At 38.0% G+C, this 144,179-nt stretch overlaps 1 protein-coding gene and 2 pseudogenes across 1 annotated transcript; 1 reads left to right on the top strand and 2 right to left on the bottom strand.

Annotated features, from left to right (window-relative positions):
• Nucleotides 1–41,518: 41,518 nt before the first annotated feature.
• LOC149138829 (cyclin-dependent kinase F-4 pseudogene) lies at nt 41,519–42,541 on the top strand (annotated as a pseudogene).
• A 243-nt stretch (nt 42,542–42,784) lies between these two features.
• Nucleotides 42,785–127,778, bottom strand: LOC149138828 (uncharacterized). The gene is made up of 3 exons (XM_089450509.1): nt 127,581–127,778; nt 127,148–127,367; nt 42,785–42,849 (listed from the first exon to the last, which is right to left on the bottom strand). The coding sequence occupies exons 1-3, from the start codon at nt 127,776–127,778 to the stop codon at nt 42,785–42,787; spliced, it is 483 nt and encodes a 160-aa protein (XP_089306635.1).
• A 7,907-nt stretch (nt 127,779–135,685) lies between these two features.
• On the bottom strand, nt 135,686–136,792 carry LOC149138827 (cyclin-dependent kinase F-4 pseudogene; annotated as a pseudogene).
• Between the last annotated feature and the right edge of the window lie 7,387 nt (nt 136,793–144,179).

The raw sequence follows: 144,179 nt of genomic DNA, 5'->3' as shown, positions 1-144,179 counted from the left end.
CTTGTTGTAGATTAGTATATCATAAAAAAATACTAAAACAAATTTTCTAAGGAAGGGTTTGAAAATGGAATTCATCAAACCTTGAAATGTAAAAGTTGCATTGGTAAGGCCAAAAGGCATGACTAAAAATTCATAATGACCCTCATGAGTTCTAAATGCTATTTTTGGAATGTCTTCAATCTTCATTCTGATTTGATGATATCCTAAATGAAGATCCAACTTGGTGAAGTAAATTGATCCATGCAATTCATCCAATAATTCATCAATGACAGGAATGGGAAACTTATCTTTAATAGTGAGCTTGTTGAGCTCCCTATAATCTGAACACATGCGCCATGATCCATCCTTCTTGTGCACCAATACTACTAGAGTAGAGAAAGAACTTTGGCTAGGTTGAATTATACCAGCCTCTAGCATTTCTGCAACCATATGTTCAATTTCACTCTTTTGGGCATAGGGATATCTATATGAACTGATTTTTGGAGGAACACTTCCTGGAATCAAATGAATAGCATGATCATGATCACGAATAGGTGGGAGACCTTTGGGAGGCTCAAATACCTTGGAATGAGTGTCCAAGAATTTTTGGAGATCTGGAGAAATAGATGATTTCAATGTGGAAACATCTAGCGAACATAACTGTGCAATTACACCTCATTGTTCCGTTTTTAGAAGCATTGTCGTAATGTTAGAGCTAATTATCTTTCCCAGTTTCCCTGAAATACCCCTTAATTCAACTTCCTTTCCTTCCGTAGAAAATTTCATGAAAATTTCTTGAAAATTAAAAGCTATTGTACCCAAGGATTGTAGTCATAGGACCCCTAATACAACGTCAACACCTCCCATTGGAATTGGAAAGCATTGGGCTATTCAATACATATTTTCCCATGGATAGCTTGATATTATGGCACTTTCCAGAGAAATTTATGGTTCCTCCACTTGCAACCATCACTTAACACTCTGGTGTTGGATATAGGAAGCAATTCAATTCTTTTGATATCTTACAATGAATAAAATTGTGGGTACTTCCTGAATCAATCAACACTATTACCTTTTTCTTCTTGATATCTCCTTCTATCTTGATAGTTTGGGGAGTGGTAATTCCAACCAATGCATTACAAGATATGGTTGGATTCATTACTTTTTTAACTAGGGTTTGTTCCTGGAGTATATCCTCTTCTTTTGACATTTCTTGTTCCTTTTCTTCCTCCTCTTCACAATATATGTAGAATAATTTCTTCTCAGCACACTTATGACCTTTAGTGTATTTGCTATCACAACTGTAACAAAGCCCTTTTGCTCTTCTTTCTTCCAATTGTTGTGGTGTCAACCTTATAGGTTGTGGAAGGCTAGGAGTAACAACACTTCCATCTTTATAGTTGTGAGTGGTAGGCTTCCTGGTTGCCATAATTTTGCTTTCCATTTTTCTTGCTAACCTGAATGCCTTCTCCAATGAATCAGGTTCCCAAAGGCAAACCTCATGTTGGATATTATCCTTTAAAGTCCCTATGAACACATCAATCCTATGCTCCTCTAGAATATCTTTTACCCTTATGTTCAATTTTTGGAAGTCCTCAATGTGCTCCATCATTGAACCCTTTTGTTTGAGACTTATCAATTGGATAAAAAAAGTGTTGCTTTTTTTCTATCCTCATAATGTGTTGTCATTTCTTCCATAAAAATTGCCCAAGTGACAATTTTTTTATGAGGGAAAATCCATGGATACCATACAAACTGATTTGGTTCCAAATATAAAGTTTCAATACGTACCTTTTGTGTGTTTTGCACATTATGGAGATTGAAAAATTTCTCCATCTGTTGTATCCATGTTGCGGGATCCTTGCCATCAAAATTCCTCATATTGATTTTTGGAATGTGGTGGTTCTTCGATCCAACATTAGAGTTTATGAAATCATGATTAACATTTATTTCGTTCTCATCATGAGTTTCCTTTACTACTGGTGGGCTCCAGTATTATAGCAATAATGCTACAACTCCTGAGGCTTCCTATCTCTAATTTTATCAACCCGGTAGTTCGTACAAACTTGGAAGTGATGGTGCTGTATGCACAAGTACTAGCTCTTGTCCAAGCTATCACTTGGTCAGCTAGCACAAGTCCGCTAGGGCTCAAGCCAACTTCTATATGCTCTCAGAAGAAGCTTTCTAAATGATGGACGAAGGCTATCTCAAAGGAAATTAATCTACTTTGCAAAAATGAACTGAAAGCCAACCAAAACATGGAAACCTTAGTAAACCCTAATCTGACTAGTTTAACCTCTATGATGCAGTAGTGAGAGTGCAAATGTCCAAAAATGATGCCATTACTTCTAGTGATGTGAAATGCATGAACTTAAACTATTTCCATTGAAAAGAACATTTTTTTTGTATTTTTGCTTAAGTGGTTGGAATGATTATGATTTGGTTTCTTATTAGGGTTTGGTTGTGCAGAGGTGGTGCGAAGGGAGAGAAAGCTTGGGAAAGGTCAGAGGGGCTAGGAGAGGTCCCAGGGGGTCCCTAGCATCAGTCCACAGAAGTCCACAATGTTCAGGTGCTCGGCAACCAAGTTTGCAGGCTTCTACAGGATGTCTGCAGGGGATCCTACAAGAAACTCAGGGATTCTACAGGAAGTCTGCTAACTTCTACAGGATGTTCTACTGTGGGAGTTTTGAGTGATGGAGTGGTATGGGTGGATAGGTAAGATGGAGATGGAGCTTGTGATGGCTCAGGAGCAGAGAAATAAGTTGGAGAAAGAGTGCACGGAGTTGGTTGGTGGATAGAAGGATGGAAGCAACGAAAGGTCAAGAAAATGGAGCTACGCGGGCAACGGAAGAGTTGGAAGGTAAACGAACTGAACAGAGGTCGAGTAGGTGGCTTTAGGCGTGGTTAAGAAGAAGAAGAAGGAAATGGAATGATACTGAGCAGTGTAAATAAAACAAATTGCTTATGTCTTGCACCAAAAACAAGAATCCATTAACCTGTGCTACCTGTGCTATTAAACCAATGAACATCAATGTAAATCGTGAAGAGAAGTCGTGCATGGAGTTAGAATGAAGAAGTATGGCTCTAGAGAAAAATGCATGGAAGGATCTATGATTGCAATGACTGTGTGGCAGCTTGCATGAAAGCATAAGACTGCGTTTTTGGTGGTTGGTACAGCCCACACCCCCAATCTCTAGGCAGAGATGGCAGCGAGTGCACTATCAACCTTTTTTGAGCTCTAATGAATTACAATCCTCCTACTCTAATCTACGCAACTGAAAGCACTTGAACTGTAAATGAATCCTACTCAATCACATACAAGAAATCAAATCAGCAGACTGTAAATTCTAAATGCATCTCAAAACAGAGGAAATAAAGTGCTGCAAGAACACGAGTAACAATACAACGAAGAGGAGGTCTATTGCTCTCAGGTTGGGCCCTAACCTGAGAGCTATAGCTCCCTTAAAAGCTCAGAATTAGATCCAAATCTGCTTGCCTTTATTCATAATCAAGAGTCTAATGTCATGCCAAAACTGGCTTACAAAAACAAACACTGAGCTATAGCTCGTGCTCAGAAATTACAATACTAGTTCAAAAGTTCAAAAAGATCCTATCAAAGGCTACGACCTTCATATTTATACACAATGAAGATCAAGCTGGCTTCCTCCATTCGTGGAGCTTGGCTGTCCAACTGAAAGTCAAACTGCTGATCTTGTAGAATCTGTTGGCTGCCTCTAAGCTCGGTGGGGAGAGCTGTTGGAGCTCAGAATTAAGGTGAAAATCACGAGGGAGTTTATTTAAGGCTGTAGACAACCTCCCTATAAACCTGGAATGCCACCTTTGATGTCTCCTTGTCTCCTTCTGCGTTTTCTTTTGCTCTCTTTAATGCCAAAAACCTGAAATCATCATGTATTAGCCACATAGATATAATTCCTGCCCTTCTTCCTACAAACAACATGAATATACTAAGGAATGAATGCATAAGTGATAAAAGATGAATGGTTGAGCAAGGTAAGTAGGCCAAATGAGCCCAAATTGTACCAAAAATTGGGGCTCATCATCACCACCCAGCTAAAATATTTGCTCATTCTTGAGCAACTTAATCCAAATCTTCATCCTTCATTGCTTTTACTGCTTCCCTTACATCCCAAGCCTCTGTGGTAGTGTCCTCCTTGCTGATATGAAACCTAGCTTTCCTATTCACCTCTTCCCATTGTTCACTGTCATCCTCCTCTGTATTGCCTTCAGTCAACCCTAGCAGTAGTTGTGGGCTGAGTTTAAGGCCAATCCAGCTGGCCTGGAGGCTTTGCATGGATTTCTTGTAAAGGTCTACCCTTACCAAAGCTTCCCTCATCCGAATTGGTGTATGGTACTCTCGGATTTTCAAACTGTGTGCCAAGGTATTTCATCTGCGTGTACATGCTCGGGCAGCACTTTCTGCTAACAATCTTTCCATGTCTTCAAAATGAGCTATGGCTTGGGCCTGTTGGTCCATAAATCTCAAGGAAGTTGTGGGATCAGTAGACAACTATTGGTGTGCTGAGATGAGTGCAACCGGATCCTCTGGTTCTGCTCGAATGAGCAGTGGCTCGCTCAATTCTCGGTTCATGACCGATTTTGCTTCAGCTGCTCTTTGATCCTCATGGTTCAACCATGAAGCGAACGCCATCAATTGCATATCACCCAAGGCAATATTGGGATCCCAGGAGACTTCATTAGGCAAAGCAAAATTGTGGAGGTAGAACTCTGCTAATTTGGCATTGTCTTCTGACGAACTAGTACTGCACAATTCAGAAAATTGCTGTGGGTTTTGGATCTGAGAAATACCTCTTTGTGCCAAGGTATTTATTTGGAACTGCAGCCATTGATATTTTAAGTACAAACCATAGGATTGTGCAGGTTGTCTGCACTGTATTGCCTCCATGGCCCAGCTGGCCATGCAGGCCAATTGTGCTACCTTTTGCTGCAACTGTTCTTTTAGAGCTCGCACTTCAATTTGTGCTTGCTGTTTTGTTTCCTGTAGAAGTGTCATTGGCTCCTCAAGACTAGTGGTCAGCTCCTTTTTGCCTTGTTGTTCTTCTGTGGTGTCTTTGGAGGATGTACCTGCCTCGGCCCTTAGTTCCTGTAGCTGCAATCTCAGCTTCTGGTTTTCTTCCTGTAGAAGCACACGTTGGCAATTAGCCACATGTTTAGCCATGGTGAATTCACTCCTGACCTCATTGAGTTGCTCTTGTGAGGGGCCTATTTCCGCCACACCCTTTGACTTTGCTATCTACAGCCATGTGTGGGTACGGACTCTTTCTTCCTCCAATGCAAAAAATAGGGGTACAGTAAATTTCTGCGGTATGATTTTGCCCGCCTCTAAAAAGGTGTAGTATGAACTCAGACTAGGCTGAGGGCTGGGCTCTGGTATATGTACTTCTTCTGCCTCTTTAGGTGGCTCTACCTCACCCTCCCTTGGTGTTGATGAGGGTCCTTCTCCTTCCCTCTTCTCCGTTTCCTGTAGCCGGGCCAGAGTGTCCTGTAGAACATTTTCAGCCTCCTGTAGCCGAGTTTTTTCAGTCAACAGGTCTAACCTTTCTTGCCATGTATTTTTCTTTGGACTCCCCTTCTCATAGGTGACTATTATCCTTGAGGGGGACTTTTCCTTGGGAGAAGCAGGGGTATCTTCGATGACAATCGGGCTGTTGGACGGAGGCTGTGGCTTTCCCGTCTTTATCCTAACACTTCTTCGAGCATTAAAGTATTGAGGGGTCTCCCTCTTCCTCTTTTCTTTTGGCTTAGGTGGCGTGCTGAGGCCAGCTAGTACAGCTGCTACCTCCCTTGCCAGAATGTCCACCTTCTTCTCCTTGGGTTTCACCTTTTCATGGCTTCCTGTAGAGGACCCTGTTTTAGCCAATTTCGGGCTTCCTGTAGAAGCCCCTGTTTTGGTAATTTTCGGGCTTCCTGTAGAAGCCCCTTTTTCAATGATTTTCGGGCTTCCTGTAGAAGACCCTTTTACTGTTTTCGAACTTCCTGTAGAAGCCTATTTCTGCTTTCCTATAGACACAGGTGTCACCACCTTTGCTTGCTTTGTTGCATGGGTTTTGCTTTTTGGTTGGGTTGTGGGTGCTGATGAGGTACTTGGGCTGATGTGGACCATCTCAGCTTTGTCCGTTCTGCTCTGCAACCTCTTTTCTCTTGCTGACAAGATGGGTGTGTCACCTTTTTCTTTGTCATCCTTTTTCTCATGCTTCTTCTTTTGTTCTTTCTTCTGCACTATGGTCGGGGTCTTCTGGCCTGTTTCCTTCTTTCCCTCGGCCACTGATTCTTTTTCCTCACTGCTGGAGGAACCCGTTTCTTCAATCAACATCCTTATGTCTCCATCTCTTGTCAAATTCCTGAATGATTCCCATGAGAGGGGAACCTTATATGAATGAAGCGCATCCTCCACAAGAAGTTTGATCAACCCATGGTGGGCTACCTGATCTGGTATGCCTTCTTTTAACTTTGTGGCACACTCAATTAGAGACTGTAGCAGGAAATAAGGAATGCTCAGTTTCTGTTCTACAGGAAGATCAACCTGGTGCCTCAATTCAGTTAGAAACCGAAAGTGATACGCGTACACGATGCTAAAATGGCCTTCACAGGTTATATACTTCATGATTTGCAGGCTAACTTCATTCCATGGTGGCAGCAAACTGGTTCTACACACCCAATTTTTGTCCTCCGAGAATTCCTCCTCAGGTGGAAAGAATTCTTTCTTGGCCTGTTGGCTCAACTTCCTTTCTTCCTTATCCCATGGCAAACCCATTGGAAGTTCAGTAATTCGACTGATATATTGCGGGGTGAGCTTGAGGCTTAGAACCCTGAAGTTCACTGTGGCCAGTGTCTTGGATTTCGGCCTCAGAGCCTGCAAAAACTCTTCTGCCACTTCATCGTCGTAACCCTGCAATTTGTCACAAAAAGATATCCATTGAACCCGTGTGAAGAGCTCCACCACCTCCTGGTTTTCCCTTAACTTGGTTGAATCAGTGGGTTCTCGTCTAATAAACCCACCCGGCATGATAAATTAGTTTCCTTAACCAGAGGTGGTGATTGTGGAAGAAATTTGGTCTACTGAGACAGAGCGTAGAATGTCATGCACATAATCCACAAAACTTATCCCTGAGGAACTTAACACAGTTTAATTACCCTGCCATCCTGTAGAATGACAGTATAGGCACAACAGACAACGATTTCACCATTTTTCTATGACCACACTGTGGACGACAATTCTGCCACCTTTAAAAACCAGTTGCATGAAGAGTTCAGGGTTACCTTTTTAATCTGCCACCTTTTTACGTGAGGCACCCGCCTTCCTGTAGAAACTACGTTCTTGTAGGATGAGAACGTTCCCGTGGAATGACAGCGTTCCTGTAGAATGCAGCGCGCGATTTTCGGGAAAGACTGCAGTCGATCTGCGCCTTGGGTGTGCCTCACAATCGTTCTGATAGTCAAAGGCTCGGCGTATCGAACTGCAAAAATATCAGGATAGCCACTCGAGTTCAAAACGGTGGTTGATAAATGCATGAGTGCAATCTAGCCGATTAGATTTTGAATCGGCGGAATCCGTGGCGCGGGAGTGAGTTGTCCCCGCCGGACCGTTGGGTGACGTCATCCCATCATTCAACTGCGCGTTCACTTGCTGCCGCATCAATTCCCGCAGATCTGCTGCCACCTCTTCTGTTAAACTTGTTTTTTCGATAGGATTGCTCTCACGTGCGTGCTGCCCATTATTTTTGTCATGGCCGCCACACAAACATCCAACTAGACCATTAACTGGCCGACATGGCCGGCCAAATGGCCATACGGCCGCTCAACCCATTCACCTTTACACTTTGCAATCAATCAAAGTAACATTCATGCAATCTGATGGAAGGAAGGGTCGAGACACTTACCTGCGCGGCTGCACACGATGTTTCGGTTCTTTGGACGCTGATGAGTGGATTTACCTGCTGCTGGCAAACTTACACAGGCCCGGAGGTCCATGTTCACAGGCTGCCGACGATGGATTGGATGCTTTGGTTGCATGCGCCCATGTTTCATTGCATATGGCCTGCGCTGTGAATGGTATCCACTCTAGCAGGCTTAACTGTTACAGGACTCCCGTGGGATGTCTTGTAAGAGTTCTTCCTCCTTGGGTGCATGCTGCACGACGAAGGATCTGGCCTCACGATCACGCTCCCGGAGCTTCTGGATGAGTGGGATGAATATGGTGCGAGATCTCCAGCATTTTTTTCATTTAAAATTTGCCTTTTGTTGAGAACTCATCGACCTGCTTTGCTGGTGCAGGTAGCTTTGTTGCATGTCGACAAGGATGGTGGAACAAGATAACAGCGATGTGCAAGGGTGACAACAGTGGCTTGCATGCATCCAAACCGATCCTTAGCCGTTAGATCTCCTCATGAAATGAATTCTGGCCCGTTCTGAGCTTCTACAGGAAGTTTCCTGTAGAAATACAGAGCTTCCTGTAGAAAAGTTGCGTTTCCTGTAGAGAGTCTGCACCTTCCTGTAGAAAATCTGCATCTTCTTGTAGAAAATCTGCGTCTTCCTGTAGAAAATCTGCGTCTTCCTGTAGAAGACTCAAGCTGTAATAAAATTGCACATACCTTGGAGAAAATGAGTATTCTTGGAGGGGGTGCTGGTGAGGTCTCCTGACAGCATGATAAGGATCCTAAGATCTGAGTTGAGAGGCTTCCTCTCCTCCATAGTACACCTGCATGCAACTTTACATAATGAATCTGCTGACCTTGTTTTTTTCTTTTTTTTTTTGAAAGATAACAGGGGTGCCTCATTGAGGTTTTCACCCTTGCCATCTGCCTTAAGCGCCTCAAAGAGGTTTTCACTCAAGGATCTTTTCCAATCTTTTTTTTTTTTTTTTTTTTTTGAAAGACAATAGGGGTGCCTCAATGAGGTTTTCACCCCTACCACCTGCCTTGGGCGCCTCAGAAAGGTTTTCACCCAAGGATCTTTATTATTTCTTTATTTTATTTTTTTATTTTTTATTTTTAGATTCTTCAGGGTATGCCCAAAGCAGAGGCAGAACCCTTCTCTATGACCAACACTGCCTTCTCCATAGTTTTGATGAACTCTTGTCTTGAGAGAGGCTTCCTGTAGATCTTCAATCGATGCCCATTGACAAGCATGGGGATGGCTTCCTCATCAATGGTCCGAATAAGAACAGATCCATTGTCATGACATTTTTCCACTGAATATGGCCCTAGCCATCTGGTTCTCAGCTTTCCCTTGAAATCTTTGTATCTGGAGTCATACAACAAAGCCCAATCTCCCGGCTGGAATTGCTTGTCATGGAGATGTTGGTCATGCCACACCTTTCTCTGAAGTTGAACCACTTCTGAGTGAAGGAGGGCCTGCATTCGGTGCTCATCCAGTCCATTCAGCTGCAATAACCTTTCTTGTTGTGCATGGCTGAGATCTAGGTCCAGCTGAGCTGCCATCCTCAAAGTGTTGTATTCAAACTCAATGGACAGCAAAGCTTTCTTCCCATAGACCAGCTCATAAGGTGTGAAGCTGGTGGTGGTCTTCCAAGTGGTGTTGTAAGCCCATGTGGCTTCAACCAGGCGATCTGCCCAGTCCTTTCTGCTGCTGCTCACCACCTTAGTCAAGATCCCTTCTAATGCTCTATTGGTGACTTCCACCTGCCCATTTGCTTGAGGGTGATAGGGGGTGGAAGTCCTATGCTTGATCTTGTGATGAGCTAGTAGATCTTCAACCAGGTTGGAGGTGAACTGGCTCCCTTGATCGGTGACCAGCTCTCTTGGATAGCCAAACTTATAGAAGATGTTTTCTCTTAGGAACTCGGCCACCTTTTCTTCTGTTGCTGCTTTGATTGCTTTGGTCTCTGCCCACTTTGTCAGGTAGTCAGTGCACACAATGATGTAAGACCTTTGCCTCGAAGGAGGGTTGATTGGGCCCACAAAGTCCATACCCCACTTCTCAAATGGCTCAAGAGTCACCTGAGGTTGGAGAGGCATCTCATCCCTTTGGGTCGGTTTCCCCATTCTTTGGCATTGGTCACACTGGCTGACATATCTTCTGACATCTTGATGAAGTGTGGGCCAATAGTAGCCTGCCTGCAGGATTTTGAAGGCAGTTCTTTTTGCTGCAAAATGTCCTCCACAAGGCCCATCATGACAGGTGAGGAGGATATCAAAGACTTCCTCCTCCCTTACACAACGCCTTAAGATCTGATCGGGGCCAAGCTTGAATAGATTTCCCTCGATCCAAGTAAATGAGGCACTTTTTCTGATGATTCTGCTCTTCTCTCTTGAAGATAGGTGCGGAGGGAACTGTGCTGAAACAAGGTATTTTGCTATATCAGCAAACCATGGAGAGAGTACTGAAATAGCAAACAGATGTTCATCGGGCATCTGGTCATCCACTATTCCATCCTCATCTGCAGACAAATCCAATCTAGATAAAAAGTCAGCAACAACTTTTTCTCTCCCTGGTTTGTCAACAATGGTCAAATCAAACTGCTGCAATAAAAGTAACCATCTAATAATACGATCATTCACATCTAGTTTATTCATTAAATATCTAATTGCAGCATGGTCTGTATGTACAAAGGTTTGATGGCCAGTAATATAATGTCGGAACTTGTTCAGTGCATGGACCACAGCCAAGAATTCTTTCTCGGTTACAGTGTAATTCAGCTCAGCTTTGGACAAGTTTTTGCTAACAAAGTAAATGGCATATGGAAGTTTTTGCTCAACTTGTCCTAAAGCTACACCTATGGCTTTGTTCGAGGCATCAGTGTGGATGTGGAAAGGTAGGGCCCAGTTTGGACCTCTCAGAATTGGGGCTGACACCAACTTGTCCTTCAATTCATTCAAATCCCTCTGACAATCGTCAGTCCATTTAAACACCACATCTTTTGCCAACAGGCCAAACAATGGTGAGGCTAGCTTGTTGAAGTCTTTAATAAATCTCCGGTAATATCCTGCTAATCCCAAGAAACTCCGAACATCCCTTACCTTTTGAGGAGGTGGAACCTTCTTGATGAGAGCAATTTTGTTAGGATCCACCTGTAACCCTTGGCAAGAAATGGTATGGCTTAGCACGGTCCCTTCAGTCATTAGGAATTCAAATTTTTCAGGACTAAGGGACAAGTTCATCTCAATGCATTTGGTTAGGACTTTTCCCAGATTGGACAATGCTTCCTGGAAGTTGGCCCCATAAGGAGTAAAGTCATCCATATAGATTTCCACTGCATCATGGACCAGCTCCGAGAAGATGCTTAAGACAGCTCTCTGGAAGGTAGCAGGAGCATTGCATAGCCCAAAGGGAAGGACTCGGTAGGCAAAGGTGCCCCAAGGACAAGTGAAGGTGGTCTTATCTTGGTCTTCCGGGCTGATTTGGATTTGGTTGTACCCGCTAAACCCATCCAGGAAAGAGAAGAACTTCTTTCCTTCCAGTCCATCCAACACTTGATCTATGAAAGGTAGAGGGAAATGGTCTTTCTTGGTAGCTTTGTTCAGTTCTCGGTAGTCCACACAGATTCTCCATTCCCCATTTTTCTTGGGAACCAACACCAGAGGGGACACCCATTCACTATCTGAGATGGGGTAGATGAATCTGGCATCCAACAGTTTTTGCAATTCTTCCTTGACAATGTCCTTAAGGGTTGGATTCATTCTCCTCTGGGGTTGCCTAACCGGCTTACAATCCTCTTTGATGTATATGTGATGGGTACAGACCGAAGGATGGACTCCTTTCATCTCCTTATAGCTCCAAGCAAAAGCATCTAGGTGACTGGCCAACAGGCTACACAACTCCTTTTCCTGGGAAGGAGATAGGGAGGAGCTGATCTTTAACATTCTCTCAGGGTCGAACTCCACATTCTTGACTCTGGGAGTGACAGGGTTGGTTGTACAAAGATCCACTATGGTGCTAGCTTGGGCATCCTCCACCAATTTCTCTAAGGATAGAGCACTGGAAGGTGGATTCTGGATCAAGGTCTCGATCAAGTCATCCTCGGTTGGGGGGTCTCTTCTAGTGGTATCTAAGGTGCACAGAGGTGTTGAGTACACCTCATCTTCCTCTCCTTCCTCTAACCAGAGTGGTAAGTCATGCTCTAAGGAGGGTTGGGCAGGAGGGTATAGGACTAGCTGTTTGGACATAGGACCATTTTTGATGGTCATATTTCCTGCACGACAACTTATGTAAGCATCTGCAGTGGCTAACCAAGGCCTTCTCAAAATGAGAGGATATCCAGTAAGCTTTGCCTTGGGTTGCAGAACCAAGAAATCTGCAGGGTATTCCCAAGAGTCGATAGAGACCAAGACATCCTCCACAATCCCTTCGGGAGTCACAGTGGAGCAATCTGCTAGTTGCAGTACTGTCGAGGTCTTCCTCAAGGAACCCTGAAGATTGAGTTTGAGCATGGTATCCTTGGTCATCACATTAATGGCAGCCCCCAGATCAATCAAGGTGTGTGGTATGATGGTGCCATTGATGTGGACATCTACTACAGGACTTCCAGGATCTAGGTACTTTGGGCAGATGACTTGTCCTAACATAAGGTCAGACAGTTGTCCTATGACATTGATGGTTGAAGCATCTTTCTTCCACCTGCCTGGGTGTTTGAAACACTTTTCCTTAACCAGTTTGTTGTATATTGGCACATCCTTGATGGCTTGGAGAAGCGGTATTTTTGCACACAACTACTTGAGCTCGCCCAGAAGCTCATCCTCTTCTGGGTTGGGTTGTGTGGTGGCTGTTAGTCTCTCAGGAAAGGGTGGAATAGCCTTTGGTTCACTTTCCTGTTTATCTTCCTCATCCTCTAGGGGAGGAGGTTGGTGATCTGGTAAAGTCTTTCCAGATCGAAGATTGATCTCCTGGATCTCCACAGCGTAGGTAGGGCATGAGGTTTCTCCAGTGTATACCTGCTGGGCCTGTCTATTGTTGGGGTTTGGGTTCGGTTGAGCAGGCATTTGAGGTTGCCTTGGAGGAGCAGGAGGTAATGGCTGAGGTTGAACTGGTGGTGGAGGCAAAATGGCGGGAGGAGTATTGTACTGGGGCCTCCACCCCGACTGAGGTGCATTCCACTAAGGATGTGGCTGGGCATGTGAATGATATGAATGAGAAGTAGGTTGAGTAGGGTACTGAGGTGGATAAGACCATGGAGGAGGCATGGACCAGGAAGGATGAGTAGGGGGACCCCAGGAAGGCATAGGAGTCGATTGGTTGGGGCTGTAATAAGCTTGAGGTGCCCCTTGCATTCCCTGCTGATAAGGTCTAGATCCTTGTGGCCTCCTTTGGTTGAGGTAATAGAGAGGTTCAGTGGGAGCTTCTGTCCCTTGGTACATGGCTTTAAACCCAGGTAAGGTTGGACACTGATTTGTGGGATGGTCCTCCTCACAAACGAAACATACTTCAACTGAATGCAAGGGGCATTCGTTCTTAGGGTGTCTCCTTGTGCACCTAGGGCAGAAGACAGCCAAGGCTCTCTCAGCTTCTTCTTTCTTCTGCTGGATCCTGAATGTGTCCAGCTGCATGGCAATGGTCTGTCTCACCTCACTCTTAAGATCTTCTAATTGATTTGCAAGCTCATGTTTGGAGAAAGGGACACTAGTTGAGAGGAGGTTTCCTCTACCTCGTTTCCGTGCTGCCCTGGAGTGGTTTCTAAACACAGTCTTGATGTCCTCATAAGGCAGTTGGTAAATGTCCCCCCGAGCTAACAGGTGAAGGGTATCTAAGAGGTCTTCGGGGACTCCTCGGAGCAGGACCAACTGGAGGGATTCAGGGTCAAGTGTGCACCTGGCCCGCTTATAGCTAAGTTGGAACCTCTCCTCATAATCCTCTAAGGACTCATCATTTTCCATGGTCATCCGAAAGATTTCTCCCTTGGTTTCCTTAGACCTACAATAATCCCTGTACTTGGTATTGAAAGCTTGCTGCATCTGAGCCCAAGTGGTGATACTATTCCCAGGTAAGCCCATGAACCAGCGTAATGCTGCATCCTTAAGAGTTGAAGGGAAGAGTTTCAGCTTTTGCTCATCTTCAGTATAGTCATAGGTTCTACAAAGGACAACAAACTCAAACAGGAAGGTATCAGGATCTTCAGTAGTCAGTCCATGGAAGTGAGGTAAGGCGGAGGGGCTAATGTTCTTCATTTTCATCTCTCCATTGGTCTCTCGGATGGGGAAGGCACCTTCTATTCTCTCATCTTCTCTTCTATTGTCAGCCATAGCTTCAGATGGAGTGGTCTCTAATTCTTCTTCTACTATAGGATCTTCGTATATCTCTGGATGTTCACCTATAGGTTCTTCTGGGTCACTGTCACCAAAGAAGAGAGAAGGGTGACTCAGTGATGTGGTGGGGGTGTTGGGTAGGAATTTGCCTGATTTATCTCAGTTTCTACGAGGCATGAAATGGAAAAGACTTTCTTTTTTTTTTGATTGCTTTTGTTTTTTTTCTCTGTGGTACCTGCAAAACTGAAACAGATTGATCTACAACTAACTATAAAAGATGCAGAATTAAACTGAAAGCAGGGAAGAACTAATCTACTTTGCTCAAATGAAATTGCAGGAATGGAAATGCTAGTCTACGCTTGCAGAATTGAAACACTAATCTATGAAAGAAGGAAATGCTAATCTACGAAAGCAGGAAATGTCTATGCTACTTTTGCAGAATGGAAATGAAATAAACTACTTAGCAGAAGGCAAGAGTAAGAAAATAGAAGAAAAGCAACAATTACTAATACTCTGACGCTTCCCCGGCAACGGTGCCAAAAAGATGGTGGGCTCCAGTATTGTAGCAATAATGCTACAACTCCTGAGGCTTCTTATCTCTAATTTTATCAACCCAGTAGTTCGTACAAACTTGGAAGCGACGGTGCTGTATGCACAAGTACTAGCTCTTGTCGCAGTTGTCACTTGGTCAGCTGGCACAAGTCCGCTAGGGCTCAAGCCAACTTCTATATGCTCTCAGAAGAAGCTTTCTAAATGATGGACGAAGGCTATCTCAAAGGAAATTAATCTACTTTGCAAAAATGAACTGAAAGCCAACCAAAACATGGAAACCCTAGTAAACCCTAATCTGACTAGTTTAACCTCTATGATGCAGTAGTGAGAGTGCAAATGTCCAAAAATGATGCCATTACTTCTAGTGATGTGAAATGCATGAACTTAAACTATTTCCATTGAAAAGAACATTGTTTTTGTATTTTTTCTTAAGTGGTTGGAATGATTATGATTTGGTTTCTTATTAGGGTTTGGCTGTGCAGAGGTGGTGCGAAGGGAGAGAAAGCTTGGGAAAGGTCCGAGGGCTAGGAGAGGTCCCAGGGGGTCCCTAGCATCAGTTCACAAAAGTCCACAACGTTCAGGTGCTCGGAAACCGAGTTTGCAGGTTCTACAGGATGTCTGCAGGGGATCCTACAGGAAACTCAGGGATTCTACAGGAAGTCTGCTAACTTCTACAGGATGTTCTACCATGGGAGTTTTGGGTGATGGTGAAGTGATGGAGTGGTATGAGTGGATAGGTAAGATGGAGATGGAGCTTGTGATGGCTCAGGAGCAGAGAAATAAGATGGAGAAAGAGTGCACGGAGTTGGTTGGTGGATAGAAGGATGGAAGCAATGAAAGGTCAAGAAGATGGAGCTACGCGGGAAATGGAAGAGTTGGAAGGTAAACGAACTGAATAGAGGTCGAGTAGGTGGCTTTAGGCATGGTTAAGAAGAAGAAGAAGGAAATGGAATGATACTGAGCAGTGTAAATAAAACAAATTGCTTATGTCTTGCACCAAAAACGAGAATCCATTAACCTGTGCTACCTGTGCTATTAAACCAATGAACAACAATGTAAATCACGAAGAGAAGTCGTGCATGGAGTTACAATGAAGAAGTATGGCTCTAGAGAAAAATGCATGGAAGGATCTACGATTGCAATGACTATGTGGCAGCTTGCATTAAAGCATAATACTGCGTTTTTGGTGGTTGGTACAGCCCACACCCCCATTCTCTAGGCAGAGATGGCAGCGAGTGCACTATCAACCTTTTTTGAGCTCTAATGAATTACAATCCTCCTACTCTAATCTACGCAACTGAAAGCACTTGAACTGTAAATGAATCCTACTCAATCACATACAAGAAATCAAATCAGCAGACTGTAAATTCTAAATGCATCTCAAAATAGAGGAAATAAAGTGCTGCAATAACACGAGTAACAATACAATGAAGAGGAGGTCTATTGCTCCCTTAAAAGCTCCAAATTAGATCCAAATCTGCTTGCCTTTATTCATAATCAAGAGTCTAATGTCATGCCAAAACTGGCTTACAAAAACAAACACCGAGCTGTAGCTCGTGCTCAGAAATTACAATACTAGTTCAAAATTTCAAAAAGCTCCTATCAAAGGCTACGGCCTTCATATTTATACACAATGAAGATCAAGCTGTCTTCCTCCATTCGTGGAGCTTGGCTGTCCAACTGAAAGTCAAACTGCTGATCTTGTAGAATCTGTTGGCTGCCTCTAAGCTCGGTGGGGAGAGCTGTTGGAGCTCGGAGTTAAGGTGAAAATCACGAGGGAGGTTATTTAAGGCTGTAGACAACCTCCCTATAAACCTTCAATGCCACCTTTGCTGTCTCCTTGTCTCCTTCTGCGTGGTCTTTTGCTCTCTTTAATGCCAAAAACCTGAAATCATCATGTATTAGCCACATAGATATAATGCCTGCCCTTCTTCCTACAAACAACACGAATATACTAAGGAATGAATGCATAAGTGATAAAAGATGAATGGTTGAGCAAGGTAAGTAGGCCAAATGAGCCCAAATTGTACCAAAAATTGGGGCTCATCAACTACCCTTTGACCATTAGTAAGCATTCCTTGTAGAAACTTTGTCAAATCTGTCTTCAAATCTTCCATGCCTATCTTCAAATATATCTTTAAATCATCCATCTTAGCTTCCATGTCATTCATCTTAGCTTCTACTTCTTCCTTTAAACCATCAATCTTAGATTATGTTAGTTTTTGTGCGAGTGACATTTGTTGCACTTGGTCTTGTAATTTTGATATATCATGTTGCATTTCTTCCTCTTCTTCATGAATCATGCTAGAGATTTTAGGTTTCTTACTAGGTGTTTGCATTTTCTTTCCTCGGGGCATCGATTACTAATAATAATGCTTTACTATTCCCTTTGAATTCCTTCAAAATAATTTTTCAAACAAAGCTTATGCAAAAGTTAAAAAAAAACTACACACGTTTTTTCACTTTGTAGGAGCTCGATATTGAATCTGATGTATCTCTGTAATTTTGAATAATCCAGTTATGAAATTACGACCTGTAGTAGCCCTCTACGTTCTCTTTCCAATGCCACCAATATGATCAAATTTAGATTCTCCAAGAAAGAGTTATGCACAATCTCCCAAGATGACCTTATTATATACCTTTTCAGAAGAGCGAACTTGTATGAAGTGCCATGTGTCCCTGTTTTAACCTTTGGATCTAAAAAATATACACAGGAAACTACAATCCATCCTATTTTTGTAACTTCTTATGAAATTTTAATCTGATTCTCAAAACCAAAGTTATAAGGAGTTTCCCCAGGTCACCTGTTTGGAATTTAATTTGGGAGTCTGCAAAAAGGCCAACTTCCTCAGATCATATCTTCGTAAATATAGTGCTAAAAGCTCTGAAATTCATACCCAAGGTTCAAAATGATTTTAGCCCAAATGGGTTTTCTTTTTAGCATCTGAAATGCCGCAGAAAAAAGTTATAGCGCCAATGCCACAATGACCTGTTTGGAGTAGCGAAACCCTAGAATCCAAAGCTCTAATACCAAATGTTATGAAACCAGCTCACAAAAATATAAAAAAGATAGATCAACTCCTTCTAATTCAGCCTCTTCGAGGGGGCAACCTCCTTTACATTACAAAAATGAACAATTCTTGAATGATACAAATGACAAAACCTCCTTTCCATATATAGGAGTCTAAGGGGTCACAATATAACCAAGCTGACCTAACAATAATAATATAAAGGCACAAAAATAATAATAGAGGGATTATGTGGGGCACAGTAATAAAAATATGGTGACAATAGGGGTACAAAAATATTAATAAGGGCTACAACTATAGTAGTAATGGGGGAATCACTAGTATTATAGGGACCTAACACATTCACCCAAAGGCAACTGTTTGACCCATTGTGTTTGTTTATCAAATACAAAGAAACGAATATATCCTTCCAAACATTTGTTCACTCTCTCAGTTTTCCCATCAAATTGAGGAACATAAGATGAGCTATGAGCTAACTGAGTACTGAGACAAGAAAATAATTTTGTCCAAAAATATCCAGTGAAAATGGGATCTTTGCATCTTACAATAATCTTTGGGTTTCCATCTAACTTTTGAATTATTTCCATAAATGCAGTAGCAACTGTATTGGATTTAAATGGATGATACAATGCACAAAATTGTGCATACCTGGTAAGTCTATCAACTACCACCATGATGACACTCTTTCCTTTGAACTTGGGTAAACCTTTGATAAAATCCATTGAAACTTGCTCCCAGTGTTGACTTGGAATAGATTAAGGTTGTAATAGACCTCAGGTCTCAATTGTCTCAACTTTGTTTTGTTGGAAAACCAAACATTCCGCCACAAAATTTTGAATATCAAATTTAAGGCCATCCCAAAAAAATTCGTTCTTGACCGTGTGGTAAGTTTTTAAAAATCCTGAGTGCCCTCCTAAGGGAGAGGTGTGCAATTCCATAAGAATATTTTGTTTGAATTGGGAATTGTTACAGAGGTATAAGCGATTTTTGTACCATAATGAATCATTTTTCCAGCTAAATGTGTAATACGTACTTGGATATTGTTGTCACTTTTCAATGAGTGCCCACACTTCTTCATCATTATTTCATTCATCCCTTGCTTATTTTATCCAATCTAGTTGGATAATGGAAATGATGCAAAGCAATGCTTCCACATCCTCAGCCTTTCTGGAGAGTGCATCTACAACAACATTTTGCTACCCTTTTTTGTAGATGATTTCAAAGTCATAACCCAACATTTTTGTGACCCATTTTTGCTAATCTTCTAAATATAATCTTTGTTCTAAAAGGTATTTAAGACTATCATGATCCTTTTTTACCTTGAAGTGTCTTCCCATTAGGTAAGCTCACCATTTGTTAAGTGCATGTATTATTTCCAACATTTCTTTCTCATAAATAGCTTTTTGTAAATACTTTCCTTCGTTTGGATGACTTTCGAAAGAAATGGTTCTTTTTTCTTGCATTAAAACAACACCAATTCAATTTCCTAAGGCATCACATTCCACAATAAATGTTTTTGTGAAGTCTGGTGTAGCTAAGACCGATGCTTGGTACGTTGCCTCTTTAATATGTTCAAAGGCCTTCGTTACTTCTAGAGTCCAAGAAAATGCATATTTCTTCAGTAATGCTATTATAGGTGCTGCTATTCTCCCATAATTTTTAAAAAACTTGGGATAATACCCTGTCAACCCAATAAATCCTCATAGATGCTTTATGGATGTGCGGATTTTCCATTCCTTAATGGATTTAATTTTGCTAGGCCTACCTTAACACCTTCATGAGATACAATATGACCTAGATATTCCACCTCTTGTACTCCAAAGAAACATTTGGAGGTTTCTTCATATAATTGTTTATCATCCAATAGTTTGAGCACCCTATCAACATGTTGAACATGATCCTTCCAAGACTTGTTGTAGATTAGTATATCATCAAAAATACTAACACAAATTTTCTTAGGAAGGGTTTGAAAATGGAATTCATTAAACCTTGAAATGTATAAGGTGCATTGGTAACACCAAAAGGCATGAAATTCATAATGACCCTCATGAGTTCTAAATGTTGTTTTCAGAATGTCTTCATTTTGATTTGATGATATCCTGAAAGAATATCCAACTTGGTGAAGTAAATGGATCGATGCAATTCATCCAATAATTCATCAATGACACGAATGGAAAATTTATCTTTAATAGTGAGCTTGTTGAGCTCCCTATAATCTGGACACATGCACCATGATCCATCCCTGGAGAAAAGAAATAACTTTGGCTAGGTTCAATTATACTGGCCTCTAGCATTTGTGCAACCATACGTTCAATTTCACTCTTTTGGGAATAGGGATATCTGTAAGGTCTTATGTTTTGGAGGAACACTTCCTGGAGTCAAATGAATAGCATGATCATGATCATGAATAGGTGGGAGACCTTTGGGAGTCTCAAATACCTTGTAATGATTGTCCAAGACTTTTTTGAGATCTAGAGAAATATATGATTTCAATGTGGGAACCTCTAGCAAATATAATTGTTCAAATTACGCCTCATTTTTATTTCTTTAGAATATTTTTCATGCTGTTAGATCTGAATATATTTCCTAGTTTCCTTGTGATACTCCTTAATTCAACTTCCTTTCCTTCCAAAAAAAAAAATTCAAGAAAAGTTCTTTAAAATTAAAATTTATTGTACCCAAAGATTGTAACCATTGGACTCCTAGTACAACATCAGCACCACCCATTGGAATGGAAAGCATTGGTCTATTCAATACATATTCTCCCATGGATAGCTTGATATTATGGCACTTTCTAGAGAAATTTGAAGAAGAATCACAAAGCCATATAACCATATGCACAACAAATTAACACACAAAAATTAAATTGGCGGAAAAGGCAGAGATCCATCATGTGGTCTCTCATGCTCATATAATTCACATTTTTCAAATAATTTAATAATACATTTAAATACATGAGTAAGTTGTCTTAAGATAGTGCATCTATCTTAGACTCACTTGGTTGAGAAAATTTCTCAACTTACACACTAATTTAGGAGAGCTAGTTGGAGAGAATATCTCATCCAAACTAGACTCCTTAGTTTGAGGAATTCTCATTACTTTATTTATTTAATTTAATAATTGGATTTATTATTGATTTTTAAGAGAGTGAGGCTACCATTCCCCCCCTCAATGATAAATCCAAAATGAACAAGGAACCATCTTCCAAGTTCTCAAGTTGATCCTCAAAAAACATTTTCCTAAAAAAACTACCAAAGCTGGATGTTGAAGAAACTACAATATGAAGAGACCATGAGTCAGTTGCATGACTGACTCATCTCTAAATGTCACTTGACAACTCCATCATGTGCCAAGCCACAAAAGAATCCAACTGTACTTTGCTTGAAAACAACATCCTATTTCCACTCACACAATTTGATGAACGCCCACTAGCGTAGTTGCTAATGATGATCACCCACTGGCTGATGGAGATGCCCACTGGCTGCTTCACTGATTTTGTTGAGACTTTCAGTCTAACAATCACTTGTCAATTTCATTGACATTTCCCCCCCTTTGTCAGTTGAAATGAGAGGTAATCTTCTCCAAAATATATCTGAACTCCCCCCATGTAGGTGGAGGAGTATTTCACTGGTGTACTCCCCCATTCAACTGCACAAGAGTACCATATTCATTTTACTGTTGGTTGCAATATGTGTGAGTGAATCCGATTGTAAAACTTGTACAATCTTCTGGCTGTGGATGACCATTCCCAGGGATCAATCCATGAATAATTTATCTTCAATCTGCTTGATTATTTTTGTTTGCTGCATTGGGATGATGAATGATTTGAATTGCCACAATGGTGACAAGGATAGAGATCAAAACACTGATCTTCCAGATGACTGATTTTTTGACAATGAAGGCATTGGGGTTTGACTGCAACTTCAATTTGAGTGCATTTCTGTTTGTCTGCAACTTTCTAATGGCTTGTTGATTGTATTTGATCAAGAAATCCTACACTGATGAACTTGATCAGCTTAGAATAATTGGGGATATGCAAGTTTGTTTCATCTTTGTCATATCCTAATCCTCGTCGATTTTTTTTACTTTGAAGTTCTTCCCACGGCTTGATGATGGGTTTGGAAGAAAGTTGAACTGGAACAACTTCAACACTTGAAGTTGGTTGGATGAATGAAGTTGAATGATCAGCTGTCTCTGGATTGGTCAAAGACTTGGAAGCAACAAACTTCTCTTGCAACTCATTTCTCTGCAGTTGTGACTCTAGTTGAGGGAACTCAATCATTTCATGTGCATGTTGAATATGCACTTGAATGTCAACAAGAGTAGTTTTGCTAATGTGCACCATGTCACTGGCTAATGATAACATTAAATTGTTAATAATTTGGGACAACTGAATGTGTGTAACCATGTTGCCTTGCTTACTTTGAATTCAGGCTTGCTTGTACTATTGTTGTTTGTTGATGCTTTAAACACTTGCTAGAGTTTTATGACTTGGGTTTTTGAACTCTTAATGTCATGCTCGCTTGATGACGATCTCTTTTCTTGAATGCTTCACTGACACTTTGTGAATGCTTCAATCAACTTCACACTGGATCATTTGTTGTAGATGTCGTGCTTTGAACTTTCGCACTTGATTTTGACATGCTCACTTGCTTTGGTTGTTTGATTGACACACTCACTTGCTTTGATTGTTTGAATGACACACTAGCTTGATTTTCTTGCACTTACTTGATTGATTACTAACACTTTGTGCTTTCTTGAATGTACGCACTGAATGTCTTGATTTTAAAAAGGAAAGGGTGTCGAACACTGTCAAAAATGCACCCAAGAGACAAATGACAAGTTCAATCTTGATGACTCAGTTTAAGACTTACTTGAATTAATGTATTCACCTTAACAATTCAAATTAGGGTGTTGGTTACAACCAAGAATGTACCCTTACAATTCAACTGAATTTGAGTTTGATTACAATTCAACTTACAAATTATGATTTGCAAGTTACAGTTTTGTATTGAGCATATTAAAAAAATGGTGCAAGTGCAATTGCCAAAAAATTATTGTTGAATTCCTGCAAAAAAAATGTTGATGTAGATGACAACTTGATTGGATGTTGATGTAGAAATGTCTTGACTTGAAATACTGGATTTTGTAGCATCCTTAACTTGATTTCTTTGATTACATAATGTGAAATGTGCTTACTTGGAAGATCATCTTATCAAGTTGATGATTTGACACTTTGTGCTTCTGTCCTTATGTGCATGTAGTTGTTTTCAGCATAATACAAAGAGATAATTTGAACACGAGTCATGCACATGCATTCATTACACATCATGTACCTAAGATCCCCTTATTCAATTTCGGGCGGATCTAAGACACAAGCACCACAAAAATTATGTCTTTATTAAATATTGAAGTACATCAATCTTCACCTTCACAACATCATGAATGAAATTTCTCAAACAATGAGAACTCCTTGAAACAATTTGTCTTAAAAAATGACTCACCCGCTTTCTTCAACAAAATATGAAAATGACCTCTGTTGGGTCCCTATAATACTAGTGATTACCCCATTGCTATTGTATTTATACCCCTTATTTATATTGTTGTGCCCTATTACCCCCATATTGTTATTTCTGTGCCCCATAGAATCCCTGTATTGTTATTTTTGTGGCCTTATATAATTATTGTTAGGTTGGGTGGATTATATTGTGACTCCCTAGACTCCTATATATAGAAAGGAGGTTTTGTCATTTGTATCATCCAAGAATTGTTCATTTATGTAATTTAAAGGAGGTTGCCCCCTCGAAGAGTCTGAATTCTAAGGCGTTGATCTATCTTTTCTATCTTTTCTTGAGCTGCTTTCATAACATTTGGTATCAGAGCTTTGGATTCTAGGGTTTCGCTGCTCCAAACAGGTCATCGTGGCATTTTCGCTATAACTTTTTTCTGTGATGTTTCAGAAGTCGCAAAAAAAACCCATTTGAGAAGAAATTGCGCTGAACCTTGGGTCCTAATTTCAGAGCTTTTCGCGCGATATTTGCGGAGATATGATCTGAGGAAGTTGGTCTTTTTGCAGAATCCTGAATTACATTCAAAACAGGTGACCTGGGGAAAATCGTCATAACTTTCTCTCTGGGGATCGGATTGAAATTTCGTAAGAAGGTACAGAAAGAGGACGGACTGTAGTTTCACGTGTGTGTGCTTCAGATTCAAAGGTTGAAACAGTGACTCAGGGCAGGTCATACAAGTTCGCTCTACTGAACTAGTCTAAAAACATGTCACTGTGGGAGATTTCACATAAATCTTCCTTGGAGAATCCAATTTGGCTCAGACTTGTGGCATTGCAAAGAGGACGCAGAGGGCTACTACAGCTAGCAATTTTAGAATTGGATGATCTGAAATTACAGAGATACATCAGATTCAATATCAGGCTTCTATAAAGTAAAAAAATGTGTGTAGTTTTTTTTTTTTAATTTTTGTGTAAGCTTGGTTTAACGAAATTCAAAGGGCATAGTAAATCATTATTATCGGTAACTTATGCCCTGAGGAAAGAAAATTCAAACACCTAGTAAGGAACCTAAAAGCTCTAACATGACCCATGAAGAAGAGGAAGAAATGCTACAAATGTCACGCTCACAAAAGCTAACAAAAGCTAAGATAAGTGGCGTGGAATATAAGATAAATTGCGTGGAATCTAAGGTAAATGGTGTGGAATCTAAGATAAAGGGCATGGAAGCTAAGATGGATGATTCAAAGACAGATTTCAAGAGAGACATGGCAGATTTGAAGATAGATATGAAGACAGACATGGAAGAATTGACGAAGTTGCTACAAGAAAGGGTCACTAATGGTGAAAAGGTAGTAAAGGAAACTCATGATGAGAACAAAAGAAATGTTAATCATGATTCCATAGACACTAATGTTGGATCGAAGAATCACCATATTCCAAAAATCGATATGAGGAAGTTTGATGGCAAGGATCCCGCCACATGGATATTACAGATGGAGCAATTCTTTGATCTCAATAATGTGCAAAACGCACAAAAGGTACGTATGGCAACTGTATATTTGGAACCAAATCAGTTTGTATGGTATCAATGGCTTTGCTCTCGTAAACAATTTATCACTTGGGCAATTTTTACGGAAGAATTGATAGCACATTATGAAGATACAAAAAGCAACACTTTTTTTAGCCAATTGATAAGTCTCAAACAAAAGGGTTCAGTAATGGAGCACATTGAGGAGTTCCAAAAATTGAACATAAGGGTAAAAGATATTCCAGAGGAGCATAGGATTGATGTGTTCATAGGGTCTTTAAAGGATAATATCCAACATGATGTTCGCCTTTGGGAACCTGATTCATTAGAGAAGGCATTCAGGTTAGCAAGAAAAATGGAAAGCAAAATTATGGCAACCAGGAAGCATACCACTCACAACTATAAAGACGGAAGTGTTGTTGCCCCTAGTCTTCCACAACCTATAAGGTTGACACCACAACAATTGGAAGAAAAAAGAGCAAAAGGGCTTTGTTACAGTTGTGATAGCAAATACACTAAAGGTCATAAGTGTGCTGAGAAGAAATTATTCTACATAGATTGTGAAGAGGAAGAAGAAAAGGAGCAAGAAAGGTCAAAAGAAGAAGATATACTTCAAGAACAAAGCCTAGATGAAGAACAAATAAATCCGACCATATCTTGTAATGCATTGGCGGGAATTACCACTCCTCAAACCATCAAGATAGAAGGACAAATCAAGAAGAAAAAGGTAATAGTGTTGATTGATTCAGGAAGCACCCACAATTTTATTCATTGTAGGGTAGCAAAAGAATTGAATTGCTTCCTATATCCAGCACCAGAGTGTCAAGTGATGATTGCAAATGGAGGAACAATAAATTTCTCTGGAAAGTGCCATAATATCAAGCTATCCATGGGAGAATATGTATTGACTAGCCCAATGCTTTCCATTCCAATGGGAGGTGCTGATGTTGTACTAGGAGTCCAATGGCTACAATCCTTGGGTACAATAGCTTTTAATTTTCAAGAACTTTTCATCAAATTTTCTACGGAAGGAAAGGAAGTTGAATTAAGGGGTATTGCAGGGAAACCAGGAAAGATAATCAGCTCTAATGGTATGACAAAGCTTCTAAAAAAGGAGCAAAGAGGTGTAATTGCACAATTATGTTCGCTAGATGTTTCCACATTGGAATCATCTATTTCTCCAGATCTCCAAAAAGTCTTGGACAATCATTCCAAGGTATTTGAGACTCCCAAGGTCTCCCACCTATGCGTGATCATGATCATGCTATTCATCTGATTCCAGGAAGTGTTCCTCCAAACATCAGGCCGTACAGATATCCCTATGTCCAAAAAAGTGAAATTGAACGTATGGTTGCAGAAATGCTAGAGGCTGGTATAATTCAACCAGTCAAAGTTCTTTCTCAGCTCCAGTAGTATTGGTGCACAAGAAGGATGGATCATGGCGCATGTGTCCGGATTATAGGGAGCTCAACAAGCTCACTATTAAAGATAAGTTCCCCATTCCTGTTATTGATGAATTACTGGATGAATTGCATGGATCAATTTACTTCACCAAGTTGGATCTTCGTTCGGGATATCATCAAATCAGAATGAAGATTGAAGACATTCCGAAAACGGCATTTAGAACTCATGAGGGTCATTATGAATTTTTGGTCATGCCTTTTGGCCTTACCAATGCACCTTCAACATTTCAAGGTTTGATGAATTCAATTTTCAAACCATTCCTTAGAAAATTTGTGTTAGTATTTTTTGATGATATACTAATCTACAACAAGTCTTGGAAGGATCATGTTGAACATGTTGACAGGGTGCTACAACTATTGGAGGAGAAACAATTATATGCAAAAAGATCCAAATGTTTCTTTGGAGTCCAGGAGGTGGAATATTTGGGTCATATTGTATCTCATGAAGGAGTTAAGGTAGACCCTAGCAAAATTAAAGCCATTAAGGAATGGAAAATCCCCACATCCATAAAGCATCTGCGAGGATTTCTTGGGTTGACAGGGTATTATCGCAAGTTTGTTAAGAATTATGGGAGAATAGCAGCACCTCTAACAACATTATTGAAGAAAGATTCATTTTCATGGACTCCGGAAGCAACAAAGGCCTTTGAACATCTTAAAGAGGCAATGTGCCAAGCACCGGTCTTAGCTACACCAGACTTCACAAAAACCTTTATTGTGGAATGTGATGCTTCAGGAAATGGAATTGGTGTTGTTCTAATGCAAGATGAAAGACCCATTGCTTTTGAAAGTCGTCCAATCAAGGGAAAGTTTTTAAGCAAAGCTATTTATGAGAAGGAAATGTTGGCAATACTCCATGCACTTAAGAAATGGCGACCCTACCTAATGGGAAGACACTTCAAGGTAAAAACGGATCATGATAGCCTTAAATACTTTTTAGAACAAAGATTATCCTCTGAAGAGCAACAAAAGTGGGTCACAAAGATGTTGGGTTATGACTTTGAAATCATCTACAAAAAAGGGAAGCAAAATGTGGTGGCAGATGCACTCTCAAGAAAGGATGAGGATGTGGAAGCATTGTTGTGTGCCATTTCTATTATCCAACCAGATTGGATAAACGAAGCAAGGGAGGAATGGAAGAATGACGAAGAAGTGTGGGCACTTATTCGAAAGCTACAACAAGATTCCAGTACTTCTGATACATTTAGCTGGAAAAATGATTCGTTATGGTACAAAGATCGCTTATACCTCTGTAAGAATTCCCAGCTAAAACAAAAGATTCTTATGGAATTGCACAGTTCTCCCTTAGGAGGGCACTCAGGATTTTTAGAAACTTACCACAGGGTTAAGAAGGAATTTTTTTGCAATGGCCTTAAATCAGATATTCAAAAGTTTGTGGCAGAATGTTTGGTTTGCCAGAAAAATAAAGTTGAAACAATTAAGACACCGGGTCTATTACAACCTTTATCCATTCCAAGCCAATGTTGGGAGGAGGTTTCAATGGATTTTATCACAGGTTTACCCAAGTCTGAGGGAAAGAGTGTCATCATGGTGGTAGTTGACAGACTTACCAAGTATGCACACTTTTGTGCATTATCACATCCATTTAAAGCCAGTACAGTTTCTACTGCATTTATGGAAACAGTTCAAAAGCTACATGGAAACCCAAAGATTATTGTAAGTGACAGAGATCCCATTTTCACTGGAAATTTTTGGACAGAATTATTTTCTTGTCTTGGTACTCAGTTAGCTCATAGCTCATCTTATCATCCTCAATCTGATGGGCAAACTGAGATAGTAAACAAATGTTTGGAAGGATATCTTCGTTGCTTTGTATCTGATAAACAAACACAATGGGTCAAATGGTTGCCTCTGGCTGAATGGTGGTATAACACTTCCTTCCATACAGCAACAAAAATGACCCCATTTATGGCACTTTATGGGTATCAACCACCATCCATCACATCATATTTAAGAGAAAATTCTAAGGTTCAGGCAGTGGAACATCACATCGAACATCAACAACAAGTCCTCCAACTCTTAAAGGATAACCTCGTGTTGGCACAAAATAGAATGAAACAACAGGCAGATCAACATCGCAGTGAAAGAAGTTTTGATGTAGGTGATTGGGTATTCCTACGGCTACAACCATATAAGAAAATGTCCCTAAAGCAAGCTAAGAAGGATAATAAATTATCACCAAAGTATTATGGTCCGTACAAGGTGTTGCAAAAGATTGGTACTATGGCATACAAATTGGAGCTTCCTGCAGCTTCTCGATTGCACCCAGTTTTCCATGTTTCATGTTTAAAGAAGGTTATAGGTGACAAGCTCCCAATTCAAACAATATTGCCAGAACTTGACGAGGAAGGAAAAATTATATTGGAACCGGAAGCAGTCACAGAAACAAGAACTCGACAGCTACGAAATCGATCAATTTCAGAGTATCTTATCAAGTGGAAGAACTTATCCGCTGAAGATTCCACATGGGAGGATGAGAATTTTATGCAGAAGTATCCAGAACTACTCAAGCGTTGAGGACAACACTTTTTTGAAGGAGAGGGGCATGTTGGGTCCCTATAATACTAGTGATTACCCCATTACTATTGTATTTATACCCCTTATTTATATTGTTGTGCCCCTATTACCCCCATATTGTTATTTCTGTGCCCCATAGAATCCCTGTATTGTTATTTTTGTGGCTTTATATAATTATTGTTAGGTCGACTAGATTATATTGTGACTCCCTAGACTCCTATATATGGAAAGGAGGTTTTGTCATTTGTATCATCCAAGAATTGTTCATTTATGTAATGTAAAGGAGGTTGCCCCCTCGAAGAGGCTGAATTCTAAGGCGTTGATATATCTTTTCTATCTTTTCTTCAGCTGGTTTCATAACAACCTCCTTAACAAATACACCTTATCACTCCATTACAAGGAAATAATCTCTTACTTTATAAAAAAATCTCACTTGTCACTCCACACTTAAAAAAATGCACACTTATTGCTCCAAAATTACAAAAATAAATTTACCTTATCTCTCCATTACAAAAACTTCATTACCACACATAATCACACTTGATCACAAATCTAATTGAGCAATGGTGACCCAACATTCAGCTTTCTCTTTCTTGGGAAAATCAGTCAACATGCTTCTACTTGCATTCTTCTTGTTGGGGACAATAGCTATTATAAAATAACATATTGTATTCTGAAACCATGTGCCAAATTAACCACTATTAGAAATCTTTAAAAAAAAATTAAACTTTATGAAGTCATTTGACAAAGCGAACAGATCTCCTTTTAGAAAAGGTCAAAGCACACCTTAAAAAATTCATTTGGAGAAGTTACCACAACAACAAAAATGCTATTTTCTGCATGAATAAAAAAAAGAGCTTGAATCTGCAATACGCAAGGTGTCGAGTGATGCTACATAAACTGCGCTCTGGCCACCACTATTGCCACGCTCTTATTTGTTTGGCTCATTACGGTGGAAGCTTCAAAACAGAGAACTAAAAGCTCGATCAGTTTGTACAGCCTTGGAGATATTGATGGCTTCTGAGGCAGATTGGAGCCTCCAGAACGAGCAGGGGTGGAACGCCTTGTAGGAGGCAGTGTGCGCGCGTGAGGATGCTAACCAAGTTTTATCAACCCTTCACCTAGGCCAAATGCTGCCGACGCATCCCACGCATCATAGCCATTGCTGGGTGAATGAGAGATTTCTACTGGATCACTTATCATCCTTACTCACAAAGAAAAAGAAATAAACAATGCGCTCGAGGGTGCTGGGTCTCCGCCATCCGATGCCGAGGTCGCAAACATTATAGATTGTTCTTCGTTAACTTTCCACGTAGATGGTCTAATGCTCCAAAAATCATACAAGTTAAAAAAAATGCTTCAGGTTGCATACACTAGCACTCGATCTTCAACACAACTCTCAGATCACATGACCATAGCTTTGACACAACAACATCTTGCACAGCACAACCTCCAGCACTAACACTGTTCCTTTTAATATGGCATCTCTTGTCATCCCACTTAGCGATCAATTAACATAGCCAGGAATTCCATGATGGCTTCAAGCCAACTGTTCTCTATACTCCAATATGATTTATTTCACATGGATGGTCTCTCCAATTATCTGTGCATATCTCAATGAACAATCGATCTAGACTCCAGGCTTACATAGATCACCTAACACAGTCAAAAGCTCCCAATACAACTCCAACTTTTGGGTCCATGCGTAGGGCACTCTCTTCTCCAAAAAAAATTCAAAATATAACACAAAGAAATCTCAACATCTATGATTTCTACGCATGAATAAACCTAGCTCACAGCCCCTTGAACAAATTACTAGTCATAAAGGATATTTAACCCTTTCCTTATAATGCACAAATAAATCAAATGCAGCATTCGATTTCAAAAGAAATTATCTTCCAAATTTGTCCCTTGGCTGGAATGCAATCTCTTTGCATGTAGTCTGCCATCTTAGCCATAAAATTCTCACACAGTCCGCAATGCATAACTCAAAACAAATACATATTTTCCCTCAACTTGGAAGGGGCCAAGTCTCAAGGCCATATGGCTCTAGTTAAGATATCGCCATCACTCATAATATTGCATGGAAAATTACCACAAAATCATTCAGGCCCTAAGAACTATAATGTAGGTTTTAACCTCGTATAGAAATTACCTGCATACGAATTCTAAAACACAGAAAATAAATAATGCAAGAGCAAAACACATTAAACACATATACACAGAGATTTTCCCCTAGATCCCAAAACCGGGATTACCAACTTCATTTTTCATTATGTTCCTTTCAATGTTACAATACATATTTATACATGCCAAAGAATCCAATACCATGGACTGAAAACCGTCGCGTCCAATACCACGGACCGAAAACCATTGCGTCCAAAAAACAGGTGCGAAAATCATGTACAAAACCATAGGTGGGTCCGCCCAACCTAACATAGGGTCAAAAACCAAACTTTTCTGGGGCGCTACCCCAGACCCCATAAAGTGGTGTTATAGGTGCCCCTCAAACCCCCTGTTAACTACGTGGAAAGAATATAACACAACCCAACATTCTCCCACTTGTTGTTTTCTTTCCACAGGGGGCCACAAGAGAGCTTAGTCATTTTTCTAGCCCTGAAATGCCCATTGTCTCTCTACACCAAGAGAACTTCTCAGAGCTCACAGATTTTGTCAATGCATCTGCAGTATTCTTCAAAGTGTCCACCTTTACTAGCAACACCTTTTCGTCTTCTGTCATATCCCTCACAAAGTGATACTAAACATCAACGTGCTTTGTCTTTGAATGATATGCGGGGTTCTTTGCCAAGAAAATTTCACTTTGGCTGTCACAGTTTATTCTTATAGCTTCATGTACTAACCCCATATTTGAACATAATCTTTGCAACCAAACTGCTTCCTTGCTTACATGAGTGGCTGCCATGTATTCTACCTCTATAGTTGACATTGCCACTACAAATTGTTTCTTACTCATCCAACTAACTACACCTCCAAATAGGTTAAACACATACCCACATGTAGATCTTCTCTGATCCAGATCTCCAGCCCAGTCTGCATCAACAAAGCCATGAATATCCAACACTCTGTCCAATACTGGTCTTCCTTGGTATCACAAACAATAATCACTAGTGCCACACAAATATTTGAAAACCCGCTTCACTATTGTCAAGTGCTCCTTCCCTGGTTTTGACATAAACCTGCTCAATACTCCCACTACATGTGGAATGTCTAGTCTAGTATAGACCATTTCATACATCAGGCTACCAACTACACTTGCATATGGAACACGGGACATGTCCTCTTCCTCTTCTTGTGTCTTGCACACTATTCAAGAGATAACCTCACAACTACAGGAATAGGAACCTTCACCAATTTACTATCATGCATATTAAACCTCTGCAGTATTGTCTCGACATACTTCCTTTGGTTTAACCAGAGCTTCCTCTTTACCTGATATCTTTTAATTTCCATGCCCAAAATATAGTTTGTAGCACCAAGATCTTTCACGTCGAATTTGGAGGAAAATGGGGTCTTCAAATCCTAGATAACTTCTTTGTCATTTCCAACCAACAACATATCATCCACATACAAGACCAAATAAATAACACGGTCACAAATTAATTTAAAATACGCACAGTGATTTGCTTTGCTTCTAGTGAAGCCAAGTCCCTGTATAAACGTATCAAATTTCTAATACCACATCCTTGGTGACTATTTTAACCCATACAAAGACTTCTTTAACTTGCATACCTATTCTTTCTTACCCTTCATCGCAAAGCCTTCAGGTTGCTTCATGTAGATTTCCTCTTCTAGATCCCCATGAAGAAATGTTGTCTTCACATCCATCTGTTCTACCTCAAAATCAAAAATAGCAGCAACAGATAAAAGGAATCTAATAGAAGTTACCTTGGCAACAGGAGAAAGAATATCACCAAAATCAATTCCCGGCACCTGGGAATAACCTTTTGCTACCAACCGAGCTTTGTATTTCTCCACTTTTCCTTCTGCATTTGTCTTCTTTCTAAACACCCATTTGTTGCCAATGGGTTTCCTTCCATCTGGTAACTCCACCAGATCCCAAGCCTCATTTTCGTGCAAAGATGCCATTTCATCAACCATGGCCTCTTTCTAGAGTTTTCCATCCTATGAATCCACTCCTTCCTTCACAGTTTTGGGATCATCATTAGCAACAGACAAAGCAAAATTTGAACAGAAAGCAGATGGACTATACCTTTTTGGCTGCCCTCTTTCTCGAACTGATCTTCTCACAACCAGAGTTCGTGGCTCTTCATCTTTTGGTTCCTCCTTTGTTGTAGAGTCTGATTCTTCCTCCTTTAGCTCAAACTCTATCTTCTTAGGTTCCTTCGGTTGGACTTCATGTTTAATAACATCTTTCACCTCTCTAAACACCACATCTCGGCTATACATAACCTTCCTTATTACTGGGTTCCAAAGCTTATAACCCCTTAAACCATCCTTATACCCAATAAAGATGCACTTTTTAGATTTACTATCCAAATTTGTTCTTTTCTCCTTTGGAACATGTACATATGTATCACATCCAAATACCCTCAAATGTGAAAGAGAGGGTTTCTTACCAGTCCATACCTCTTGTGGAGTCTTATCCTCTAACGCTGATGAAGGTGACCTATTGACTAGGTAACATGCAGTATCCACCACCTCTACCCAAAATTGCTATCCTAACCCTACACCACTGAGCATGCTTCTTGCCCTCTCCATCAACGTCTTGTTCATTCTTTCTGCAACTCCATTTTGCTGAGGTGTATATGGAGTAGTCTTCTGTCGTGATATACCGCACTTCTTGTAGAATTCTTCAAATTCCTTAATGCAAAACTCTCCACCATTATCTGTCCTCAATACCTTTATCTTCTTCTCTATCTAGTTTTCCACTAGAGCCTTAAATTCTTTAAACCTATCAAAGACTTCAGATTTCTTCTTAAGGAAATATATCCATGTATTCCTTGAGAAGTCATCTATAAATGATACATAGTACACAGACATACCCAGTGATGGAACCTTCACAGGTCCAAACACATCACTGTGCACAAGCTCTAATATATGTTTCACCCTCTTACCACCAGAGGGGAAACTCACCCGATTTTGCTTCCCGTATACACAATTTTCACAGAAATCAAAATCCAGAGAGCTATTACTCATACCTTCTACCATACCTTTACCATGAAGTATTCGAAGGCCCTTCTCTCCAATATGTCCAAGCCTTTGATGCCACATCATGGTCCTTTCTCTAGAGACCACTAGATTTTCTGCTCCATTTTCAGGAACCACGGAACTGTTGCACAATAGTTCTACCTTGCAGCTTGTACAGAGTTCCAATCCGAACTCCTTGCATCAATACCAATGCTCCCCGAACCATCTTACAGGTATCCTTCTCGAACACTGTTTTTACACCTGCATAATCCAGCTTACTAATAGAAATCAAATTTCTGGCTAATGTAGGAATATGTAGAACACCCGAAAGTGTTCTAACCCTTCCACGACTAATGATTCTAGCCTTTCTATCATCCCCTAAGAGGACATCACCACCACAAAATTTCTCATACTCACAGAACCACTCTTTATAGGGAGTGAAGTGAAAGGATGCACCTGAGTCAATCAACCATGCCTCATGATCTACATGTGTACTTGAAGAAGCCAAGTACACATCCCCACCTTCATCTGAGGTGTTTTTCACCTCTGGAAAAGGAGCCTCATCAGATCCCTTTCCTTTGTCAGGAGCTTTAAATTTATAGTCCCTTTTGAAGTAGCCTTCTTTTCCGCATTTCCAGCACACCACCTTTATAGGTTTTCCTGGAGATTTAGATCTCCCTTTAGATTTAGATCTCCCATTCGATGACTTATTTTTGTTTCTGTTCTGGGACCGTCCTCATACAGATAAGGCATGACCATTTTGGCTCTCCATATTTTTCCGTCTCATCTCCTCCATCAACAAAGCTGAGACTATTTCATCAAACTATAAGGCAGTTGCATTGCTACCTATTGCAATAACTAGACTATCCCACGAATATGGTAGAGAACACAACAAACTGATGCACTTATCTTCATATGAAATTTTAATATCAACAGATGCTAACTGACTTACCACAATATTAAATGCGTTCAGATGCTCTGTCACCAAGTCTCCATCTTTCATCCTCAGGTTATACAGCAACTTTTTCCACAGGAATAGTTTATTCACCAAAGACTTAGATTGGTACAAAGTCCCTAACTTGTCCCACAAAGCCTTTGTTGTAGCTTCCCCTGATACATTCAACAATACTAAATCTGAGACACACAATCATATTGTGCTTTTTGCCTTCAGATCTAACCTCTTCAATTCTTCATCAGACACTCCCATTGGTTTAGTACCTGGATCTACTACGATCCAGTGGCCTTTATCCACCAACACATCCTCCATCTTGAGTTTTCACAACTCAAAACTCTGACCATTAAATTTCTCAATCTCTATCTTTCCACAGCTTGCCATCTTCTTTCACCACCATAATCGATCTCGTAGATCTCCCACTCAATAGGTTCTACCACAGGCCCAAGCGAAACCCCTCAGCAACAAAGGCGTCCCCTTGAAGCCAAATTTGCTTTGATACCAAATGTAGGTTTTAACCCCATACAGAAATTACCTGCATACAAATTCTAAAACATAGAAAATAAATAATGCGAGAGCAGAACACATAAAACACATATACACAGAGATTTTCACTTGGATCCCAAAACCGGGACTACCAGCTTGATTTTTCATTATGTTCCTTTCAATGTTACAATACATATTTATACATACTGAAGCATCCAATACCATGGACCAAAAACCATCGCGTCCAATACCATGGACCGAAAACCATCGCGTCCAAAAAACATGTGTGAAAATCATGCACAAAACCATAGGTGGGTCTGCCCAACCTAACATAGGGTCCAAAACCAAAATTTTCATTACGGGTGCCCCTCAAACCCCCTGTTAACTATGTGGAAAGAATATAACACAACCCAACATATAATGCTCCGATACCACATGAAGAATAATCACAAAGCCATATAACCATATGCACAACAAATTAACACACAAAAATTAAACTGGTGGAAAAGGCAGAGAGCCATCATGTGGTCTCTCATGCTCATGTAATTCACATTATTCAAATAATTTAATAATACATTTAAATACACGAGTAAGTGGTCTTAAGATAGGGCGTCTATCTTAGACTCACTTGGTTGAAACAATTTCTCAACTTACACACTAATTTAGGAGAGCTAGTTGGAGAGGATATCTCATCCAAACTAGACTCCTTAGTTTGAGGAATTCTCATGATTTTATTTATTTAATTTAATAATTGGATTTATTATTGATTTTTAAGAGAGCGAGGCTAACAAAATTTATGGTTCCTCCATTTGAAACCATCACATCACACTCTAGTGATGGATATAGGAAGAAATTAGATTCCTTCACTATCTTACAATGAATAAAATTATGGGTATTGCCCGAATCAATGAACACTATTACCTTTGTATTCTTCATATGTCCTTATATCTTGAGAGTTTGAGGAGTGGTAATTCTGGCCAATGCATTACAAAATATGGTCAAATTCATTTCTTCTCTCTCTAGGGTGTGTTCCTGGTGTATATCCTCTTCTTTTGACATTTTTTGTTCCTTTTCTTCCTCCTCTTCACAATCTATGTAAAATAATTTCTTCTCAACACACTTATGACCTTTATTGTATTTTCTATCACAATTGTAACAAAGCCCTTTTGCTCTTTTTTCTTCTAATGTTTGTGGTGTCAACCTTGTGGGTTCTGAAGGCTAGGGGCAACAACACTTCCACCTTTATAGTTGTGAGTGGTAGGCTTCCTTGTTGTCATAATTTTTCTTTCAATTTTTCTTGCCAACCCGAATGCCTTTTCCAATGAATCAGGTTCCCAAAGGAAAGCCTCATGTTGGATTTTATCCCTTAAATTCCCTATGAACACATCAATCCTATGCTCCTCTAGAATACCTTTTACCCTTATATTCAATTTTTGGAAGTCCTCAATGTGCTCCACCATTGAACCCTTTTGTTTGAGATTTATCAATTGGCTAAAAAAGGTGTTTCTTTTTGTATCCTCATAATGTGCTATCATTTCTTTTGTAAAAATTACCCAAGTGGCATTTTTTTACGAGAGAAAATCCATCAATACCATACAAACTAATTGGGTTCCAAATATAAAGTTGCAATGCATACCTTTTGTTTGTTTTGCACATTATGGAGATCAAAATATTGCTCCATTGTAGTATCCATGTTATGGGATCCTTTCCATCAAACTTCCTCATATCGATCTCTTCAACATGGTGGGTCTTCAATCCAATGTTAGAGTCTATGAAATCATGATTAACATTTATTTTGTTCTCATCATGAGTTTCCTTTACTACCCTTTCACGATTAGTAAGCATTTCTTGTAGCAACTTTGTCAAATCTATCTTCAAATCTTCCATGTTGCATTTAAGTTTTTCTTCTATACCATCCATCTTAGCTTCCATGCCATCTATATTAGCTTCCATTCCATTCTTTAAACCATCCATCTTAGCTTCAATTACTTTATGTGAGAGCCAATTTTTTTGCACTTGGTTTTGTAATTTTGATATATCATGTTGCATTTCTTCCTCTTCTTCATGTGTCATTATAGAGATTTCGGTTTGCTTACTAGGTGTTTCCATTTTCTTTCTTCGGTTCAACAATGAATGATAATTATGCTTCACAATTTCCTTTGAATCACTCCAAACTACTTTCTCAAACAAAACTTATGGAAATTAAAAAAAAAAAACTACACGTCTTTTTTTTCCTTTGTATGATCACGATCTTGAAACAAATGTAGCTATGTAATTTCGAATCTCCAAGTTCTGAAACTTCATCTTGTGATAGCCCTATAGGTCATCTTTCCAACCCCATAAGTCTGATCACGATTGGATTCTCCAAGAAAGAGTTATACCCAATCTCTCGTGATGACATGATTATAGAATGGTTTAGTAGAGTGAACTTGTACGACATGCCACGTGTCATTGTTTCGACCTTCAGCCCTGAAAATGGTACCCAACAAACTAAATTGCATCCTATTTCTGTCATCTTTTACAAAATTACAATCCGATGCTCAAAGAGAAAGTTATGATGAATTTCCCAAGGTGACATGTTTGAGATCGAATTAGGGAGCCTACAAAAACCCCAACTTCCTTAGTTCATATCTCTGAAACTATAGCAGAACAATATCTGAAATTCGGTCACAAGGTTCATCACGATTTTAGCTCAAATGGGTTTTAATTTCAGATTCTGAAGCTTCATAGAAAACACGTTATAGCAAAAATTCCATGATGACATGTTTGAAGGAGCGAAACCCTAGAATCCAAAGCTCTCATACCAATTGTTATGCATCCAGCTCACAAAATAGAAGAAATAGAGAGATCAATGACTTCAAAAGTAGCCTCTTCGAGGGGGAAACCTCCTTTACATTACCTAAATGAAAAATTCTTGGATGATACAAATGGAAAGACATCCTTTCTATATATAGGAGTCAAAGGGGTCGCAATATAACCACAACCGACATAACAATAATAATGTAAGGGCACAAAAATAATAATAGTGGCCTTCTATGGGGTACAATAATAACAATATCGGGACAACATGGGCACAACAAAAATAATAAGGGGCTACAATGACAATAATAATAAGGGAATACACTAGTATTATAGGGACCTAACATGAAACCACCATTGATTGTTGACCTCTCAAGAACCTCCCCTGCGGAAACCACCTGATTTTCTAGGTTGGTGGGACACTGTGGAACCCCATACTGAGGAACTACCTCACATATCGATGCCACTCAAGGTGATTTCGAGTGACATGGAACTCTGTGTGGGGACATGGGTGAGCCATGTCAGCTACAAGTGGATTCCATGTGGCATTATGTTTGGTATAACTTCAATAAGCCATAACTTTCAATCAAGGAATTGGATTGAGATGAAATATATGTCAACTGAAATCCATTGACCAACTGGATACGATGGTGATATCACAATTTAATTACATTTTTTGGAAAAGAAAGATTTATGTAACACAATATTCATAATGGAGTTTGGATATAGGGTTAATTCATAGGTGACATCTCTCACCACTTGAGAAAGTACAAGGAGGTGGGAGGGAATGCAACAATATTTCATGCTAATTGAGGAAACATTATACCCTTGGTTGTACTACCCAATTCCCATATATATAAGAGAAATATCCTCTACTGTTGCGGTATGTACACTATAGAGATAAATAGTAAAAATGATTTTGTAGGAGTGGTTCTAGTATGCCTATGGGTCTTTTAATATACCCAAGGGTATGTGGAAGATAAAATATATAATAAAATTAAATATAATGAATTATGACTTTACTCATACCTACATAGTTTTACAAAGGCATCCAACTAAGGTATCCCACTTGTATTCCTTATATGTATGTTTCCTAGCGATAATTTGATTCACTATATGATAAATATCAATGTTTATAGGCAATGGAATATGTCTCTAGCCTAAAAAATGCCTTTGAAGTTAAGGTTAGTATATGTGTTGGGATATGAAGGTGCATTGATAAAGTTTTAGTATATTTGTTTCCAACAAAAAATTGTATTTTCATATTAAAACAAATATACATGTGGTTGCCAAGCTTGGGCTCTTAAAAAAAGATCAAATTCTTCACTTGATGCAATGATAAAATATTTCAGAAACATCAAATTAAACAAAAATTCACTTATTACAATCAATTTTTTAAACGTGGTGGTTTTACATTGATATTTATTTCAAAAGAACACATCCAACATATCATTTGTACTATAGCTCAATTAGAAATAAATTGAAGTTTGAAATTGGTTATTTCCATTTATGTTTTTGTATTATCTCCTTCAATCATTTGTGCATCCTTAGTGCTTACTAAAACAACATGTGTAACTTCTTATTTAGCTCTCTATAGATTGTTGCAAAGATAATGAAATAAAATATGTTTTCCCCTCTCTAATTTTCTCCATTAATAGTGTTGATAATAATGTTATACTGAAAGTTTCATTTTCCTACTCATTCATAACTTGTACACTATTTGCAAATTTCTATTATGTTATTTTTAGAGTTTATCATAGAATACACATTTTTCTTATTTAATTCATCTATTACAATTCCTTTGAAATTAATCTCATAATGTCTTCTTAAAAATGCATTACCTCCTACTCCACAAATGTTGTGATTGCTATAAACATATCCCATCAAAATAACACTCCAATTTTTCTAATCTATATATAAAGTTTGAAGAAGATTTTTAATTATTTTCCTTAAATGAAACCCATATTTCTCCCTATATAACATGTAGTTTACTTATGTAAAAAATACCTAAAATTTAAAACCTATATAAATAATAAAATACAAATCACAATATAACATTTACACAAACAAAAACTTGTATTGATATTCCCAAAAAAAAATAATATTCACTAATATTTTTGTTGCGACAACCTCCAAATGAAAAATATTTGGATATAATGTCAATCTCAACAAACCTAACATAAAGTTAGTCTAACTTTATGACTAATTTCTTACCATAAAAACCTTAATTATTAATGATTACAATAATAATATTAATAATTTTTTACTAGTTAATATATATTAAATCACAACACGACCATTTAATAAATAAATAAAATTTTCAATAACCTAAAATAAAATATTTACACTCATTAATCCTATTACCTATTCAATTATTATAAATAGTCAGTTATTTAAGAAAACAAAAAACCCTTTTATTATGATCTGAAATATCAATAAGAATGGAGAAAGAGTTATAATGAATATTGCCATGGTTGAACCAGTATAATAGAAATTTGATTTTTAAACAGCATATATTTAATATAAATTTAGAATATTATTAATGGTGATATCTTTTGGAATTTTTTTAGTTTGGTAAGTTTTTATTTGTATGTGAAATTGTTTATAATTGTTTTTTAGAGTCTGAAAATCTATCATGTATTAATAGTCTTTTTGGCTACTGTCACCTAAGGCTAACTTATAAATGACTCATTGTTCTTATTCAAAGAAAACCACACCACCTAGAATAACTAGCCGCTGGTCTGTAAAGGGTAAGCTTTCACTCCTAAGCCAATGGGTCTTGGGCTGTTAGCCTGTTTCTTTATGTGAGGGAAAAGAGCTTGGCTAAAGAGATCTTAGCCAAGTAAAAGCAGTTTTAGGACATACTTCAAGCTTGTTGCTTATAATCTTTATTTACAATACAAAATGTTAAAAAAAAAACTTACCCAAACAAAAACAGTTTTAAGGGATATTCCAAACTCATTACTTATACGGGTTATTTAGCATACTTATTTGATTTAACTTTATACGGGTTATTTAGCATACTTATTTGATTTAACTTTATTTATTTAAAAAAAAACTAACTTTATATTTTTAAGATAGAAAAATATATAAATAAAAACTAAGTTTATATTTTTAAGATAGAAAAATATATTGTGAAAGCCGACCCGAAATTTGGTGCAGAAATCTTTCTTATTTGTATTTATAAGTTTTAACAAAGAATAGTTCACTTAATGTATGAATTCGTAAGAGTAGTTCGGCACAGGCTCAATGTTGTTATTTTAAAATTTCAGAGCCAATGGATCGTTATGTCATTCTCGGAGAGATTTTGGGCACAGGAACTAATGGAACCGTTCGGAAGGCGACGGAGATAATGACGGGCAATATTTTTGCCATCAAGAAACTCAAGAGAAGTTTCAGTGCGTATGAGGAATGCTTGAATATTGCAGAGGTGAGATGCATGCGAGAATTGGTTCACCCCAATATAGTAAGCCTGCATGAAGTGATAATGGAGAGTAACACATTATATTTGGTGCTCGAGTGTATGGATTGTGATTTGACTGAGCTCATGAGACTCAGAGGCCATCCATTCTCAGAGCAAGAAGTGCGCAATTTATTCTTCCAGCTTTTCAAGGGGCTTGCATACATGCACGAGCAAGGATATTGTCACCGAGATCTGAAGCCAAATAACCTATTAGTTTGTGGAGACACCATTAAAATTGCAGATTTTGGGTTGGCTAAAAACCTGCTACTTCAATCAGGGCAGCCACTCCGATCATATGTTGTGACACGTCCCTATCGAGCGCCGGAACTGCTTCTTGGATCCACTGATTATGACTTCGCCATTGACATCTGGGCAATGGGTGTTATCATGGCGCAACTTTTGGCTGGCTGCAATCTCTTTGGTGGCTCAAGGGAGGTAAATCAGATTTATAAAATTTGCTCTGTGATTGGATGTCCCAATAGCCAAACATGGCTTCATGGGTTAGCTCTCGCTGCATCTTTGAATTATAATTTTCCAAAAGAGTTTAGGTTTGTTGATGCTACTAAACGGTTGTCCTCTCTCATACCGAGTGTAAGTGCTGAGGCCATAGACCTAATAAAATTAATGTTATCGTGGGATCCTAACAGCAGACCCACGGCAAGAAAAGCACTCCAGCACCCATTCTTCATTCCCTGTCACATTACCAACAACAACCCAATTCCCCCACCTGTTCTGCAATCTGCTTATCAGAGCCCCATCGAAAAGCATTCAGAAGTTCAGGAGAAAAACGCTCGTCCCAATAATAATGGAGAATATATCCCTTTTAACAGATCATAAAATCTATGCCACAATCCTCTTTCCCCGTTGTGAGTTCCTGCAAGAACTCCCCGTTGCGAGTTACAACAGAAATTGATGTTGATCAGACCCGTTGAGCTTCAGTTCTGCTGCTCTGCATGCGCTATTTGGCGACAGATCGCTTATAATTTTCCAAAAGAGTTTAGGTTTGTTGATGCTACTAAACGGTTGTCCTCTCTCATACCGAGTGTAAGTGCTGACGCCATAGACCTAATAAAATTAATGTTATCGTGGGATCCTAACAGCAGACCCACGGCAACAAAAGCACTCCAGCACCCATTCTTCATTCCCTGTCACATAAGCAACAACAGACCAGTTCCCCCAAAAAAGTGGCACAAAATCCAAGGTCACTGGCTAAAAATTGCCTGAAAAAGGTCATAGTCACATGCATGCCTTGTTGTGGGAGTGACTGGAGGGTCTCAGTCGCATGCATAGCTTTTCATGGGAGCAACTTGGGGTCTAGCTGAAGAAAATGAAAAGTTGTGTGATGTGTTGGGCACTTGGAAGGGTTGGTTGTCTCTGGAAGGTTTTGTGGCTCCTTAGAAAAGTCAAATTGGTTTTGTTTTGTCAGTTCCACTTTCTTGACTATACATAGTGAGTTTAATCACATCATAGTAACTCTTTGTTGCATGTTTACCCCAGTGGACCAGTTAGCTTGGGTAAATGTCGGAGGTGGGTGTTACAGATAACCATGAGAGGGTACATATATGCACTCCATTTCTTTACAATATATTTATACATTCGTAAATCCTCTGATGTCTAATCGTTGTCATTTTTTCTCTTCATATATATAATTTTAACTTGATAAAAATATAGAAATCATATATATATATATTGAAATTTAAATCAATTCATATGAGAGTTTGATGTGAGTAAGTTCCATTCAGTGGGTAATTACTAATTGGAGAGCTCATCTTCATGCTGCTAGTGTACTCATCTCTTCTACAACCACATTGTAACTCGAAGGTTTGTGAGGAAGAAGAGTTCCTATGGAGTAGGAAATGATGTTATCAATTAGTTGCTAAGGTTCGGTAAGTGTTGGGTTGTGTTATATTCTTTCCACGTAGTTAATAGGGGGTTTGAAGGGCACCCGTAACCCCACTTTATGGGGTCGGGAGCAGCGCCTCGGAAAATTTTGGTTTTGGACCATATGTTAGGTTGGGCGGACCCACCTATGGTTTTGTGCATGATTTTCACACATGTCTTTTGGACGCGATGGTTTTCGGTCCATGGTATTGGACGCGATGTTTTTCAGTCCATGGTATTGGATGTTTCGGCATGTATAAATATGTATTGTAACATTGAAAGGAACATAATGAAAAATCAAGCTGGTAGTCCCGGTTTTGGGATCCAGGGAAAAATATCTGTGCATATGTGTTTTATGGGTTATGCTCTCGCATTGTTTATTTTCTTTGTTTAAGAATTCGTATGCAGGTAATTTCTGTACAGGGTTAAAACCTACATTTGGTATCAGAGCTGTTTTGGCTTCAAGGGGACGCCTTTGTTGCTGAGGGGTTTCGCTCGGGCTTGTGGTAGACCCTATTCAGTGGGAGATCTGCGAGATCGATTCTGGTGGTGAAATAAGATGGCAAGCAGTGGAAAGATAGAGATTGAGAAGTTCAATTGTCAGAATTTTGAGTTGTGGAAACTCAAGATGAAGGATCTGTTGGTGGATAAAGATCAGTGGATCGTGGCAGATCCGGGTACTAAACCATCGGGAGTGATCGATGAAGAATGGAAGAAGTTGGATCGGAAGGCAAAGAGCACAATACGATTGTGTGTCTCGGATTCAGTATTGCTGAATGTATCAAGGGAAGCTACAGCAAAGGCTTTGTGGGTCAAGTTAGGGACTTTGTACCAATCTAAGTCTCTGGTGAATAAATTGTTCCTGCGGAGAAAGCTGTATAACCTGAGGATGAAAGATGGAGACTCGGTGACAGAGCATCTAAATGCGTTTAATACTGTGGTAAGTCAGTTATTATCTGTTGATATTAAAATTTCAGATGAAGATAAGTGCATCGGTCTGTTGTGTTCTCTACCAGATTCATGGGATAGTCTGGTTATTGCAATAGGTAGCAATGCAACTTCTTTTTAGTTTGATGAAATAGTCTCAGCCTTGCTGACGGAGGAGATGAGATGGAAAAATATGGACAGCCAAAATGGTGATTCCTTGTCTGTACGAGGACGGTCCCAGAACAGAAACAAAAATAAGTCATCGAGTGGGAGATCTAAATCTAGAGGGAGATCTAAATCTCCAAGAAAACCTACAAAGATGGTGTGGTGGAAATGCGGAAAGGAATGCACTTCAGAAGGGATTGTAAATCTAAAGCTCCTGATAAAGGAAAGGGATCTGATGATGCTCCTTCTACAGAGGCGAAAACCACCTCAGATGAAGGTGGGGATGTGTACCTGGCTTCTTCAAGTACACATGTAGATCATGAGGCATGGTTGATTGACTCAGGTGCATCCTTTCAGTTCACTCCCCATAGAGAGTGGTTCTGCGAGTATAAGAAATACGATGGTGGTGATGTCTTCTTACGAGATGATAGGAAGGCTAGAATCATTGGTCGGGGAAAAGTAAAGTTGAAGTTTCAAGGTGGAAGGGTTAGAACACTTCCGGGTGTTCTACATATTCCTGCATTGGCCAGAAATCTGATTTCTGTAAGCAAGTTGGATGATGCAGCTGTAAAGACGGTGTTCGAGAAAGATACCTGCAAGATGGTTCGAGGAGCACTAATATTAATGCGGGGAGTTCGTATTGGAACTCTGTACAAGCTGCAAGGTAGCACTGTTGTTGATGGGTGCAATAGTTCTATGGTTCCTGAAAGTGGAGTAGAGAATCTAGTGGTCTCTGGAGAGAAGACCATGTTGTGGCATCAAAGGCTTGGACATATTGGAGAGAAGGGCCTTCGAATACTTCATGGTAAAGGTATGGTAGAAGTTATGAATAATAGCTCTCTGGATTTTGATTTCTGTGAAAATTGTGTATATGGTAAGTAGAATCGGGTGAGTTTCCCCTCTGGTGGTAAGAGGACGAAATAGATATTAGAGCTTGTGCACAGTGATGTGTTTGGACCTGTGAAGGTTCCATCACTGGGTAAGTCTGTGTACTATGTATCATTCATAGATGACTTCTCAAGGAATACATGGATATATTTTCTTAAGAAGAAATCTGAAGTCTTTGACAGGTTTAAAGAATTTAAGGCTCTGGTGGGAAATCAGACAGAGAAGAAGATAAAGGTGCTGAGGACAGATAATGGTGGAGAATTTTGCAGCAAGGAATTTGAAGAATTTTGTAAGAAGTGTGGTATAGCACGGTAGAAGACTACTCCATATACACCTCAGCAAAATGGAGTCGCAGAAAGAATGAACAAGATATTGATGGAAAGGGCAAGAAGCATGCTCAGTGGTGCTGGGTTAGGACAGGAATTCTGGGCAGAGGCGGTGGATAATGCATGTTACCTGATCAATAGATCACCTTCATCAGCGTTGGAGGATAAGACACCACAAGAAGTATGGATTGGTAAGAAACCCTCTCTTTCGCATATAAGGGTATTTGGATGTGATGCATATGTACATGTTCCAAAGGAGAAACGAACCAAGTTGGATAGTAAATCTGAAACGTGCATCTTTATTGGGTATAAGGATGGTTTAAAGGGTTATAAGCTTTGGAACCCAGTCACACGGAAGGTTGTGTACAGCCAAGATGTGTTGTTCAGAGAGGTAAAAGATGTTATTCAACATGAAGTCCAACCAAAGGAACCTGAGAAGATAGAGTTTGAGCCAAAGGAGGAAGAACCAGACTCTGCAGTAGAGGAGGAATCAGAAGATGAAGAGCCACAAACTCCAGCTGTGAGAATATCAGTCCGAGAAAGAAGGTAGCCAGATTGGTATAGTCCATCTGCTTTCAGTTCAAATTTTGCTTTGTCTGTTACTGATAATGATCCCAGAACTATGAAGGAAGCAGTGGATTCAGAGGATGGAAAACTCTGGAAAGAGGCGATGGTCGATGAAATGGCATCTTTGCATAAAAATGAGGCTTGGGATCTGGTGGAGTTGCCGGCTGGAAGGAAACCCATTGGCAGTAAATGGGTGTTCAAGAAGAAGACAAATGCAGAAGGAAAGGTGGAGAAATACAAAGCTCGGTTGGTAGCAAAAGGTTATTCCCACGTGCCGCGAATTGTTTTTGGTGCTTTTGATTTTGAGGTAGAACAGATGGATGTGAAGACAACATTTCTTCACGGGGATTTGGAAGAGGAAATCTACATGAAGAAACCTGAAGGCTTTGTGGTGAAGGGTAAGAAAGAACTAGTATGCAAGTTAAAGAAGTCTCTGTATGGGTTAACACAGTCACCAAGGATGTGGTATTATAAATTTGATACATTTATACGGGGACTTGGCTTCACCAGAAGCAAAGCAGATCATTGTGTGTATTTTAAATTAATTGGTGACCGTATTATTTATCTAGTCTTGTATGTGGGTGATATGTTGCTGGTTGGAAATGACAAAGAAATTATCCAGGATTTGAAGACCCAATTGTCCTCCAAATTCGACATGAAAGATCTTGGTGCTGCAAACTATATTTTGGGCATGGAAATTAAAAGAGATCGGTCAAAGAGGAAGCTCTGGTTAAACCAGAGGAAGTATGTCGATACAATACTCCAGAGGTTTAATATGCAGGATAGTAAACCGGTGAAGGTTCCTATTCCTGTAGGTGTGAGGTTATCTGTTGAACAGTGTCCCAAGACACAAGAAGAGGAAGAGGACATGTCCCGTGTTCCATATTCAAGTGCAGTGGGTAGCCTGATGTATGCAATGGTCTGTACTAGACCAGACATTGCACATGTAGTGGGAGTATTGAGCAGGTTTATGTCAAAACCTGGGAAGGAGCATTGGACAGCAGTGAAGCGGGTTTTCAGGTATTTGTGTGGCACTAGTGATTATGGTTTGTGCTACCAAGGAAGACCAAGATTGGACAGAGTTTTGGATATTCATGGCTTTGTTGATGTAGACTGGGCTGGAGATCTGGATCAGAGAAGATCTACAAGTGGGTATGTCTTTAACCTATTTGGAGGTGCAGTCAGTTGGATGAGTAAGAAACAATCTGTAGTGGCACTATCAACTACAGAGGCTGAATACATGGCAGCCACTCATGCAAGCAAGGAAGCAGTTTGGTTGCAGAGATTGTGTTCAAGTATGGGGTTAGTACAGGGAGCTATAAGAATAGACTGTGACAGCCAAATTGCAATTTTCTTGGCAAAGAACCCTGCTTATCATTCAAAGACAAAGCACATTGATGTTCAGTATCACTTTGTGAGGGATATGATGCAAGACAGAAAGGTGTTGCTGGTAAAGGTGGACACTTTGAAGAATACTGTAGATGCATTGACAAAATCTGTGAGCTCTGAGAAGTTCTCTTGGTGTAGAGAAGCAATGGGAATCTCAGGGGTGAAAAAATGACTAAGCTCTGTTGTGGCCCCCTGTGGAAAGAAAACAACAAGTGGGAGATTTTTGGGTTGTGTTATATTCTTTCCATGTAGTTAATAGGGGGTTTGAAGGGCACCCGTAACCCCACTTTATGGGGTCCGGGGCAGCGCCCCGGAAAATTTTGGTTTTGGACCATATGTTAGGTTGGGCGGACCCACCTATGGCTTTGTGCATGATTTTCACACATGTTTTTTGGACGCGATGGTTTTCGGTCCATGGTATTGGATGTTTCGGCATGTATAAATATGTATTGTAACATTGAAAGGAATATAATGAAAAATCAAGCCAGTAGTCCCGGTTTTGGGATCCAGGGAAAAATCTCTATGCATATCTGTTTTATGGGTTATGCTCTCGCATTGTTTATTTTCTTTGTTTAAGAATTCGTATGTAGGTAATTTCTGTACAGGGTTAAAACCTACAGTAAGTTCACAAATTTTGAAGGAATTTAGGAGGAACATTACCAAGTGAATATTGGGAATTGCCATAGCATTGGAATATAATATCCCCAATAGCTTATGAGGCATAAAGGGAGTTTTACTAACCTGATTAAGTTCCAGTGGGCTAAGGAAGAGAAAAAATTAACTACCCAAACATTATTTTCCTGGGAAAACCATTACAAATGCCAAAGTGATGAAAAGGGGGACATGTCTTAGGTTAATGAAAAATCACTTTAAATTAATAAAGTGGAAAACCCAGTAAAGTGACTTTATAAAAATAAAAGTGTAAAATCAAGGGCGACAAGAATAGGAGGGGTTATCTTTCACCTCGATAAAGAAAGGGGGACTCAACAAGCAACCAGGCAAAGTATTTAGCATTGTGGCAAGGATTAGAATTGGCTCTAATCAAAGGAATTCATCATTTGATGGTCTTCGAAGACTCATTCATTATAGTAAACCAAGTGAGAAAAGTAGAAGGTATCCCTTATCAAACCTTGATTCTAATTCTGCATCGAATCAAGCTAATTTTGACCCATTTTGAGAAGGTAGAGATATATCATATAAAGAAAAATCTTAATACAGTGGCAGACTCTTTAGCCAATCAAGGAGTCTTCCTAGAACAAGGGGTAATGAAAGTGAACAATGAGGAATATTTAATTGATCAAACTTATACACTAAAAAGTGAATATTGAAATCGTGGTATTGAGGAATCAAACATTGATAAATATAGAAAAGGGTAGTGGCATTATTCATTCTGCTCAAACAATGCACTCATCATATTGATAGCATCAACATTTATCCTTGTGTATTGGATATAACGTCACATCACCAAAGGACGCAAATGCTTATCCACTCAAATAGTGGATGCCATTCATGGTTGGAGTTAGACATGTGGATATCTAATTGTCGACATCAGAAGGAAATACAAATAGGAGAGTTAATATATACTCCAATCGAGACATTAGTAATAAGCATGTGCACCAAAATGTTAATCCACTTAGTACCATAAAATTTCCTTCACACGATGGAGTTGGATCTACTAGTCCAATCACCATATTCGGAATCATGTAGTAATAAAGGAGTAGTCAAAGGGCATAATTGGAGATGGATGGGTTCGATAAAAAATAAATATTTAATTTGTGTCGTGGTGGAATCAAAATTAGAGAATTGCATGCAACTCATTCAAAGTAGAGGGAAAAATTTGTGTCGGGTGCTTACCATGGCCAATAGTGGTAACAATGGTGAGAGAAAATCACATCAGAGCAATAAGAGGGTGCATTTGATTACGTCGCATCACTTTCCACTAGACTAAGTTGGAGGAGATTCAGTTTGTAGTAGATATGTTGACACTATGAATGCATGAGCTGATATAGGCAACATAAGACTAGGGTATGGTGGAACATGTCAATGAGCTGGAAGGAATGGTGCAAAGGTAGGACAACCTTAACATGTAGAGTGGAAATGGAGACATCATGAGAATCTGAATCGAGCAGACTTCACCCCTGCCACACGAGAATGAAAAGGAGGAATACCAGGTTACTTATAAAACACAGAATATGTAACAAGGCCCATGTGTAAAAAAGTCTAAAATGTTTTGCAGGTTTATAGATATCATTATAATTTTTTGGAAGATAGAAGAAGAATTAAATATTCAATATGTACCAGATTCTGGCTTGCAAAACAACTTATCTTAATGAAAATATACCCATTCTTTAGGAAAGAAGGTAAAAGGGTGGAAAAAGTGGTGAGTAAGTTATAAAAAGGGGAAATAAAGAGTCTCTCCACATTCTAGCCTATGATTACTTGTGATATTCTTGTATTCTTATTAACTTTATTTATGTTCTTATTTTATCTTCTTTCAATCAAGCAATCATCAAATCAAAACATGAAGATCAATGACACCGGATATAGGAACTCAATCAGGGCAAAAACCCTATGAAGGGGAAAACCCAACCAAACTCTTCCACTAGTATATTCAAACCAAACTAAGACAATCCAAGACCTCGGACCTAGACAAGGAACCTCCTTTGATCCACCAAATCAACCTCCAAGATGTTTTTCCAAACTTCAAAAGTTAATTGCAACAATACTGCATCAAAGACAAAATTTCGGCCCTACTTCTTCATAATTTCAACCCAGCTTCAAGTCTACAATTTCAGCCCTCCTTGAGCTTCATATTTTCATACGTCTGAGTCAAAAGAAAAAGAAATTAGTGTCCTTCCTTCTTCACTTAAGGTTTCTCCTTTTTCTAGGCTTCCTTGCTCCTTCTTCCTATTTCGCACTTATTTTTTTCCTCCTGTAACTACAGATCGAATTGCTTGGTTGGTGCACCAAATGAGGTCGATTAGTTCCCAATATATAGTGGTTTGAGTCTCTTAATTATCTTGACTTGTCTTCTTTGAGGCCGACTTGGTGGAGGAGGCCTATTTGACTCAATTTACATCAAAATATTTTTTCTTAATATAAAAATCCCAAGGAGCATCTATTTGATGATAAAAAGGATTAGGACTCATGACATAAAACATAGAAGCCTACAATGGAGGATTTGACCTAAATATAAAATAATAAGAGCATGAAACCCATGCTAATAAATAATTTTCTTATATAATAAAATATTTTTTTCTTTCTTTTGACAAATACATTACACCATGACTCCAGTACAATTATGAGGACATACACTAGTTACATTAAGAGAATTTTGAGGTATAAAATGGGCCTCCTAAGGAAATTATAAAATAATAGTGGAAATAATAAAATAAGATTAGATTACGTCATCAAATTGTAGAAGGAAAAAGGAAAAAAACTATCTTTTCAATGCGTATTTTCAACTTATCTCCCTATGGGTTTACTAAAATTTCGAGAGGCAACACTCATTGGATGTAGAATTTGATTCTTCATCCAAGGAGTACCCATGTTTCATACTTTTTATAGACCCTGCTACATGAAAAATGAGAAATACTTGAAAACGTAATTGCAATCACGTTTTTTGATGTATTTCTCACTTTTCATGTAGTAGGGTCCATATAAAGCATGAAACATGGGTACTCCTTGGATGAGGAATTAAATTTTGCATCCAATGAGTACTCCTGCTCGAAATTTGAGTGAAACCTTAGGGAGATAAGTTCAAAATACGAATTGAAAAGGTAGTTTTATTATTTTATTATTTTTTAATCTTTTTACTTTTTTACTCCAAAAATGGCGAATCATCCCCCATGGTTGACATCATCATCTTGAATCCTATTGGTTCTTATAAAGTTTATTTTGGTTGTAAATTTTTCTTAGGAGGCCTATTTTAGACCTCAAATTTCCCCTAATGCTTTTTTCGACACTCCCTATTAACTAGGAAGTTATTCATAATTATACATATATAAAAAGGTACATGAATAATATCAAAAATATATGGTGTACGAAGAGTCACAACACATGCAATGCTACATATTAGATACTTGACAAAGGTATGTAACAGGGTGGGACTAAGGTGTGTTCCAAGCTTCAACCACTATAGGTACCATCAATCTTCGGCTCTAACACCAAGCCAGGGATATAGGTATCATATCCAAGGTTGGATCTCCACAATACCAATGATACGCTCCCTACTTCGGGATCTACACATCATCACATAGGTCGGCCATATTTCCTCCCACAACGTGAGGAACTCAGCCCCACATGCTTCAACTCTCCCTGTAAACTAAATAAAATATATCCTCAAGTCCAAGCATGCTTTTAATATTCGAACTTCTTATGGAGAGATCCTGCACAAAAACAACCCCAATTAGTAATAAACTTTTAACATACATATATATATATATATATATATATATATATAGATATATATATATATATATATATATATATATATATATATATATATATATATATATATATATATATATATATATATATATATATATATATATATAGCACAAACCTTTAGGTTTCTCCATCATTCTGATGTTGCTTAGATCATCATCATATTATCCAAATCCATCTTCAACTTCTACATCAACACCAAACTTATCCTTATCATTTCTTCCAAAAACATCCAAGTCTTGTTCACAACTTTGAAAACAACCATCTTGTAGTGCTTTAGCCATTCTCTGATCTTTATTATTTCTTGTATTTGACACAGTATGCCCTCCCTCTCAACTAGGGAGATATACACTTTCTTTCATCAAACTTCTTCTTAACTCTTTCAATCACATAACTTATTTCTTTTATATCATTATATTATCAGAGAACCTTTGAATTATGAAGACATCATTTTTCCTTTATCTAGTATCAAGGTCATATTTCAATGTTTGCAGCTCCCTCTTTCCATCATGATCAGCATCATCATCATCAAGTATGAGGTAGATCAACATCTTTAGTATCTTGAACACTATGTACTTGCAAATTTTAACAACAAATACAGCCAAACACAAATAGATGTATAGAAGAATGAAGTCAATTTTTACAATGGGATCATCTATTATAATTAAAACAAGAAATCAAACTTTAGACATCCAAAACCTAAACCTAGGTAAGTTTGCAATCAACAAGGGTTGCATCTTTCATACCCCAACAATTTTGCGAGAGTTTTGTCACAAACCCTAGATTTCATCAAATGTAAACCTTAGAAATTATCAAGTTAGTATTCCAATTATATTTTACATCTAGGGTTTTATCATCACACTCTAGGATCCTATATCAATTTCTACTAGGGTTTTGTCGTAAACCCTAGATCAAAGATCTAAATTCAGACATACAACAACTCGACCAAGCTATGGATTTTAAATCATACATAAGAACATACACCTAGGGTTTATTCCTAAGATCTCACATTAACTATTAGAATGGTTTTTGTCATAAACCCTGATTCACCAAGCCTTAAAAATCTAGGGTTTTATTATGTAACTTATACATCAACAACAAACCCTTAAAGGTTACAGTTTTATAACATCAGCAAACCCTAAACATCAAAATAGTAATACATGAGAGAGTTAGCAATACAAAGCATATTTCAAAATGATCATACCTTTTAATGAAGAAGATTAGCTACAAATCTTGTACTTTCATACATACCTAGAGTTGCTACTTTTACAAACCTTGGAGAGTTTCCTTTTTTGGAAACAAGCTTACTTTCATGATACAAATGTTTTGGTGGCTTGGGTGCAGGTGTAATGGACAATCGTTCAAATCCAGTAACAATTTCTACAAGTTCAAGTGGAACTTCTTCTTGGTTTTCCTTTAGAGTATCAGTCATCTACCTCCAAACTTGGATATTCTGCTAAATTAGCAGAACTGTTTTTATTTTAATCGAAATATGATAACCTTTTAATTTCCACGTAATTAAAAAGGAGTTTAAATTTTGGTTAATTCCTTATCTTGTCCGCCTTTCCCACAAATATTATCGTGCTAACTCTCCACCGTTGATCTTACCTTTCAATCTGACGGTTGTTGGTTTCCCCGATCAACAAAACTAATCGGTGATCCTCGACCATTGATCAAAGCACATTTGATCCAATGGTTACAACATTATCAGGTGGGAATCTTGTGAAATGTTTACCCACCCGATAAAGTGGTTTTCTCTCTCCAGCGAGTGCTACGTGTCGGTCGATTAATGGAATCGCTTAGAATTTCTAAAGACAACTTACCACTTTTTCTCCACCCGACAACCAGCTACACTGAATAAACTACTTTTCCTCCTCGACTAATGCATGAGCTTATTAGCGCGCGATGACTGTTAGAACTATTAGATCTGTAGGTCGGACGGTTCTGGACTCCTTTGGTTAACACGATTTTGTCATGTTTTTTTGTTCTATGTTCTATCAAACTTGACACTTCTGCTACATTTGACTTGTCTCACACTTGTTGTCCAGTGTTTTTAGAACATAACCTATTATTTCAAAATGCGGAAACGCAAGATTTATCATATAATACAGACTTGACACATTCTAATTCAAAATCCAAATTGGAAATCAATAGAACTCAGAGATATTTCGGAGGGATGCAACACCTCCAGGATTGACCAATTATACGCAAAAATACATAGAGATACAATTTCTATAACTTAGTCTTATATGGCCAAGTCAAGCCAAATCAGTCAAAATCCCTTTACAATCATTCAGAACTTACATAAATACCATTTCATTCTAACAATCAGATCCTTAATACATGGATCAAATCTGTCTAATCTTAGACAATACCTAATTTGGTTGATATTCTCCTCGAGAATCTCAACTGAATCTAAATAGCTTGAATTAATTGTAAAATCACTCAATCCCTAAATCCTAGCTCAAATCCTCTCTAGAAAACTTTGTAAATTGACAGCTAAAGGATCCCACTCCTTTTCTTATAATTTTTTTTTGTATTTTGGAATAAATTCGAAGCCTTTTGTCTTCAAGCCTCATTCTCCTGCATCAGACTCTTGAGGACAAAATTCTTCATGGGCTCCTGTCCATGAGCTCTTCTACATAACTGCCCAACTTCTGTAGCATGGCATCTCTCATCCAAGTGGCTTCATTAATTGGTTGATCATTCCATTTGACCAAATACTGGAAATACTCTTGTCCTCTTGTCTTCTTCAATAATTTCTTGTCCAAAATCCTTTATGGCTTTAATTCTTTTTCTATAGGTAACTGTTTTAACCAATAAATCTCTTGTTCTTCTTGATCCTCTGTTGTGTCATCTGCATTTTCACTTTCATACCTATAAAAATCAGCAACATTGAAAATTGGAGATATTCCAATATCAGGGGGTAATTCAATTTCATATGCATTTGCAGAAAATTTCCTCAAGACTCTGCATAGTCCAATTTTCTTAAATTTTAAGTTGTTATACTCCCTTTTTGGAAATCTTTCTTTCCTAGGGTGTGCTAAAACCAAATCTCCAACTTCAAAATTAACTTCTCTTTTCTTCATATCTGCTCTGCTCTTGTATTTTATGTTGTTGCCCTGTAATTGTTGTTTTACCTGTTCATGTATTGCTTGAGCTTTTGTAGCAAAATCTTCTCCTTTAGCATTTCTCATTTCAACTTTTCCCAAGTCTCTCAATTCAGACACTCCCCTTGGGTGCATTCCATAAACTATACGGAATGGACTCTGCCCTGTACTCCTATTAGGAGAATCATTATAAGCATATTATGCCTGTGCCAATACTTGATCTCACTGTTTTGGATGTTCACCTGCAAGACTTCTCAGAAGATCACCCAAGCTTTTGTTTACAACTTCAGTCTGTCCATCGGTCTGAGGATGATAAGCAGAACTGAAACTCAATTTAGTTCCAAGCTTCTTCCACAATGTCCTCTAGAAATTTCCAACAAATTTGGTGTCTCTGTCTGAAACAATGCTCTTAGGTAACCCATGTAATCTTACAATCTCCTTAAAAGCTAGATTAGCAATGTGAGTAGCATCACTGGTTTTAGAAAATGGAATAAAATGTGCCATTTTTGAAAATCTGTCAACTACTACATAAATTGAATCATGTCCCCTTTGAGTTGTTGGTAAACCCAAAACAAAGTCCATACTTACCATATCCCAAGGCCTATCTGGAATAGGTAATGGAACATACAAACCTGTGTTTTCACTCCTTCCCTTTGTACACTGACATATTTTACAATTTTCCACATACTTTTCCACTTCAGCTCTCATCTTTGGCCAAAAGTAAAACCTGTTCAACTGCCCATAAGTCTTGTCTGCACCAAAATGTCCTCTGAGTCCACCACTATGTTTCTCCTTAATCAAATTTGTTCTCATAGAACAATTTGGTATGCATAGCTGATTTCTTTTAAGCAAGAGTCCCGCTTGCAGGAAATAATCCAGCCACTTGCTTCTGTCTAACAAAATAGGATTTCTACAAGCTTCAAATGCCTCTTTAAAATCTAGATCTTTCTCATATAACTCTTTAAGAAAATCAAAACCCAACACATGAATTTGACTTTATTGAACTAAAATACCTTTTCTTTTTAAGGCATCTACTACTTTGTTTTATTGACCAGTTATATGTTTCAACACAAAATTAAAACGTTGAAGGTATTCTACCCATTTTTCATGCTTCTGGTTAAGCTTTGGTTGTTGATAATGTACTGTAATGCATGGTTATCTGAATATAGTATGAACTCCTTGGACATTAAGTTGTCTCTCCATTTTTCAGAGATTGCACCTGCATAAAACTCCTTGTCATAAGAAGAATATTTCTTGTTTGACTCATTCAGCTTTTCACTAAAATAAGCTACAGGCCTGTCCTCTTAACTCAAAACAGCTCCAATGGCTTCTCCACTCGCATCACACTTCACTTGAAAAGGTTTATTAAAATCAGGCAAAATCAAAATAGGTTTTTCAGTAATCTTTCTCTTCAATAGTTGCATGTTCTTTTCTGCTTCAGCAGTCCATTTAAATGGTTGTCTGTCCTTCTTTATTGTGTCAATAAGTGAAGCATTAATCTTACTAAAATTCCATATGAATTTCCTATGAAAACTAGCAAGACCATGGAAACTTCTTACCTCAAAGACACTTCTTGGTGAAGGCCACTCTATGATTGCTTTTATCTTATCTTGATCCATCTTTAGTCCCTCAGCAGAAATAACAAAGCCCAAATATACCAACTCCTCCTTCATGAATGAACATTTCTTTAAATTTAATAGTAACTTCTCTTGTTGTAGTTTTTGTAAGACATAATTCAGATGTCTCATATGATCCTCCTTAGATCTACTATAAACTAATATATCATCCAGATATACTATTACAAATTTGGCAATAAATTCTCTCAAAACATCATTCATGAGCCTCATAAATGTACTAGGGGCATTCGACAATCCAAAAGGCATTACCATCCATTCATACAATCCTTCATTGGTTTTAAAAGTAGTTTTCCACTCATCTCCCTCTCTAATTCTGATTTGATGATAACCACTTTTTAATTCTAACTTTGTAAAATATCTAGCTCCACTCAAACAATCCATCAAATCTTCGATTCTAGGTAAAGGAAATCTGTACCTGATTGTTATCTTATTGATTTCTCTTTAATCAGTGCACATTCTCCAACCTCCATCTTTGTTTGGGATCAAAACTGTTGGCACTGCACAAGGACTTAAACTCTCTCTAATCAGTGCCTTGTCTAACAGTTCCTGAACATGTTTCCTGATCTCTTCATTCTCTGTGGGTGCCATCCTGTAAGCTGCTTTAGTAGGTATATTTGCTCCTGGAATCAAATCTATGTCATGACTGATTTTTCTAATGGGTGGTAACTCATCAGGCAAATCATCTACAATGATATCACAATAACTATCCAACATCTCTTGAATTTCCATTGGTAAATCAGAAACTTTTGTGGAAGTAATTATTACCTTGGGTTTGCAAACCAATGAAAAACTTACCTCATCTTCTTCCATCTATTGTAAGTACTCCTTTCCACTTAGCAAAAGGGTCTTTGGATCAGGTTTCTTTGATGTATCCTCTTCTTCTATTGGCAGCAATGTATGATTGATACCATCTTTGTTGAATTTGTATGTGTTCTTCTTTCCATCATGCATAGCTCCTCCGTCATACTACCAAGGTCTACACAACAATATGCAACATACATCCATAGGCATCACATTGCACAGAATTTTGTCTTTGTATTTTCCCAACTGCAACTGCACTTCACATTATTCATTCACCACCAACTGATATCCCTTTTGAAGCCATGACACCTTGTCAGGTGTTGGATGTTTCTTTGTTTTCAACATCAACTTCTCCACCACTTCTAAGGAGACCAAATTATTTGTACTACCACTGTCTATTATCATCTGAAAACACTTCCCTTGAACCTTACACATAGTCCTGAACATGGTTTTTCTCTGTGCTAGTTCAACATTTTCCTTATCTGGTTTTAACAAAAAAAATTGACTACCAAAGATTCCCTTTTCTCTAGTACATTCTCTTCATCTATTACCTTTGTTGCTTCCTCTTCAGTTTTTGCAACAATTGCATTCCTCTGATTCATTCCTATATTTTCTGGGCACTCATAAGCTCTGTGTCCCAGCTTGTTACATCTGTAACATCTGATTTCTCTTCCTCTACCTCTGCCTCCTCTTCCTCTCAAAAAACTCCCTCTGCCACTTGCATCACCTCCTATGGTTGCATGCTGACTTGAGCTACTATTGGCTCCATCTCTAGGTGTTGTATACCTTCCTCTACCACCTTGACTTCCCCTTCCTCAAAAAGTACCTCTATTTCTGACAGACTGCTTCCTTATGAGTTTTTCTTCAGCCTTCAATACCATCTCATAAGCCTCTTCTACTATTTTAGGAGACAATACACTTATCTCATCTTGGATCTCCATTCTAAGACCATTCACATATCTTGCAATCTTCTCATCTGTATCTTGGATTTGTCCTACTCTTATACTCACTTTATAGAATTCCTCTATGTATTCCTTCACTGTCATAAACCTCTGTCTAAGATTCTACATCTGTTTAAATAATGTTTGCTGATAGTCACTTGGCAAAAACTTACTTTTCAATTTTGCCACCATCCTGTTCCAATTCTTAATTGGTTGTTTGCCAAGTCTCCTTCTTTCTGCCTGCACTCCATCCCACCAAAGTGCTGCATGTCCCTTTAGTTTTTTGATAGAAAATTTCACCTTCTTTCCTTCTTCTATTTCTTCATAATTGAATAATTTCTCCATGTCATTTATCCAGTCTATCAATTCCTCAGGACTTAAGCTTCCTATGTAGACTGAAACTTCAAGTCTATGCTTGGATATGGATCTCAATACTGACTTAAAGAATCTCATTTCAGGAGTTACATCTACAGGTTCTTCTTCTGCATCTTCAGCTTCAGGTTCACTGACATCTCCAGCATCTGCATCTCTTCCCATTTCCATTGCTTCCAATCTAGCTTGCATTTGTTGCATAGCTTCCAACACTTCAGCATTTGCAACTGGCCTTCCTCTTCTTTGACCACCACCTCTTCCTCCAACTCTGGAAGCCATGTTGGATTTCCTTTTCTGATCCTTGAGATCCTATTCAGTGTTAGTAGGTTTCTCTGATACCACAAATGGTAGCCTGGGTGCAGGTGTAATGGACAATCTTTCAAATCCAATAATGATTTCTGCAAGTTCAGGTGGAACTTCTTCTTGGTTTTCCTTTGGAGTATCAGTCATCTACCTCCAAACTTGGCTATTTTTCTAAATTAGCAGAAGTGTATTTATTTTAATCGAAATATGATAACCTTTTAATTTCCACGTAATTAAAAAGGAGTTTAAATTTTGGTTAATTCCTTATCACATCCACCTTTCCCACAAATATTATCGCACTAACTCTCCACCATTGATCTTACCTTTCAATCTGATGGTTGTTTGTTCCCACGATCAGTAAAACTAATCCGTGATCCTCCACTGTTGATCAAATCACATTTGATGCAACGGTTAACAATGATATCAAAAGAGAATCTTGCAAAATGTTTACCCACTCGATAAAGTGGTTTTCTCTCTCCATCGAGTGCTACGTGTCGGTCAATTAATGGAATCGCTTAGAATTTCTAAAGACAGCTTACCACTTTTTCTCCATCCGATAACCAGCTACACTGAATAAACCGCTTTTCCTCCTCGACTAACGCACGAGCTTATTGGCGCATGATGACTGTTATATCTATTGGATCTATAGGTCGGATGGTTCTGGACTCCTTTGGTTAACACGATTTTTTCATGTTTTTATGTTCTCTATTCTGTCAAACTTAACACTTCCACTACATTTGACTTGTCTCACGCTTGTTCTCCAGTGTTTTTAGAACATAACCTATTATTTCAAAATGCAGAAATGCAAGATTTATCATATAATACAGACTTGACACACTCTAATTCAAAAGCCAAACTGGAAATCAACAGAACTCAGAGATATTTCGGAGGGATGCAACACCTCCAGGATTGACCAATTATATGCAAAAGTACACAGAGATACAATTTCTGTAACTTAATCTTATACAGCCAAGTCAAGCCAAATTAATCGAAATCCCTTTACAATCATTTAGAACTTAAATACAATTTCATTCTAACAATCAGATCCTTAATCCATGGATTGAATCTGTCTAATCTTAGACAATACCTAATTTTGTTGATATTCTCCTCAAGAATCTCAACTGAATCTAAATAGCTTGAATTAATTATAAAATCACTCAATCCCTAAATCCTAGCTCAAATCCTATCTAGAAAACTTTGTAGATTGACAGCTAAAGGATCCCACTCCTTTGCTTGTAAACTTTTTTTGTATTTTTGGAATAAATTCGAAGCCTTTTGTCTTCAAGCATCATGCTCCTGCATCATGTTTCCTTGAATTTAACTTCATAATTCTTGTGTATTCCTGCAAGCTTTTCCTACAAAAAAAAATTCAAAGAAAGGATTATAAGTATATAATACAAACAAATCCAGATGTATGGAGGAAATTATACATGAAAGAGTAAACAAAGAAGAGGATACTTATCTTTGGTAAAATGGTGGAAGCTCCCTCTTAATTTACATTTATTCAATATTTCTGAGGGATACCTACAACTTATCAAAACATTTAGATAATTTATAACAAGAAATATTAGGTCTATGAATTCTAGAAATAAAGACATAAAGGAAAAATTTACAAAACTTTAAAACAATAGTCTATGTTGTAAGTAGAAGGATATGCAAGAGAAAGACTTCATATTCTTGAGCCTTATTCTTCTTGGGTGGAGCTTCATTAGCAATTGTTTCATGTTCTCTTTTTCTCTTCTTCTTCCTTGGATTCTTAGGAAAATGGCTATTGTAGTGTCCCATCTTATCACAATTAAAAACATTCAAATTTGGATATGTCTACCTTCTTCTTTGGTCCTTTGAATTTCTTGTGTCCTCCCTTTTTCTTGTAGAGGGAAAAATATGCATTGGAGGTGTTGCTCTCTTCATCTTCCTTCTTGTCACTTACTAATGGGATGCAAGATTCTTCTTGACTGCATGCATTCCACATTTCTTCAAAGGATGGTGTTGCATTCTAACTAATAATACCTGATGCAAAGGAGCTCCATGATTTTGGTATTCCTAGTAGTGCAACAATCACAAGTTATTTATCTACTATTACTTCATCAATGGCTTGGATCTCATCTCTTATTCAGTAGATCCTTACAAAATAAGAAGGTATAGTGTCATATTTTTCCATCTTTATTGTTCTTAGTTCATTCTTGAGACTAGATACATGATCAATGTTTTTTATGGTGAATAATTTGGAGAGGGATTCATACATCCCTAGTACAATGTTTATATTGGATATGTTGGGGATTAGGTTGTCCTTCCCTCCATATACAATTAGATTCATGGCCAAGATGTTTGTTTCCCTGTACTTTTCCTTTCATGCATCATCTTTTAGTTCCTTAACTTTTCCTAGTACAAAATCCAACACTTTGTGCTTTGCAAATGCAAAAGTGATGAAAAGGGGGACATGTCTTAGGCTAATGAAAAATCACTTTTAATTTATAAAGTGGAAAAACCACTAAAGTGACTTTATAAAAATAAAATGGTAAAAGCAAGGGCGGCAAGAGTAGGAAGGGTTATTTTTCATCTTCATGAAGAAAGGGGGACTCAACAAACACCCAGGCTAAGTATTTAACATTGTGGAAAGGATTAGAATTTGCTCTGATCAATGGAAATCATCATTTGATGGTATTTGATGACTCATTCATTATAGTAAACCAAGTGAGAAAAGTAGAAGGTAGCCCTGATTAAACATTGATTCCAATTTTGCATCAAATCAAGCTCCCTTAGACCAATTTTGAGAATGTAGAGATATATGATATAGAGAAAAATCTTAATACAGTGGCAGACACTTTAACCAATCAAGGAGTCCTCATAGAACAAGAGGTAATGAAAGTGAACAATGAGGAATATTCAATTGATCAAACTTATACCACAAAAAGTGAATATCAAAATCACGGTATTGAGGAATCAAACATTGATAAATATAGAAAAGGGTGGTGGCATCATTCATTTCATTGAGACAATGCACTCATCATATTGGTAACACCAATGTTTATCCTCATGTAGTGGAGACAACATCACATCACCAAAGGATGCAAATGCTCATCCACTCAAATGGTGGATGTCATGCAAGGCTGGAGGTTAGACAGGTGGATATCTAATTGTTAGTGTAATAGTCCTCGTGAAAAATCCATGTAATAAAAGCTAATAAAGGAAAAAATGATAACCACAGTTTATGGGACACTTATTCCAAGTTGAATGTTGGGAAAGACATCCTAGTGTGGGCGTTCGTTGGTTTATTATGGCTAAGGAAATTGGCAAAGGCAATGGCTAAGGTTTTGGAAAGGAAAAATGGAATTTTTGGCACATTTATTTATGAAAATAATGGAAATTAGGAGAAAAGGAAGGTGAAAGGTCACAGGTTTCATGCAAGGAGGAAAACGAAGGAAAATAATGGAAAATGAAGAATATAGAGGCCTAATTGATAAAAAGACCCCAGAGGATCAGTTGGTACCTTTTGTCAGTTCAATTTTCGAGCTCTCTCATTATTCTCTCTCTCTCTCACTCTTGGACACATAGAGTTTTCTTGGAGCACTTTGGCATTGGATCAAGAAAGGAAAAGAAGGTAAGAGGAAGGAAGGAGCAAGCAAGGAAGGGCAAGATCAAGCAACTACAACAGGATTCTTTGTAGGAATCTATTTGGATGTGTGTTTTCCTTGCTATATTTGGAATGCATGGTATTTCATCTGGTTCATTTTTGTTATGGCATGGGTTTTTCTAGGTGTGACAATGTTTTCAGCCTAGCCTAGCCATTTCTGGATAACCATGGTGTGAAGGGGTTATCATTTTTTTGTTGAGATGGATTTCTAGATGGATTCGAAGCTCAGTGAGGTGGATCTTTGAATAATAGAACACATGGCCTAGTAACCTTTGAACTGAACTGTGGGTTGCAGTAAAGTTGAATCTTTTGTTGCCTCGGTGGGCCTAGGAATTCTCGATTAGTGAATGGGGGGATATACAGTAAAGCCTAGAGGTGGTTGCATTTGATTAGGCCTAGAAACCCTTGCCGGTGAATGGCGGGATATATGGTAAAGCCTAGAGGGTGGACTCTCGATTTAGGGCCTAGTGATCCCCAGATCGAATTATGGATTATGGTAAAGGCTGAGAGATTAGGAGACAGGAAAATCCCTCATGGTGTAGGTGGAGAAATTCGGTGGAATCCATGCTTGTTTTTTCCTAGTGATCTGGTAGAGATCATGGTAAAATCTGTTATTACATGTTTATTGTTTTGGCTTAGTGATTCAGTGTGGATTGCGGTAAAGCCTGGTTTCCATTGATGAGGGTGAGGTGGTTTAACCTTGGAATTCCCTGGTTGGTTCTTTTGGTTTGAGTCCCACATTCATGCTTGGAATATGGTATGAGGGTGAATGGCTGAAGAGAGAATTGGCTTAGCCATTCTATGGTCGGGTGGAACATGGTAGTCCCATCACGGGTTGGTTTTTGCATTCATTAATAAGAGTTTATTTCCTTGATATCTTATGTGCAAATGTATTGGTTTATATGTGGATTCTATGGTTGGTGTGTCCTTGATATTTATGTTGCTATTATGTTGGTTATAAGCATGTTTTATGATAGTAATAATGTATGACTCTCCTCATGTTTTGATTTGTAAATGAATGAACAATGTATCTATGACCTAATAGATGATAATGCAACTAATGATGTAAGGGAAAAATGCTTCTTTGCGATTCTCAGATAAGTATAAGACCCCTATGCTCAGATATGTTGTTTAAACTTGTAGATTACATATTTGTGACATGTTTGACGAAATTCATGTCATGGCTAGTAGGGGTCCAGTCTAGACCTTATCCTTCTTGTTGCAAATGCATCATTGTTATGTTGTGTAAATTCATTTCCAAAAGTGTCATTAAGTTGTGGGCAGCGAGCTAGGCTCTGGGCCTGAAAAGTGGGTCAAATCCTAGAGACGCACGCATATCACTAGGCAGAAAATTCCCTAGAGGCATGCATACGCATGTTATGGGAGCATCTAGAGCCTCCTAAACGCATTCTTGTCCATATCAAGGGAGTGTCCAGAGTTTTAATGGTCCAAAACTTCAGTTGGTCTCAAGGGCTGGTTACCTGAGTGGTTGGGATGGCTCCTCGGAGTTTTTTTGTTGATGTGGAAGGTATGTAAGGTGTGTTTCCATTGATTCCACTTCCTTAAGGTCACCTAGGAGGCTAAATCCCATTATAGTGGCCTCTCGTCGCATATTTACCACAGTTGGTTGGTTACTTGGGTACATATGGGATGAGGGTGTTATAGAGTGGTATCAGAGCATACTTCACCCCTCGGGCTAGATTGGTGGTGTGTTGGTCATGGATTCATGTTAGTTGCACATCTGTTAATCATCCTTGTGGTCTATATGTTCGTTTCATGTGCATGGTGTTGGTCATGGTTGTAGTGGTGTTTCCATATAAAGGAGGATGTTGTTTTTGTGAAGTGTGACATCATGAGTGTATGATTCGTTATGAATTTCTATGTGTATCAGTGCTTACATGTTGTCAAATGTGCATTGGTATGGTTTTTGTTGTCAAGCATGAGGTCATGGTATGTGTAGTTGATGTGGTCATGCATTGATGACTGGACTCTAGCTAGAATGATGGTTATATGGCTATGCGCTTATATATGTTGTTATGATTATGTTATATATGTATTACATCGATTTGTTGATCTTGCAGATGAGATATCCTCCCTGAATTTTTCTAAGGTGCATTTGTTTATTGTGATTTGGTTTAGTAGACATAATATGCCTTATAGGAAAGAGATCATAAATCACTAGCAAGATGGTAGACTACAAAGATTCTCCCTATGAATCGGATGAGGAGTGTGGTGTTGGGCACTCTTCTGACTTAGTAGACACATTGAGAAGCTTGAAGGAAGAAATAAGTAGTTATAAGGCAGAGAATTACAACATCATGGAGGCAAAGAGAAACAAGCAGAGGCTAATGCAATACTCCTTCAGAGTTTGTCAAAATTGCAGTGACAGTGGCCACTTCAAATCAGCCATCGACAGGAGGAAAGAACTAATGGGGCATATGAAAGTAGGTCTCATGGTGGTCACACATCAGATAGAGATGACATGGTTAGAGATGGTACATTGTTGGATACTCCAGATAAGAGAGGTGATGGATACATGTATTATTCTAGTTCTAGTTGTCACATGCATCATGATCGTCATCGTTATCATCCTTACAGGAGGAGTGATCGGGGATACTTTCTAGATGAGTTTAAGAAAGGAAATCCACCTACTTTTGATGGAGACTTGAAGAAACTAGAAGATCTAGAGGCTTGGATACTTGGGATGAACAAGTTCTTTGAGTTGCATGAGTACACAGAAAACATGAAGGCCATAATTGCTATCTTAAGCCTGAAAGGTAAAGCATATATCTCATGGGCAGATGTGAAGTAGGTCAGAGACATTAAGATGGAGAACTTGAGTTGGCATGAGTTCAAGAGGATTTTTAGGAAGAAGTACTTGTCAGAAAGGTATTATGACAATAAGGCCAAAGAATTCTATGAGCTAAGGATGGGATCAATGACATACGAAGAGTACATGACTAAGTTCCTGGAGCTATTCAGGTATGTACTATATCTTAAACATGACAAGGCTAAAGTCTAGTGATTTGTCAGTGGTTTGCCATTAGAATTTAGAGATGAATTGAGTATGATGAGCCTCGATCACTTGAGGAAATTATTGGGAAATTGAAGCATTTCCATGAACATTCAAAGTGTAATAATGAATCTTAGCAATGATGGAAAGGGAAGGATAAGGATAAAGGTAAGGGTAAATGGAAACCGAAAAGAAAAAGGCCTCATAATGTACAAGAGAAAGAAAATGTGGCACCACAAAAGAATTTTAATGCAGCTAGACACGGACATGGATCATAGTAGAAGCATAGAGGTGATGGTACTAGACAATTGGAGTGTTGGACATGTGGTAAGGAACATCTTAAGAGAGATTTTCCATAGAATCAGGGTGGTAAGCCTCAGATATATATTTCACATGAGGCGCAGACTATTGCGGATGTGGGTTAGAGCGTTCCTCATATCTATGCATCATTGGATAACAGACAGGCAGACCATTAGGCATCTATCATTGAGATGGGTGGTAAGATTTGTGATCAAGTTGTTTCTATTTTGATTGACCCTAGATCTAATTATATTTATGTTAATCCTGACTTGGTGGATAAGTGTGGTTTTAATAGAAAAGTGCATGAAAAATCTTGGTTAGTGCAACTCGCTACAAGTACAAAGAAGTGGGTTCATCATTGGGTAAGAACTTGTGCATTTTATTTGAATGGTATGCCTACTGTAGCACATTTGAATGTATTACCATTGGGATCATACAATATTTTGTTGGGCATGGATTGGTTGTAACTTCATAGGACCAAGGTGGATTGTTATGGCAAAGTAATTGAGTTATTGAATGACAATGGGCAACCAAGAGTCTTACAGGGAAGAAGAAAGCCACATAAGTTAGGATGGTGATATATGTGCAGGAAAAACGCAGTCACAAGAAAGGGTGTGTGTTATTTGTAGTGCATATTTCTAGTGACAAAGGTAAGGAAGTTAAGAATCCAGATTTTTTGAGAAGGTACCCAGTTCTACAATAGTTTTAGGATGTGTTTCCTGCAGATATTTCAAAGTTTCCACCTCACAGGGAAGTAGACTTTTCTATTGAGTTCGTACGAGGGGAAACATCAGCATCAAAAGCACCTTATAGGATGAGCACACCTAAGTTGGAAGAGTTAAAGTTGCGGCTGAAAGAGATGATTGACAGGGGATACATTAGGCCAAGTGTATCACCTTGGGGCACACCGATATTGTTTGTGAAGAAGAAGGATGGTACTCTCAGATTACGGATTGACTATAGGAAGTTGAACAAAGTGACCATCAAGAAAAAGTATCAGTTGTCGAGGATCGATGACTTGTTTGATCAGTTGAAGGGAGGAGCAGTGTTCTCGAAGATTAATCTGAGATTTGGATATCATTAGGTACGCATTAAAGGGGAGGACATTTACAAGACATCTTTTTGGACCAGGTATGGGCATTATGAGTTTGTTGTAGTTCCATTTTGTTTGACTAATGCTCCAACTACCTTTATGTGTTTGATGAATATTGTGTTGCGTCCCTATTTGGATAAGTTTTTTTATTGTGTTCATTGATGACATATTGGTATATTCTAAAAATGAGGAAGAGCATGTTGAGTATTTGGAAGTATTGTTGAGATTGTTGAGAGAGAATCAATTGTATGGTAAGCTCAGCAAGTGAAATTTATTTCAGATTGAGGTACATTACTTATGACATGTTGTCTCCAAGGAGGGCATAACAATGGATCCAGAAAAGGTAAGAGATATTATGGAGTGGGTAGCTCCTAGAAATGTAGATGAGGTGAGATCCTTCATGGCATTAGCAGGTTATTACAAGAGGTTCATTAGGAACTTCTCACAGATTGTTTATCCTATTACATCATCACAGAGGAAAGGTAATAAGTTTGAATGGAGAGAGGAGTGTGAGGCTAGTTTTGAGAAGCTTAAGCAATTGTTGACACATGCACCAGTGTTAAAGATCATTGATCTGGACAAAGAGTTTGTAGTATGCACAGATGTTTGAAAGATAGGACTTGGTGGAGTCATTATGTAGCAAGGATAGGTAATGTGGTATGAGTCACAAAAACTGAATGAGAATGAGCAAAACTATCTAACACATGATCTTGAGCTAGCAACGATCATTCGTGCATTGAATATGTGGAGGCACTATCTTCTCAGCAAGAGGTTTGTATTGATGAGTGATGAAAAATGCTTCAAGTTTGACTTCGAGATCAGGTACATCAGGGGAAAAGAGAACATGGTGGAATATGCTCTTAGCAGGCAGATACAGGTGAACCATATATCATCTATGTGCTCCTATGGGACAAACTTACGGGATAGGATCTTGTAGGGAGGTCAGTAGGATGACAAGTATATGGAGATTATGCACAGGTTGTAGTAGAATACAGGTACCAGTACAGGTAATGGTATAGGTAATGGTTCAGGTATAGGTACAGGCAGTGGTATAGGTACAAGTAGTAGTACAGGTTCAAGTGCAGGTGCACAGGATGTGGATTATTTTCTTACAGTAGATGGATTGGTCAGGTTTAGAGACACGATATATGTGCCATACAGCAGTGAGATCAAGAAGGTGATCTTGAGGGAGTTTCATGTGAAACCATATTTGGGTTACCCAGGCTATCAGAAGACATTGGACAGAGTGAAGAAGTTTTATTATTGGCCGAATCTGATGAAGGATGTAACCGAGTTTGTGGCTACATGTTTGGATTGTCAGCAAGTGAAGGAAGAATGTGAGCTCCCAGGTGGAATTCTATAGTCGATTGCAATTACAGAATGGAAATGGGAGGTCATTTCCATGGACTTTATCACAGGTTTACCGAAGATAGTGAGATATCATGATTCCATCATGGTAGTGGTGGACAAGTTGACAAAGGTTTCACACTCATTCCACTGAAGTCTACATTCTCAAATAGCAATGTAGAATAGGTGCTCATCAGAGATGTAGTCAGATTTCATGGTGTTCCGAAGAAGATTGTGTTAGACAGGGATGCGAAGTTCACTTCCAAGTTTCAGAAGGAGTTATTTACAAGTTTGGGCACAAAATTGGACTTCAATACATCTTACCATCCATAGACAGATGGACAGACAGAGAAGGTCAACATGATATTGGAAGACATCTTGAGGATGCACGTGATGCATCAGAAGCCAAAGTGGGAAGAGTATCTTCCACTGGTAGAGTTCACTTACAAAAATGGGTATCAAGAATATTTGAAGATAAGTCCTCTTAAGGCATTGTATGGACGGAGTTGAAATACTCCCATCAGTTGGAGTGACCCATTTAATAGGGTGTTGATTGGACCAGACATGTTGGCAGACATGGAGGGGGAAATGTAGGTAATCAAGAAGAATTTGAAAGCAACACAGGATAAGAAGAAGAGCTATGAATATTGAAATAGGTTGTTCGAGGAGTTCCAGGTTTGGGAATAGGTGTAGTTTCCCATCAAACTGAATTGGGTCATGTGGCAAGCTTGCACCCTAATTTTGTGGACCTTTCAGGATCATTGATAGGATTGGGTGAGTAGCCTATCAACTTGCACTACCTATGAAAGTAACAGGGAAAATTTTAAGAACCCCCCCTAAATTTATAAATATAATAAATGGGCGAATCTCCATGGTATATAGGAAAAATGGAAGGCGATTTTATCAATAATATAATATGTATATATAACTTTTTGGCGAATCTCTCACCAGGCATGGCGAATATTTTACTCAATTATAAAATCTTGTAAGATCTTGGCGAGTCTTTCACTAAATAATAAAACTTTGTAAAGTCCTAGTGAATCTTAGCATAGGCTACATGCTGGTTTAATTTCCCCATTTAAATAGGCTACATTCCAGGTGAATACCATGGGTCAATACCATGTGCCATTTTTATTTTTATTAATTCTAATATTAGGGTTAATAATGGTTTTTTTCATGGTATTAATAACAATCTAGTCCATGGTATTTGTCCCATAGTATTTTGGCCATAGGTTTCACCTAAATATAACCCATTTTTTGAGTGTTCGTAAATATAAGGTGACTTATGGAGTAAATATAAAAAAATGTTTTATTTGTTTACCATACCTCTTGTTTATTTATATTTTTATTAATTTACCATACCTCTTTTACAAATATGGTATTTGGCACATAGGATTCACTTAAATAAAACCTCTTTCTTGAGCCTTCATAAATAGAACAAGGGTTATGGACTAAATATAAAAAGAGGTTTTATTTATTTACGATACGTCTAGTTTATTTATATTTTTATTTATTTACCATACATTTTGAGTAAGTATAAAAAGATGTTTTATTTATTTACCATACCTCCACTTTACTTATATTTTTATTTGTTTACACCCTTACATGTATATAAGGTGACTTATGGAGTAAATATAATTTTTTATTTATTTATTTACCATACCTCTTTTATAAATATGGTATTTGGCCCATAGGATTCACTTAAATATAACCTATTCTTGAAAATGGGCGAATGGAAGGTTGTAAGTCCTAATTTCAAGGGCTAAATTTACCTTTTTTACCCTCTCCCTTAAAATAAGGTGGGCTATTTGAGGTGATTTGTAAAAATGTACTATGATACAAAATATTCGCCCACTAAAAATTTAAAACCCCTTAATTTCGCCAAAGGGCGAACATTAGCCCCTAAAATTATCCTTGGAAAGTAAAATTCCATGATGTTTTCCATGTGTCATTGCTTAATAAGTATGTTAAATATATTGATCATGTGATTGGCTGGTCGGTATTGCACGTGGAACCAAATGGAGAATTCCAACTGGAACCTCAGTGTATATTGCAGAAAAGGGTGTTCATGCTCTAGAATCAAACAATCGAGTAGGTTAAAGTGCAGTGGAAACGCTTTGGGCCCGATGATGCTAAATGGGAGATGGCAGATCATATGTGGGATATGTATCCTTCATTGTTTTTCAGTTGAGGCAAAGCAGTTTTGGTATGATGTTTGGTATATGTTTTGGCATATTTTTGGGTGATGTTTTGATATATGAACATATGCATATGGATGTAAATACCACCATGAGCTATGCTATAAAGCTCCAATAAGTGGTATGGGTGTCATGTCATTATAGTTGTTATGTTGTCATGCTGGTTTTCTCTTCAGCAGGGTGATCATTGTAAATACTGCATCGAGCTATGTTATAAAGCTCCATGGCCAATATGTTTTCTTTTCAATGGTTTTATTCTGGTATAGGTTTTGTTGAACACCTAGGAAGGTCTTCCCCTAAGGGTGAGGGTTATGTAACAACCTGGTGAAAATTCAATGTAATAAAAGTTAATAAAGACAAAAATAATAACCAAGGTTGATGGGACACTTGTTCCAAGCTGAATGTTGGGAAAGACATCCTAGTGTGGGTGTTCATTGGTTTATTATGGCTAAAAAAATTGGCAAAGGAAATGGATAAGCCTTTAGCAAGGAAAAGTGACATTTTTGGCACATTTATTTATGAAAATAATGGAAATTAGGAGAAAAGGAAGGTGGAAGGTCACAGGTTGCATGTGAGGATGAAAATGAAGAAAATAGAGATATAATTGATAAAAAGGCTTCTAAGGATCAGTTGGTACCTTTTTTTAGTTCAGTTTTGGAGCTCTCTCATTATTCTCTCTCTCATTCTTGGACACTTAGAGTTTTCTTGGAGCACTTTGGAATTGGATCAAGAAAGGCAAAGAAGGCAAGAGGAAGGAAGGAGCAACCAAGGAAGAGTAGGATCAAGAAGCTACAACAGGATTATTTGCAGGTATCGATTTGCATGTGTGTTTTCCTTGCTATATTTGTCATGCATGGTATTACATGTGGTTCTTTGTTGTTATGGTATGGGTTTTTCTAGGTGTGACAGTGTTTTTAGCCTAGCCTTGTCATTTTTTGATAGCCTGATCCAAATATAAAATGGTGTCAACCCATGGTATTCATCCACCCATGTTATTCGTCCAACCATCGAATTTACCCATGGTATTGTAAGTGACATCCACCCATGGTATTCATTCACCCATGGTATTTTCCCATGGTATTCATTCACCCATGGAATTGACTTGTGGTATTGTGACATCCACCAATGGTATTCATTTACCCATGGAATTGACCCGCGGTATTGTAACTGAAAAAGAATATAAGTAACAAGTCACATTTTATAAAAGGACAGTTTGTCCGCCACAATGTAGCTTTTACAATTATTCTCCGTTTTCATAAAAAATTTCTTTGTCATTTTATTTACTGTGTGTTCTCTCATTTTGTTTCTGGCATTGCAATTTTTCAGATCTTGGGGGCCTCTCCCCAAGATCTGGATCAGTGCCATCAGAGAAGGTTATGATTCCATGGGAATGATGGTTTGATGCATATTTTAGTTTCAAAATTTTCAGAAATATTCAACAAACTTCACGCATGTGCTACGTCCTCCATAGATCATTTTCTTGGGCCAAGCAGGAAGAATTTTTCTTTTTTCATTTTTTTGCAGGAATGTTTTTGGGCATCAAATTTGCAAATTCTATATGAAATTTTTGGTGAAAATTTTACAAAACAAAATAACCCATATTGATTCCTTGCAAAAAAATACCCAAATTAAAAAAAAAAATAAAATTGGCCGAATCGAAGTCTAGATGAGGGAGATATTGTTGATTCAAAATCAGCTATGTTATAGAAATGTTTCTAATGGAAATTCATGGATGGCGACTCTCCTATACTTTTTTGCAATTTTGGTACATAATTTCAGAAATTTGATTGTAGATATGAGCTCCTCTCAAAAAATCACTCAATTTCAAAAAAACAATGGGTCGAATCAGAGTTCGGATGTGGGATATATCGCTGATTTAAAATCAGCTATCTTTTCAGAACTTTTGTGATGACAGAAACGTTGCAGCGCGAATATGATATTCTAGAGTGTCCAAATAAGGATTTCCAACACATGGGAAGATGCTAAATGGTCATTCTGTTAGGTTATAATAAACATTCTGAGTTATATTGACCGAGTTGTGTCCATTTTAATTCTGGAGAAACATTCAAAGCAGGTTCCCTTTGGAGACATTCCCTTTCACCCTACTTTAGTAGGCACCTGCTTCACATTCATTAGTTTAGCATAGCAGCATTTAGCTTAGGTTCTTTGGAGACGTTCCCTCCCACCCCAGGTTATGTAGGCACCTGCAATCTCATCAACAACCAACATCATGGTTATGGGTCATCCACAAACCCACACTTCATCGAAGTCCATTTGCTAGGCCGCACACTATCAGTGTCACAGTTGGTCACAAGCATTATAGGGTATCTCTATCCTTGTATCTTCATTCACCATGGTTATAGGTCATCCACAAACCCACACTTCATTGAAGTCTATTTACTAGGTTGCACTATGTCAGTATCACAGTTGGTCACAAGCATTACAGGGTATCTCTATCGTCGGATCTCCATTCATCATGGTTATGGGTTAACCACATAAAACCATTCTCTTCAGTGGCTCTTCATATTCAAAAAAGGCTTCGTAGGAGGGAACTTCAAACAATGGGGACCATTGCTTCTTACGGAGGGAGGAATGATCCGAATAGAAAATGGCGTCAACCCATGGTATTCATCCACCCATGGAATTTACCCATGGTATTGTAAGTGACATCCACCCATGGTATTCATTCACCCATGGTATTTTCCCATGGTATTGTGACATCCCTCCATGGTATTCATTCACCCATGAAATTCACTCATGGCATTGTGACATCCACCCATGGTATTTATTTACCCATGGAATTGACCCATGGTATTGTAACTGAAAAAGACTATAAGTAACAAGTCACATTTTGTAAAAGGACAGTTTTTCCACCACAATGTAGCTTTTACAGTTATTCTCCATTTTCATAAAAAAATTCTTTGTCATTTTATTTACTGTGTTCTCTCATTTTGTTTCTGGCATTGTAATTTTTTAGATCTTGGGGGGCCTCCCCCCAAGATCCAGATCATAGCCATGGTGTGATGGGGTTCTCATGTTTTGGTTGAGATGGATTACCAAATGGATTCAAAGCTAAGTGAGGAGCATCTTTGAATAATAGAACACATGGCCTCGTAACCCCTAAACTAGACTATGGGTTGCAGTGAAATCAGACTTTGTGTTGCCTCGGTGGGCCTAGGACTCCTCGACCATTGAATGGGGGGATATACAGTAAATCCTAGAGGTGGTTTCCCTTGATTATGCCTAGGAATCCTTTCCAGTGAATGGTGGGATATACGGTAAAGCCTAGAGGATGGAGTCTCAGTTTAGGGCCTAGTGGTCCCCAGATTGGACTGTGGATTAGCCTAAGTGACTATGAGATGGGAAAATTCCTTGTGGTGTAGGTCGAGAAATTTGGTGGCATCCATTCTTGTTTTTTCCTAGTGATCTGGTGGAGATCATGGTAAAGCCTATTATTACATGTTTATTGTTTTGGCCTAGTGATCTGGTGTGGATTACGGTAAAGTCTGGTTTCCATTAATGAGGGTGAGGTGGTTTATCCTCGGGATGCCCTAGTTGTTTCTTTTGGTTTGAGTCCCACATTAACGCTTGGAATATGGAAAGGGGGTGAATGGCTGAAGAGAGAATTGGATTAGTGATTCTATGGTTGGGTGGAATGTGGTAATCCCATCCCAGGTTGGTTTTTGCATTCATTAATAAGAGGTTCTTTCCTTGATATCTTATGTGTAAATGTACTAGTTTATATGTGGATTTTATGCCTAATGTATCCTTGATATTTTTGTGGTTATTATGTTGGCTATAAGCGTGTTTTATGCTAGTAATGATCTATTGATATCCTAATGTTTTGATGTGTAAATGAATGAAAAATGTATCTAGGACCTAATAGATGATAATAAAACTAATGATGTAAGGGAACAATGCTTCTTATCAATTCCCATATAAGTATGAGACCCTTATGCTCATATTTGTTGTTTAAACCTGTATATTACATACTTGTGACATGTTTGACAGAATGCCTATCATGGCTAGTAGGGGTCCAATCTAGAAGTTGTCCATGTTGTTGCAAATGCATCATTATTATGTTTTGTAAATTCATTTCTGAAAGTGTCATTGATTTCTAGGTAGTGACCTGGGCTCTGGGCTTGAAAAGTGGCTCAAATACCGAATATCTAGGCACATTACTTGGAAGAAAATTCTCTGGATGCATGCATACCCATGATGTGGGAGCATCCAGAGCCTCTTGGATGCATGCTTATCCATATGAAGGGAGTTTCTAGAGATTTAATGGTCTAAAACATCAGTTGGTCTCAAGGGTTGGTTACCTTAGTGGTTGGGACGGCTCTTGGTAGTTCTGTCACTGATGTGGAAGGTATATATGGTGTGTTTATGTCAATTCCACTTCCTTAAAGTCACCTAGGAGGTTGAATCCTGTTACAGTGGCCTCTCATCGCATATTTACCCTGGTTTGTCGGTTACTTGGGCAGATGTGGGATGAGGGTGTTATAGTTAGCATCAGAAGGAAACAAGAACAGGCAAGTTAATATATACTCTAGTTGAGACATTGGCAATAAGCATGTGCACCTTGATGTTAATCAACTGAGTACCAGAAAATTTCCTTCACATGATAATGTTGGATCTACTAGTCCAATCACCATTTTGGGAATTATGCAGTAATAAAGGAGCAGTCAAAGGGCATAATTGGAGGCAAATATGTTCGATAAAATATAAATATCTAATTTGTGTATCATTGGAATCAAATTTAGAGAATTTCATCCAATTCATTCAAAGTACACGAAAAATTTGTTTCGGGTTCTTACCATGGTGAGTAGTGGTAACAATGGTGAGAGGAATAGCATATTGTAGCAATAGGAAGGTGCATTTGATTACATGGCATACCTTTCCATTAGAAGGGAGGACATGATTCTCTCATAAACATGTGTGTACCATGATTTGATGTCCCATAAATTGGGGCTCTTGGAAACTAAGTTGGAGTAGATTCTATTGGAAGTAGATATGTTAAAAATGTGAATGCATGAGATGATATAGGTAGCAGAAGACTAGGAGATGGTGGAACATGTTAATGAGAAGGAAGGAATGGTGCAAAGGTAGGACAACCTTGATGTGTAGAGTGGAAATGGAGACAGCACGAGAATTTGCATGGAGTAGGCTTAACCCCAACGACACGAGAATGAAAAGGAGGAATACCAGGTTACCTATGAAACAAGGAATATGTAATAAACCCCATGTGTAAAAGAGTCTAAAATATTTTGCAAATTTATAGATGTCATTGGAATTTTTGGGAGATAGAAGAAGAATTAAAGGTTCAATATGTACCAGATTCTGGCTCACAAATCCACTTATCTTAATGAAAATATACCCATTCTTTAAAAAAAGGGTAAAAAGGTGGAAAAAGTGGTGAGTAATTTTTAAAAATCGGGAAATAAGGAGTCTCTCGACATTCTAGTCTTTTGCGATTTGAAAAAAAAATAAAAAATTGGAGAGCTCTTTGTTAGAAAATTAGAATGGCAGAAAGATTTTTCTTGTCTTGGAAATTACTTGTGATATTATTGTATTCTTATTAACTTTCTTTATGTTCTCTTTTTATCTTCTTTCAATCAAGAAATCATCAAATAAAAGCATGAATATCAAGGAAACCAGATATAGGCACCCAGCCAGGGAAAAACCCCTATGAAGTGGAAAACCCAGTCAAACTCTTCCACTAGTATATTCAAATCAAACTAAGACAATTCAAGACCTTAGGAATAAAGAAAGAACCTCCTTTGATCCCCCAAGTCAACCTCCAAGATGTTTTTCCAAACTTCAAAAGTTAACTACAACAATACTACATCAAAGACAAGATTTTGGCCCTATTGCTTCATAATTTCGGCTCAGCTTCAAGTCTACAATTTCATCCCTCCTACAGCTTCAAATTTTCACACGTGTGAGTCAAAAGAGAGAGAAATTATGGTCCTTCCTTCATCACTTAAGGTTTCTCCCTTTTCTAGGCTTCCTTGCTCCTTCTTCTTTCTATTTTGCAATTCTTTTTTTCCTCCTGCAACTGTAGATCAAATTGCTTGGTCGGTCCTCCAAATGAGGTCGACTAGCTGCCAATATATAGTGGTTTGAGTCTCCTAATTAGCTCGACTTGTCTTCTTTGAGGTCAACTTGGTGGAGGAGGCCTATTTGACTCAATTTACATCAAAATATTTTTTCTTTCTTAATATACAAATCCCAAGGAGGGTTTATTTGATGATAACAAGGACTAGGACTCGTAACATAAACCATAGAAGCCTACAATGGAGGCTTTCACCTAAATATAAAATAATAAGAGAATGAAACCCATGCTAATAAATAATACTATTTTATAATAAAATTTATTTTTCTTTCTTTTGACAAATACATTACATCATGACTCCAATGCAATTATGTAGACAAACACTTGCTACTTTCTTCAACACTCCCTATTAACTAGGTAGGCATTCATAATAACAAATTTATATAAAGGTACATAGATGATATCAAAATGATATGTTCTACGAAGAGTCACAACACATGCAGTGTTACATATTAGATACTTGACCTATGTATTTAAACAGGTGCTACTAACGTGTGTTCCAAGCTTCAAACACTATAGGTACCGTCAAGCTTCAGTTCTAACACCAACCTCGAGATCTAGGTATCGTATCTAAGGTCAGATCTCCACATGACCAATGATACACTCTGTACTTTAGGATCTAGACATCTCACATACGTCGGCTAGATGTCCTCCCACGGCATCAGGAAATCAACTACAGATGGTTCAATTCTCCCTATAAACTAAATTAGATATATCCTCAAGTCCAAGCATGCTTTCAATATGTGAACTTCTTATGGAGATATCTTGCACAAACACAAACCCAATTAATAATAAAATTTAAATATATATATTTGTTTAACACAAAACTTGAGGGTCCTCCATCATTCTGATGTTGTTTTGTTGGACAGTTGCCATTGTCTATCTACATAGTGGAAGTAAGTGTGTTGGCATTGATGTAAATAGTCATGAGAGGATATCAAGTTGGGCAGTTCGCATTACTTGACAATTGGAAAGTGTCTTGGCATTGATGTCAAATAGACTAGCATGGATGTATGAGCTAGCATGATATTAGGTAGGATAGCATTGATGTTCACCAAGCTAGTTGTGATGGAAGCAGGTGCAAGCATTGATATGCTTGATGTGTCAAGCTCGGGGGTAGTCCTATGGTTGTTGTAGTCTCAGGTAGAGAATCACAATAGTAGAAGGCCTATTGAAGAAGCCATAAAATGATGACTATGGTGGTTAGGAGTTCCATAATTTGGAGGAGACTCTGCCTCAAGAGATCAGCTCAAATACTCTCAAAGTTAGCACAGCTGGTTAGTGCTCGGAAAGAGATTTCCAACAGTATGTGGAAGTCCATGAATGGATCTCAGGTCGCGCATGAAAAACTGCCTCAGAATTTGAATCCGAACTTCCTAAGCACGATTTTTGCCTTCGTGCCTTTTTTGCTGATGACGTTAGCATGACGTCAGCGGGTGGGACCCAGTACGACGGATTACGTCAGCATGATGACATCAGCAGGGTGACGTTAGCATGTACGGCGGGTGACATGGTAATGACACGGTGGCAGTGACGTGGCGGGGTGAGTTGGCAATATGGTGGCAGGAGGCCGACACAGGAAGATGACGTCAGCGGGTGACGTGGTGCTGACACAGGAGGGCGGAAGCGTTTTTCGGTTTTGGGCGCACTGCCTTTGGGCAGATGGCGGTATCGGAGGATGGGCTCCACCACGACCGAGAGGGCGATGCGTGGTGGGAGTATGGTGGCAAAACCGCCCATCTCCCGGACGCTTACCATTGGCGGGTTAGGGAATGGGAAGGCCCGCCCACCATTGATCTGGGGCGCAGATGATCGGACGGTTGGTGGGACGGGTAAGGCGGTGTGGGAATAAGGGTTCGGGGCCCATGGGAATATTCGCATATTAATATTGCATGGCGGGGATTTAAACTATGGTTTCTGTGGGTTTTTGTGTTAGTTTTAAGCGGGGGGAAAAAATTAATGTTTAATAAAACTTTTAAACATTAATCTTTGGGAAAATGACTGCAGGGGTAGAAATCGTGAGGTTTTTAAGGGCGAAGGGGTGGGTAAAGGTTGTTATTCTGACCAGGTGTCAGAGTAACTCCAGGACACGGATGGGCTAATAACAGCCCCAGATGAACTGCTACTTCCCAGACTTAGATGAATAGCGCTATAGTACCAGGGAGGGGGTATTATTATATTTTTGGGATTTTTATATATAGTTTTAGTAGGGGAAGGGGAAACCGATAGGGAGCTAGATAATAGAGTTAGGAGTTAATATGGAGATGACAAGAAAGCGCTAAGGTAAGGGACCTTAGGCTACAGAGGGAAAATATAACTTGTAGAAAAGATATGAGTGCCTCTAAGTAAAGCAGATCTGTTCTTAGGCAAATGTTATGAAACATGATTAGACTAAGAGGCTCAAGCAAATCTTGACCTCTTCAGGGAAATTAGTAAGTGTTTTGGGGATAAGGAAGAATGGGGAAGTTAGAGATGTCCGACTTGAACTCATGCAGATGAAAACTGCCTCCAACTTGTGATCTTAATAAATATGACACTTGACAACATGAAATGGATCACAAGCCATGATTCTGCAACCACACAGCTACCTACCCAGCCTACCTTCCTAACATTTTTTCTTCTTTTTGGGTGGGTGCACTTAGACTTGCAGACCCTGATTATCCTTTTTTTCTTTTTGACTGCCCTCCTATCTAAATCTACACTTATTTCTGCCAAGGGCCCAGATTAAGCAGTTGGGCTCCTTTGATTCTCTACCTATCTACAAATCTGCCAAGATTAAGCTGTTTGGACAGATATCATTCTCTATATTCTAAAACAAGAAATTGAAACCTAGGGAGGCCAAGATTAAACTGTTTGGCCCTCCCTTTTATAGAACATTCTTCAAAAATGGTTAAGTCATCAAAATTGGAATACAGCAGTGGCACTTGGACTGGCACACTTTCATGGCCTTTTCTTTGACCTCTTTTGGAAATATGGAACCTTGCAGCATGAAAGATGACATATTTGGCATGTAAAAATGTCAATCATGAAAGATGAACACCTGTTGCAATAGGAGGCTAACAGTGGCTCCACTTGGGGATGGCTTTTCCTTGTGAAAAGCCAAGAACAGTAGGTCAGACTGCCTGATCTTCTGTTTTTGTTGTAGATTGAAAAATTCTTTATGCTGGCTGTTAGATAATTGAAACTTTGTAATATGAACAACCTTCTTCTCAACTGAAATATTGTGAAATGCATAGCACTGCCTGCTTTCTTCTGCGTGCTTGCTATTATGTAGAATGTTGCTTGAGCATTGTTCCTTTGAAACAATGTCAGAACATGGATCAAAACTTATGTGTTTATGTTAGCCTCGGTCTAGAAACAGCTGTTGATATGAAACTTAAGACTGTAAGATTACAAACACCTTCTTTTTGCCATGAATTGTTGTGATGTGTCAATGTTACTCTTTTTGTTTTGTTGAATTTAGTGCAAAGACAGAGCTTTTTAAAACTGGAATACTTGCATTGGCTGTGTCTTTAAGAAATTTACTGTTGCTCCTCCACCATTCGGAAAAATAAACAAAGTTCTGATATATACAAATATTACTGTACAAGAAATATATACAGAGCTGCATCGTATCCCTTAGAAGGGATCATGGTAATGTTTCAGCATACGACCATTAACAGGGCCTTCTTCAGCAGAGTTTTCCTCTACAGATTTGAGAAAATATGTGTTATTTCCCTAAACAGCAGAAATAAGGAATGATCCTTTCCATAAAAAATCAAACTTGGCATGTTTGCCCTTGTCTTCTCTTCATGAGTCCCACCTTAGAACTTTGTCACCAATGTAGAAATCATCAACCTTAACTCTCTTATCAAACATCTTTTTGAGCTTTCCTTGCAAAATTTGAGCTTTTTCATAAACTTGTTCTCTGGTTTGCTGAAGGTGAATGGTCTGATTAATCCTTCTTTGAATGTCATTTGGTTTAGCCTGAATTTCCTGTAACAGTCTGATAGTAGGGATGCCCAAGGATGAAGGAAATTTTGCCTCCATGCCATATACTAGCTCATAAGGGCTCATCCCAATGGATCTCTTTGTTGAAAGTCTGTCTGCCCATAGGGCATTTACCAGCTTTTTGTGCCAGTTCTTCTTGTTTTCTTCTAGCACTTTCTTTATGATGTTGATGAGGCTCTTGTTGGATGATTCAGCCAAGCCATTACCTTGGGGGTAATAGGCTGTAGAGTGGCCCAAGGTAATATCAAATTGGTGGAAAAAATTGATCAACTTTTTGGATTTGAAGGCAACGACATTGTCAGTGATGATCTTCTCAGGGCAGCCAAATCTAGAAAGGATATTGCACTCAAGGAATTGGATAATTATGGTGTCATTGGCTTGCCTACAGGGGATGGCTTCAACCCACTTGGTGAAATAGTCGGTGGCTGTTAAAATCCATTTGTGCTGGCATGAGGAAGAGGGATGGATTTCTCTAATGAAGTTAAGCCCCCATTGTTGAAAAGGTTTTTCAGTTGAGATGGGTTTCAGGGGCAGGGGCAACAACTTTCTTTTGCCTTCAAAGATTTGGCATTTGTGGCATGACATGGAAAACTTCTTTACATCTGCAAAAAGAGAGGGCGAGTAGAAACGAACCCTTAAAATTTTATCAGCAATGGACTTCCAATATAGATGTCCTCCACAGTCACCTGCATGGAATTCTTTCATGGTATTGTTAGTTTGACTCATGTTTAAACAATTAAGCAATATACCTTCATGATTTCTCCAAAATAATGCACCATCTATGACACAAAACTTTAAAGCCTTCATTTTAAAAAATCTTTTCTTGGTTCTGGACAATCCTGGGGGAGAAAACAGGTTTAACAGTACAAAACATATATCAGCATACCATGGGGATTGCAAAAAGGTTTCACTGATCTGTGGAGTCGCCAGCTCCTGTTCATTGTCCAGTTGGTTAATGTCCAAGGCTTGAAAGTTTGTTTCGGACATCAGTTTGGCTAAACCTTGTCCCTTTATCAGTTTGGTTGGTTTTATTTCTATGTCATACTCAAGGATGTTTGCAATCCACTTGCCTCTTTTTCCTTCTAATCCCTCTTGAGTCAATATGTCTTTTACAACAGCGTTTGGGACATAGGCAATCACATGTGAATATAAAATGTACACTCGGAAATCCTTGATGGCCTTAACAAGTGCATAGGCCTGCTTCTCCATGATTGGGTACTTCAAAGGGGCATCTCTTAAGGCTCGACTGAAAAAGCAATTGGCTTTTCAGCTCCCTGTTCATCCTTTTGCAGAAGGACAACAGCTATAGTATGATCAGATGCAAATGAAAATATGATAAAATATTTGTCAAACTGTGGGCTGGTGAGGACAGGGGTTTGGGTTAAGGTAGATTTTATACTCTCAAAGGCCTGCTTGGTTTCAAGGGACCATTTTACCTTGGCATCCTTTTTTAACATGTTGCTTAATAATCCTATCAGCTCGGCTAGATTTGGAATAAATCTTCTTAGGAAATTGATCTTTCCAAGGAATGCTTACAGCTCTTTTATGTTTCTTGGATACGGGATTTGGAGGATGGCTTGGATTCTTTTGGGAACAATTCTAATCCCCTCTTTTGATATGATGTGGCCAAGTAATTTTCCTTCTTCAAGGCCAAAGAGAGACTTCTTGGGATTCAGGGAAATACCATACTTCCTACATGTCATGAATATTTGCCTTAAGTGTTTGAGGTGCTCTTGATCAGATTTGGAAAATTGGGTCAAGTCATCAAGGTAGACAACTAGGAAATCATGTATTTCTTTGGCAAATGCAATATCCATTGCTCTTTGAAAGGTAGCACCAGCGTTTTTAAGTTCGAATGGCATATTTACATACTTAAATGTTCCCCAGGGTGTAGTAAAGGCTGTCTTGCCTTGGTCATCCGGGTGAACAAGTATTTGATTGAAACCTGAAAAGCCATCTAGCAAAGAGATTCTAGATGACCCCACTAGGCTTTGTAGGATGTGATCCATCTTGGGCAAAGGATAGTGGTATTTTAGGGAGACTTGGTTTAAATTTCTCAGATCTACACAAAGTCTAATCTCACATGTTTTCTTTCTTGTGGGAACAAGATTGGATACCCATTCAGAAAATCTGATGGGTGCTATGATACCTGCTTCAAACATTCTTTTCACTTCCTTTTCAATCAAAGGGAGAAGCACAGGATTGATTCTCCTCATTCTTTGTTTGAAGGGCTTCTGGTTTGGTTTTAAGGGAATGGTGTGTTGAATTACTGAAGTGTCATAGGACTTCAAGTCCTCATAACTCCAAGAAAATACATCTTGGAACTCTTTAAATAAATAAATATACTTGGGCTTTTGATCAAGTGGCAAATTTTTGGATAGTTTGATCATTTTTGGCTTCTCGGCTATCCCAATACTATGTTCCTCTATATCAGAATTCAATGGTTGCATTTTTGGTTTTTTGGTAACATCATTTGCATCAAACATGTCTTCTAATGGAGTTAGGCCGGAAGGCAGAAAGTGATCTTTTAAGTCAATGACTTCGGCCTCTGTTTTGGCTATTTCCTCCAAATGCATTTGTTTCAGCTGTTCTATGTTTGTTTTGTTAAAAACAGTTGGGTTCAGGATTTGTTTGGTTGTTGCAGCTGTTACAGCCCGCTGGTTTTCATTTGTTTGCTGTTGGGCATCGTTCATAGCATCCACGTCAATGTTAATATTTGCAAATTCATGGTCAAGAGTGGGGAAATTATTAATCTGGGCATCATTTTCGAACACTTGCCAATCTTTAACGTTATTTGGGACAGCAGGCCTATGTTTTATTTCAGCGATAAAATGATGATTTGGCTCAAAGGGAAGCTTGCATGTACTAGCAAAAGTGGCTAGGCTGTGTGCATGAATGTTATGCTCTCTTGAGATCTTGGCCAGCTTGATTTCAGTGAACGCATTGACTATATTAGTGGCCGCAATCCTATAGGCCCTCATTCTATTGTCATTGGTAACAAAGTTACCTTTCATATGTTGTATGATTAAGTCAGAGTCACCTAAAATGGACACTTTTTCAGCTCCTAAAGATTTGAGCAGTTTAAGGCCTAAAAGCAGAGCCTCATACTCTGCCATGTTGTTGGTGCATTTAAAGATCATTCTGTAGGCATGGCCTTCTGCATGATTGTTATGTGTATTGTGAATCCATACACCTGCCCCTGCTCCTAACTTGTTAACAGAGCCATCAAACTCTAAATACCATGTGATTTCTTGCTTGTGGTCAGTACTAAGAGTTTCAGCCCTTTTAGGATTGGGAAGATTTGCAGTTTCTGCTTGGGGAGTTTCTTCTTGTATGCTGGTTACATTAACTGTTCTGACAACTTCATCAGTATGTGCAACTCATTCTTCATTGATGTGTGTTTTTTGTTCTAGAGCCAAAGGCTCATCATCAGTTGGAGAGTTTGTATCATCATTAAACAAAATAAAAGAATCCATATCAGAATGGATTGAGTAAATGGGAAAATTTTCAGGCTTGCTATCACTACTTACCACATATTTCATGAGTGTTTCTTTGTACAGTCTCTTTGGTTGCCTAAAGATTGAAATAGTTCCATAGGAGAGGTCTAACTGAAGGGATCCTTGGAGCTTTGCTCCCCATGATCTTGATAGGAGCATACTATACTTTGGTGGGATGTCAGCCACCACCACATCCATGAGGATGGTCTTGTTGGGATATTGGACTAAGGAGACACACAAGTCTTTGATGAGGCATAAACACTTGACTTGACTTGAGTCAAAGGAAAATAGATCTTTGTAGGGTCTTTTGATATCAAGGTTCAACTTTTCCATAACTGCTTTGGGCATAAGATTGTGCGATGCTCCTAAATCAAACATAGCGTTGTGCAAAACTTTGTCATGTATATGCAAACTAACATAGAAGGGTGAAATAGGTCCATATGTTGACTTTCCATTAACTTCTGGACCAAACAATAGTTCACGGGTATCATCCAAAACATTTACATCGTCCTTATTCTCTAGGATTTGAAGTGACCTTTGAATTTGTTGCCTATATACATCGTGTTTGGAAAGTTCTGAGAGGGGGATAGATATCTTAAGTTTTCCAATCTCTGCTTCTAAGTTAAATGGCTTTTCCAATGGAGTCTTGGTGTTGATAATGGCAGTTTTTTCTACTTTTTTTGAATTACCAGCAATTTTCTCTTGTTCATCAGCGTTATGGGAATTGATTGCTTGTGGTTTTTCTATTTTAGGAGAGCTTTTTGGAATACTGGTAGAATTTTTCTCAGAGGAAGAAGGTGGCAGAGGCTGATCAATAGAAGGTTGCATTTCTGTTATGTCTTCTACTGTCACCTGATGCGGGTTTGGGACAGGTATATCAGCTCGTTCTATTATGAAAGCCTTGCTTTTAATCTTGTTGGGCTGTTTTCCATCCTTTGCTTTGCTAGGTTCAGAAATGTCAATGGTCCTAGCTCTCAGCTTATATTGTTTGTGGACCTCATACACAGTAGTATCATAACCTTGTTTAAAATCAAAAGACTCACTAGACTTAGTCTGGAATTGACTATAGTCATGCTCATGTTGGTCTTCTTGGCTCAGAAAAGTTTGATCCTCACCCTTTAGATCCATCAGGTTCATGTGAGTGTCTTCTATGGGTTCACTAGAAGTGGATATCTCAGCATAGTTTTCTTGGAAAGTGGGTCTTATGTCATGATCTGGGCTTGACCTACCAACATTTGTGTTCTGCGTTTTTCTAAAATTTGGGTTCCTTATGGTATTGGACTGTTGTCCTTCCCATGATGACTTCCCCTCAACACTCTCTGCTCTGTCTCCCAGCCTTTGCATGCCACTGATGATAGCATCAAGCTTTTGTTCTAAGGCTGAGGGTTATTCCTTAAAGGTGGTTCTTCTTTCCATTCTAGCTTTGTTTCTTTTGGCAATTAGGTTGGCCTCTATGCTAACAACAACATTTTGCATGTCTGCAAGGGTCTGAGGGGCTCTTTCTTTTAACTGGTATGCCATATTCAGGTCGAATCCATCAGGGAATTTATACAAGGCAAGGTCAGGTGGTGGTCTTAAGTTCTGTTGTATTGCATTATAGACATTATTGAATCTTGCACAATACTCCAAAACAGTCTGTTGAGGACCTCTTTTAATTGTATCATATTTAGCTAGTATGTGCAAGGGGTCTTTCTTTTTCTCCCATCTGTTGGTAAAGGATTGTAAAGCTCATCCGGAGTGGTTATAGAATTTGCAGCAAGTGATCTGAACCAAGTTCTTACATCACCTGTTAGACTTTGAACAAAAATTTTCATTCTCACGCTATCATCATCTATTTCGTAGTTTTCAAAATAGTTCTGCATCTTCTTGGTATGCTGAAGTGTAGTGAAAGGACCAGTACTATCAAAATATGTAATTTTGGATTGGTAATCTTGAGGCAAGGCCTCAGGATTAGCAGGAAATTGTAGGGGTGCATATCTATTAGCCATATTCACAGGGATAAATGGAACAGCTAGGGTAACAGGAACAACTGGGACAATAGGGATAATAGGAGTAACTAGAACAACAATAGTGGTAGTTGTAGTATGTGCAGTGAACGAAGGTGTGGATGGAGTGCTTTGAGATGTGGATGATGAACAAGGGAAGTACGGGTTGAACAAAATAAAACCTTAACTGGGTTAGGAACACCGCTAGGGTGAACTGTTTCAGGACTCAGATCAGCAAAATATTCTCTTTGCTCTTGCTTCTTAAGGATATTTGGGATTAGGTTCGGATTTTCAAAAGCAGCTGGGGGATTTGGATTTGGATTTGCCCTTGTGTATCGTGGATTCTTCTTGGGTGCCAGCTTCCGAATTTTTTTTGGTATTTTTCTGGGAATACTTTTAGAATTAGCAAGGAACTGATCAAAATTTGGGAATAGCTATCTGCAGCTTAAAAATAGCATGAAGATTGACTGAAGCAACTTTTATTTACTCCTGAAAATGCAAAGCAAGAACAATTTCAAAGGCTCCCTGGCTGATATTCAGACTTCATCTGTAGTTTTAAGGAGCAGACAGCACTTGAGCAACTGATTGTTCCCTAGTGGAGTCGCCATTATGTTATCACTCAGGTTGTCCTTTTGATTAGCACAAAAGGATACGGCCGAGGTAACCACAGACCAATCTTTGGACTGCAGGTTCTAGCCCACCTGCAATCAGAGAGGGCTCTCTCTTTCTGATTTAGCTTTGTTGGAGATGATTCTAGGCTAGTTTTTCAGTTCAAGGGGGTTCTGTTTATGTTTTGGTGGGAAGGATGATACTTTTCAGGTAAAGAGGCAGGGATAGCACGAAAGTTTTAGAACCATTGGGCGTGGAGTCAAGGAGTAGGACTGCTAGTGCGTTTTCTTGGTCACAAGAAAGAATATGGAGCAAGCTAGCTACATATGAAACAATCATTCGAGGTAAAAGATGGATTAAGGGCTAAGGAATGAGAGGCAATTAAGAATCTCTCAGTCAGGTTAGCAGAAAGGAGATAAGTGAGCCCTATCTAGGAGTAGTTAAGAATTCCTAGATAACATTCATTCATATGTGAAATAGATCAAACATGAGCCACAAAGGAATTTATATTTATGCCTAAATCAAGAGGAAAACATTAATAAGCAACAGAAACTGAGCATAGAGTGCGGCTAAAGAAATTCTAAACCAATCATTTGTTCTGTAACTTAATCATATGTGAAATTGGAATAAAAGAGGTAAGAAACACTTATTGATTCATACTGCAGCACAAGAATTCCACATTCATTTCTTCAGACCATTAGTCACAGAGCAGATAGTCATTGCTCCAAGCTTTTCAGCAATCTTTGATTAAGTAAAACATCTCAGATATCCAGTGCGAGTTTCTAATGAAGACTATCAACCAACCAACCCTTAAAACAATACAGAGGGTGGTATATATAGGGAAAAATATCAAAACTTGTATATTACATCTTGACCTAAACAGGTCCTAAAGAAAAATGATCACTTTAACCTAATCCTATCCAGCAATAAATGCAAGAAAATATCTTTGAGCTGTGCTGAGGGCAGCCGTATCAAATCTGAATTAATGTGTTGTCCTCGATGGCTTGGTGTAGTGTTTCTGTAATAACTGTGCATGGGTCTCTGGTCCATTTCTATTCAGCGGCCTTAAATGCATTAACTGTGATTTGAGAGCTTTAATGGGCTTACACCACTCTATTTGACTTTGTTGGAGGCCATTCAATGTTTACCTGCTTTGGGAAATGCAGATTTCCTTTAAAAATATTCAACCGATACTCTTTGTCGCTTCTCCGATGTGCTGTGGTGTTGAAATTGTCAAATCAATATTTAATGGCCGCTGTTCAGCCCTCTGTTTCCTTTAGAGCTGTTTTTTGCTCCTTTCTGAATGCCTCGCAAAGAAAAACGGATCATTTTACGCCTTTCGGGCTTGTTGGGGGTTGCGCGATGAGGGTCTTTCCATTTTGGCCCATTTCCCGTAGCCATGCGTGATTAGCGCTAGGTGGTAATCGCACATGAAAAACTAACACAGAATTTGAATCTGGGCTTCCTAAGCATGATTTTCGCCTTCGCGCCTTTTTTGCTTATGACGTCAACACGACGTGAGCGGGTGGGACCCAGTACGGCAGATTACGTTAGCATCATGACATCAGCAGGGTGATGTTAGCATGTACAGCGGGTGACGTGGTAGTGACACGATGGTAGTGACGTGGCGGGGTGAGTTGGCAGTATGGTGGCAGGAGGCCGACACAGGCAGATGACATCTGCGAGTGACGTGGTGTTGACCCAGGAGGGCGGAAGCGGTTTTCGGTTTTGGGCGCACTACCTTTGGGTAGACGGCGGTATCAAAGGATGGGCTCTGCCGCGGCCGAGAGGGTGACGCGTGGCAGGAGTATGGAGGCAAAACCACCCATCTCCCAGACGCTAACCATCGGGGGGTTGGGAAATGGGAAGGCCCGCCCACCGTTGATCTGGGGCGCGGACGATCGGACAGTTGGCGGGATGGGTAAGGCGGTGGGGGAATAAGGGATCGGGGCCCGCGGGAATATTCACATATTAATATTGCGTGGCGGGGGTTTAAACTATGGTTTTTGTGTTAGTTTTAAGTGGGGGGAAAAACTTAATGTTTAATAAAACTTTTAAACATTAATCTTTGGGAAAATGACTGCAGGGGTAGAAATCGTGAGGTTTTAAAGGGCGAAGGGGTGGGTAAAGGTTGTTATTCTGACCAGGTGTCAGAGTAACTCCAGGACACGGATGGGCTAATAACAACCCCAGATGAACTGCTACTTCCCAGACTATAGTGCCAGGGAGGGGGTATTATTATATTTTTGGGATTTTTATATATAGTTTTAGTAGGGGAAGGGGAAACCTATAGGGAGCTAGATAATAGAATTAGGAGTTAATATGGAGATGACAAGAAAGCGCTAAGGTAAGGGACCTTAGGCTACAGAGGTAAAATAGAACTTGTAGAAAAGTTATGAGTGCCTCTAAGTAAAGCAGATCTGTTCTTAGGAAAATGTTATGAAACATGATGAGACTAAGAGGCTCAAGCAGATCTTGACCTCTTCAGGGAAATTAGTAAGTGTTTTGGGGATAAGGAAGAATGGGGAAGTTAGATATGTCTAGCTTGAGCTCCTGCAGATGAAAACTGCCTCCAACTTGTGATCTTAATAAATATGACACTTGACAACATGAAATGGATCATAAGCCATGATTCTGCAACCACACAGCTACCTACCCAGCCTAACCTCCGAAAATTTTTTCTTCTTTTTGGGTGGCTGCACTTAGACTTGTAGACCCTGATTATCCTTTTTTTCTTTTTGACTGCCTTCCTATCTAAATCTACACTTATTTCTGCCAAGGGCCGAGATTAAGCAGTTGGGATCCTTTGATTCTCTACCTATCTACAAATTGTCCAAGATTAAGCTGTTTGGACAGATATCGTTCTCTATATTCTAAAACAAGAAATTGAAACCTAGGGAGGCCAAGATTAAACTGTTTGGCCCTCCCTTTTATAGAACATTCTTCAAAAATGGTTAAGTCATCAAAATTGGAATACAGCAGTGGCACTTGGACTGGCACACTTTCATGGCCTTTTCTTTGACCTCTTTTGGAAATATGGAACCTTGCAGCATGAAAGATGACATATTTGGCATGTAAAAATGTCAATCATGAAAGAGGAACACCTGTTTCAACAGGAGGCTAACACTGGGTCAGAACAACTAGTTGTAACTCTCTTAGCTCTTTCTTGATTATCAATAAAAGTTATTCAAGTATTCCTCCATACTCTTGTGTCGTTTCTATTTTATGCATTTGTATGGTCAATTTACATCTGATCCTAGATTGTTTATGATAATATATCCATGTTCTTGTATAGTGTTATGCTACTTTGATTCTATAGCTACTCTGTGAAGCTGGGTGTACAAGGAAGTGAATAGCAAAGGACTATCAAAAGAGAGAGCAATCGAACTAGTAGCCAAGTGCAAGACAGAGGTTGGTTTGCTTTATTATTCTCTCATCTATCTTTCATAAAGGAAAAACAAAAATAGCTTTACTTTGTTTGTTTCTAAGGTAGCTACCACACCTTAGTGGGATTAGCAGTTCTGCATAGACACTTTTCCCTGTAACAAAATGTCGACTCCAATGGGGAGGGACTAGGTTGTTTGTTTACCTACCTTGTTGTTTACTTTATAAACTTATAGACGGAGCCTCAAGTCGAGCCAGGTAGCTTTCGAACTACATTTGCTATACAAATGAAAAGTAGTTAAATGTTGCTTCAGTCAATCTCCGGGTTTTGTTTATGAATTAAACAACTGATTTACAAACTCTCTAATTGCCCTTGTGGTGGCTCTAGTAACCTCCTTAGATCTACCCCTGTTGTTGATTTAGTGATTACCACTTGCTCGGCCAAAATCCCTGAAATGAACTGCAAACTGTGACCCGGAACCCGAACAAAGTCTCGTCCTTGGCCCAGTGCAGTCTCTGTTCTATGAATCTGAACCTCAGTGCACTTCCCGAGTGTAGTAGGTGCGCTGCATTTCAAATTCAATGTGTTACAGGTTCACTGATCAGACTAGACATTGTTCCTGAATGTTGGTTTCTGTTCATTCTTTTCAGTTCTATTCATGAGTTTTGCTGCCTGTAATCGGTATACCTCTGTTTGAAACCCATTTCCTTACTGATATTCCACCTCCATTGTGCAAAGAACTGTAAATGTTTTTGTGTATTTTTTGAGTCATTTTCAGTTCTCCTTTGCAAAAAAGTAACATAATTGTACTGTCGTTTCTTGATTTGAAAGTGTCGCAAGTGTTGTTTTCAGTCATAGAAGAGAGTTTGATTGCTCCTGATAGTCGATTACCCTGTTACTATTGTATTTGATATGAATTTGTAGTTTTTCTAGTGTCGAAAGCAAGTATTCATTTCCAAATCACAAAGTGTTGTCATTAAATTCATTTTTTATTTTGAAAAGAAACTTGTTAGTAATTGTCGCTTGAAAAGTAATTCAGATTTGCGCATTAGCTTTCTTTTTATCATTCACATATTAAGAAGGCTGAAAACAAATAGATGCATGTGCATTTTCATTTAGACTGTTTGATTGGTTTGATTTAGGACAGTGCATATAGTGTGTGCTCTTTTCTCTTTGTTGAAAGAATTCTATCTTTCTTTCCTTAGTAGCTAGGATTTTCATTGCAAAAAGAAGGTAAAAGATTGTTTATCATCTTAGATTGAATTTTAGGAATTGTACATCCACATCACGCGGTGAACTTGAAAGGAAAATTTCGTAAGCAAGATCAACTAAAAAATAAATTTAATGAATCTAACAACGCTTTGGAACCTAATGCACAACATCTAGAAGTCTAGGCTAGAGACGTATTCCGACGTCATAAAACCTAGTAACTGTTGTTCTCACTGTTGGTTGGGTGATTCCTCCACTTTGAGATGCTAAGTGCTAGTACAGACTTGTGCTCCCACATACTGTCGAGTATATTTTGGGAGACCCCAATAGGCTTAATCCTTTATCCATAGGAAGTCGTGTCTGCCACCCTATTGATCGCCATGCACTGAACACAGCATTCGGGAAGATTGATTGCCATACAGTAAAAGGTATTCTGCAGCTTTGCAATTGGTTTGGTAATCCCTCTACCTAGGTTTCCAGAGCAGTCCCTTTTGTTCCTTTTCAGACTCCTTAACGTAAAAGGTCCATCTGAGAGCAGTCCCTGTCGTTCCTTTTCAGACTCCTTTAAAAATCGAAGGTGACTAGAGTCATCTTTTGTTTTTTCTCGACTCTTTAAAATTGAAAAAACAAGTTGTGTCAAAGCGTCTAAAATTTATTTTAAACGGAATAATCATCACCTTTCCTACGTTGATCTTGGGTTGAGAAAATGGAATCCACCAACCAAGGAATTACCCTTGGAGGAAATCCTAGCCCCTTCTCCTCTTGGGGAGATGTTGGTGCACCCCATATGCCCACATTGTTGCTTCCAGGATTGACAATCGGCTTGTCCGTATGGCTCTTCTCAACCTCTGTCATTCAAAGCACCGCAATTCCTGAACAATTGAGTCAGCAACTAGACGATTCTAAAGTTACCCACCAACCTTCTACTTCCTCCAATTCTTCCTCTCCTCCTTCCTCTTCGCTTGATGGGGCTGGTAAAGCCGAAAATCAAGTACCTCAGAAGAAGAAGGAAAAGAAGAAGAAGGAGCCAAAAGCAAAAGGGGGCAACCAAGCATCGTCTAGTGAAAATCCACACACTGCACCGACCAGGCCTAAATCGCCATGTGTCATTTGCAAAGGAGACCACTATCATAGAGATTGTCCCTGCATCCCTCGGATCTTAAGGGGCTGGTCTCCTCGTTTGCACAACCCGGTGTCGTCAACCTCTGATGATCATGTTGAAAACACACCATCGACTAGTGAAAGTGAAGCCCCAGGACAAAAAGGAAAATATAGATTTCCTTGTAAATTGTGCGAAGGCGATCATGCCGTCCACCATTTCCCTTCTTAGACAAGGCTAAAAGAGTTTTGGATGATCGTCCGGTTTCGCCGTTACGACTTCCTCCTGGATATAAAAAACTCTTGCTGAGTCCGTCACTAGTTGAAAATCCAGCTGACCCACCGAGGTGGTTGGCCGAAACATATATCATTGAAGACGAACCATCTGAACCCATACCAGACGAAAGTCAAAAGGTCGAGGCGGTAGTTGACCCGATCTTGCCTTCAGAGGTTCCATCTTCGGATCATACAGTCACAGAAGAGAATAAGGATGACACTGTCCAAATTCTTTTCGTAAGCATAGACTCCAATGAACATGGGGGAAATTTACCAATTCCTTTCCCGTAGGAAGGAAGTTCTTCAGAGTCGTACCCGGTAGTCTATTCGGTCCCACCTCCAAGCAACCTAGTTGTTTCCTTCGACTCGAATCAACTAGGCAGACCCCGTTTACTAGCTAGTGTACCATTCCAAATTATTGCTCAAATATATAGAATGGTTATGGCTGGTACCATCATAGATGAAGGGGCTTCTGTGAGTATCCTTTCGTCGACAACTTGGAAAGCGCTTGGTTCACCATCACTTTTGCCGGAGATGAGAAATATAACAGGCTTTGACAAAGGAACTAGTCAACCGTTAGGGATCCTTCCCAATGTGCCCATAACATTGAGAGGGAAAACCATTCACATGAACGTAATGGTGGTCAAAGGACCCCTGGATTATAATCTACTCCTTGGACGAGACTATATTTATTGCATGGGAGCCATTGTCAGAACACTCTTTAGAGTAATGTTTTTTCCACATGAAGGAAGAGTGGTCAAGCTCGTAGACTAGCTTTCATTTCCGAGATCACACATAGCAAATAGTCATATACCATCCCTGAATGGTCTTTTCACACAAGGAATGTCTCATCAATCCCTAGTCCGTCCACCTGATGAGCGCGAGTGATTCGCGGGACATGACAGAAACCCAGGGGGCATGCACCCTGGTCTGCTTCGACAAGAAAACTTTGGGTATAGGGTAGGTTTCCGTGAGAGATATATGACTAGTCTGTACTCTCGTCCGTGATTGGAAAAGCGGGTTAGACTGGAACAATATTTCCTCGTCAAAGTTATGTGAGTGAATTGTCTCACCTTTGTCTATTTTGGTAGACATCACTGAAGAAATGTTTTTTTGCGCTGTGAATAAAACAATCTTTGGTAACCTAAAAGAGGTAGACCATTCCTAATAAAACAAATGTTTGGTTGGTAAAACAAAAGGTGACCTTGAAGCTTTATTTTATACCTGGGGGCATGCAAACCTTTTGGCGTGCAAGCGAAGAGCGACTATTTATTTTTTAAATTTGTAGGTCCTCTAACCCTTTAAACTCGTAGGATTGGTCGTTTCCTAACTTGCATAAGGAAAGGATGTGGGGAAAAACTGAAAAAATTTTCGTTTTCATATATGAGACATTCTTATTATACGACTAGATTAATCGAACAGTTTTAGCACATAGTTCAAGCTTGTTAAAAAATAAACATAAGTCATGAGCAAATGTTTCTCCCCGCATTTAAGCTCATTAAAAAATGAACTATTTGCCGGTAAATAACCATCGTGAATGTAGTACTTCAGCCTTTAAAGCCTTGGTTGTGTTCTCATCATCACCTCCACTCTGCATTGGCCGATCATTCACCTCCATTTTATTGTTTACCCCTTTTGAGGAACAGCTGTGAAGAGTGATCCCACTAGCCATCCTTGTAACACTGCCGTGATTGGAAAATCCCAAACCTTACATGGAATCAGCTGCTACCCAATTTTATCACTCGTTCCTCAAAAGACGAGTCTCCTTCAAGCTCTTTTCAACTGACTCGTAAAATATGGAAAGATTGTCGAGCCAATGGCCTCTCCAGGTCGTTAAAGGGAGTGGAAGTGTTATCCCTCCTTTAGATTTTAATATTTTTGGACCTGAGGGATTATTACACAAAAAGATCGAGCGCCTGTTTTGTTCGGCTCGTTAAAGTATCGAAAATTCATCCCTTCTGTATTGTTTTAAACTTTTTCAGACTTAAGGGATTAGATGACGAGAAAGGAATTTTGGAGTTTCCTTTACGTCCCTTTTCATATTCTCTAAAATTGAAAAGGACTGAGTTATCTTTGTCGTTAAACTCGTTAAAACCTAATAGCGACAAACTTGTCCATAGCACACAAGAACAAGTTTCATTATCGCTAGGCTCGTTAAAACATAGCGATGGGTTTGCCCGAAGGGCGAATCATAGAACAAGCATATGTTATCCTCCTCAAGCTTGAAAAAAATAAAGAGGTACTGGTCAGCAATGACTGGGGAAAATTTGGAAGAAAACTTGAAGAAACTTTGTTGGTAGCAAGTCGCTCTTGAACATGACACTTTCACTCCGCATCCAAGTCGGGTTGGCTTGTTTCATTGATTGGTCAGATCACCATGGTCCCATCACACCATTCACATTTGGGGTTAATGCTACCAATCCATCATGTCAGTGTCACCAATATGTTCAAGAGAAGTCACTAAAGAATTCACCTGTGTCTCACCTTCTGCAATACATTTACACTCCATTCTTTCATGACCGCCACCCTGAACCTTATATCACCAGATCGTTTTCACCTCCATTAAAATCATTTGCTCCATTCCATGTCATTGATGTGGGATTCATTAAGGCCCTCCTATGACGAATCGCTTCTTGTTGACATCAGCTCATTATCCAAGAAGTTCATTTAGGGACACCCCTTTCAGTACTTTGAAGCCTGCATGCCTCAATGGCAAGTTTCTCACTTCCAGTGACAGGTTTACATCAATGGCCTTCGACTGAAAGATTTTTTGTGGTGTTCGACGCCAAGTCCTTTATTCACACCACGTGAATTGTACTGCAGTACCTTGAGGGTCATTATCATTATCGGTGACTCCTCTCGCGCCTGTTAACATCTTACATCATTGGCTGGTTCAGGCGATGTCTTTCCATGTTCGATCCCAAAACATCTCTCACATGGATCGACTTGTACTTTGAGTGAAGATTGAACGAGATTGAAGACCCTGGATCTAGTTTAATCCATCCGGGCTGTGATATATATTCAAGGAAATAAAGGCATCAAATGTACATCATTGCTGCACAGATAATCATCCAATCAAATGGATGACGACTCTACCAGAATCATCAGTCTACACTCAGACGATTGTCTGTCCTATGTATATGAAAATGAATTTATAAATCTAAGCATGGGAATACCTGCCTCAGCTAGATCATGAAAATATTATGAAGATAATGTATTGTATTGTATCTTATTACAGGTCTCCTCGCAGCTTGAAAGAACTTTGGATCCTCATGATAAAGCATTTCACCCGACATCAAAAAAGACTAACGACCTCATGCTTTAGGGGGCAATTGCTATAGACATTTTTGGGCACTGCAACCCCAAGCATAAAATGTCCATAAACCAAGGGCTCCTAAGTCCCTAAAGGTGTTGTTCTAACCCCTAAAGGAACAAGGTCAACTGATTACATCTTCTCCCAGAAGTTCTCAATGAAAAACCGCTCAAAACTGGTCAAAACAGGATCATTTCACCTGCTCCATAGGCAAAGTGTGCTGCATCTCACCTAATTACACTCTGTGTGTGCGTTGCGTTTCAAAAATCCCTTCTATGGGGTGTGATGGGCGAGAAATGACAAATGGCAGTGTCAATCCGCGAGGTGGAAAGGAATGGAATCTTCCAGAAACTTCTCCTGTGACACTTGCCTCTCTGAATTTGACCAAGGATGAGTAAGAGATCATCAATCTCCAAGTGGAAGCAATAACTATTAGAGCAAAGACACTAATCAAATCACAAGATGACTCATCTCCCTTGTAGATATCTATATATGGATCCCTCATCCCAGAGATCCAGAGGCTGGAATTTTGCATCTTGTAAGGAATTGCTGTTGTTTTCTTGAGACAACATCATAGTTTTGGGTGATCTAATCTTTGTATGAGGTGAAGAAGGGCTTACCTGCTGAGAGTATGATGCTGGGTCTGAACAACTGGTTGTAACTCTCTTGGGTTTTTCTTTGTTATCAATAAAAGCTATTCAAGTTTTCCTCCATACTCTTGTGTTGTTTATGTTTTATGCATTTGTATGGTCAATTTACATCTGATCCTAGATTGTTTATGATAATAGATCCATGCTCTTGTATAGTGTTATGCTACTTTGATTCTACAGGTACTCTGTGAAGCTAGGTGTACAAGGAAGCGAATAGCAAAGAACTATCAGAAGAGAGAGGAATTGAACTGGGAGCCAAGCGCAAGAGAGAGGTTGGTCTCCGTTATTCTTCTCTCATCTATCTTTCATAAAGGAAAAATGAAAATAGCTTTACTTTGTTTGTTTCTAAGGTAGCTACCACACCTTAGTGGGATTAGCAGTTCTGCATAGACACTTTTCCCTGTAACACTCTCCCTTTTAATAGTCCTTTGCTACTTGATTTCTTGTATACCCAGCTTCACAGAGTACCTGTAGAATCAAAGCAACATAGCACTATACGAGAACATAGATCTATTATCATAAGAAATATAGGATCAGATGTATATTAACCACACAAATGCATAAAACATAAATCACACAAGTATGTGGAGGAAAACTTGAATAGCTTTATTGATAATCAAGAAAGAGCCAAGAAGATTACAACCAATTGTTCTGACCCAGCATCATCCTCTCAGCAAGTAAGCCCTTATTCACCTCATGACAAGCTTAGATCACCCAACACTATGATATTGCACCAAGAAACCAGCAGCATTTCCTTACAAGATACAAAATTCCAGCCACTCTAACCCCTGGATCTCTGGGATGAGAGATCTATATATAGATATTTGCAGAGGTATGAGTCAACTCTGGGTTTTTTATTAGTGTCTTCTCTCTGGTAGCTCTTGATTCCACTTGGAGATTGATGATCTCTTACTCATCCCTGGGTGAATTCAGAGAGACAAGTGTCCTGGGGAAGTTTCTAGAAGATTCCAAGATCATCCACTTAGCAAACTGCTTCCGCCATTTGTCTACTCTCATCCATCGCACCCCATAGAAGGACTTTTCAACATGCATCGCACCTCCTGAGTGCATTTAGGTAGGATGCATCGCACTGTGGCCATGGAGCAAGTGAAATGATCAAGTTTTGACCAGTTCTGAGTAGTTTTTCATGGAAAACTTCTGCGAGATGATGTAATCAGCTGAACTTTTTCTTTTAGGGTGTGAAACAACACTTTTAGGGACTTAGGAGCCCTTGGTTTATGGACATATATGATTGGGGTTGGACTGCCCAAAAATGTCTATAACTTTTGCCCCCTAAAGCATGAGGTCGTTAATCTTTTGATGTCGGGTGAAATGCTTTATCATGAGGATCCGAAGTTTTTTCGAGCTGGAAGGCGACCTGTAATAAGATACAACACAGTACATTATCTTCAAAATATTTTCATGATCTACCTGAGGTGGGCATTCCCATGCTCAGCTTTATAAGTTCATTTTCATGTACATAAGACAGAAAATCGTCTGAGTGTAGACTGATGATTCTGGTAAAGCCATCATCCCTTAGATTGGATGATTATCTATGCAGCAATCATGTACATTTGATGTCTTTATTTTCCTGAATATATATCGCAGCCCGGATGGATGAAAATAGATTCAGAGTCTTCAATCTCATTCGATCTTCACTCAAAGTACAAGTTGATCCATGTGAGAGATGTTCTGGAGTCGAACATGGAAAGACATTGCTTGATTACCAGCCAATGATGTAAGCCGTTAACAGGCGCGAGAGGAATCACCGATAATGACCCTCAAGGTACTACAGTACAATTCACGTGGTGTGAATAAAGGACTTGGTGTCGAACACCACACAAAATCTTTTGGTCGAAGGCCATTGATGTAAACCTGTCACCGGAAGTGAGAAACTTGCCATTGAGGCATGCAAGCTTCTAAGTACTGAAAGGGTTGTTCCTACATCGACTTCTTGGATAATGAGCTGATGTTGACAAGAAGCGATCAGTCATAGGAGGGCCTTAGTGAATCCCACATCAATGACACGGAACAAAGAAAATGATTTTAATGGAGGTGCAAATGATCTGGTGATATACGGTTCAGGGTGGCGGTCATGAAATAATGGAGCGAAAATGCATTATAGTGGGTGACACATGGGTGAATTCCCTGAGTGAATTCTCTTGAACATATCGGCGACACTGACATGATGGATTGGTAGCATTAACCCAAATGTGGATGGTGTGATGGAACCATGGTGATGTGACCAGTGAATGGAACAACCTAGCCCGACTCGGATGCGGAGTGAAAGTGTCATGTTCAAGAGCGACTTGATACCAACAAAGTTTCTTCAAGTTTTCTTCCAAATTTTTCCCCAGTCATTGCTGACCAGTACCTCTTTATTTTCGTCAAGATTTTGGAGGATAACATATGCTTGTTCTATAATTGTCCCTTCGGACAAACCCATCGCTATGTTTTAACGAGCCTAGCGATAGTGAAACTCGTTCTTATCTGTTATGAACAAGTTTGTAGCTATTAGGTTTTAACGAGTTTAACGACAAAGATAACTCGATCCTTTTCAATTTTAGAGCATCTGAAAAGGGACGTAAAGGAAACTCCAAAAATCCTTTTTCGACATCTAATCCCTTAAGTCTAAAAAAGTATAAATAATACAGAAGGGATGAATTTTCAGTACTTTCAACGAGTCGAACAAAACAAGTGCTCGATCTCTTTGTGTAATAATCCCTCAGGTCCAAAAAGATTAAAATCTAAAGGAGGGATAACACTTCCGGTCACTTTAACGAGCTGTAGAGGCCAATGGCTCGACAATATTTTCATATTTTACGAGTCATTTGAAAAGAGCTTAAAGGAGACTCGTATTTTGAGGAACGAGTGATCAATTTGGGTAGCAGCTAATTCCAGGTGAGGTTTGAAATTTTCCAGTCACGGCAGTGTCACAAGGATGGCTAACAGGGTCACTCTTCGCAGCTCTTCCTCAAAAAGGATAAACAATCAAGTGTAGGTGAATGGTCGGCCAATACAGAGTGGAGGTGATGATGAGAACATGACCAAGGCTTCAAAGGTTGATGATAATACATTCACGATGGTTATTTACCCGAAATTGGTTCATTTTTTAGTTTAAAATGAACTTAAACTCTGGAGGAACATTTGCTCATTGCTTATGTTTATTTTTTAATGAGCTTGAAGTCCGTGTTAAAACTGCTCGATGCTGGTTTATTTTTTAATGGGCTTAAACCCTGCGGTAACACTGCTCATTATAAGTTTGCATGCCCCCATCATAATAACGCAAATCAAGGTGCATGCCCCCCAAGCTTCATTGCATTCAACTCGGTGGTTGGAATGAAGGTTCACCTTCGAGATCTTTGAAAGACTTGATTTGGAAAGGGAGTTGTTTCATTTTTTAATGAGGTTGACACAAAATAAGAACCGTCCTCGGTATCCACCGTATTTACAGTATTTGATAGAAAATAAAAAACTGAAGGATGATTAAGGTTGCTGGAATAATCTTCGTGGTAATCAAGAAGATGGGAGTGATGGTGATAATCTTTCCATGGTGCCTCTCCTAACATCATTGACTAAATGATTCCTTTGTCTGTAGAATGTACATGCAACCAAGGTTCTGAAGAGGTACCATATTCCTTAGACCTATCTATCCAAACACTCGATGAGCATTGATTTGGGTTTGCCCCCAAGGCCAAGAAAATTGATTGCTACAATATTTCTAAAATGGCGATGATACATGCTGACAAAATGTTTAGGAATCTTCCAAATCCATTATATATAGAAGATTTCATATTGCAGGTTTCCACTGTGGCCACTTCCGCCAGATTACTCGGAGGCAGTAGGGCAAACGTACCCATTAAGGTAGGGTCTTTTAGGAGACCTACTCCGATATTTTGAAGCAAATGATTGCTTCCATGGATCATTGGAATGCTTCCCGTAACTTGTGAACTGTTGGGGAGAAATGTTTGTTGGTCGACGATTGTAATTCCTCCTTGAAAGGGAAATGCAATCTTCCTAAAGTAGGTCGACACAACTGCGGCCATGGCATATATCTAGGGCCTTCCCAGTAGGATGTTGTAATCAAGGTTTCCGTCGATTACTTCAACATCAATTTCTACTGTTTTTCCCCCTAGTTCAACTTCCAAGTTACTTAAAATCTCGTATGGAGTGTATGATCGTCCATCAAATTATTTTAACATTGTTGACGATCGCAACAAGGGTGGTGAGCCTAAATTTTTCCAGCAACTCATCAACATAATACATGTAGATGCCCCCTCATCAATAATTCTTCGATGAATAGTTTTGTTGAGGGCTTTCACTTGAATAGGGAAAGCTAGTTGAGCTGGTAATTGAGGGTCATATCCTTTGTGATTAAAGGATACAAGATTGGAATCCATTGGGTCAATCCCACCTATTACTGATAATAGATCCTGCTTTTGGGAGAGAAAATTTTGCAGTACCTCAAGTGTTGACATAGCAGACGACGATTGGGCCAGGTCCTCTACTATATTATAATTTTGTGCTACTTTGGCACGAGGATTAAATGTTGATTTGTGTAATACTCCCTTTGGCGGCTTTATCATTGGTTTAGGAATTATGGGTGGCGCAACTTTGGTCAAAGTCGTTGTCGAACTACTAAGTTGTTCATTAGCCTTGTTATTTGACAGCTATGGATTCTCGTAATCTTTATTCCTTGTCAAAGCATCATTTTGCTGCTTTGAGATAGACAACATAAGCACTTGGGATCGGGAAGCATTTTGATTAGCAACCAGTTTGGTTCCCGGGTTTGGAAACGGATTAGTTAATACTGTTGAGGTTTTTGAACTCTTAAATATTTTCTTAACTTCAGCATTATGTGGACAATTTCTCGTTCGATGATCCTCATCGCATATCTGACACCCTGCAAGGGGTTTCCTTTGCCCAGAAGGGTTTGCAGAAGGTTTTTCAGGAGATGGCTCATCCTACATCTTTTTTCTCCCTTTATTTTTCTTCTTGCCCCCTGGTTGCTTCAGTTGTTTACCCTTATCAGTCGACACGACATTTACTTCTGAAGCGAGAAGTTCTTCATTTTCTTTTTGATCAGAAATCTTATGGGCTTTCTTAGATGTAGCCTTTGTTGATTTCGTGCTTGTTGTACCTATCACGCCATCACCAACATGAGAGTCTTTGTTTGATTTAGGAGGGGGAGGAACGAAAAATTTCGGTCTAGGAGCATCAGGTATTTTATTGTAGAGCATGCCAGACTGAGTATAGATCAAGTCAAGATATTGTGCACGAGAAATAACTTGCTCTTCAGTGACGACTCCTCCCTTTGCCACATCTTCTGCGATAGAAGGTAATAATGAATTAATAAACCATTCAGCTAGTAGCTGATTAGGAACATATGTTTTTACCATTCTGCGACGACGTCACCATTCATGAATATGATCAGATATGTGAGTGGCCGTTGTCTATTTGAAATTGGTAAAAAGCTCTGTTCCTGTTTCGTATCTTATCGGTAACTAAAAATGGGTTAAAAAGGTTGTGGCTAGGGTGTTGAAGTTATCGAATGAAGCTCTAGGCAATTAGATATACCATTTTGCTGTGGGACCAGTTAACGTTCGCTGAAAAAGGAGAAGCCTAATCGAATCATCATTTAGAGTGTTAGATTAACACCACAGATGAAAGGTCATCACATGATTCGATGGGTCTTCACCCAAATTTCCATTAAATTTAGGAATATCTGATGGAAGTTTATGTGGAATCATCGGCCACAAAGGGGCATAAGCAATTGGATCATTCGTCAGCCGGTTTAGATCTGGTAATTCTAGAGTTGCTACAAAGGGCAACTGTTGATTCAGGTTAGGCGAAGCATACCTAAGATAAGATGGAATCACCTGAGTAGTGGGTCTTTTCATACCAGCATAATGTCTTTGATGCTGGTAAGATTGATAAGGTTGATGGGCATAACCGTTATAGTATGGTTGCTGATAATCACTTTGGAAATGCAGTTGCCCATTACTTACAAAGACTTGTTGCTCAGGTACATGATATGATTGCTGGAATTATTGTTGTCCAATACTGGATGATTGACCAAGATGAGTAGTCATAGTACTTGTTTGAGCCTGGGTCGCTCCAGATAAGGAAGCACTAACCTGAGGTTGTGATTGAGTCGTTGAGACAAGAGGTTGTTGTATTGCAACCTGAGAAACTTGGGGTTGACATACAACAAGTAGCGCTTGTACTTGCAATGCAGTCACCATAGCAGGTATAGTGGGAATATTCGACATAGGGTGGACTGGTTGCATTCAATATACAACCCTTGGTTGCTGAGGCAGTATTGGTACCCAACCGCTGGATGTAATTCCAGTTTGACCTCAACTTTGTTGTAAACTCCCATATGGTTGTTCTCCGGGAGGGAACAATTAAAAAGCATACTGCCCTCGATATGGTGGCAATCCAGTACTTAAAGGGTAGATTGGCCTTTGAAGACACATTGGATCAATTTTTTGAGTTTGAACATAAGAAATACCAGATGATAATCCGGATGAAGAAATAGGAACTGACCATGTCATTGAAACAGTCCCTGATTAGACTCCGGCTTGTTGTTGATAACTTACTGGGACAGATGGTATACCGGCGAACATCGTTGGAGTAGCAGTAGGAGGCTCTGCCGCTGCTGTGTTAGATGACACAGTCTTCGATGTCGACGGTTGTTCAGACATATCTAGTCTATCCAAAAGATTTCCTAGCGATTCTGCAAGTAATTCCGATTAAAATAAATTTTAGACACTTTGACACAACATGGTTTCTCAATTTTTAAGAGTCAAGAAAAAACAAAAGATGACTCTAGTCACCTTTGATTTTTAATGAGCTTGAAGTGACAAGTTCTCAAATGGACCTTTTCCTTGAAGGAGTCTGAAAAGGAACAAAAGAGACTGCTCTGGAAATCTAGACAGAGGGATTACCAAACCAATCGCAAAACTGCAGAATAATTTTTACGGTATGGCAGTCAATCTTCCCGAATGCTGTGTTCAGTGCATTGCGATCGATAGGGCGGCATATACGGCTTCCTATGGATAAAGGATAAAGCCTATTGTGGTCTCCCAAAATATACTCGACGGTACATGGGAGCACAAGTCCGTACTGGCACTTATCGTCTCAAAGTGGAGGAATCACCCAACCAACAATGAAAACAATAGTTACTAGGCTTTACGACGCTGGAATACGTCTCTAGCCTAGACTTCTAGATGTTGTGCGTTAGGTTCCAAAGCATTTTTAGATTCATTAAATTTATCTTATAGTTGATCTTGCTTAAGAAATTTGTCTTTCAGGTTCACCATGTGATGTAGATTTACAATTCCTAAAATGCAATCTAGGATGATAAATAGTCATTTAGTCTTCTTTTTGCAAATCAAAATCCTAGCTACTAAGGAAAGAGAGATGGTGTTCTTCCAACAAACAGCAAAGAGCACACATTATATGCACTTTCCTAAATCAAACCAACAAACAGTCTAAATGAAAATGCACATGCATGTATTTGTTTTCAGCCTTCTTAATGTGTAAATGATAAAAAGAAAGCTAAGTGCAAATCTGAATTATTTTTTCAAAGCGACAATTACTAACAAGTTTCTTTTCAAGAAAAAATGAGGACAATGGAAACACTTTGCGATTTGGAATTGAAAACTTGCTTTCGACACTAGAAAAAACTACTAATTCAGATCAAATACAAGAGTAACAGTGTAATCAACTATCAAGAACAATCAGATTCTCTTCTATGACTAAAAACGACACTTGCGACACTTTAAGATCAAGAAATGATAGTACAATTACGCTATTTCTTTGTAAAGGAGAACTGAAAATGACTCAAAAAATACATAAAAACATTTACAGTTCTTTGCACAATGGAGGCGAAATAACAAGAAGGAAAGGGGTTTCAAACAGAGGTGTATTGACTACAGGCAGGAAAAATCCTGAATAGAGCTAAAAAGAATGAACACAAAAACAAAAATTTAGGAACAAGGCCTTGTCTGATCAGCGCACCTATAACACAGTGAAACTGAAATGCAACGCACCTACTACACTCATGAAGTGCGCTGCATTTGAAGTTCACAGAACAGACAATGCACTGGACCAGGGACGAGACTTTGGTTGGTTTCCGGGTCACAGTTTGCAGTTCAGTTCAGGGGTTTAGGCCAAGCAAGTGGTAATCAGTAAATCAATCACAGGGGTAGATCTAAGGAGGTTAATAGAGCCACCACGAGGGCAGTTAGAAAGCTTGTAAATCAATTGTCTAATTCATAAACAAAACCCGGAGATTGACTGAAGCAGTGTTGATCTACTTTGCACTTGCATAGCAAATGCAGTTCGAAGGCTAGCTGGCTTGACTTGAGGCTCCATCTGTAAGTTTATAAAGTGAAAAAATGTAGATGAACAAACAATCTACTCGTTCCCCATCAGAGTCGCCATTTTGTTATCGGGAATAGAGTCTATGCAGAGCTGCTAATCCCATTAAGGCTGGTAGCTACCTTAGAAACAAACAAATTAAAACTACTTTCGTTTTCCTTTATGAGAGATAGATAAGAGAAGAATAAAGGAGACCAACCTCTGTCTTGCGCTTGGTTCCTTGCTTGATTCCTCTCTCTTCTGATAGTCCTTTCCTACTTGCTTTCTTGTGTACCCAGCTTCATAGAGTACCTGTAGAATCAAGGCAGCATAACACTATACAAGAACATAGATCTATTATCATAAGCAATATAGGATCAGATGTATATTAACCACACAAATGCATAAAACATTAATCACACAAGTGTATGGAGGAAAACTTGAATAGCTTTATTGATAATCAAGAAAGAGCCAAGAGAATTACAACCAATTGTTATGACCCAACATCATCCTCTCAGCAAGTAAGCCCTTCTTCACCTCATGAAAAGCTTAGATCACCCAACACTATGATATTGCACCAAGAAACCAGCAATACTTCCTTACAAGATACAAAATTCCAGCCTCTCTAACCCCTGGATCTCTGGGATGAGAGATCTATATATAGATATTTACAGAGGTGTAAGTCAGCTCAGGGTTTTTTATTAGTGTCTTCTCTCTGATAGTTCTTGATTCCACTTGGATATTGATGATCTCTTACTCATCCCTGGGTGAATTCAGAGAGACAAGTGTCCTGGGGAAGTTTCTAGAAGATTCCAAGATCATCCACTTAGCAAACTGCTTCCGCCATTTGTCTACTCTCGTCCATCGCACCCCATAGAAGGGATTTTCAACATGCATCACACCTCCTAAGTGCATTTAGGTGGGATGCATCGCACCCTGGCCATGGAGCAAGTGAAATGATCTAATTTTGACTGGTTTTGAGTAGTTTTTCATGGAGAACTTCTGGGAGATGATGTAATCAGCTGACCTTGTTCTTTTAGGGTGTGAAACAACACTTTTAGGTACTTAGGAGCCCTTGGTTTATGGACATATATGATTGGGGTTGCAGTGCCCAAAAATGTCTATAACAATGCTCAACATTATCCTTCCAAGACTTGTTGTAGATTAGTATATCATCAAAAAATACTAACACAAATTTTCTAAGGAAGGGTTTGAAAATGGAATTCATCAAACCTTGAAATGTAGAAGGTGCATTGGTAAGGCCAAAAGGCATGACCAAAAATTCATAATGACCCTCATGAGTTCTAAATACTATTTTCAGAATGTCTTTAGTCTTCATTCTGATTTGATGATATCATGAACGAAGATCCAATTTGGTGAAGTAAATTGATCCGTGCAATCCATCCAATAATTCATCAATGACAGGAATGGGAAATTTACCTTTAATAGTGAGCTTGTTGAGTTCCCTATAATCTGGACACATGTGCCATGATCCATCCTTCTTTTCCACCAATAATACTGGAGCAAAGAAAGAACATTGACTAGGTTGAATTATACTAGCCTCTAGCATTTCTGCAACCATACATTCCATTTCACTCTTTTAGGCATAGGGAGATCTATACGGCTTGATGTTTGGAAGAACACTTCCTGGAGATGAATGGCATGATCGTGATCACGAATAGATGGGAGACCTTTAGGAGTCTCAAATACCTTGGAATGATTGTCCAAGACATTTTGGATATCTGGTGAAATAGATGATTTCGATGTGGGAACCTCTAGTGAACATAATTGTGCAATTACACCTCATTTTTCCTTATTTATTAGCTTTGTCATATCGTTAGAGCTGATTATCTTTCCCCATTTGCCTACAATACCCCTTAGATTAAATTCCTTTATTTCCGCACAAAATTTCATCAAAAGTTCTTGAAAATTAAAAGCTATTGTACCCAAGGATTGTATCCATTGGACTCCTAATACAAAATTAGCACCACCCATTGGAATGGAAAGCATTGGGCTATTCAATACATATTCTCCCATGGATGGCTTGATATTGTGCCACTTTCTAAAGAAATTTATGGTTCCTCCACTTGCAACCATCACTTGAGACTCTGGTGCTGGATATAGTAAGCAATTCAATTCCTTTGCTATCTTACAATGAATAAAATTATGGGTACTTCCTGAATTAATCAACACTATTACATTTTACTTCTTGATATGTCCTTCTATCTTGATAGTTTGAGGAGTGGTAATTCTAGCCAATGCATTACAAGATATGGTCAGATTCATTTCTTCTTTATCTAGGGTTTTTTTATGGAGTATATCATCTTATTTTGACATTTCTTGTTCCTTTTATTCTGCCTCTTCACAATTTATGTAGAATATTTTTTTCTCAGCACACTTATGACCTTTAGTGTATTTACTATCATAGCTATAACAAAGCCCTTTTTCTATTTTTTCTTCCAATTGCTGTGGTGTCAACCTTGTAGGTTGTGGAAGGCTAGGGGCAATAACACTTTCACCTTTATAGTTGTGAGTGGTAGGCTTCCTCATTGCCATAATTTTTCTTTCCATTTTTCTTGCTAACCTGAATGCCTTCTCTAATTAATCAGGTTCCCAAAGGTGAACCTCATGTTGGATATTATCCTTTAAAGTCCCATATGAACACATCAATCCTACGCTCCTCTAGAATATCTTTTACCCTTATGTTCAATTTTTGGAAGTCCTCAATGTGCTCCATCATTGAACCCTATTGTTTGAGATTTATCAATTTGTTAAAAAAGGTGTTTCCTTTTGTATCCTCATAATGTGCTATCATTTCTCCTGTAAAAATTTCCCAAGCGACAATTTGTTTACAAAAGCAAATCCATTAATACAATACAAAATAATTTGGTTCCAAATATAAAGTTGCAATATGTGCCTTTTGTGTGTTTTGCACATTATGGAGATCGAGAAATTGCTCCATTTGTAGTATCCATGTTCCGAGATCCTTGCCATCAAAAATTCTCATATCGAGTTTTAGAACATGGTGGGTCTTCAATCCAAAATTAGAGTCTATGAAATCATGATTAACATTTTGTTTATTCTCATCTCGAGCTTCCTTTACTACCCTTTCACCATTAGTGACCATTTCTTGTAGCAACTTATTCAAATTCATCTTCAATGCTTCCATCTTATCATCAATGCAATTCATCTTAGCTTCTATGCCTTTCTTTAAAACATCCATCTTAACTTCCATGCCATCCATCTTAGGTTGCATTCCATTCATATTAGCTTCCATGCCATTCATATTGGCTTCATTTACCTCTAGTGAGAGTGAAATTTGTTGTACTTGGTCTTGTATTTTTGATATATCATGTTGCATTTCTTCCACTTCTTCACGAGTCATGCTAGAGGTTTCAAGTTCCTTACTAGGTGTTTCCATTTTCTTTCTTTGGGGAATTAATTAATGCTAATAATTCTTCACTATTCCCTTTGAATTCCTTCAAACTAATTTTTCAAACCAATCTTATGCAAAATTTGAAAAAAATACACACCTTTTTCTTCACTTTTTAAGATCTCGATATTGAATCTATTGTATCATTGTAACTGCAGATTTTGAATATCTTAAATCTCATCCTGCAGCATCCCTTTGAGCCCTCTTTCTAAACCCGCAAGTCTGATTGAGATTGGATTCTCGAAGGAAGAGTTATGCCAAATCTCCCATGGTGACCTAATTATAGAATAGTTCAGTAAAGACAACTTGTAAGATGTGCCACATGTCACTGTTTTGACCTTAGTATCTAAAACTTATGCACAAAAAACTACATGTTGTCCTCTTTCAGATAATTCTTACAAAATTTCAATTTGATGCTCAAAACAAAAGTTATGACAATTTTCCCAAGGTTGCCTATTTGGAATGTAATTCGAGAGTCCGGTAAAACGAAAACTTCCTCAGATCATATCTCTGTGAATATAGTGAGACAAGCTCCAAAATTTGTACCTGAAGTTTAGAACAATTTAGGCCCAAACAGGTTATTGTTTTACCTTTTGAAACATAGTAGAAAAAAAAAAATTATAGAAAAAATTCCACAATGACCTATTTGGAGTAGCAAAATCCTAGAATCTATAGCTCTGATACCAAATGTTAGGAAACCAACCCACAAACAGATAGAAAAGATAGATGAACACCTTAGAATTTAGGCTCTTCAAGGGGGAAACCTCCTATACATTACACAAATGTACAATTCTTGGATGATAAAAATGAATAAACCTCCCTTTTATATATAAGAGTCTAAGGGGTCACAATGTAGTCAAGCCGACATAATAGTAATAAGATAAGGGCACAAAAAAACAATAGTGGGTTTATGGGGCATACTAATAACAACATGAGGACAATAGGGGAACTATAATAACAATAAGGGATACAATCACCATAGTAATGTGGGAATCACTAGTATTATAGGGGCATAACACAGTCCCACTAGTTCATGTAGAACAATGCAATCATATGGATGTTTATTGGTATTTAGCCACGAGAATCTGACATCCTCCACTCGATCTAGATAAAATGGTAACCCAAAACCCCCTTCGACCATCACCTAACGGTGAAGGGATTCTTCATCGTAATATTCAAAGATCTGGAGGACAGGAAAAGAATCCTTTATAATGGACCTTATTTCATGAATAGCGTAGGCCTATTCATGAGACACTGTGAACCCTGTTATAACCGAGATAATAGGGAACTATTCCTCACATCCACAATTTGGGTCTGCCTATACTCTCTCCCAAAGAACTTCTCAAAGTTGGACATTTTGGAACTCATAGGAAATTATATAGGCAACTTTGTGCAGGTCTCTAAGATCACGTGCCTCAAAATATTATCATCATATGCCCACATCTTTGTGTACATGAACATGTCTCAGCCTCTCCCGAAATCTGTAGAAATTTGAATATCAGGATAGGACCTCGTCCCCACTAGTTTACTATGAACATGTGTCATTCAAATGCTAATTATGTCACGAATACGGTTATATGTTTCATGATTTCTCACAAAAGGCACATGTCACTACCTCGAACCTTACCCAGAATGACTTCCAAGAGGTCCAGCACCGACATTACCCTGTGAACAAATCCCCCCAGAGTCAAGGTTCGTGAAGCACATGCATGCAGATACAAGTCACTTGGATGAATCCCCAATCATGGTCATGGGCCACACAGCTTCGAGTTCACTACCTCTAACTCAAAACCCTCAAAGTAATGGCTTTTCCATCCTTGCAGAGCCGACCGCCCTATCTAAATTGGAACAACCATAGATTCCAAGGACAAGCCCCAAGCCCGAGAAGCAATGGAAGTGGAACAACGCCTAGAAGTAGTGGAAGGCAAGAAAATGAGGAAACGAAAGCCATTAGAAACCTAATCGAATAACAAGGAAAACATCCAAGTCCTTGCCTAGGTTCATCATATACTAGAGCAGGATGTGAAGTTGGAACAACTAAATTTGCATGAAAGATTCATGGTATCCTACCTCCATAGCTAAGTAAAGGATGGTACGATGAAAATCTCTCAAGATCAACTAGTTTAGTTCCACCAAATTTTCAAATAATAGGGGAAACACCAAGTTACAATGGAACCTCACTACCAACTGGCATTACTATAGAAGGATGAAGACCACCCCTCATACCCTTCTTATCTCAACTCAAGATCCCAGAAGCAGCGAAGAAGACCAACGCGGGAGGTGATACGAGAAGTAGGGGAAATCTTTATAAGGTAAGGGCAAGCAAATTTCCTAACACAATTCTACAAAATATCTCTTCTCCCCCTTCTTAATGAAGTTAATCTCATGGAAAATTCGGGGCCTCAATTTGAAAGGGTAATTAAGGTACCTTAAGGACATAATTCAGAAAGAGAGGCATGATATAAGAAACAAAACTGATTAACGAAAGACTACAAGATATTTCCAACAAGATTTGGCCTCTAACGGAGAGCATGGATTTTCATACAAGGGGTAGTGTGGGGTGTTTATACATCATCTCAGACTCGAGATCTATTTCATTTGGCAATTGGTTGGCCAACCTTCACACTCTCTGAGGCTAATTCGAATTTCCTGTATCAACGGAGAAGGTCTTGTTAACAGGGGTATGCAGACACATTGTGCCTGGCCAAAAAGGAAGCTTCCTTTAGGGCTTGATGAACCTCAATGAATTGGTGGGGGAAATGAAATAGATTGTGGCTAGGGACTTTAATCTCATAAAGAATCTCAACGAGAAAAAGAGAGGCCTTAGAATATTAGATAAGATATATGCTTCTTTGGAGGAAACCACCCAAGAGTTGGGGCTAGAAGACCTGGACGTCAAAAACAGAAAATTTACCTGGAACAATCGGTGACGTGGTACATTCCACTTAGACTCAAAGTTGGATCATGTTCTTCTCTCGGACAATATTCTACTACAAGATCTATTTTTCGACGTGGAGATCCTCCCATGCATGGGATCAGACCATTGGTCGATCTGCGTAGAGACAAATCTACACATGACCCCTCGTAATAGGTCATTCTTCTTTGAATCCTTCTTTTTGGAGAACCTAGATCTATTTCGAAAAATGGAAGAGTGGTGGAAGAGTTCCATGGCCAAAAGACAAAACACGATGGATACTTTCCAACTCAAGCTTAAAGAACTTAAGGGAAGACTCGAAGAATGGAACAAATATGAGTTGGAAACATTCATATTGAGAAGCATCGCCTTCAGAGGAAATGCAGTACCTTTAGAAACAAATCATTTTAGATGGGAGTACTAAGGCTCATATAGCCTAGGAGGGGCAACTATTAATGTAGTTAGAGAAGAGGAGGAAGCAAGACGAAGTTTTGTTGAAACATAAATCTAGATTTCAATGGCTCAAGGAGGGGGATTGAAATAAAAATTTCTTCCATCGGACTATGATGCAACACTTCCACCACAACTATATCTTCTCTTTGAACAATCCTGATGGTTAGTGGTTAATGCATCAATAGGAAATCTTTAAACCCATGATCGACGAAATTGAATCCTTATTCTCTGAACCGAATGTGGAAAGGAGGGAGGCTACCTCAAAAATACAACAACATATCCCGTGCCCAATTACCGAAGATCAAAATGAGGCCTTCATGAGAGAATTCTCTCTTGCTAATGTAGAAGAGGTGGTACGAGCTCTCCTGTCGAACAAAGCCACTCGGCCCAATGGCTTTACCTTTTAGTTGTTAAAGGCAGGATGGAAATTTCTTAAACAGGACATCTTCAAACTCATTGTCTCATTGGTCCTAATGGTTATAGTCAGTGTTAATTGCAACTTTTGTCACACTCATCATAGAAATGGTATCTTCTCTAGATCCCAATGGGTTCGAGCCAATACTTCTATGCAATATAATTTACAGGACCCTCTTTGGAATCCTCGTGTGAAGGCTTAAACCCTTACGCTAGGTTATCATTGGCCTGGCACAGACCGATTTTATGGAAGTCTAGTTGATCATGGATGGAATTCTAGCTCTACATGATATGGTGCACAACTTACCTTCTTCTTGAACGTGAGATATGATAATCCAACTGGATCTCTCTAAAGCCTATAATCATTTTAATTGGGATTTTTTATTCTGAGTTCTCCCTACCTTTTATTTCTCTTGAGGATGGATTGGGTGGGTCAAATCCCTGATATAAACATTGTTCTACTCAATCCTTGTGAATGGACCCTTGTCCCTTCCATTTCCAGGATGAAGAGGTCACTAGCACGATGACCCTATCTCCCTTTTCTTATTCATTATCATCATAAGGGTTGGGTAGGCTCATAAGCAAGTGACAGATTCTCGAGCCCTTTCGGGCATCTACCTCTCTCAAGCAATCCCTTCGGTAAGCCATCAAGAGTTTGTCGATGACAACATGGTATTTGGGAAGCCAACATTGAAAAAGGATAAGCAACCTGAGAAAATTTTGGACACCTTCCAAATGGCCTTAGGAAATTTTGATAAATAATGAGAAATCAGACATCTTCTTCTTCAAAATTGACCCCAGAGTGTAAGATCAAAGTGTTAGGTCTTCTTATAAGTCTCAAAATTGCTTCCTGACACATTTTATTCCTTGATGAATTTATAAGAGCACTTCTTTTCATGTAAGTTTAGATAGGAATTACGTAATTTCTAAAAGTAAGGCTTGCACAACCTTTAAGAATAGTTCTTGTGGAATGATTAGTATGCTAAAGTGCATATCCTACATAAAACTTTAGTTCATATTGTCCACTTCTAGTCTCCCTCTCACTTCCGCTATAGTTTTATTACTATTCTATTGATTTTTCCCAACTCTTTGTTTTTCCAACCGTTTATTTTGTAAGTATTTCTTTTACTTTCACCAATTTCATTTATTATTATTTCACTTCTATAATTGGAAAATTTGTTTTCTCTTTGCTATAGCATGTGCTAGTTTCATTTCCTTTAGCTTTTGCATTTGTCGTTATAAATTTTTCTTACTGTCACAAGTATCTCCTTTTCGTAGGGGAAGTGTCACATCTAGTAAAAGGGAGTTATATGTACACTCTTGAAGAGTAGTCTTCAAGTATTGTCTTACACTATTTTGTTCTATCTATCATAGGGATAGAATATAGTCATAATTCTCAAGAACTAGCTCTTGCTCGTGAAAGCTACACAATCTTGCCTCCTAGTCTGTATTTCATTGTGTATTGCACAATTTAGTCAAAAAATTGTCTTTGTCTTTCTCTGAACTTCAACTATGAAATCTAGTGGCTTAGACTCTCCATTGAACTATGGATTTTGCAATAGCAGTAAGGAATCCCTTCCTGTATACTTATTCAACTTGCTCAACTACGCAATCTTCAGTCACTAGCCTCCGAGAAAAAAATAATCTCATAACCATGGTAAGAAAGCCTTCATCAATGTCTCACTCACTTGCGTAACTACGTAATCTTGTGCATGATTGTCTCCAAGAAATGTGCACAAGCCCTTAATACTATCTCCTTGACTCCCTAAAGTGCTAAATATTCCTTATTTGACTGTGGATAATGTGCATCGTGAATTCGCAGTCACGAGATCATCTCTCCCATCTCCTAGAATTGTGCACTACATAATCCCTAAGCCTCCACCTCTGTCGTGCACTTAGTCACGGGTCCAATCAGTAAAGTGAATAAAGATAGTTATACTACGATATTTATAATCTCATTTTTTCTTGTCATGGGGGAATTCTATCTACAGGTACTATATCTTGATATTAAAGGATGACGTTCTACAAGGACTCTTGGTGATCATGCAAAAAGATGCTTGTCAAGCTAGAACCATGAAGAGATCATCAAGTGAGAAGATGAAGGTACACAATTTCACGAAGGAATTTTAAAAGATCAATATTACGTAACAAATCCATGTCAATCGGCCTTTTGGAGGATGAATATATAACACATTCAAGATTAGTCATGAATATATCAAGGAAGCAACAAGAAGAGAATCTTCGTGTTGATACATCATCATGAAGATCGAAGTCTTCTTTTGCCAACTCATGGATTTTACAAGTGTCATCACAAAGTCATGTTCCACTAGGTCTTGCCACATCATGTGGACCATAAGTATGTATTTCCACAAAATGACAAAATGTAAATGTGTGGATGTCCAAGACTCACATGTGGAATTTGAAAAGTCACATGTAGACTAAAGAATCACTAGGAAAAGTCCAAGATTCTTGTCAAATTTCAAGAGTCACTTGGAAGTGCAATAGGCATGAGGGAAGCTCAAGCGTCATGAGGATATGAAACATCTTTCCACTTGTAATAAATATACATTCATAACTCAAACATATGGACTTTGGAGAATGAGGGTTTAGAGAGGCAACCTTGGCTCCTCTAGCTTAGCATAGGAGAGACAATCATGCTTTGGAAAATAAATAAGTGACTTAGTGTTCCACTATTGGAGCTAGTGGTTCACCATTGTAACCGTGTACTTGTATATTTCACTTAATAATTAGTAGCTCATTCAGCCAACACATTTTCATGTATGTATCATGAATATTGTAAGACTTTTTTAGATTTTTATGTTATATGTTATGTTCATTTGTACTAAAGAAATTGAGCTACCTCATTGGCTTTGGTACTTATCTTGTTGAATGTGTGTACGTTGCCGTGTGGATGTGGATATACAAAATATTATTGTGATTCCATTACAAAATTCTATGATAAATAATAAAAGAATTCATTTGGGCATCACTCTTTTGATATGAAACTTCTATATTGAGGCATAGTAATTTATGGTAAAATTTCCTAAGCCATTAATTATTTTTATTGTTTAATATATACATTATAATCTGGGCAATTTTTTATTTTGAATGGAGCCTCTTAACCATAATTGATTATGTATAAACATAAAGATCTAGCATGTATTAGTTATTCTCGAAGTTTCATGAATATTGTAGATAAATGTCTTTCGGAATAATCACATCACTAAGATTTGGTCGATGTTTTGAACCAACCAATATGGTTCATCCTCATGAAAAGGTAAAAGAAATTGTCAATATTCATGAATATATAGTAAGGATGCATCATTGCCCCCTTTGGAGAATAGTCAAACAAGTAAATAAAATAATATTTTTATTTAAAAGGTAGTTTTAATATTTTAATATTATTTAAATTCGAAAAATTAGATATAATTTTTTATTTAAAGAATAGTTTTAATATTTTAGTATTATTTAAAATCCCAAAAAAATGATATAAATTATCTAATAAATTTAGTTATAAAATAGAAGTTAGGATTACTAATGTTGTTAAAGAAATTAGTAAGGGGCTTTACACATTTCATTTATATAATTTTAGGTTTTTTTACATTTAGTTTTGGTTAATAAATAATAAATGTGAATGCATGAGATCATTTTTGTATAATAATAGATATATGATAATTACAAAAATGATCTCATGCATTCACATTTATTATTTATTAACCAAAACTAAATGTGAAAAAAGCTAAAATTATATAAATAAAATGGGTAAAGCCCCTTACTAATTTCTTTAGCAACATTAGTAATCCTAACTTCTATTTTATAACTAAATTTATTACATAATTTATATAATTTTTTTGGGGATTTTAAATAATATTAAAATACTAAAACTATTCTTTGAATAAAAAATTATATCTAATTTTTCCAATTTAAAGAATATTAAAATTACTTTTTAAATAAAATTATACAAACTATGTTTATTGGTTTATACTACATTGTTTTTTATATATTTGTTAATTGTAGCCAATAAAACATTTTTTCATATTACTTATATATTACAACAATCTCATATAAGATAAACTTTCAATTTTACTTTTTTTCTTATTATTATTATTCTTATTTTTATTCTTATTATTATTATTATTATATGAAAAATGTATATCTATATTTTAAATTAATTTGAAATAATATATATATATATATATATAAATTAATCAAAATAATTAAATAATTTTGTAATTATTCAAATTTGTACATTTTATATTAATTTTTTTATTAGTGTATTACATTTTAGTATTTAATTGGATTGCGTTAATCTAATTTCTTCAATATATTTTAATATTTCTAGCATAACATTTGACAATTTTTATTTTACTTTTTCATACCTTCTTCAAGCAACAACATCATCATCATTATCATTATTATTACTACTATTTTTTTAAATTAAATAACAAATATTAAATATAGATACATAAAGTTACAAAAATCTGAAATTAAAATTTAACTCATACTTATCTTCAAGGTCATTCTCAAAACTAATAGCATAAAAAACTCCAAAAATATTTCCATTTCATTCCCACTCTAAAGTCCATAGGATAAAAATAGTTGAATAATAAGTTTGAATTCGATTTTATCGGTAAATGAAAATATATTACTTCTTTAATATTTGATCGTACATAAAATACTAAAATAGATGCATCCTATAATATTTTGAACTTAACTTACAATACCAATGAAAATGCAATACATTGAAAGAAAAATGATTAAAAATCAAGGGAAATACTTGTAAAAAGATGGTAGATGTACATAAATTTTTATCATTCCTTCTATCATCTCACCCTGTTATATCTATGATATTTTACCATATTTTATCATTTCTTCAAATGATTAAAAATCAAGGAAGCTAGTTGTAAAAATATGGTAGAAGTATCTAATATTTCTATCACCCTTTGTGTCATCTCACTCTACTATTTCTATAATATTTTACCGTTTTTTTATAATTTCTTCTTTAACATAGCATCCATATAATAATATTGTAATACATTTTTCTAATGACTAGCTTACAAAGCACAAACAAACTTGATACAGTGTTTAAGATATTTCGTGGTTTAATAGAATACTATGTAAATGTGGCTAAATATTATTTATCCACATTTCATTGAAATCACAACATTAACTTACCCAACGTTTGGAGACTTCATAGAATACAATGTAAGTGTAGCTAAAAATTATAAACCCATATTCATTGAAATCACAACATTAACCTCCTCAACAAACTCAAACTTACCTTATAATATATTAAAGGGTACACTAGTACAACTAAATAGTCTCAAATTCCTATCACAATTTGAAAAGATAAAATATAATTGTAACCTTAAATTTTTCGTTATTATTTAACTAAACATAATACATTAGTTTATATTGGTGTATAAACTAGAGATTTACACCAAACCACTTATTAGACTTAAACTTTATAAATTTGATTTTCAAAAATCAAATCAAAGATAAAAATGTAATTAAAAAATTAATCTAACTCATAGCTTTTCTAGTTTACCATTCTTTCAAAAATCCAAATTTTTTTCTCATATTACAATCCCATACATGGTTGTATCCCCATATTGTCATAATTCCCGGTCCTTCTCAAGCCACTACAAGCTAGGGAGTTCCGTCCTCGTCATAACTTTAAAATATCAACGACACAATGGAATGCCCTTTTATTTAATACATATCCTAACATAAATGAATAGGTAAGAAATATAATTTTATTCAATCCTAACATTATCAATATAATTATAAATATTATATAAGATATATTTTTAGTATAGTTTATTTGATCATTTTTGGAAATTTATATAAATATGATTATAAAAATTAAATAAATAAATAAATAAGTAATATTTTTAAAAGATTATTTTATCTTTTTCACGGAATGATACATATTAATTCAGACTACTTCGATTTATTTGAAGTAAAAGATAAATTCATAAACACTGCATTATGTTAAAATGATCAAAGTTATAAATTAAAATATTTAGATTATAATGTAGATCTTTACATAATAATATAAATAATATATATTAATAAATTATAAAAAAAATTAACATTTTCAAATCTAGGAAATTTATGTGACACCAGTAAAAAAGACAATAAAAAAATAATTACTAAAATGATTAGAAAAATGAAAAATAAAACTTTTATAGTATAACTCTTATATTTACATAATAATATAACTAATATACAATAGTAATTTATAACTAAATTAACTATTCTATTTTAAAATTGTTCAAATTTTAGAAAGACATTACTAGTTATAGCTTGATGTAGATTATTATTCCATATTATTTAACTGACATTTAGATAAAATATTAATAATTACATATATTAACTTTATTAAGGGAATAATAAATTATATAACCATTAAAAACCATAGTTGTAGCATTTAACATAAACTTAGTGATGTAACATTGCATAATTTCTATCATTCTTTTAAATAGGTTAGTTAATAACATACTTGAAACACACACATATAGCATCAAGCCTAGGTTGAAAACCAACAAACCTTTAATTTTATTAAAATTCAATCAAAATTGAGTCAATGTCAAGTAACTCACTCGATCCCTTAACTATTATTATAAAATTTTTAGAAATAAATATCATCATAAATAAAACATAACTATAAGCTATTGTAATAATGATGATATCCTTTGACCACAAATCCTTGTGCATTTTATATTTGGGGCCTACTTCTTCCCAAATGGATTATGGTGCAACTTAGGTTCTTTCAATATGCATAGGCCAATATTCTGTTGCTAGCCATAATGTTAAAAATAATCCATCTCTTAATAAGTCACCATATCACTACTTTGAGCCAATTGTGACTTCCAACAACAAATCTTTAATGGCTATGCTTTTAGCAACTTCTCATCTCGTTACTTAAAAGAACACAATTTCACAAGCATAGACATGTGAATGAATACTACATAAATCCGTCCATCCAAATTTCACATACATAAGGTAGGATGCATAAAATAGTTATCTTTCACTTCTACCCACAAAAACATCATAATATTTAAAGAATCATGATTATTACTACCTCTAGCAATAAGAAAATGAGAAATTTTTCCAAACTACATATACCATAACTATGATTATTTCCTTTTCATGAAAGCACATTCATTCTCAAAAGAAAGCCCCCATAACTACCCATACCTATGCATATTCTTTTCCAAAATAAACTAACTTAATAGCTAAGTAAACACATAATATTTTCAATAAAAAAACTATCCAATAACTATTATTCATACAACCCATATTATTTCTCAAAAACTTACTACAACACCTATTATTTTATCCATATAAGTCACTAGTAAAATAAACATATTTGTTTCCAAAAAATCTAATTCAATCATTTTTATTTCCATGCATACAAAACTGAATTCGTTCTTAGGAAAATGTATCAAATTTAGTTATTCTATTTATACATGAAAATGAATATTTCTTTTCATGCAAGCAATTACATATTTTATTTAACACATTGGTTATACTTTTGTGCATGCAACAAGTGTTGTTTCTAACACAATCACAATTACTTAGATGAATACAAACACTTAGTCTCTTAAGTAAAAGAAACATGTGTTCTTATATCTAGACCCACACGATTCAGAAGCAAGTTATGGACTCGAGTTGTTATGTTTCTTCTTTCCAATAAATTAGCAAAACTAATTTATCCTTTTCATCCACTCTTTCCGAAAAAAATTAATGCACCTAATATTTTATGCAAATGATATTTATGTACAATCGTTTCCCAAAATTTAGTATAATAAATTTTACTTTTTATGCTGGCATAACCATAACTAAGCATAAAATAATGTGAATGTTTCCAAAAACACCATAAAATTATTCATTTACTTATCTCTTTGTTGTATTCTAGCCATGCCTTTGCATGGTGCTACAATCAATCCTTACACTTAACAATGTTTTCATCTTTCACGATTGGTAGTGAATATTGTAGGACACGTACCAAATTTTTACTCAAAATGGTAGAAGTAATCCTCCACACCAACACCCTTGAGCTTGGCGTAGTTCTTGAAGCTATGAATAATACATTTCTCTCTACTGTGTTAGCATTCTACAAATGAAAGTGACCAGGGAGGAATACCTCGTTAGCGACATAGAATTGCTTGTAAGACCAACCAACCATCACTTCCTCAAAACCATTACCAAAGACCCAAACTAATTTATGGTGAAAGTGTTAGTTAAATATTAAATTAAATATATATTCTTTCACTTAAGATTGAAGGATATTACAGTTGAACACAAAGAAAATCACACATCTCTCATACTATAGTGTTTAATGAGCCTCTCTACACATGGAAAGAATAGGTAAATAAATATAAGTTTAACTTATAAAAAGTTAATAAATTAACCCAATGTTTATATAATCTTATAATCTTCTTAATATTTGTGATACATCTATCTACTTTATTTTTATATATAAAATAAATATTTTTTCAAAAATAAAATATATAGTTATCACCAGTATTTACTTATAACTTATATATATGGATGACAGAGAATTCACCTAAGATTAAGGGTTGCATTGCATTTAATAATTTATTTTAAGCATGGATTTAACATGAATTGAGAGGATCAAATTTTCATTGTCTAAGTTGTATTTCTTAATGTTCTATAGAGTACATAACTCAAACTTGTAAATTCAAAAAAGAAATTATTGGATTTTGAAAGAAAACATATATCTAAAAAAAACCAAATTTTAAATTGATACTACTTGTAATGACTCTAGACCTGGGTAAATTTTTTTTTGTGGCATTAACCTTATCGGAATTACACGATTCATTTACATCACTAAATACATCGATGGAAAACCTTAATATTACACCTTTTTCACACATTTGTATGTGGAACGGGATTTTTATTTTTCCAACGTAAAAGTTATAAAGTTCATTTATTTCACGGCTTGGGTGACATGCATGTGTTGTCCACATGGCATGAGAACATATGGTAACTTTCCGTCGTCACATGGCTTGGCTACAGGTGTCAATAACATCATCTACCCATTATGTACGTGGCTGGCAGAATGAACAGGTCCCATCGCCGCTTGGTAATCCCGCTTCAATCAACAGTGGGGATCACTCCTCACTATCCAAAGGTGGTAGCAGTTTCGCGGTTTCCAAGCTATACTACTGGGTTCTAGGATGGCAGAGTTCATTTGGATGCATAGCTCCATGCAGAGCCTGCTCTGGTTAGGTTTATCCATTGCAGCTCTAAGAGCCGACTAAATCAGTCCTTGGCTTCGATGATGGTGAGTTTGGGTTTGCAATTTTCTACAGGTAAACAATTATTGCGAAGATAATGTTCTGATTTATTTTAAACTGAGCACAACCCTTGTTTACTGTGTGAACTCTTGACTCGTTCATGGCTTCAATTGTTTGCAGTTTTGGTTTTGTATCTTATATTTTCTTGCAGCGCCGAAATGGGCTGGCCTTACGGATGGCGGCTCAAACCCTCTAACGTAAACCCTTTGTCTAAATCCAGTTGTTTTCCTGTTAATATGCTGCCGTGATTTATGTTCACGCCACTGAGTCCTGTCTTGCATTTTTCTTGGCTGGTTTGCATACAAGTTGGACATCGATTCCTTACGCTAGGAAACCCTCCTTGTGCATGGCCAAGGGTTCCAGGTATGAATATTTCCTCCGGCCGAGGCCCCCGAATGAAGAGTTTTCATTTATAGTTTGAAGTCAGCGAAGGGTATTCCCATTAGGCTTGGACCTTGTTGATATTTGGGTTGGAGGACATGAGCTCTTAGTTCTCGATCTATATGTATAAATGTGTCTTTTTGTGTTAATGGGATTTCGGTATCCAGCCGTAATCCTTATTACATGGCTTAGCCCTTGTGATGTTTCTTTCTTATATATATCCATATATATATATATATATATATATATATATATATATATATATATATATATATATATATATATATATATATATATAGCACTGTTGTGCATAGTTATGTCGCGGCATGACTCTCTCTTACCGTCGAAATGTAAAACTGTGAAGGTTTGGTGGATCAATTCAGATAACCGTCATCTTATTTATTTGATGTTATTGGATCGTTCACTCCGCGGACGTGTTTGTGATGGATAAGATGTGTAGTCTCTTCCATGGATTCTTACTTCGGCCAGCTCTTGTGTTATGAAACCAGCTCAAGAAAAGATAGAAAAGATAGATCAATGCCTTAGAATTCAGCCTCTTCGATGGGGAAACCTCCTTTACATTACATAAATGACCAATTATTGGATGATACAAATGAAAATACCTCCTTTCTATATATAGGAGTCTAAGGGGTCATAACATAATCAGAGCTGACATAACAATAATAATTTAAGGGCACAATAATAACAATAGTGGGATTCTATGTGGCACAATAGTAAAAATATGGGCACTACATGGGTACATAAATATAATAAGTGGGTTGTACTAATAACAATAAGGGGTTACACTAGTAGTATAGGGACCTAACATGCCCCTCTCCTTCAGAAAGCGTTGTCCTCAACGCTTGAGTAGTTCTTGATGCTTCTGAATAAAATTCTTGTCCTCCCATGTGGGATATTTAGTGGGTAAGTTCTTCCACTTGATCAGATACTCTGAAATTGATAGATTTCGTAGCTGTTGGGTTTTTGTTTCTGTGACTACTCCAGGTTCCAATATGATTTTTCCTTCCTCTTCAATTTCTGGCAATATTGTTTGAATTGGGATCTTTTGCAACTTTTGAGTAAGTGGCCATACTTCTTGATCCTTCTTCCATTCATCCTTTGCTCTGTTTATCCAATCTGGTTGGATAATAGAAATAGCACAAAAAAATGCTTCCACATCCTCATCCTTGAAGAGTCTTCCCATTAGGTAAGGTCGCCATTTTTTAAGTGCATGTAGTATTGCCAACATTTCCTTCTCAAAAATAGCTTGCTTGAGATGTAGCAGTAAAAATGCCCAATCACCTACATCAAAACATTTTTCACTACGATGTTGATCTATCTGTTGTTTCATTTGATTTTGCACCGAAGTGGCGTTATCCTTTAAAAGTTGGAGAACTTGTTGTTGATGCTCGATGTGATCTTTCTCTGCTTGAACCCTTTTCTTCTTGATATGTCCTTCTATCATTTGAGGAGTGGTAATTTCTTCCAGTCCTTTACAAGATATGGTCAGATTCATTTCTTCATGCTCGATGTGATCTTTCACTTCTTGAACATTTTTCTTCTTGATGTGTCCTTCTATCATGATAGTTTGAGGAATGGTAATTTCGTCCATTCAATTACAAGATATGGTTGGATTCATTTCTTCTTTCTCGATGTGATCTTTCACTTCTTGAACCTTTTTCTTCTTGATATGTCCTTCTATCTTGAGAGTTTGAGGAATGGTAATTCTTGCCAATGCTTTACAAGATATGGTCTGATTCATTTCTTCTTTCTCTGGGGTGGTTTCCTGGCGTATATCCTCTTCTTTTGATGTTTCTTGATGCTTTTCTTCCTTCTATTCATATTCTATGTAAAATAACTTCTTCTCAGCACACTTATGACCTTTAGTGCATTCTCTATCACAATTGTAACAAAGCCCTTTTCCTCTTTTTTCTTCCAATTGTTGTGGTGTAACCCTTGTAGGTTGTGGAAGGCTGGGAGAAACAACACTTCCATCTTTATAGTTTTGAGGGGTATGCTTCTTGGTTTCCATAATTTTGCTTTCCATTATGTCACAAAGCCCTTTTACTCTTTCCAATTATTGTGGTGTTGCTCTAAAGAAGGTGTTGCTCTTTGTATCCTCATAATGTGTTATCATTTCCTCCGTGAAAATTGACCACGTAACAAGTTTTTTACGAGAGCAAAGCCCTTCATAACATAAAAATTAATCTGGTTCTAAATATGAATATGTAATACATACCTTTTGTAACAGTGGTACACCATGTAGATCAAAATATTGCTCCATTTGAAGTATCCAATTTACCAGATCCTTTCGATCAAACTTCCTCAACTTGCTTTTTGTTGATTTTAGGAGCTCGATCTTGAAACAACTATAACTCTGTAATTTAGAATCTTTAAGTTATGAAATTGTGATCTATAGTAGCCCTCTGTGTACTCTTTCCAATGCCACTAATGTGATCCAAATTGGATTCTCCAAGAAAGAGTTATGCACAATCTTCCAAGATGACCTCATTATAGAACTTTCCAGAAGAGCGAACTTGTATGAAGTGCCACGTGTCACTGTTTTGACCTTTGGCTTTCAAAAATATATAGAAGAAACTAAAATCCGTCCTCTTTATGTACCTTCTTACGAAATTTCAATCCAATGCTCAGAGAAAAAGTTGACGCTTTTCCCCAGGTCACCTGTTTGGAATGTAATTTAGGAGTCTGCAAAAAGTCCAACTTCCTCAGATCGTATCTCCGCAAATATAGCACAAAAAACTCTGAAATTCAGACCTGAGCTTCAATGCGATGTCTTCTCAAATGGGTTTTTTTTTATCTTCTGAAACGTCGCAGAAAAAAAGTTATATCGAAAATGCCATGATGACCTGTTTGGAGGAGCGAAACCCTAGAATCCAAAGCTCTGATACCAAATGTTATGAAACCAACTCAAGAAAAAAATAGATCAACGCCTTAGAATTCAGCCTCTTCGAGGGGGAAACCTCCTTTACATTACATAAATGAACAATTATTGGATGATACAAATGAAAAGACCTCCTTTCTATATATAGGGGTCTAAGGGGTCATAACATAATCAGAGCCAACATAACAATAATAATGTAAGGGCACAATAATAAAAATAGTGGGCTTCTATGTGGCACAATAGTAAAAATATCGGCACTACATGGGTACATCAATATAATAAGTGGGTTGTACTAATAACAATAAGGGGTTACACTAGTAGTATAGTGGCCTAACATCTTGACTCTGTAATGTAATTTATTCACCATTTATATAATGCACGATCTTTTGTTGGGTATACTATGTATTTGGTATTTGGTTTGGACCTGCTCACTGTCACATGCATTCTAATGGAAAATGTCTATGACCCTGTCCTCAGGTTCAACCTTAAATCTTTCTATTTAGCGCTGATGCTCTATTTGATTCTTTACTCATTTTCTTTCTTTCTTTCTTCCTTAAATACAACATTAGAGGGTTGCAATGCGAGAGGTTTATGTTCTAGAACCACCTGATTGTTACATTCTTGCGTATTCTAGGCTCAAACCCTGCTCTTAGACTACCAACCCATGGCACTACAGCTTTGTCAACGACTACAACAGATGCTAGGCACTATCCCCATTTTATTAATGTTAAGGGAGGCAGGCTAGGCAGCATACTCTGTTACTTTATTTCTAGAAATTGTTTCTAGTCTTGAAATGTGGCAAATGCCGTCGAGTATTAGCATGTGAATGATTCTTAAACAAGAATAGTTTTCTAGACTCACAGGTTTGTCTGTATCATGCAAAATTTTCCTACAACATTTCTTTACTACTATAGTTTATTATTTCAGACAGTCTTATTTCATTTGCTTCCTATTGCATGGTATTGTTTCTAAAGAGTTGTATACTCTCCTTTATCACAGAGTTATTCTGCATGTTCCCTACAATTGTTGATAACAGAGTGTTGGCTAATGTAAGTCTCGTTTTCCAATCTAAAATAGATAAAGAAATAGAGAGTTATTATTATAATTCTATACTGAGATAAACCCTCAACCTTAGCGACTCATCCCTACTATTAACCTTCCATAGTCTAATGATCCTAAATATGTATAGAATCATCAAGTTCACTACGACTCCAATTGAATGTAATCTGATGAGAGTGGCTCACAGAAAATAAATCCTTCAGTTCAATACAAATATTAATGCAATCCCAGTTAATACTTCATACCTGGGTTTTTTGTCCAATAAGTAATTCCAGGAAATAAGTCACCTCTGCTCTCTGTAGGTAGCCATCCTCCCGACCATGAGATTGTCTTTCGAGACCAAATCTCCCCCCTGGCTCACTCAAATACAATCACTCTTTGACAAGTTGCTTACGCTCTGCACCCTTACCATTTGGTCATCACCAAACATGGTAACCTCTTTCCCTTTGTTTCATTATTTTTCCTTCACAACACAGTTTTCCCCCTTTTCCTGGAAGCCACCCACGATAGGGGGGGCAATTAGGGTTTGCAATTTTATTTTTTTTAAACATAACTTCCCTCCTTAGAAGTTACATGATATCCTCATGATTAGGAAATCATTTCTACTTTTTTATTCTATAATAATAAAATGTCAATTTATACAACAGATAATAACCATCATCCATCAGTTTGTTTTTCCTTTTAACTATGCTAAATAAAATATTTACAATATTCTTGGGGTATTACATCCCCCCCGCTGAAGTTGGACATCGTCTCGTTGTTCTTTAGTTATAAACAGCTCTGTATAAGCCTGTTTCATGAATTCTTCATCCTCCCAAGTGGCCTCATCAGACCCAAATTGCTGCCACTGTACTTTAACTTGGGTAATAGCTCGCTTCCGCAACAGTACTTCTCTCTGGTAGAGAACGTTTAGCGGCTTGACCAAGATTTCTCCTGCCGGTTCGACCTGCAACATGCAACATTGTAAATCAGTTTCTTTAAAAGAAAACTTTTAGACTGATCTATCAGAAATAATTTTCACCTGTACATCGTGCCATATGATTACATGTTTAGGATCATAAACATATTTTCTTAGTATGGAGACATGGAAGACATTGTGGACTCGTATGTGACTTGGTAGGGCGAGCTGGTAAGTCACCGGTCCAATTCTTGCTAAGACCTGGAATGGTCCACAATATCGAGGTGCCAACTTGGTACACCTGCTCCATTGCAATGTGCTCCTTTTTGCTTGAATCCTCACATACACATGATCACCGACTTGGTATTCTTTAAACCTCCTCTTCGAGCCAGTAAAGTTATTTTGCCTATCCTGAGCAGCTTTTAAATTAGACCGTTCTTTCTTGACCATTTCCTCCATTTCCTTAAGCATTTTTGGCCCTAACATTAATTTGTCTTCTGGTCCACCATAGCTTGAGGGTGTGCGACACCTCCGCCCATACAAAACTTCAAAGGGGATGATTTGTAATGAAGCATGCTAGTTGTTATTGTATGCAAACTCGACCAAGTGCAAATACTCCTCCCACTTAGTTGGTTGTTGCATTACATATGCCATTAACATGTCTTCCACAACCTGGTTTACCCGTTCTATTTGTTCGTCGATCTGGGGTTGATACGCTACACTGAAATTCAAGTGTGTCCCTAATTTTGCAAATAATGTTTTCCAAAAGACCGATGTGAATTTCACATCATGGTCCAAAATTATTTTCCTTGGCAGCCGATGCAATCTAAATATGTTTTGCATAAAAATATGGGCAATTTATACAGCTCTGTAGGTGGATTACACAGGTATAAAATGCGTTTCTTTGCTCAATTTATCTACCACCACCATCATAGAATAGTTATTCTTCCTTGTCTTAGGAAACCCTATTATAAATTCCATAGAAATGGTTTCCCACTTCCATTCCGGAATGGGTAATGGTTGCAATAACTCCGCCAGGTGTTGATGTTCTACCTTAATTTGTTGGCACTCCAAACACCGTGCCAAATACTTAACCACATTCTTCTTCATACCTAGACAGTAGTATTCTTTAAGAAGTACATTGATCATTTTCTGAACACCGCGTGCCCAGCATAATGACTTCTATGAAATTCATCCAAAATCAGACTCTTAATGCTATTTTGATTAGGCACATATAGCCTTTCCTTGTAATACAACATTCTAGCAGCATCCACAATATAATCCTGCTAGTTTTCTTTAGTCGTGGGATGTTGTACTTGCTCTTTTATTTTTGATATACCATATCTTTCTCTGCTGCCCTTTGAATCATCTCTGCAAAGGGGATTTTCCATTCGCTAGAAGAAATCTCATATAAACATTGTAATTTGTGACTTAAAGCGTCTGTCACCCAGTTCTCTTTTCCTTTTAAATGCTTGATCTCGAAATCAAAACCACTTAGACAATCCACCCACCATGCTTGCCTAGCATTTAAGGTGGGCTACCTAAAATAATTAGTTATACTGTGGTGGTCTGTCAATAGTAAAAATTTCCTTCCCATAAGGTAATGTTGCCACATTTTCTAGGTGTGAATGATGGCTGCCAATTCTAAATCTTAAGAAAACTATTTATGTTCATGTTCTTTCAGTTTCCTAGACTCGTAAGCGATTACCTTCCCTTTTTGCATCAACACGCCTTCTACACCTTCTTTTCTTACATCAGTACATACCACATAATCTTTGTTAGGATCAGCTATGCTTATAATGGTTGTGGGGGTGATGAGATGCTTAAGCTGCTCAAAACGTTTTTGACATTCCGGGGTCCATTTGAAAGCTCTTCCTTTTTTACTAAGGAAGTGATAGGATCCACGACCCTTGAGAATCCTTCTACAAATAGTCTATAATAGCTAGCTAATCCCATGAATGATCTGATGTCCACCACATCCTTAGGTACTGGCCACTCCATTATTGTCCTTATCTTTTCGGGATCCACCACAATCCCTTCCTTTGTGATTATATGCCCCAAATATTGGATTTCTTCCTTAAATAAGTCGTGCTTGCTAAACTTGGCATATAACCAGTGTTCTTGGAGGGTTTGAAGCACCAATCTGAGGTGCTTCTTATGCTCTTCCATAGTTCAGGAATATATCAATATATCATCAATAAAAATCAGCACGAATTTATACAAATATTGATGAAATATGTTGTTCATTAAGCACATAAAAGTTGTGGGGGCGTTAGTTAACCCGAAGGGTAGCACCACAAACTCATAATGTCCATACCTTGTTCTAAAGGTTTTTTTAGCTATGTCTTCTTCCTTAATCCTAATTTGGTGATACCCTAATCGCAAATCGATCTTGAAAAATACTGTTGCACCTTTCACTTCATCGAAAAGTTCATCAATCTGGGGTACAGGATACTTATTTTTTATTGTCAATTTATTCAACTGATGATAATATATACACATGCGAAGGGTCCCATCCTTTTTCTTAACGAACAATACCGGAGCTCCCTAGGGTGACACACTGGGGTGAATGTAATTCCTGTAACTGCATTTGCAATTTTGTCAACTCAGGTGTGCTCATTCTGTAAGGTGTTCGAGATACTGAGGCTACCCCTGGAATTAATTCGATAGTAAATTATATGTCCCTTTTAGGTGACAGCCTCGAGAATCTCTTCCGGAAACACATCAGCAAATTCTTGAATCAACAGAATGTTTTCCAATAGGGCCGCTTTATTTTTTGATTCAACATAACCCACCTGGATGGCATAAATCTAACATCACCTTCTAATTCATTTCGCTAGCTGAGAGGTGGTTATTGGCCGAATATGCACTGGTCGCTTAATCCCCTGCATCTCTTATCTTGCTCCAAGCTCATCTTTGTAATAGATAGTCTTTGTTTTACAGTTGACTATGGACCAGTGTTTTTCTAACTAGTCCATACCAGTTAAGACATCATATGAGAAAAGAGGAAGCACATTTAAATATGCCTTCACAGGCTGTCCCACTATATTTAAGGGTAAGTTGTTGACCTTGGCAATTACTCGTCTTTTTGCCCCTGTAGCCAACTGTACTAACCATGGGTTTCTAAATTTAACAAGTTGCAATTTAAATGATCCACAATCTTGGGACTAATATAACTTAATATGGCTCCACCGTCAATTAAAATAGTTACAGTAAGGTCTAAAATTTTACCTTTAAATTCCACCATGGTCGGCTGGTACTCCGCCTAATGATCTTCTCGGGCTGTATGAATTCTTGTTAGACTACGTCCTACATCACCGACTGTAGATGCTTCATGGATTTTGGAAACCTGTTCGGTTCCTTTTTGCTGCGGGTAGTTTTTAATGTAATGAGGCCCACCGCAGCCCCAACATTGCATTGGAGGTCTTGCTCTCCCTTCACTATCCATTTTTCCTGGCTACTCGCTGATTTTGGACTCATTAGCAAGCTTTGATCTAAGTGAATTCTTCTGTAAATTTCTGTTGTTATGTCCCTTGGCAAAACTCTTATTACCACTACCCCAATTCCCTTTATTATTTACAGTCATTTTACTACTTCCCTTATCATTCCATTTCTAACCCGGGATTTCTCACTTTTGTTTACTTTGCTGGTAACAAATCCTGACTTTACGTATTACTTCATCCATGGTCTTTGGATTTTCAAACTCGATTCTTTCCCTCATGCTCAAAGGTAAACTACTCACGAACCTCTGTACTTTTGCCTTTTTGTCTCGAATATAAGCCACGTAACGTAGTAATGAAGTAAAGCAAGTTATGAATTCATCCATAGTTTGTTGTCCCAACCATAAGTCATGGAATTCCCTAGGCTTCTCATCATAGAAACGCTATGTCAAGTATCTTTCCTTAAAGTACCTCTGAAATTTTTCCCAAGTAATATTTTATTCACTTACTCCTCTTACAATTTTAAGTTCTTCGCACCATAGGGTGGCTTTTCCCTACACTTAGCAAATGGCCAACCAGGATTTGAGGTTGTGGTCAAATTCATATAGCTGGAAATATTTATTCATATTAATCAACCATGCCTCAGCGGCTTCCTCCAATTCCCCATCAAAGTCTGGTGGTTTGATCTTATGAAATTCTCCTTGCAAATCTATCCATTGCCTTTTTGGGGTGTGCTGGTCGAAAGCATTATCAGATCATTCCTCTCATTCCTCCTCCCTTCCCTTTGTCTCCTCGGGTCTTGTATGGTGATTTTTCTCCTTAGAATCCCTTTGCTTCTCAGCGCTGGGATTCAATGGCTACTAATTTTTCTTGTTAGATAGGCTCTTTATAATCCTTTCCTACTCCAGAGTTAACCTTGAATTTTCTTCTCGCAATTAGGCCATTTCATTTTTCAACTCCTGCACAGTCTCAAGTATTGCGAGATTCATATTGTGAGCCTCTTCTCCAGGTTGTACCCATAATTCAAGGTTATTTTCAAGACCTGTTACAGGGCCCTAACCCTCCGTAAACTCACGTGAGACACTATCTTCCCTCTTCATTTAGCAGTCTTTTGTTTTCATGTACTTAACGTGAGGAAAAGTGACAGAAGGATGATTAACGCTTTAACTATTTTTTTTTTAAACATAACTCATAAAATTGAACTCGAAATAAAATGATTTTACTTTTATCTATCTCTGCTTTCTCTTCTTTTTTTTATTATAAATATATATTTCCGAGAGGCCACAGTTTTTGAAACTTGGCTCTGATACCAATTGTAATGACTCCAGACCCGGGTAATTTTTTTTTGTGGCATTAACCTTATCGGAATTACGTGATTCATTTACATCACTAAATACATGCATGGAAAACCTTAATATTACACCTTTTCACACATTTGTATGCGGCACTAGATTTTTATTTTTCCAATGTAAAAGTTATAAAGTTCATTTATCTCGCCACTTGGGTAACATGCATGTGTTGTCCACGTGGCATGAGAACATATGGTAATGTTCCATCCTCACATGGCTTGGCTACGGGTGTCATTAACATCCTCCACCCATTTTGTATGTGGCCGGCAGAATGAACAGGTCCCATCGCCACTTGGTAATCCCGCTTCAATCTACGATGGGATCACTCCTCACTATCCAATGGTGGTAGAAGTTTCGCAGTTTCCAAACTATACTACCGAGTTCCAGGATGTTGGAGTTCATTTGAATAGGCAACTCCTTGCGGAGCCTACTCTAGTTAGCTTTATCCATTGCAGCTCTAAGAGCGGACTTATGAGTCCTTGGCTCCGATGCTCGTGAGTTTGGGTCTGTAATTTTCTGTAGGTAAGCGATTATTGCAGAGATAACGTTCTGGCACAACCCTTGTTTATTGTGTGAACTCTTGACTCGTTCATGGCTTCCACTGTTTGCAGTTTTGGTTTTGTATCTCATATTTTCTTGCAGCCGCCGAAATGGGCTGGTCTTACACATGGTGGCTCAACCCCTCTCAGGTAAACCCTTTGTCTAAATGTAATTCTTTTCCTCCTACTATGCTGTCGAGTTTTATGTTCACACCACTAAGTCTTGTCTTGCGTTTTTCTTGGCTGTTTTCATACAGGTTGGATGTCGATTCCTTACCCAAGGAAACCCTTGTTGTGCATGGTCAAGGGTTCCAGGTATGAATATTTCCTCCGGCAAAGGCCCTCAAATGAAGAGTTTTCATTTATATTTTGGAGTCAGCTAATGGTATTCCCTTCAGGCTTGTACCCTGTTGAGATTTGGGTTGGAGGACATGAGCTCCGAGTTCTGTATTTATATGTATAACTATGTCTTTTTTGTGTTAATGGGATTTGGGCATCCAACCATAATCCTTATTACATGGCTCAGCCCTTGTGGTGTTTTTTTTTTTTATGTATACATATTCTCTCTGCTGTGCGTAGTTATGCCACGACATGATCTCTCTATTTGATGTCTTGAAATGTAAAACTGTGAATGTTCGGTGTGATCAATTCATGATAACAGTCATCTTATTTAATGTAATTTATTGGATTGTTCATGCACGCTTTTATTGACACTATGTATATTTGTGATGGATAAGATGTGTAGTCTCTTCCATGGATCTTTAGTCCGGCCAACTCTTGACTATGTAATGTAATTTATTCACCATTTATATAATGCACGGTCTTTTATTGGGTACACTATGTATTTGGTATTTGGTTTGGACCTGCTCACTGTCGCATGCATTCTAATGGAAAACGTTTGTGACCCTTCCCTCGGGTTCAACCTTAAATCTTTTTGGATAGCCTTGATGCTCTATTTGATTCTTTACTCATTTTGTTTTTTTTAAATACGACATTAGAGGGTTGCAATGCTGGAAGTTTATGGTCTGGAACCACTTGATGGTTACAGTCTTGCCTATTCTAGGCTCAAACCCTCGTCTTAGACTACCAACCCACGGCACTACAGCTCTGTCAATGACTACAATGCACGGTAGGCTCTATCCCCATTTTGTTAATGTTAAGGGAGGTAGGCTAGGCGGCATACTCTCTTACTTTATTTCTAGAAATTGTTTCTAGTCTTGAAATGTGGCAAATGCCGTCCAGTATTAGCGTGTGAATGATTCTTAAACAAGAATAGCTTTCTAGACTCACAGGTTTGTCTGTATCGTGCACAGTTTTCCTACAACATTTCTTTACTACTATAGTTTATTATTTCATACAGTCTTATTTCATTTGCTTCTTATTGCATGGTATTGTTTCTAAACATCTCTATACTCTCCTTGATCATAGAGTTATTCTGCATATTCCCTACACTTGTTCATAACACAACTTTGGCTAATGTAAGTCTCCTTTTCCAATCTAAAATAGATAAAGAAAAAGAGAGTTATTGTTGTAATTCTATACTGACATAAACGGTCAACCTTAGCCACTCATCCCTACTATTCACCTTTCATAGTCTAATGATCCTAAATATGTATAGAATCATCTATAATTGAATGTAATCTGATGAGAGTGGCTCACAGAAAATAAATCTTTCAGTTCAATACAAATATTAATGCAATCTTGGTTAATACTTCATACATAGGTTTTTCGTCCAATAAGTAATTCCAAGAAATAAGTCACCTCTGCTCTCTGCAGCTAGCCATCCACCTGCCTGACCATGAGATTTTCTTTCGAGACCAAATCTACCCCCTGGCTCACTCAAAGACAATAAGTATTTGACAAGTTTCTTGCCCTCTACACCCTGTACCCTTACCATCTAAGCACTTACCCTTTCTTTCACTGTCTGTCCTCTACAACACAATTTTTCCCCTTTTCCTCCCTTTCCACCCACCCACCATAGGGGGGTAGTTAGGGTTTGCAACTGTTTTTTTTAAAACATAACTTCCCTCCTCAGAAGTTACATGATATCCTCATGATTAGGAAATCATTTCTCCTTTTTTATTCACTAATAATAAAACTTCAATTTATATAGCAGATAATAACCATCATCCATCACTTTTCTGTTTAACTATGGTAAATAAAATATTTACAATATTCTGGGGTATTACACTACTTCACATGTTTTAAAGGTTTTAACCATATAAGTTTTGGACATACTTACATATCACCCTTTTACTTAGAGAATGACCTAAACTAGAAAAATAAAATAAAAAAACAACTTTAACTTCCCTTTTGATGTCCATATGAAATATAATAATCTTATATCAACTTTATTGAGGAATAAAATTCCATATATATATATATATATATATATATATATATATATATATATATTCACTTTAAGAATTCTAGTACATGGGTTAAATAAACATTTTAAAAAAATTTCACTACATGTATTGAATAAGGTTTTGAAATATGCAAGTTAAGAAATATATTTCAATGTCAATTTGATGCTTGATGCGTATATATAGAGAAAGAAAACTTATTTTAACATTGATCATAATAACATTTCAATTCAAGAAATATAATAATATTTCAATGTAGTCTGGCTTATTGAAGAAATAACTTTTCATAAGATACAATTTCAATAATTTCTTATAAGACTTAATTTAAAGCAAGAATGCATTTTTGTTAGGGAAAAATATATTTTTGAATGCATAGATAGATTCAACAAAGTGAAAAAAATCTTTTAATCTATAAGTTAGATTACCTTCATATGTAATTCATTTAATTTTTACTATAAAATTAATACATAACATTTGAAATTTAAGTAAAATATTTAAATGTATATATATATATATAATTTACATTGTGTTCTTTCTTATGTAACATTTGATAATTTTGAAATTGATCAAAAATATATTCTAATTGAAAGCAAGTTGATGAAATTGATTAATTCATTTAATTTTTAATATGAAATTAATCTTTAACCTTCAAAATATTTAAATGTATATATATTATAAATCATGAGACTGCGGAGATTCCAAACTGTTTTGCTTTTGGCCTATCGAATTCTGATGAGATGAGAGGGATAAACCGTAAATGTAAGGTTTAGCATAATATTGTGCAACCAGAATTAATGACATAACTATTAAAAAGAAGATTGGTACCAACCACAAGGAGGAACACGAACTGAAAAATGGATGCTCTAGAGCTGCTTCTGGTCTTGGTCTTTTCTTAGGATCCCACGATAACAAAGAATTAATGAGATCAATGGCCTCGCGACTTGCACTCGGTATAAGACTGGACAACTGTTTGGTAGAATTAACTTTCATAAATTCTTTGGGAAGGGCGTATTTCCTATCGTTAGCAAGCTTTACTCCATGAGCCCAAGATTTGTTATGAGGAGTACCAATGAGAGAGCAAATCTTATACCACTGACGTCCCACGCAAGAGCTTCGAAATAGTTGGCAGCCGGTGAAGAGTTCCACCATGATAGCACCCATCGCCCACATATCGATGGCAAAGTCATAGTGAGTTGAGCCAAGGAGGAGTTCCGGTGCTCGATAGGGACGTGTCACAACATACGGTTCTTGTGGCCTCCCTGATTCATGTAGCTTCATTCTTGTGGCCTCCCCGAAATCAGAAATTTTAATCACCTTTCCACTCACCAATATATTCTGTGGCTTCAGATCGCGGTGACAATATCCTTGATTGTGCACGCGCGCCAGCCCTCGCAAAATCTGAAAGCAAATGCTGCGCACCTCATCCTCTGAGAAAGAACGGTCTCTACCTCTTTTGACGATGAGCTTTGACAAATCGCAGTCCATAAGGTCAAATACCAGAAACACTCTGTTGTCATGCCATATAACCCGCTGCAGCGCAATTATGTTTTGGTGCCGCAATTTTAGTAAGCATTCCACCTCTGCAAGATTCCAGATATCTTTTTCTTTATAAAACTTTTCATTCAATATTTTGATGGCACAAAATTTGCCTGTTTTCGTATCCATCGCCTTCCAAACGGTTCCATAAGTACCCGCCCCCAATTTCTCAAGGATATTAAAACAATAATTTTCTCCACTGATACAACGATACTGTGGAGTCTCAGTCTTGCGAAACATCATCGCTCCTCTTAATTGGAGAGTTGTAACCAGCAAACTTCACTTAAATACGCGGATATCCGAATTAACTATTGAATCAATTCAGCGCAGACAGTTCGTTCGTGTGGTGAATCAATCCAGACAGTCCTTGTATATATGAACGAACTATTGCAAGTAACATATAAGTTTTTTGTGTGGTTTTGTACTTAAACATATATATATTTTTATACATGTTCTTGCGGGTGAAGTATATCACACACACAATGAACCGACATTAATCTCTTATTTAAAAAATAATAATTGTATGTCTTACAAACAATAAATTGACATAAATCTCTCATCTAACACCCAAAAAAATTCATATACCAAATTGCCAATAATTTTAATATATATAATATTGATAAATTATTTTTTACTTAAAATTTTAAAATAATTGAATTATTAAATCAATAGAAAATATTTCAATGTAGTTAAATCTATATAAAGATAAAAAAAAATCAGGTTATGTGTATGAAAAGAAAAAAAAGGTTGTCTCGAAGTTTATTAGACATTTTTAATATACATGAGTGAGTGAATTAGTGGGTGTTTTAATATACATGAGTGAGTGAAATAGTGGGTGAATGAAGGAGTTAATGCGGTTTTGTTGCTAAAGCTTTTAGATTCTAAGGTGCAAAAAAAAAAAGGAACAAACATTTCTAGGGTGACCGTATTTTGAGGGGTGTCACACTTTCCAATCTAGCATTCTATAGCAGATTTGAGCTGAGACATGGAGCATATGATGGACTATGAATATATGAGTGGTGATGGAAGCCCCATTTTTAGAAATTGTAAGGAGCTTATATCTTCGTGGCAAGCTAGGAAGCAGGTTGTAGAAGGAACTACCCTCTAATGAGCATTTCCCATAGGTTCACCTTCAGTGGAGGGTTAGCGAGACGACACACAATTAGAATGGAATTCTTTACATACAAATGTTAGTAATGGTAAACAAGCGCTCATATCACCCACCCACAATAGGGTGGTGTCACTACTCTAGGGTTTTGAGGAAAGACCACGATTACTACATCTTTCTCTCTATCTTTAATTCCTAGCAAAAAAACCTTTGATCCCCAACATGTTTGGTTACGGAGGTTTTTCCTAAGATAAAATTTCCCAACCCATATTTGGACATTATAACATACAGGGAAGGAAAAACTAGTTACTTACAAGATTTATTTTGGTTGTTACTAAATCTCCCTAAACAAGCACTCTCATGGCCAATTGTGACAAAGTGTTTTAACCCTATTTTAGGTAACACTTCAACTCTTCTCTAGAACCCTTTCACTCCATCCCAAGAGAGTGGGGGAGTCAATGCTCAACAAGGAAAGAATGAAGGCCATATAAGTGAGGGTTCACAGAGTCATTTAGAGGAATGAAGTCAAGGCGCAAAGAGAGATCACGACAAGGTCATTAAAAGGAAGACACTTCATACCAAATTCAACCTTAGTGTGGGAGTGGATGTGTAGATGTAGGAAGTGGCTATTATAGAAGACAAAAAAATTCTTCGCAAAAATTGTGACTGAAGGTTCAACATAAAAATGCTAGAGGACTAGGTAGGAGCATAGGTAAGTCTAACGGTTGCAAACCCTCGTGAAGAACCCCTAGTCATATCTTGGGGTATATGGAGTATCACCTCAACCCCTATTATATTTAAATTATGGACACCCCTCTTTGATGCACGTCCGGAAAGGTTGGATGTAACACTAGTTGTGGTGCAACTCTCTCATTCGTCACCAAAGTTATGGAAGGAGGAGATTTTCACATATGTGGCAAATAGTTTGAGGTTTTTGTGAATGTATGCTACTCCCTTCTCTAGACCAAATGTAAGTAAATGGCAACAATTTTAGTAAATATCGACTTAAGGGAGGGTATATCGGAAGCCCTAGATATGGGGCGTCTTCATGGTGGACTTCAATCTCTCAATTATAAAGGGGTTACATTCAAATCTTGCAAATGTCATCAATATGGACACACTCTCAAGTTTTGTAAGTTGTTGTTTAATAAGAAAAATAATAAGTCCCAAAAGAATCAAATGTTGAAGGAAAATCCTAAGGCATCCACTTATAGTGCTAAACTCAACTCTGTCAATAACGAGATATCTTAGGAAACCCTAGACTTTCCCATCATTGACCCTTTGATCCTTCTTCAATCACTCGAGGAACATATGGAGCAAATCACTTGGACCCTTGGAGTACGTGATTCAAATTATTCAACACCTATTGGAGTTCTCAGAACCTCCTCTCCTAGTATGTTAATTTCTGAGCAACCTCTCTCCTCTATTATTCATTATTTTTCTATATTGGGTCATGAGTGGGTGTCTGTTTTCGAGAAGAACTTTCTTTTGTTTACTTACTCAATGGTCAAGTCCCTATCCTTACCCAATTTATCATGATCCCTCTGTGAGGGTCCTCTCGAGTCTTCCTCTCCCTCGATTCAAAAATCTTGCATTCTCTTAGAAGCACCGTCATCCAACAATTTAATCATCAACAACCTAACAAACAGTAACCTCTATAATTTATCTTGGAAGCAGTTAAGAGGTCTCAAAAATATTGAGCCCTTCTCCATTACCAGAAGGGTCAGGGTTAAAATTCTAATATTCTCAAATCTAAATAATGGGATCAATTTGATATGGTTCCTAGTAGACAACAATTTATAGAGAGGGTGATTAGGTTAATGGATAGGATAGTTGGGGTGGACTAATGAAGTTCCTCTCTTTTAAATACAAAGGATTGGAAACTTCCTCCAATAAAATTTCCTTAAAGCTCCTAGTTTCAATATAAAATTTTGATATCAATATGTTCCAAGAAAGATTGGGGAGTTGGTGATGATGTAGGTATACTTCTTGAGACAGTATTTTGTTCTTGGTGGTTTGTAGCTATTGATGCACAGGGGCATCTCGGAGGACTAGCGATAGGGTAGCATTTTCAGCACATTAAAGCTATGAATTTATAGAGTATGAAATTTGGTCTTGGTTTGAAGTTTAATTCTTTGCAATTAGACCTCTCCCTTACCAACCTAGAAAAAATTGTGATATAAGACAATTCTAGGGTGATCTATTTTCAAATATACTTCATCTATAAGGAAATCCTAATCATAAGGGCACGCTTAAATTTTTTCTTAGCTATTCAGAGTCTTTGGGACCCACAGTAGCCTCAGATGCTCTGCCAAGTTATTTTATTCATGATTTGGCTAAAAAACACTAATTAATATCGAGCCTATGAAGATTAACCCAACTTGGAGAAATCGTTGAGTTGGGTCTCAAAAAGTTGTGAAAAACATAAAGCATATTATGTTACCTAAGCATCTATTGGATAGATGTAGGGTAAGAATCATATCCTTACGCTACGCTTATGGAAATCAAAGGAGGAAACAAAATACTGTCAAACCCTTTCAAAATGAACTCATCCTCATTACTACACAGGGAGTTTTTAAATTTGTTGAAGAAAAATTAGAATACTTTTGATCAAAGGGCTAGTACATCAGAGTTAAGAAGTTTAAATTGAACCTAAGATATTTAAAATCTCGTATAAAGCCCTCGGAAAATAAAAAATGAGAAAATGAGGTAATGGAGCTGGTTAAGGCAAAGAAGTAGTTGAGGGCTTTATCTAAGATAGGAGAGGAAGGTTTCTCCAATCAATCGAAAAAAGAAGGGATATTTTGGCTTCCACTAATACAAGAATATTGCAGAGTCACAATCTTGTAATACGTCTCTCCTCTTAGATGGAGAGTTGTAATAGAAAACTTTAACACACCAATAGTATAATTAACACTTAAATGAATTTAGTGGTTATATATATATATATATATATATATATATATATATATACAAGTTATTTTATTCTACATAAAATATATCCCACAGAAACAATGTACTCACATCAATATCTCATCCAAAAAAGAAACAAGTGTATAGCCCACAAACAATGAATCGACATAAATCTCTCATTTAATCCTTAATAATCCTTAGTTAAAAATTTAAAATAATTTAAGTGTTTTAAAACTATTAAATTTGTAGGTTTTAATCCCGTACAGAAATTATCTGCATGCGAATTCTAAGAACAAAAAATAAACAATGTAAGAGCATGACATATAAAACACATATACATAAAGATTCTCACCTGGATCACAAAACTGGGACTACTAGCTTGATTTTTCATTATGTTCCTTTCAATATTACAATACATATTTATACATGTCGAAGCATCCAATACCATGGACTCAAAACCATCACGTGCAAAACCATGTGTGAAAAGCATGAAAAAAACCATAGGTAGGTCTACCCAACCTAATATAGGGTCCAAAACAGATTTCCCTAAGGTACTCCCTCAGACCCTGTAGAGGGGGGCTAACCGCCCCCCTCAAACCCCCGATATAGTGGGGGCTATCATCCCCTGTGACCCCCCCACTGCGCAAATGACGCAACGAAGGGGGGGCTCTTCCCCCCCCCCCCTCTAACCTCCCCATTAACTAGGGTAGCTAGTCGCGGAAACAATATAACACAACCCACCATTCTCCCACTTATTTTTTTCCTTCCATATGGGCCACATGAGAGCTTAATCATTTATCCAGCCTTGAAACGCCCATTATTTCTCTACACCAAGAGAACTTCTCAGATCTCACATATTTTCTTAATTCATCTGCAGCGTTCTTCAAAGTGTCCACCTTTACCAGCAACACCTTTTTTCCTTCTATCATATCGCTCACAAAGTGATATTGCACATCAATGTGTTTTTTCTTTGAATGGAAAGCAGGGTTCTTTGCTAAGAAAACTACAATTTGGCTGTTACAGTCTATCCTTATAGCTCCTTATACTAACCCCATACTTGAACACAATCTCTGCAACCAAACTACTTTCTTTCTTACATGAGCTTCTGCCATGTATTCTACCTTTGTAGTTGATAGTGCCACTACAGATTGTTTCTTACTCATCCAAATGACTGCACCTCCAAATATGTTAAACACATGCCCACTTGTAGAACTTCTCTGATCCATATCTTCAGCCCACTCTGCATCAACAAAGCCATGAATATCCAACACTCTATCCAATCCAAGTCTTCCTTGTGTTGGGTTGTGTTATATTCTTTCCACGTAGTTATTAGGGGGTTTGAAGGGCACCCGTAACCCCACTTTATGGGGTCCCACCATTTTGGTTTTGAACCATATGTTAGGTTGGGTGGACCCACCTATGGTTTTGTGCATGATTTTCGCACATGTTTTTTGGACGCGATGGTTTTCGGTCCATGGTATTGGACGCGATGGTTTTCGGTCCATTGTATTGGATGCTTCGGCATGTATAAATATGTATTGTAACATTGAAAGGAACATAGTGAAAAATCAAGCTAGTAGTCCCGGTTTTGGGATCCAGGGAAAAATCTCTGTGCATATGTGTTTTATGGGTTATGCTCGCGCATTGTTTATTTTCTTTGTTTAAGAATTCGTATGCAGGTAATTTCTGTCCAGAGTTAAAACCTACATTTGGTATCAGAGCTGTTTTGGCTTCAAGGGGACACCTTTGTTGCTGAGGGGTTTCGCTCGGGCCTATGGTAGACCCTGTTCAGTGTGTTATAGACATTTTTGTGCCTTACAGCATAGAGCATGAAATGTCAATAATCTAAGGGATCCAAAGTCGCTAAACATGTTGTTCTTACCCTTAGAGGAACAAGGTCAACAAACCACAGCACTGCAAATCAGTTCTCCACTGAAAAACACTCAAAAACAGGTCAATTTTGGATCGAAGCAACTGCTCCACTAAGCATCTGCGCTGAATGTCAAGAGCTCTATGGTGTACCTGCGCTGCATTGCAAGTGCAACAAAGGCTACCTGCGCTAGGCGTACTTTGACATGTGGAGGAATCTTTTTCTCAGTGTGCCAGTGCCCAGGAAGCTTCCAAAAAGGCACTTGATCAAAAGATTCGCCTAATGGTGAGTTAAGAGCTTCTAAAACTCCAAGTGGAAGACAAAAACTCCGAGTGAAGAACTGAAAAACAACTGGAGTTGAAGAGGACAACAAGTCACACATCAAGCTGACTTATCTTCACTCCAAAACTCTATATAAGGATCTCATCCCATGGGATCTGGAGGGCGGAATTTAGTGCGAAGAATTGCTGTTGGTTTACAGTTGTGAGCATTGGGTGATTGCTTGAGGGAGGTGAAGAAGAGATTTCTCTCCGTCGGGAAGGTGATGCTGGATTGGACCTTTCATGGTTGTATCACTGCCTGAACCTTACTTCCATATACTAATAAAGCATTTGAGGTTCTTCTATTCGCATGTGTTTCAATGGTGTATTGTCTTACTTGCGTCTTTGATTTATGCTAATCCTTGAATCGATTATGAATGCATGCTTCTTGTAGTTTCCTTTTCTTGTCTTATTTGCAGGATCTCGTGTAGCTGGGCCTGTGAAAAGACTTGGAGCTGGGAGCAAGCGGCAAACAAAGGAGATTGGATCGACCATTTGCGCAAGACATCGGTAAGTGGATCTCTCCCTTTTATCTCTTGCATGTCATAAAGAAGAAACTTTAGAGAGCTTTGCTTTCAGCTGTTGCTAAGGAACTGTCACCCTTAGAGTGGGTTAGGGTCATTCCGAGTTGGATACTTTCCCCCACAACAGACTGGTGACTCCGCTGGGGACCGTGTCTTGTTGGTAGCTTGTGTTTCTTGCTATTCATTTCTTAAACAAAGGAGTACCGAATCGAACTCCATTCAAGTCCTTCGAATGCAAAGTAGAGGGCAGCTACTCTAGCCCAGTGCTGGGCATGTTTATGATTTGAAGAGATGATCCACAAGGACTATTTTTTGCTCTTTGTGATAGTGTTCATCTTCCTTTAATCATCCTCTAGTGTATACTTGACTGATAGCCTCTGATTTGGCCAAAAACTATTGATTTTTGAGCAAACTGTGACCCAGAATCTGAGAGAGACGAGAGTTGTCTCTTCAGTGCAGCTGCAAAAAAGGCTACCTGCACTGCAACGCAGGTCCCGAAGGGGCTACCTGCGCTGCATGTCAGATTGACAGTGCAGCACCTGCACTGAACCAGTTTTGCCTTGTGCAACTGGGATTCCCCACTGTCTGTTGCCCAGTTTTCAGTATTGTTTTTGCAGCCTGTTGTCAACCTGCATACCCAGCTGAAACCACTTCTCTTTGCCTTCATTCCGCCTCAGTTGTATGAAGAAACCATGATTGTTCCTATTGTATTTCTTGCTGTCATTCACAGTTTCCCATAGCGAAAGTGAACTAGTCTTGCTATGACCTCTTGGATCTAGACCTATGAGAAAGTGTCGTTGTGATTCTAAAAGCTAGTTTATTGTTGTTCATAGCTGCTTGAGCATTTGCTTTCGTTATATGGTTCGAATTTCAGTATTTCTTGTGTTGAAACGAG

The sequence above is a fragment of the Pinus tabuliformis genome, chromosome X (assembly GCF_031772625.1).
Source record: "Pinus tabuliformis cultivar Carrire ecotype Pingquan chromosome X, CPIR1, whole genome shotgun sequence".
In the NCBI taxonomy this organism is placed as follows: Eukaryota; Viridiplantae; Streptophyta; class Pinopsida; order Pinales; family Pinaceae; genus Pinus; species Pinus tabuliformis.
The sequence above is the reverse complement of the archived record's forward strand: the minus strand, read 5'-3'. Positions and strand labels throughout refer to the sequence as shown.

Bases quoted from the DNA above. Each gene is read 5' to 3' on its own strand.
- LOC149138828 (XM_089450509.1), bottom strand. From the start codon at position 127,778: ATGGAGGAAATGGTCAAGAAAGAACGGTCTAATTTAAAAGCTGCTCAG. The intron at 127,368-127,580 runs GTCTTAGCAAGA...TGCATGTTGCAG, and splicing joins GATATTGTGGACCATTCCAG to GTCGAACCGGCAGGAGAAAT. The intron at 42,850-127,147 runs GTAATACCCCAA...CTTATGTGACAG, and splicing joins CCAACTTCAGCGGGGGGGAT to GGAATGAAGAATGGGTGCTG.